The 144179-nt window shown below is 43.9% G+C and overlaps 3 protein-coding genes across 6 annotated transcripts in view; all 3 read right to left on the bottom strand.

The window, feature by feature from the left end:
- HAUS7 (HAUS augmin like complex subunit 7) overlaps positions 1-6734 on the bottom strand; it is a 68314-nt gene extending 61580 nt beyond the window's left edge. Inside the window, exon 1 of one of the 2 annotated variants that reach the window (XR_013621030.1) lies at positions 6394-6734. Coding sequence is in view for 1 of the 2 variants with exons in the window: in XM_078766404.1 (XP_078622530.1) it covers positions 6394-6450 (57 nt within the window). In the remaining variant the exon portion in view is untranslated. The remainder of the gene's footprint in view (positions 1-6393) is intronic. The other variant, XM_078766404.1, reaches the window with a different exon arrangement.
- Positions 6735-25539: 18805 nt separating this feature from the next.
- Positions 25540-107125, bottom strand: PORCN (porcupine O-acyltransferase). 3 transcript variants are annotated; one of them, XR_013621029.1, is made up of 16 exons: positions 106954-107107; positions 101339-101489; positions 101052-101244; positions 93419-93462; positions 81787-81968; positions 79921-80051; positions 77971-77997; positions 77148-77162; positions 75957-76082; positions 73008-73108; positions 59344-59420; positions 49207-49270; positions 44175-44257; positions 29643-29744; positions 26060-26289; positions 25540-25812 (listed from the first exon to the last, which is right to left on the bottom strand). XR_013621029.1 is itself a non-coding variant. In XM_068133398.2 (15 exons), exons 2-15 carry the CDS (start codon positions 101469-101471, stop codon positions 26191-26193), a joined length of 1377 nt encoding a protein of 458 aa, XP_067989499.2. In that variant the 5' UTR covers positions 101472-101489; positions 106954-107125; the 3' UTR covers positions 25546-26190. The 3 variants fall into 3 exon arrangements, 2 of the variants coding, with proteins under 2 accessions (XP_067989499.2, XP_067989500.2); XM_068133398.2 differs by having other exon boundaries at positions 25546-26289; positions 106954-107125; XM_068133399.2 differs by lacking the exon at positions 25540-25812 and having other exon boundaries at positions 26048-26289; positions 107066-107081.
- LOC144888471 (general transcription factor II-I repeat domain-containing protein 2A-like) lies at positions 102500-104719 on the bottom strand. The gene is made up of 2 exons (XM_078766388.1): positions 103157-104719; positions 102500-102697 (listed from the first exon to the last, which is right to left on the bottom strand). Exons 1-2 carry the CDS (start codon positions 104717-104719, stop codon positions 102500-102502), a joined length of 1761 nt encoding a protein of 586 aa, XP_078622514.1.
- Positions 107126-144179: the final 37054 nt, after the last annotated feature.

The following is a 144179-nucleotide window of genomic DNA, read 5'->3' as shown; positions in this document are numbered from 1 at the left end:
TTTATTGTGAGGCAGTTGCAGGAGAAGTACATGGAGAAGAGGAAGAGGTTGTTTCTTGGGTTTGTTGATCTGGAGAAAGCATTCGATAGGGTTCCTCGTGAAGTAGTGACATGGGCATTGAGGAAGTTAGGAGTGGAGGAATGGTTGATCAGAGTAGTGATGGCAATGTACAAAAGAGCGCGCACAGCTGTAAGGACGAAGGACGGGAACAGTGGTGAGTTTGAGGTGAAGGTGGGAGTGCATCAGGGGTCAGTACTAAGTCCACTACTATTTGTAGCTGTGATGGAGGTGCTGGCTCGGAACGTAAAGGAGGGTTTACCGTGGGAGTTGTTGTATGCAGATGATCTGGTGTTGATTGCAGAAAGTATGGATTGACTGAAGGAGAAGATGAACAAGTGGAAGGAATGTATGGAGACGAAAGGTCTGAAGGTGAATATCGGAAAAACAAAGGTGATGGAAAGTGGTAAAGCATGTGGTGAGGTGGAAAGAACTGGGAAGTGGCCATGTGCTGTGTGCAGGAAGGGTGTCGGAGTGAACTCAATTCAATGTACAATGTGCGCTGAGTGGGTTCATCAAAAATGTAGTGGTTTGAGAGGGTCATTAACCAGTGTGGCAGCTACATTCAAATGCAAGGTGTGCACAGAGGGAGCTGCAGATGGAGGAAATGTTGAGTTGGATCTTGGAGACAGCGTGAAGCTGGAAGGTGTGAAAACATTTTGTTACCTCAGAGACATGCTGAATGGAGAAGGTGGATCAGACTCGGAAACGGTTGCTAGAGTGAGATGTGCATGGAAGAAGTTTCGGGAACTGAGTGGCGTGCTGATGAGGAGGCGAGTGTCGTTGAAGCTGAAGGGAAAGGTGTATGCTGCATGTGTGAGAAGTGTTGTGATTTATGGGAGCGAGACATGGGTAATGAACGTAGAGCAGCAACGAAGGCTGGAAAGGGTGGAAATGCGAATGGTTCGGTGGATGTGTGGATTATCGTTGAGAGAGAGGAAGACAAATGATGAATTGTGAAAGATGATGGGAATAGAGCCTGTGATGGATGCTGTGAAGAGGAACAGGTTGAGATGGTTTGGTCATGTGTTGAGGAAGGATGAAAGTGACTGGTTGAGAAGAGTGATGGAAATGAATGTAGAAGGAAGTAGAGGACGGGGAAGACCGAGAAAGACTTGGCTGAAGATGGTGGAAGAAGAAATGCGGGCAAGGGGGTTAACAAGGGGAGATGCAGAAAATAGGGCAAAATGGAGAAGATTGTCATGGGGACCGCAGGGCTAACCCCCGCTCTAGCAGGGAAAATGGCCTTTAAAATGCCTGTTGTTGTTGTTGTCTTCTATTAAAATAACTTCCTTATCGACCATCCTCCCCCCGTCGAGGCCTTTACACAATTTCATGGGTGAGAACCTCGTGAGTGGTCTGAGAAGGGAATGAAGAGAGGAAGAGAAAGCGGCGGCCGGAAAAGAGGCTCAAGAGAGAGAGAGAGAGAGAGAGAGAAAGGCGGGAACAAAGGCAAGATGCACGCCCAGTTTTTGTGATGAGTAACTTGGCCTGTGAGAGTTCGTAGAGGAGTTCAGCGATCCCCCCCCCCCCCCGCCCCCATGCACGCCACATGCACATATTGGTGCATGGTGCATGTGGCGTCGTGTAGCAAAGAGGGAGGGGGAGGGGGCAGGAGCGTATGCTGCTCGTTGAGTATCCTCTTGGCCTACGTGAGGTAACGTGTTGTTTCCTGGTGTTGAAAGAATTGCTCTGATCCATTGGTTCTGTTATTTTGCTCTCACCTCCCCCACCCCCTCCCTCCCTCATCCTCCTTGGGATTATATAGGTATATCTGGTGGAGTGTTTTTGTCTTGTGTTTTTGTCTTATCCTCATTGTCTTGGCGCTTGTCTGTCTTTATTTAATTACTTGTTATTTACCCCCACATGTCCATAGGATTTTCCTATGGTTTTTGTATTGCTTGGTTGTATATCCTAAGTTTTGGTTTATCCTGTGTTACGGATTTGCATTCGTTCCACCGTTTTGAATTTCCATGACAATTCCTGGATTGGCATACATGTGCACACTGTGTATCGGTGAGTGGGGATGTGAAGTTATGTCAGCATTCGGATGATAACTCTGCTCGGTCACATCTGACTGCTTAAGCGGCGCGACCAGCACACGGGGGACGTATTGGCCTCCCGAGTACGTTGATTAGGACCTCAGGAGCAATAGGCCGTACCCCGAGCCCTCTACCCATGAGCCAGGTGATAACAGAGTGCATTTGGTTATTTGTAGAAGAAAGGAGATCATTGATAAAAAGAAGGAAGAGTGTTGGAGACAGAACAGAACCCCGAGGAACACTGCTGTTGATAGGGACGGAGGAAGATGTTGAACTGTCAACAACGAGAACGGCACTCAGTAGAGAGCATACCTCCGCCAGGTGAATAGTTTACGTTTTGTATCCCAGAGTAGACTGGAAAATCACAAAACAGATTCACATTTAATCAAAATCATCCGTTCATAACTTTTTGAGATATCCTGCTTTGTATCGATTTGGGGCCGATCGCCCAATGGTGAAGAATCACTTTTTAAAATTCTAGTAGCCGGATCCCAATCCGGATCTTCACCAAATCGAATCATTTCGTCCGTGTCACATACGCTACATCTCTGCCAAATTTCGTCCGAATCCGTCCACAACTTTTTGAGATGTTTTGTTCACAAACGGACAAACAGACAGACAGGGGTGAAAACATAACCTCCATATCCACCTTTGGTGACGAAGGTGATAACAGAGATAAAGCGTTCGGAGGGAAAGGCCGATATGAGGGAGCAGAGTGAAGCAGGTGAGAAAGGTCGATATGAGGGAGCAGAGTGAAGCAGGAGAGAAAGGTCGATATGAGGGAGCAGAGTGAAGCAGGTGAGAAAGGTCGATATGAGGGAGCAGAGTGAAGCAGGAGGGAAAGGCCGATATGAGGGAGCAGAGTGAAGCAGGAGGGAAAGGCCGATATGAGGGAGCAGAGTGAAGCAGGTGAGAAAGGTCGATATGAGGGAGCAGAGTGAAGCAGGAGGGAAAGGCCGATATGAGGGAGCAGAGTGAAGCAGGAGGGAAAGGCTGATATGAGGGAGCAGAGTGAAGCAGGAGAGAAAGGTCGATATGAGGGAGCAGAGTGAAGCAGGAGGGAAAGGCCGATATGAGGGAGCAGAGTGAAGCAGGAGGGAAAGGCCGATATGAGGGAGCAGAGTGAAGCAGGTGAGAAAGGTCGATATGAGGGAGCAGAGTGAAGCAGGTGAGAAAGGTCAATATGAGGGAGCAGAGTGAAGCAGGAGGGAAAGGCCGATATGAGGGAGCAGAGCGAAGCAGGAGGGAAAGGTCGATATGAGGGAGCAGAGTGAAGCAGGAGGGAAAGGCCGATATGAGGGAGCAGAGTGAAGCAGGAGGGAAAGGTCGATATGAGGGAGCAGAGTGAAGCAGGAGGGAAAGGTCGATATGAGGGAGCAGAGTGAAGCAGGAGGGAAAGGTCGATATGAGGGAGCAGAGTAAAGCAGGAGGAAAAGGTCGATATGAGGGAGCAGAGTGAAGCAGGAGAGAAAGGTCGATATGAGAGGACAGAGTGAAGCAGGTGAGAAAGGTCGATATGAGGGAGCAGAGTGAAGCAGGAGAGAAAGGTCGATATGAGGGAGCAGAGTGAAGCAGGAGGGAAAGGCCGATATGAGGGAGCAGAGTGAAGCAGGTGAGAAAGGTCGATATGAGGGAGCAGAGTGAAGCAGGAGGGAAAGGCCGATATGAGGGAGCAGAGTGAAGCAGGAGGGAAAGGCTGATATGAGGGAGCATGGAGTGAAGCAGGAGAGAAAGGTCGATATGAGAGAGCAGAGTGAAGCAGGTGAGAAAGGTCAATATGAGGGGGAGCAGAGTGAAGCAGGAGGGAAAGGCCGATATGAGGGGGAGCAGAGTGAAGCAGGAGGGAAAGGCCGATATGAGGGAGCAGAGTGAAGCAGGAGGGAAAGGCCAATATGAGGGAGCAGAGTGAAGCAGGAGGGAAAGGCCGATATGAGGGAGCAGAGTGAAGCAGGAGGGAAAGGTCGATATGAGGGAGCAGAGTGAAGCAGGAGGAAAAGGCCGATATGAGGGAGCAGAGTGAAGCAGGAGGGAAAGGCCTATATGAGGGAAAGGTCGATATGAGGGAGCAGTGTGAAGCAGGAGGGAAAGGCCTATATGAGGGAGCAGAGTGAAGCAGGAGGGAAAGGTCGATATGAGGGAGCAGAGTGAAGCAGGAGGGAAAGGTCGATATGAGGGAGCAGAGTGAAGCAGGAGGGAAAGGCCGATATGAGGGAGCAGAGTGAAGCAGGAGGGAAAGGCCGATATGAGGGAGCAGAGTGAAGCAGGAGGGAAAGGCCGATATGAGGGAGCAGAGTGAAGCAGGAGGGAAAGGCCGATATGAGGGAGCAGAGTGAAGCAGGAGGGAAAGGCCGATATGAGGGAGCAGAGTGAAGCAGGAGGGAAAGGCCTATATGAGGGAGCAGAGTGAAGCAGGTGAGAAAGGCCGATATGAGGGAGCAGAGTGAAGCAGGAGGGAAAGGCCTATATGAGGGAGCAGAGTGAAGCAGGTGAGAAAGGCCGATATGAGGGAGCAGAGTGAAGCAGGAGGGAAAGGTCGATATGAGGGAGCAGAGTGAAGCAGGAGAGAAAGGCCGATATGAGGGAGCAGAGTGAAGCAGGAGGGAAAGGCCGATATGAGGGAGCAGAGTGAAGCAGGAGGGAAAGGCCGATATGAGGGAGCAGAGTGAAGCAGGAGGGAAAGGCCGATATGAGGGAGCAGAGTGAAGCAGGAGGGAAAGGCCGATATGAGGGAGCAGAGTGAAGCAGGAGGGAAAGGCCGATATGAGGGAGCAGAGTGAAGCAGGAGGGAAAGGCCGATATGAGGGAGCAGAGTGAAGCAGGAGGGAAAGGCCGATATGAAGGAGCAGAGTGAAGCAGGAGGGAAAGGTCGATATGAGGGAGCAGAGTGAAGCAGGAGGGAAAGGCCGATATGAGGGAGCAGAGTGAAGCAGGAGGGAAAGGCCGATATGAGGAAGCAGAGTGAAGCAGGAGGGAAAGGTCGATATGAGGGAGCAGAGTGAAGCAGGAGGGAAAGGCCGATATGAGGAAGCAGAGTGAAGCAGGAGGGAAAGGTCGATATGAGGGAGCAGAGTGAAGCAGGAGGGAAAGGCCGATATGAGGAAGCAGAGTGAAGCAGGAGGGAAAGGCCGATATGAGGTAGCAGAGTGAAGCAGGAGGGAAAGGCCGATATGAGGGAGCAGAGTGAAGCAGGAGGGAAAGGCCGATATGAGGGAGCAGAGTGAAGCAGGAGGGAAAGGCCGATATGAGGGAGCAGAGTGAAGCAGGAGGGAAAGGCCGATATGAGGAAGCAGAGTGAAGCAGGAGGGAAAGGTCGATATGAGGGAGCAGAGTGAAGCAGGAGGGAAAGGCCGATATGAGGAAGCAGAGTGAAGCAGGAGGAAAAGGTCGATATGAGGGAGCAGAGTGAAGCAGGAGGGAAAGGCCGATATGAGGAAGCAGAGTGAAGCAGGAGGGAAAGGCCGATATGAGGTAGCAGAGTGAAGCAGGAGGGAAAGGCCGATATGAGGGAGCAGAGTGAAGCAGGAGGGAAAGGCCGATATGAGGGAGCAGAGTGAAGCAGGAGGGAAAGGCCGATATGAGGGAGCAGAGTGAAGCAGGAGGGAAAGGCCGATATGAGGAAGCAGAGTGAAGCAGGAGGGAAAGGCCGATATGAGGTAGCAGAGTGAAGCAGGAGGGAAAGGCCGATATGAGGGAGCAGAGTGAAGCAGGAGGGAAAGGCCGATATGAGGGAGCAGAGTGAAGCAGGAGGGAAAGGCCGATATGAGGGAGCAGAGTGAAGCAGGAGGGAAAGGCCGATATGAGGAAGCAGAGTGAAGCAGGAGGGAAAGGCCGATATGAGGTAGCAGAGTGAAGCAGGAGGGAAAGGCCGATATGAGGGAGCAGAGTGAAGCAGGAGGGAAAGGCCGATATGAGGGAGCAGAATGAAGCAGGAGGGAAAGGCCGATATGAGGGAGCAGAGTGAAGCAGGAGAAGCCGAAAGAGGGAAACTTGGAAATCAGATCCTGATGCCAAACTCGGTCAAAGGTTTTTGTGATATCAAGACAACATTGAGATTGCTCGGCTTTGTTTACTCGAAATAAATACTTTACCAGAAGACAAGTTCAGTGTATACTGTCGACACTATATACACTGCACACTATACAGTATACACTATATGCTATACACGACATACTAGTACTATATACTGCATGGGTTTGTAAACAGTGACTTTTCCGATGAATCGCTTGTAATTGGATTGAATGCCACCACGAAGTGAATGTGTTACCTTGGCGAACCGACCTGTGTGGAATCTCACCTGCATTCTGAGGTGAAGCTTCTCTGCACGAATGGAAATCTCGTCAAGATTCGCCATGGAATGCAAAATTCCCGCGCCGATCCGATTTCCGAAATACCACGAGTGGGGGACGGGGCCGGGGGTAACACCTCTACGGTTGTTGTTGTGTTTAAGTCCAACACTTACAGAGAGTAGGTGGCTGGGTGATTCTCATTGTTGTTGTTGTTTTACGTCCTACACTTACAGAGAAAGGAGGTGGCTGGGTGATTCTCATTGTTGTTGTTTTACGTCCTACACTCAGAGAAACGAGGTGGCTGGGTGATTCTCATTGACATTGTTGTTGTTGTTGTTTTACGTCCTACATTTACAGAGAAAGGAGGTGGCTGGGTGATTCTCATTGTTGTTTTACGTCCGACACTTAGAGAAAGGAGGTGGCTGGGTGATTTTCAATCTCATTGTTGTTGTTGTTGTTGTTGTTGTTGTTGTTGTTGTTGTATTACGTCCTACACTTGCAGAGAAAGGAGGTGGCTGAGAGATTCTCATTGTTGTTGTTTTACGTCCGACACTTACAGAGAAAGGAGGTGGCTGGGTGATTCTCATTGTTGTTGTTGTTTTACGTCCTACACTTACAGAGAAAGGAGGTGGCTGGATGATTCTCATTGTTGTTGTTGTTTTACGTCCTGCACTTAGAGAGGAGGTGGCTAGGTGATTCTCATTGTTGTTGTTGTTGTTGTATTACGTCCTACATTTACAGAGAAAGGAGGTGGCTGGGTGATTCTCATTGTTGTTTTACGTCCGACACTTAGAGAAAGGAGGTGGCTGGGTGATTTTCAATCTCATTGTTGTTGTTGTTGTTGTTGTTGTTGTTGTTGTTGTTGTATTACGTCCTACACTTGCAGAGAAAGGAGGTGGCTGAGAGATTCTCATTGTTGTTGTTTTACGTCCGACACTTACAGAGAAAGGAGGTGGCTGGGTGATTCTCATTGTTGTTGTTGTTTTACGTCCTACACTTACAGAGAAAGGAGGTGGCTGGATGATTCTCATTGTTGTTGTTGTTTTACGTCCTGCACTTAGAGAGGAGGTGGCTAGGTGATTCTCATTGTTGTTGTTTTACGTCCTACACTTACAGAGAAAGGAGGTGGCTGGGTGATTCTCATTGTTGTTGTTTTACGTCCTACACTCAGAGAAACGAGGTGGCTGGGTGATTCTCATTGACATTGTTGTTGTTGTTGTATTACGTCCTACACTTACAGAGAAAGGAGGTGGCTGGGTGATTCTCATTGTTGTTGTTGTTGTTGTTGTATTACGTCCTACATTTACAGAGAAAGGAGGTGGCTGGGTGATTCTCATTGTTGTTTTACGTCCGACACTTAGAGAAAGGAGGTGGCTGGGTGATTTTCATTGTTGTTTTACGTCCGACACTTAGAGAAAGGAGGTGGCTGGGTGATTTTCAATCTCATTGTTGTTGTTGTTGTTGTTGTTGTTGTTGTTGTTGTTGTATTACGTCCTACACTTGCAGAGAAAGGAGGTGGCTGAGAGATTCTCATTGTTGTTGTTTTACGTCCGACACTTACAGAGAAAGGAGGTGGCTGGGTGATTCTCATTGTTGTTGTTGTTTTACGTCCTACACTTACAGAGAAAGGAGGTGGCTGGATGATTCTCATTGTTGTTGTTGTTTTACGTCCTGCACTTAGAGAGGAGGTGGCTAGGTGATTCTCATTGTTGTTGTTGTTGTTGTATTACGTCCTACATTTACAGAGAAAGGAGGTGGCTGGGTGATTCTCATTGTTGTTTTACGTCCGACACTTAGAGAAAGGAGGTGGCTGGGTGATTTTCAATCTCATTGTTGTTGTTGTTGTTGTTGTTGTTGTTGTTGTTGTTGTATTACGTCCTACACTTGCAGAGAAAGGAGGTGGCTGAGAGATTCTCATTGTTGTTGTTTTACGTCCGACACTTACAGAGAAAGGAGGTGGCTGGGTGATTCTCATTGTTGTTGTTGTTTTACGTCCTACACTTACAGAGAAAGGAGGTGGCTGGATGATTCTCATTGTTGTTGTTGTTTTACGTCCTGCACTTAGAGAGGAGGTGGCTAGGTGATTCTCATTGTTGTTGTTTTACGTCCTACACTTACAGAGAAAGGAGGTGGCTGGGTGATTCTCATTGTTGTTGTTTTACGTCCTACACTCAGAGAAACGAGGTGGCTGGGTGATTCTCATTGACATTGTTGTTGTTGTTGTATTACGTCCTACACTTACAGAGAAAGGAGGTGGCTGGGTGATTCTCATTGTTGTTGTTGTTGTTGTTGTTGTTGTTGTTGTATTACGTCCTACATTTACAGAGAAAGGAGGTGGCTGGGTGATTCTCATTGTTGTTTTACGTCCGACACTTAGAGAAAGGAGGTGGCTGGGTGATTTTCATTGTTGTTTTACGTCCGACACTTAGAGAAAGGAGGTGGCTGGGTGATTCTCATTGTTGTTGTTGTTGTTGTTGTTGTTGATGTTGTTGATGTTGTTGATGTTGTTGTATTACGTCCTACACTTGCAGAGAAAGGAGGTGGCTGAGAGATTCTCATTGTTGTTGTTTTACGTCCGACACTTACAGAGAAAGGAGGTGGCTGGGTGATTCTCATTGTTGTTGTTGTTTTACGTCCTACACTTACAGAGAAAGGAGGTGGCTGGGTGATTCTCATTGTTGTTTTACGTCCTACACTTGTAGAGAAAGGAGGTGGCTGAGTGATTCTCATTGTTGTTGTTTTACGTCCAGCACTTAGAGAGGAGGTGGCTGGGTGATTCTCATTGTTGTTGTTTTACGTCCTACACTTGCAGAGAAAGGAGGTGGCTGGATGATTCTCATTGTTGTTGTTTTACGTCCTGCACTTAGAGAGGAGGTGGCTGGGTGATTCTCATTGTTGTTGTTTTACGTCCTACACTCAGAGAAACGAGGTGGCTGGGTGATTCTCATTGACATTGTTGTTGTTGTATTACGTCCTACATTTACAGAGAAAGGAGGTGGCTGGGTGATTCTCATTGTTGTTTTACGTCCGACACTTAGACAAAGGAGGTGGCTGGGTGATTCTCATTGTTGTTGTTGTTGTATTACGTCCTACACTTGCAGAGAAAGGAGGTGGCTGAGATTCTCATTGTTGTTGTTTTACGTCCGACACTTACAGAGAAAGGAGGTGGCTGGGTGATTCTCATTGTTGTTGTTGTTTTACGTCCTACACTGACAGAGAAAGGAGGTGGCTGGATGATTCTCATTGTTGTTGTTGTTTTACGTCCTACACTTACAGAGAAAGGAGGTGGCTGGGTGATTCTCATTGTTGTTGTTTTACATCCTACACTCAGAGAAACGAGGTGGCTGGGTGATTCTCATTGACATTGTTGGTGTTGTTGTATTACGGCCTACACTTACAGAGAAAGGAGGTGGCTGGGTGATTCTCATTGTTGTTGTTGTTGTTGTATTACGTCCTACATTTACAGAGAAAGGAGGTGGCTGGGTGATTCTCATTGTTGTTTTACGTCCGACACTTAGAGAAAGGAGGTGGCTGGGTGATTCTCATTGTTGTTGTTGTTGTTGTTGTTGTTGTATTACGTCCTACACTTGCAGAGAAAGGAGGTGGCTGAGAGATTCTCATTGTTGTTGTTTTACGTCCGACACTTACAGAGAAAGGAGGTGGCTGGGTGATTCTCATTGTTGTTTTACGTCCTACACTTGCAGAGAAAGGAGGTGGCTGGGTGATTCTCATTGTTGTTGTTGTTTTACGTCCTACACTTACAGAGAAAGGAGGTGGCTGGGTGATTCTCATTGTTGTTGTTGTTTTACGTCCTACACTTACAGAGCAAGGAGGTGGCTGGGTGATTCGCATTGTTGTTGTTGTTTTACGTCCTACACTTACAGAGAAAGGAGGTGGCTGGGTGATTCTCATTGTTGTTTTACGTCCTACACTTGCAGAGAAAGGAGGTGGCTGGGTGATTCTCATTGTTGTTGTTTTACGTCCTGCACTTAGAGAGGAGGTGGCTGGGTGATTCTCATTGTTGTTGTTTTATGTCCTACACTTAGAGAAAGGAGGTGGCTGGGCGATTGTCATTGTTGTTGTTTTACATCCTGCACTTAGAGAAAGGAGGTGGCTGAGAGATTCTCATTGTTGTTGTTTTACGTCCTACACTTACAGAGAAAGGAGGTGGCTGAGAGATTCTTATTGTTGTTGTTGTTGTATTACGTCCTACACTTGCAGAGAAAGGAGGTGGCTGGGTGATTCTCATTGTTGTTGTTTTACGTCCTACACTTGCAGAGAAAGGAGGTGGCTGAGAGATTCTCATTGTTGTTGTTTTACGTCCTACACTTACAGAGAAAGGAGGTGGCTGGGTGATTCTCGTTGTTGTTGTTGTTGTTGTATTACGTCCGACACTTACAGAGAAAGGAGGTGGCTAGGTGATTCTCATTGTTGTTTTACGTCCGACACTTACAGAGAAAGGAGGTGGCTGGGTGATTCTCATTGTTGTTGTTTTACGTCCTACACTTGCAGAGAAAGGAGGTGGCTGGGTGATTCTCATTGTTGTTGTTTTACGTCCTACACTTACAGAGAAAGGAGGTGGCTGGGTGATTCTCATTGTTGTTGTTTTACGTCCTACACTTACAGAGAAAGGAGGTGGCTGAGAGATTCTCATTGTTGTTGTTTTACGTCCTACACTCAAAGAAACGAGGTGGCTGGGTGATTCTCATTGACATTGTTGTTGTTGTTGTATTACGTCCGACACTTACAGAGAAAGGAGGTGGCTGGGTGATTCTCATTGTTGTTGTTGTATTACGTCCTGCATTTACAGAGAAAGGAGGTGGCTGGGTGATTTTCATTGTTGTTTTACGTCCGACACTTAGAGAAAGGAGGTGGCTGGGTGATTTTCAATCTCATTGTTGTTGTTGTTGTTGTTGTTGTTGTTGTTGTTGTTGTATTACGTCCTACACTTGCAGAGAAAGGAGGTGGCTGAGAGATTCTCATTGTTGTTGTTTTACGTCCGACACTTACAGAGAAAGGAGGTGGCTGGGTGATTCTCATTGTTGTTGTTGTTTTACGTCCTACACTTACAGAGAAAGGAGGTGGCTGGATGATTCTCATTGTTGTTGTTGTTTTACGTCCTGCACTTAGAGAGGAGGTGGCTAGGTGATTCTCATTGTTGTTGTTTTACGTCCTACACTTACAGAGAAAGGAGGTGGCTGGGTGATTCTCATTGTTGTTGTTTTACGTCCTACACTCAGAGAAACGAGGTGGCTGGGTGATTCTCATTGACATTGTTGTTGTTGTTGTATTACGTCCTACACTTACAGAGAAAGGAGGTGGCTGGGTGATTCTCATTGTTGTTGTTTTACGTCCTACACTCAGAGAAACGAGGTGGCTGGGTGATTCTCATTGACATTGTTGTTGTTGTTGTATTACGTCCTACACTTGCAGAGAAAGGAGGTGGCTGGGTGATTCGCATTGTTGTTGTTGTTTTACGTCCTACACTTACAGAGAAAGGAGGTGGCTGGGTGATTCTCATTGTTGTTTTACGTCCTACACTTGCAGAGAAAGGAGGTGGCTGGGTGATTCTCATTGTTGTTGTTTTACGTCCTGCACTTAGAGAGGAGGTGGCTGGGTGATTCTCATTGTTGTTGTTTTACGTCCTACACTTGCAGAGAAAGGAGGTGGCTGGGTGATTCTCATTGTTGTTGTTTTACGTCCTGCACTTAGAGAGGAGGTGGCTGGGTGATTCTCATTGTTGTTGTTTTACGTCCTGTACTTAGAGAGGAGGTGGCTGGGTGATTCTCATTGTTGTTGTTTTACGTCCTGCACTTACAGAGAGTAGGTGGCTGGGTGATTCTCATTGTTGTTGTTTTACGTCCTACACTTGCAGAGAAAGGAGGTGGCTGGGTGATTCTCATTGTTGTTGTTTTACGTCCTGCACTTACAGAGAAAGGAGGTGGCTGAGTTATTCTCATTGTCATTGTTGTTGTTGTTTTACGTCCTACACTTGCAGAGAAAGGAGGTGGCTGGGTGATTCTCATTTTTGTTTTTTGTTTTACGTCCTACACTTACAGAGAAAGGAGGTGGCTGAGTTATTCTCATTGTCATTGTTGTTGTTGTTTTACGTCCTACACTTGCAGAGAAAGGAGGTGGCTGGGTGATTCTCATTGTTGTTGTTTTATGTCCTACACTTAGAGAAAGGAGGTGGCTGGGCGATTGTCATTGTTGTTGTTTTACATCCTGCACTTAGAGAAAGGAGGTGGCTGAGAGATTCTCATTGTTGTTGTTTTACGTCCTACACTTACAGAGAAAGGAGGTGGCTGAGAGATTCTCATTGTTGTTGTTGTTGTATTACGTCCTACACTTGCAGAGAAAGGAGGTGGCTGGGTGATTCTCATTGTTGTTGTTTTACGTCCTACACTTGCAGAGAAAGGAGGTGGCTGAGAGATTCTCATTGTTGTTGTTTTACGTCCTACACTTACAGAGAAAGGAGGTGGCTGGGTGATTCTCGTTGTTGTTGTTGTTGTTGTATTACGTCCGACACTTACAGAGAAAGGAGGTGGCTGAGAGATTCTCATTGTTGTTGTTTTACATCCTACACTTACAGAGAAAGGAGGTGGCTGGGTGATTCTCGTTGTTGTTGTTGTTGTTGTATTACGTCCGACACTTACAGAGAAAGGAGGTGGCTAGGTGATTCTCATTGTTGTTTTACGTCCGACACTTACAGAGAAAGGAGGTGGCTGGGTGATTCTCATTGTTGTTGTATTACGTCCGACACTTGGAGAAAGGAGGTGGCTGAGTGATTCTCATTGTTGTTGTTGTTGTTGTATTACGTCCTACACTTGCAGAGAAAGGAGGTGGCTGAGTGATTCTCATTGTCATTGTTGTTGTTGTTGTTGTTGTTGTTTTACGTCCTACACTTACAGAGAAAGGAGGTGGCTGGGTGATTCTCATTGTTGTTGTTGTTGTTGTTGTTTTACGTCCTACACTTACAGAGAGTAGGTGGCTGGGTGATTCTCATTGTTGTTGTTGTTGTTGTTGTTTTACATCCTGCACTTACAGAGAGTAGGTGGCTGGGTGATTCTCATTGTTGTTGTTTTACGTCCTACACTTGCAGAGAAAGGAGGTGGCTGGGTGATTCTCATTGTTGTTGTTTTACGTCCTACACTTGCAGAGAAAGGAGGTGGCTGGGTGATTCTCATTGTTGTTGTTTTACGTCCTGCACTTGCAGAGAGTAGGTGGCTGGGTGATTCTCATTGTTGTTGTTTTACGTCCTACACTTGCAGAGAAAGGAGGTGGCTGGGTGATTCTCATTGTTGTTGTTTTACGTCCTGCACTTACAGAGAGTAGGTGGCTGGGTGATTCTCATTGTTGTTGTTTTACGTCCTACACTTGCAGAGAAAGGAGGTGGCTGGGTGATTCTCATTGTTGTTGTTTTACGTCCTGCACTTACAGAGAGTAGGTGGCTGGGTGATTCTCATTGTTGTTGTTTTTTACGTCCTACACTTGCAGAGAAAGGAGGTGGCTGGGTGATTCTCATTGTTGTTGTTTTACGTCCTACACTTGCAGAGAAAGGAGGTGGCTGGGTGATTCTCATTGTTGTTGTTTTACGTCCTACACTTGCAGAGAAAGGAGGTGGCTGGGTGATTCTCATTGTTGTTGTTTTACGTCCTGCACTTAGAGAAAGGAGGTGGCTGAGAGATTCTCATTGTTGTTGTTTTCCATCCTGCACTTAGAGAAAGGAGGTGTTTGGGCAATTCTCATTGTTGTTGTTGTTGTTTTACGTCCTACACTTATTGTGTACTTACTTTTTCCAAATGCGAAATTTATGTGTATGTTTATTTAAATTATACAATGGACTACAAAATGTAAATGTTTCATATTTGTTATATTATTTCACCTTTATCTATCAATATTGTTGAAATGAAGATCAAATAGCTGTATGTTGAAATATGTTCAAAAGGTCAAAACGTTACATGGGGTGTGCTTACTTTTTCACGTGACTGTATTTAAAAATACACCATATAGAGCTTTCATTTGCAATCAACTACCTTCCATTTATTTGCCACACAATATGTGATTGGTCTTGACATTACCTGGTTCGGGGGATCCTCAAGCTTCGAATCCAGATTTCCTACTACTGATGCTTTCAGCTCACAACAACCTGAACCCACAACCTGAACCCACAACCTCTACGATCCAGGTATGGTGTCGTGTCTTCCTCACCTATTCACAATACAAATTAATTTTGCTGCAAGTTACGTTTTCATTTTGATCAGCTTCTTAACAATTTACCTCCTGTGATTTTACTGAACCCGAGCATGGGATAAAGAAATGAATGCATCTACGACTGGGCAATTGAGGAGGGTCTGAATCAAGAAAAGGAAGAGTGACGACTACTGTAAACGTGGACATTTTCAGGTGGTTACATTTCCGTGCCCAGCGACATGAAAACGTGTTGTTGCATTTAAAGTTGACGTGTGGAAGACGCAAGACGATCTGAATGATGTTAATCATGTGAAACCCCAGCTAAGCTTTACATAGGGAGAGCGTGACTCGGTGTAGCCAAAACAGAAGAGCAACAGCAATCAAAACGTACTTTACTATAAACTAAGGCTTACAAATCCCAGGTACAAGCGGTGCATGGATACAAGTACCAAGGTTAACAGCATCAACTGATGAAGACTTTTGCAATTTTGCATTCACGACGCACTTGCTTCTGGGGCACTGAGGCTGCGCATGCTTCGGCATGCATGGACCACGCATGAAAACGAGGTAAGACAACACGCAGGAGCGCATCATGGACGGCATCCAGAAACACACGCGCACAGGTGTGTGCCCCGTCAGCAACAACACTCTACAGCACCGATGAAAAACTGATTGCAAAATATGATGGGAAAGTAGTGTGGAGCACATCAAATGAATAGTTAATTGAATACATAAGGATTTGTAAATCGATGGTTTGCTGGAGCATTGGATGTTTTGATTCATTCCAATCTGCGGCCTCGGCATCACCGTCTCCACAAGGTTGTACAGGACGCTCACCTGTACCAGCACGGAACGATGGCGCATCAGGCCCTGCTTTAGCCAAGCTCACAGATTTCGGAAAACATGCAACTTCGTCCCCTTTTGAAATGGGCTTCAAATAACGAAGTACAGGTTGTTGAATTGTGGACGCTGAAGTACAGTAGTGTAGTGGACCACGTAGAGCTACACTACTCGTACTCCTTACTATGGCGCAACTGGCAAGTGTATGCCTACAATAGCGCACGCACATTCCTTACAAGATTTGTATGGGTACAATAGGGCACGCACATTCCTTACAAGATATGTATGCGTACAATAGAGCACGCACATTCCTTACAAGATATGTATGCGTACAATAGGGCACGCACATTCCTTACAAGATATGTATGCGTACAATAGGGCACGCACATTCCTTACAAGATTTGTATGCGTACAATAGGGCACGCACATTCCTTACAAGATTTGTATGCGTACAATAGGGCACGCACATTCCTTACAAGATTTGTATGCGTACAATAGGGCACGCACATTCCTTACAAGATTTGTATGCCGACAATAGGGCACGCACATTCCTTACAAGATATGTATGCCTACAATAGAGCACGCACATTCCTTACAAGATATGTATGCGTACAATAGAGCACGCACATTCCTTACAAGATTTGTATGCGTACAATAGGGCACGCACATTCCTTACAAGATATGTATGCGTACAATAGAGCACGCACATTCCTTACAAGATATGTATGCGTACAATAGAGCACGCACATTCCTTACAAGATTTGTATGCGTACAATAGAGCACGCACATTCCTTACAAGATTTGTATGCGTACAATAGGCACGCACATTCCTTACAAGATATGTATGCGTACAATAGAGCACGCACATTCCTTACAAGATTTGTATGCGTACAATAGGGCACGCACATTCCTTACAAGATTTGTATGCGTACAATAGGGCACGCACATTCCTTACAAGATTTGTATGCGTACAATAGGGCACGCACATTCCTTACAAGATTTGTATGCCTACAATAGGGCACGCACATTCCTTACAAGATATGTATGCCTACAATAGAGCACGCACATTCCTTACAAGATATGTATGCGTACAATAGAGCACACACATTCCTTACAAGATTTGTATGCGTACAATAGGGCACGCACATTCCTTACAAGATATGTATGTGTACAATAGAGCATGCACATTCCTTACAAGATATGTATGCGTACAATAGAGCACGCACATTCCTTACAAGATTTGTATGCGTACAATAGAGCACGCACATTCCTTACAAGATTTGTATGCGTACAATAGGCACGCACATTCCTTACAAGATATGTATGCGTACAATAGAGCACGCACATTCCTTACAAGATTTGTATGCGTACAATAGGGCACGCACATTCCTTACAAGATTTGTATGCCTACAATAGGGCACGCACATTCCTTACAAGATATGTATGCCTACAATAGAGCACGCACATTCCTTACAAGATATGTATGCGTACAATAGAGCACGCACATTCCTTACAAGATTTGTATGCGTACAATAGGGCACGCACATTCCTTACAAGATATGTATGCGTACAATAGAGCACGCACATTCCTTACAAGATATGTATGCATACAATAGAGCACGCACATTCCTTACAAGATTTGTATGCGTACAATAGAGCACGCACATTCCTTACAAGATTTGTATGCGTACAATAGGCACGCACATTCCTTACAAGATATGTATGCGTACAATAGAGCACGCACATTCCTTACAAGATTTGTATGCGTACAATAGGGCACGCACATTCCTTACAAGATTTGTATGCGTACAATAGGGCACGCACATTCCTTACAAGATTTGTATGCGTACAATAGGGCACGCACATTCCTTACAAGATTTGTATGCCTACAATAGGACACGCACATTCCTTACAAGATATGTATGCCTACAATAGAGCACGCACATTCCTTACAAGATATGTATGCGTACAATAGAGCACACACATTCCTTACAAGATTTGTATGCGTACAATAGGGCACGCACATTCCTTACAAGATATGTATGTGTACAATAGAGCACGCACATTCCTTACAAGATATGTATGCGTACAATAGAGCACGCACATTCCTTACAAGATTTGTATGCGTACAATAGAGCACGCACATTCCTTACAAGATATGTATGCGTACAATAGAGCACGCACATTCCTTACAAGATTTGTATGCGTACAATAGGGCACGCACATTCCTTACAAGATTTGTATGCCTACAATAGGGCACGCACATTCCTTACAAGATTTGTATGCGTACAATAGGGCACGCACATTCCTTACAAGATTTGTATGCCTACAATAGGGCACGCACATTCCTTACAAGATTTGTATGCCTACAATAGGGCACGCACATTCCTTACAAGATTTGTATGCGTACAATAGGGCACGCACATTCCTTACAAGATTTGTATGCGTACAATAGGGCACGCACATTCCTTACAAGATTTGTATGCGTACAATAGGGCACGCACATTCCTTACAAGATTTGTATGCCTACAATAGGGCACGCACATTCCTTACAAGATTTGAAGTGTAATTTCTCTAAAAAAAGACAAATATATTTGCGAGTTGTTAAATTCACGATTCTCCATTGTAATGCGGAATGCGTGAAAATTGATATAGCGAGAAAATTCCTACTTTATAGTACGCATATGAGTTTACACGGGAGTTGAAATTGAAAACGTTAACATCTTCGATTAACCCTTTACCTTCCGGTGCCCCACATATAACACACCTAAAGAAAATGCCCTCTTGGTACAGAAAAAGGATGCGAATGTGTCTCATCAGAGGCAACACGTCCAAGTTTTAATTTTCCAAGAAGACATGTTTGCTACACAATGTGTATATATATATTGGAAGATGATGCAATACTACAATAATACGACTGGGCACGAAAGGGGCAGAACATACAGTAAGTAGCATGGGGTATAATCATGGGGCAGTCATAATTGTACCATTTTTACATGTCATCATAAAAAGTTGGCCCCAAAGTGGTTATCATTTTTTTATGCAATATCTAAGGCTCATGGAAGAAGGTATGCACTTCCTGTGTACGTGGTGTAATAATTATTAAAGGCATCAGTGGGATTTTACATTTTAACAAGGACAGTAGATGTGAAAAGAAACAAAGTAAAGTTGGTTTTTAATAAACTCAAGGCTTTAACTTCATGATCCATCATAGAAATGTCTGCCAAGATATGAATGGCAAACAGGTAAACACAAAAGGTAATGTGTGTTACCAATTTAACATCTCGTTTTCGACTTAAATAAACATTCCTCATATTAAGAGGGGACTATTTGGGGAAAGCATGCCGACCCGATACTCACAGGACTGACGAATTTGGATATCTATCTATAATTCCACTAATCTCTGTCTGTGTGTGTGTGTGTATGCGACCGCTGTTTCTCGACAACTACCGGTCCGATATACTTGAAACTTGCCAGGTATATTGCTGGGGACCCGAGGATGTGCCTTTTCAAGGTTTCATATTAATCGGACAAGTAGTTACCGAGCTATGTCCAAAAAACGATTCAACCAATCAGAGAGCAGCGAGCTATCACGTGTGCCGAACGTGCCGAACAGACTCTGCCTCGGACGGCACATTTGAGAGCGTATTCATTTATTTCACGTTGGCAAACTATGTTGGCGTTAAACTATGTTTTAAAACTAATTAAAACTACTTTGCGATTCATCGTAACTGCGATTCGTAACTGCCGTTCGCTTTGGCTTTGCGAATGGACCAAACCATTTCATGTAAATAGAGGGGGGGGATTGTCACCGTACTCGCAAGCCGTTCGCTTTGGACCAAACCATTTCATGTAAATAGAGGGGGGGGATATAATTTTAGATATAGATATAGTACGGGCATGCCCAAGTACTATTAAAAAGGCCAACAAGAAAGGGCTTTTGTTGATGCACCTTACCCTGAGGAATAGAAAAAGATAACACACCACAAACCTTTTCCCACTCCTAACGTCTCACTTTTCTTCTTTCGTAATCTACGTGACGTCATACGTTCCGAATTCTCATCAACAAGGATGAAATTCGAATGATATCTGGACAACTTCGAAAACGCATCGTTTATTGGATCTAAAAATTGAGGTAATGATGGAAAACAGGAAACAAGTTATCCTGTCACGATGTAGTTTGCACATTTGGAATACAAAGTTCTGGTAACATGTTCACCTGGTAATCAAATGAGTTTGTGAATAAGCCAACAGGTGAGCATGAGCCAATAACATGTTCACCTGGCAATGAAACGAGTTTGTGAATAAGCCAACAGGTGAGCGTGAGCCAATAACATGTTCACCTGGCAATGAAACGAGTTTGTCAATAAGCCAACAGCTGAAGGTGAGCCAACAACATGTTCACCTGGTAATCAGACGAGTTTGTCAATAAGCCAACAGGTTGAAAGACTATTTGGGGATAGCGTGAACTATCGTGAACAGCGTGAACCAATAACATGTTCACCTGGCAATGAAACGAGTTTGTCAATAAGCCAACAGCTGAAGGTGAGCCAATAACATGTTCACCTGGTAATCAGACGAGTTTGTCAATAAGCCAACAGGTTGAAAGACTATTTGGGGATAGCGTGAACTATCGTGAACAGCGTGAACCAATAACATGTTCACCTGGCAATGAAACGAGTTTGTCAATAAGCCAACAGCTGAAGGTGAGCCAATAACATGTTGACCTGGCAATGAAACGAATTTGTGAATAAGCCAACAGGTGAGCGTGAGCCAATAACATGTTCACCTGGCAATGAAACGAGTTTGTGAATAAGCCAACAGCTGAAGGTGAGCCAATAACATGTTCACCTGGCAATGAAACGAGTTTGTGAATAAGCCAACAGGTGAGCGTGAGCCAATAACATGTTCACCTGGCAATGAAACGAGTTTGTGAATAAGCCAACAGCTGAAGGTGAGCCAATAACATGTTCACCTGGCAATGAAACGAGTTTGTGAATAAGCCAACAGGTGAGCGTGAGCCAATAACATGTTCACCTGGCAATGAAACGAGTTTGTGAATAAGCCAACAGCTGAAGGTGAGCCAATAACATGTTCATCCGGTAATCAGAGGAGATTGTGAACAAGCCAACAGCTGAAGGTGAGCCAATAACATGTTCACCTGGCAATGAAACAAGTTTGTGAATAAGCCAACAGGTGAGCGTGAGCCAATAACATGTTCACCTGGCAATGAAACGAGTTTGTGAACAAGCCAACAGCTGAAGGTGAGCCAATAACATGTTCACCTGGCAATCAGACGAGTTTGTGAATAAGCCAACAGGTGAGCGTGAGCCAATAACATGTTCACCTGGCAATGGAACGAGTTTGTGAATAAGCCAACAGCTGAAGGTGAGCCAATAAAATGTTCACCTGGCAATGAAACGAGTTTGTGAATAAGCCAACAGGTGAGAAAAAACAAACAACAACATGCATTTTAAAGCCATTTTCCCTGCAAGAGCGGGGGTTAGCCTTGCGGTCCCCATGACAATCTTCTCCATATTGCCCTATTTTCTGCATCTCTCCTTGTTAACCCCCTTGCCCGCATTTCTTCTTCCACCATCTTCAGCCAAGTCTTTCTCGGTCTTCCCCATCCTCTACTTCCTTCTACATTCATTTCCATCATTCTTCTCAACCAGTCACTTTCATCCTTCCTCAACCCATGATCAAACCATCTCAACCTGTTCCTCTTCACAGCATCAATCACAGGCTCTATTCCCATCATTTTTCACAATTCATCATTTGTCTTCCTCTCTCTCAACGACACTCCGCACATCCACCGAACTATTCGCATTTCCACCCTTTCCAGCCTTTGTTGCTGCTCTACGCTCATTACCCATGTCTCGCTCCCATAAATCATAACACTTCTCATACATGCAGCATACACCTTTCCCTTCAGCTTCAACGACACTCCCCTCCTCATCAGCACGCCACTCAGTTCCCGAAACTTCTTCCATGCACATCTCACTCTAGCAACCGTTGCCGAGTCTGATCCACCTTCTCCATTCAGCATGTCTCCGAGGTAGCAAAATGTTTTCACACCTTCCAGCTTCACGCCGTCTCCAAGATCCAACTCAACATTTCCTCCATCTGCAGCTCCCTCTGTGCACACCTTACATTTGAATGAAGCTGCCACACTGGTTAATGACCCTCTCAGACCACTACATTTTTGATGAACCCACTCAGCGCACATTGTACATTCAATGGAGTTCACTCCGACACCCTTCCTGCACACAGCACAGGGCCACTTCCCAGTTCTTTCCACCTCAGCACATGCTTTACCACTTGCCATCACCTTCGTCTTTCCGATATTCACCTTCAGACCTTTTGTCTCCATACATTCCTTCCAGTTGTTCATCTTTTCCTTCAGTCCATCCATACTTTCCGCAATCAACACCAGATCATCTGCATACAACAACTCCCACGGTAAACCCTCCTTTACGTTCTGAGCCAGCACCTCCATCACAGCTACAAATAGTAGTGGGCTTAGTACCGACCCCTGATGCACTCCCACCTTCACCTCAAACTCACCACTGTTCCCGTCCTTCGTCCTTACAGCTGTGCGCGCTCTTTTGTACATTGCCATCACTACTCCGATCAACCATTCCTCCACTCCTAACTTCCTCATTGCCCATGTCACTACTTTGCGTGGAACCCTATCGAATGCTTTCTCCAGATCAACAAACCCAAGAAACAACTTCTTCCTCTTCTCCATGTACTTCTCCTGCAACTGCCTCACAATAAAAAGCACGTCTGTCGTTCCTCTTCCTGGCATAAATCCAAACTGCATTTCGTCGATCTTCACCTTCTTCCTTATCCTCCTCTCCAACACCCTTTCCAATACCTTCATTCCATGCTCCAATAACTTTATCGCTCGGTACAAGCCACACTCTAGAGGGTCACCTTTCCCCTTGTATAGAGGGAGGAGGGTACTCAGTTCCCAATCCACTGGAATGCGGCCTTCTTTCACCACCAGATTACAGATCTCTGTCATTCTCTTCACACCCCAACTTCCTGCTGCCTTCAACATATCTCCCCCAACTCCCGTTGGCCCTCCCGCTTTTCTACTCTTCATTGCTTTTATCGCTTCCTCAACTTCCTTCTCAGTTATCTTCTCTGCCGGTCCTAAAACTGGGTTACTCTCTTTGTTGCCATCCCATTCATTCTCTGTATTCAACAGCATTTCCATATATCTTTTCCATCTTCCTTTAATTCCATCTGGGTCCACAACGATTTGTCCCACTTCATCCTTCAAGCAACTCACCCCCATCACATCACACCTCTCTTTCGCTATCTGCTTTGCAATCCTGAATACTGCTCTCTGACCCTCTTCCGAATCCAAGCGTTCTCCGAACATTTTCCTTCCTGCCTCCTGCGCCTTTGCTACCTCTTTCTTTGCAGCCTTCTTGGCTGCCTTATAACTTTCATGCTCTGCTGTTTCTGCTCCCGTACCCTTCGCCTTCTGCCACTCCTTGAACTTCTTCCTCTTCTCGTCAATCCTCTTTCCAACTTCATCATCCCACCACCATGTTTCCGAGTGCCTCGGTGGTCCTTTTGTCCATCCACATACCTCACCAACGGCTCCCAACAGACTAGCTTTCATTGACATCCAACCACTTTCAAGCTCAACCACATCATCCTCTACCCTACTCAGCCTCTCTTTTAATGCCTCCCTTACTGTCACCTCTTTCAACCTCCACACCTTCATTCTCGGTTGGTACTTCACCCACCGAGCTCTCCTCGCACCTTTCACCCTTATGTCGCAGACAACCAAGTGGTGCTGTGAAACAGCCTCCTCCCCCGGATCACCTTTGTGTCCCGGAGGTGCCCCCTATCTCGCCTACGCACCATCAGGTAGTCAACGGTTGTCGTCGACCCACCTGACGTGTATGTAACAAGCTTATGATCCTCTTTCTGGAACTGAGTATTACAAATCAACAAATCAGCTCCATCAGCAAACTCCAAAATCCTTTGACCTTCTCCATTTCTCACACCATATCCGTAAAGCACGTCTGCAACTACAGACCAATCAGCCTGCTCCCAATTATCAGCAAAGTCATGGAATCCATCATTGCTTCGGATATGAAATCTTTCCTCTTCTCCAATGGCTTGATCTCTGATCATCAATTTGGTTTCAGACCAGGTCACTCTACTCTGGACATGCTGCTTCTGCTGTCTCAACAATGGATGGAGGTCCTCAATGCCAAACAGGAAATCAGAGCTGTCTCCCTTGACATATCAAGGGCCTTTGATACGGTCTGGCACCCAGCTCTGCTCACCAAACTCTCCTCCTATGGTATCCATGGAAATCTCCATGCATGGCTTGCGGACTTCCTCTCTGGTCGTAGTCAACGTGTGGCCCTGAATGGATTTCTCTCATCTCCCCTTCCTGTTCAGGCTGGAGTTCCCCAAGGAAGTGTGCTGGGCCCTGTGCTTTTTCTGGTCTTTATCAATGATCTCTCTGACTCTCTGGAAAATCCTCTCTATCTCTTTGCTGATGACTCCACTCTCTGCCGCTCCATTCCTCTTCCCTCAGATCGGCAGTCTGCAGCCTCCTCACTCTCTGAAGACCTGGACAAAATCACAGACTGGTCAAACAAGTGGAACATGTCTTTCAATCCTGCCAAATCTCACTCTCTTACTATGTCTCTCCGAAAAGATCGACTGGACAACCCTCCCATCTACTTTCTCAACAATCCTCTCCAAGAAGTTCTGTCACTCAAGCTTTTTGGTCTCACTATCTGCCATGATCTTTCTTGGGAAAACCACATTTCCAAGCTGGCCTCCAAAGCCAGTCGCCGACTGGGCATCCTCCGTCGTGCGAAGTCCTTCCTCGGCACACCTGAGCTCCTCACCACTTACAAGGCTTTCATCCGCAGCTCAATGGAATACTGTTCTCCCCTATGGGCTGGTGCTCCTGCCTCACACCTGGCTCGGCTTCACGCTGTTGAATCCAAAGCTTTCAAAATCATTGGAATCTCCCGCGATGAAGCTATCTCTGAGGGCCTTTCACTCACTCACCGCAGGCAGGTAGGTGGTCTTTCTGTCTTCTACCGACTCCTCTCCGGCCTTGCTCCCCCAGCTCTCTCTGTGCTCTGTCCCCCAAATATTCCTACAGGCCGCACAAGATCTGCCAGCAACCCTCTGATGGTTAAACTGCCGAAATCTCGGCTCTCTGCTCACCTTCACTCTTTCATTCCTCTTTTCTCCCGCCTGTGGAACAAACTCCCACACTCCCTTCAATCCCTCTCCTCCCTCCAGGTCTTTAAAACAGCTGTTCACCACCATCTCTTATCTTCCCCCATCCATAACCTTGATCTTTTCTACCCCCACTAATTCACCCCAGATCCACCTTGTTTGAAATTCCAACTTATTTCCTGGAAATCCTGGCAGTGTCCATATGTTTATACCTCTCCCACCCCCCCCCCCTTCACATGCCTCCCCCCCTTCACATGCCTCCCCCCCTTCACATGCCTCCCCCCCAAAGCCCTCTCCCTCCCACAGATCTCTCGATGTCTCCATGTCTCTCGGTCCCTGCTCTCAAATGTTGTGTTTGTGTCCTTCCCCCTCTCTCCCCATCTTGTCTACCGCTCCCGATGTTATTTGTTTTATGTGTCTGTTTGTCTTTCTGTGTGATTAATGTTCGCTCTTTCACGAGCCTCGATCTTGTATACAAAAAAAAAAAAAAAAAAAAAAAAAAAACCCCCCATGAACTCCCTCAAAACCATCCATACTCCTTCCCACATGTCCATTTCGGTCTCCTCCTTCCACAACAACTTCCTCATCTTTCACGTTTTCCATCAGCTTTCCATTGCACACCAGAACTTGTCTTTCTCTTCATCGCTCCGACCAACCTGCGGAGCATATCCTGAGATGACGTTCACCAAGAGCTTTCCAATCATCATTTTCACCATCATCAACCTATCACTCACTCTAGTCACACTCACCACACTGTCTACAAACTCCTCAGAAAACAGGACACCAACACCATTCAGGTGAGTGTGAGCTACTAAACCAACAGGTGAGCATGATCCAATAACATGTTCACCTGGTAATCAGAGGAGTTTGTGAAAAAGCCAACAGCTGAAGGTGAGCCAATAACATGTTTACCTGGCAATGAAACGAGTTTGTGAATAAAGCAACAGGTGAGCGTGAGCCAATAACATGTTCACCTGGTAATCAGACGAGTTTTTGAATTAGCCAACAGGTGAGCGTGAGCCAATAACATGTTCACCTGGCAATGAAACGAGTTTGTGAAAAAGCCAACAGCTGAAGGTGAGCCAATAACATGTTCAACTGGCAATGAAACGAGTTTGTGAATAAGCCAACAGCTGAAGGTGAGCCAATAACATGTTCACCTGGCAATGAAACGAGTTTGTGAAAAAGCCAACAGCTGAAGGTGAGCCAATAACATGTTCAACTGGCAATGAAACGAGTTTGTGAAAAAGCCAACAGCTGAAGGTGAGCCAATAACATGTTCACCCAGTAATCAGAGGAGTTTGTGAATAAGCCAACAGGTGAGCGTGAGCCAATAACATGTTCACCTGGCAATGGAACGAGTTTGTGAATAAGCCAACAGCTGAAGGTGAGCCAATAAATGTTCACCCGGTAATCAGAGGAGTTTGTGAATAAGCCAACAGCTGAAGGTGAGCCAATAACATGTTCACCCGGTAATCAGAGGAGTTTGTGAATAAGCCAACAGCTGAAGGTGAGCCAATAACATGTTCACCCGGTAATCAGAGGAGTTTGTGAATAAGCCAACAGGTGAGCGTGAGCCAATGTCCAGCCCAGCCAAGCTCGGTCCACTTGTCTATAGTATGCCGCATGCCGTAACCCTGCCATGATAAGGAGGAAGTACACGGAAATAAAGTACAAATCAATTGCATGAACACATTTCAACAGAATACTTCACTGTGGGTGAAACAACATGGTATACATGCATAAACAATGACCACGTTATATCATATTATCACACAACACGGGAGGGAAGGGAAGTGACCCTAATAGATTGTGTCACGTTTGAATAAAGCAAGGGCAAAGAGGTCAATGTGTATAAATGTGCTGCATCGTGAGTATATAAAATTGTCCAGGATCCCACAAACGACTTCCATGCAGATGCCCTTTGGGCCCACATTTTTTTTCTGCACAAGATCAAGGCTCATGGACCCATAAGCTAGCAGAGCCGAGACCCAACCCATCCGCTCTGTCCACATATTACCCCCGACATACTGACTAACTACTGGACTCGTCTTCACGAAGGGAAGCCCAAAACATTTTAGAAGCGAGTGATCTCTGGGTCGCTCCCAGGAGATCGATTGGCCACTTCCGTGCCACCGGCATCTCCGAGAAAATCAACAACTTTCAAATTCCAGGTTGACTGGACACATCAACTCTTACACTCCTCACTTCTGTCTATATAACAAACTTCAACCTCCCAGAAGCTATTACGTCTCACTCTTCCCTCCAGGGCTCCAATCAAACAGTGCACCACCATCTCTTGCCATCCGCAATTCTGACCCATCATTTTTATATCTGACCCATCTTTTATCGGACCCATCATTTTTTATGTATGACCCATCATTTTTATATCCGACCCATCATTTTTATATCCGACCCATCATTTTTATATCCGACCCATCATTTTATGTCTGACCCATCATTTTTATATCTGCCCCATCAATTTTATATCTGACCCATCCATTTTATAGCTGACCCATTTCTATACCTAACCCATCATTTTTATATCTGATCTTTTTTTTAAATGTCTGACCCATCAGTTTTATATCTGACCCATCCTTTTTATATCTGACCCATCATTTTTATATCTGACCCATCGTTTTTATATCTGACCCGTTTTATATCTGACCCATTTTTATATCTGCCCCATCATTTTTATACCTGACCCATCATTTTTAGATCTGGCCCATCATTTTTAGATCTGACCCATCATTTTGATATCTGACCCATCATTTTTTTATCTGCCCCATTTTTTTATCTGCCCCATCTTTTTATATCTGGCCCATCATTTTAATACCTGACCCATCCTTTTTATATCTGCCCATTAATTTTTATATCTGACCCATCATTTTTATATTTGACCCATCATTTTTATATCTTCCCCATCGTTTTTATACCTGGCCCATCCTTTTTATATCTGCCCATTCATTTTTATATCTGACCCATCATTTTTATATCTGACCCATCGTTTTTATATCTTCCCCATCGTTTTTTTTATCTGACCCATTTTTATATCTAACCCATCATTTTTATATCTGTCCCATCATTTTTATATCTGATCCTTTTTTTAAATGTCTGACCCATCAGTTTTATATCTGACCCATCATTTTTATATCTGACCCATCCTTTTTATATCTGCCCCATCATTTTTATATCTGATCCTTTTTTTAAATGTCTGCCCCATCAGTTTTATATCGAACCCATTGTTTTTATATCGGACCCATCATTTTTATATCGGACCCATTTTTATATCTGACCCATCATTTTTATATCTGACCCATCATTTTTATATCTGACCCATCCGTTTTATATCTGACCCATCCATTTTATATCTGACCCATTTGTATACCTAACCCATCATTTTTATATCTGGCCCATCATTTTTATATCTGATCCTTTTTTTAAATGTCTGCCCCATCAGTTTTATATCGAACCCATTGTTTTTATATCGGACCCATCATTTTTATATCGGACCCATCATTTATATATCTGACCCATCATTTATATATCTGACCCATCATTTTTAGATCTGACCCATCATTTTTAGATCTGACCCATCATTTTTAGATCTGACCCATCATTTTTAGATCTGACCCATCATTTTTAGATCCGACCCATCATTTGTAGATCTGACCCATCATTTTTTATATCTGACCCATCATTTTTATATCTGCCCATCATTTTTATATCTGACCCATCATATTTTTTTTTATCTGACCCATCATTTTAATACCTGACCCATCCTTTTTATATCTGCCCATTCATTTTTATATCTGACCCATCATTTTTATATCTGACCCGTCATTTTTATTTCTTCCCCATCGTTTTTATATCTGACCCATTTTTATATCTAACCCATCATTTTTATATCTGACCCATTTTTATATCTGACCCATCGTTTTTAAATCTGACCCATTTTTATATCGGATCCATCCTTTTTATATCTGACCCATCATTTTTATATCTGGCCCATTTTTATACATGACCCATCATTTCTATATCTGACCCATTTTTATACATGACCCATCATTTTTATATCTGGCCCATTTTTATACATGACCCATCATTTTTATATCTGATCCATCCTTTTTATATCTGACCCATTATTTTTTATATCTGACCCATCATTTTTATATCTGACCCATCATTTCTATATCTGACCCATTTTTATATCTGACCCATGATCAATATCCTTTCCCAACATAACCATTCCTAGTTTCAGTGTTTCCTCCCCTCCATCCTCTCCTGTTTTACTCTTCATTTCCTTAATGCTTGTTCACTCTCAATCACACCTTGCCCTTCCATGACCCTGCCAAAAATTTCCAACCAAATTTTCCAGTATGTAACATATCAACTATGTTATTTGAGCGAAGTTTGGTCACAATCCCATCAGCAGTTTTGGAGAAGTTGCAAGTGATTATGGATGGATGACCGACGACGCACCATCCCATAAGCTCAATGGAACTACTTTCCACGTGAGCTAAAAAGAACATTTGGTGATCCATGTTTTAGAATTTGTACTCGGTGTCCCATGTACGCAACAATACTGATAACGATTTGCAAAATGTTTGTGGTATATATAGATTTATGCTTGCACAACCATGTGTACTGCGATAGTGCAGTGGTGTTACATTTAGACACCTCCACGTTTTGCACATGCTATATATCATAGTGAAGCAACAAGGTGGCATGCCAATGTGGCAAGATTGCAGATAATAGGTATTCTTAGAATGAAACGCAAATCAAACATCACGTTACTTCCTCAGCAAAAAAAAAAATCTTACAGTAAATTCCATATCCGAAGAGTGATGAAGAGCAAGAATCCAGAGATTCATCAGGACTGCATGAGCAAGCCAACATGAGCATTTTATCAACATGAAATGTCACATTTTCCAACCAAAGAGTACAAGTAATTGCACATTTTGTGAAATAAAACTATGATAAAATTTACCTCCTCCTCATCTCCATCTCCATCGAAGAGTGCACCCAGGTAAGCAAGATGGAAAATGGCCAGGAATGTGAAGGAAAAATTGATCAGCATAACCCAAACTTCCTGTTTGAAAGAGTATGAAAAGGTATAAAAACTCAAACAAGTCGAGCAACATCCAAAGTATACCACCCCCATGCCAAATAAATAAATAACACATCCTCTGGCGATGCCACCACCGTGCAGCACAGACACGGTATTGGGAGGGAGCAACGGTATTGGGTGTACTACAACTGATTGACTAATTGCGAAACGAAAATTAACAAATAGTAATCGTAAAATAATAAATTTCTTCATCAATTGGCTGATAGCATACCAAAACCACCAGTGTTTCATCTGAATCTGTAACTTTTTGAAAATCAAGTAATTAATCGAAAAATTAAATGATTGATTAATCAATAAATAAATAATTGCCTTTACAGCAAAATCACTTGGTCATCGTCATGTCCAAATATCAGCTTCCTAGCTCAAAAGGTGCTTGACATATTGTCCAGAAGAGAAAGAAAATAAACAAGTACTAAAAAAAATCATTGATAAATAAATAATTAATCAATTTATCAAAAAGTAAAAGAAAAAAAAAACGGTACCGTTTTTGCCAAATCACGTGCTCACTATTATGCCAAAATTTCAGCTTGCTAGCTGCGAAGGGTGGCTGAGAAAACCAACAAGAAAGAACTACAACGGCACTCGGTAGAGCGCATACCTCCGCCAGGCTGAACAGTTTATGTGTTGTACCCCACAGATAGGCCGGATCTGGATTCGGACCTGAACCAAAATCGAATCGGCTTGTTCTCGTCACCGAACCAACTCGTCCACCAAGCTTAGTCATAACTCGTCCTTATCTTTTTTTAATATCATGTCATATATGGCTTTTTGCCCGAACTCTCAATGGTAAAGAAAGAAGAAATGCGGGCAAGGGGGTTAACAAGGAGAGATGCAGAAAATAGGGCAAAATGGAGAAGATTGTCATGGGGACCGCAAGGCTAACCCCCGCTCTAGCAGGGAAAATGGCCTTAAAATGCATGTTGTTGTTGTTGTTGTTGTTGTTGTTGTTGTTGTTGTTGTTGTATATCGCTTTTTGCCCGATCTCTCAATGGTAAAGAATCACTAAAAAATTACATAATTCTCGTATCCGATTCCATATTCAAATTTTCACCAAAATCTAATCGATCAGTCCTTGTGACATGCACTACCTCTCTGCCAAATTTCGTCCGAATCCGTCCACAATTTTTTGAGATATCTTGTTCACAAACAGACAAACAAACATGAAAAATCACTCAGAGAGCGACACTTGACAAAAGAGAACAAAGTAGAATGGCCTCAGTAGAGTTGACCTTTTTTGTTGACCTTTTTCCCTCACAAATACTTGGTGGTTCAATTCAGTGACCTGCTATGCAAATCGTCTGCAAATTTTAAGTTAATTGGATGAAAATTGACAATTTTAGAAATTTGGCCGATGTTGACCTTTTGGCCGATGTTGATCTCAAATATAATTGATGATTGAATTCAGTTCGCTGATATGTAAATCCTATTCAAATATAAAGTCAATTGGATGAAAATTGAGGATTTTAGAAATCGGAAGAAAAGTGGTTGACGTTAGGCCTATGTTGACCTTTTGACCTAAAAAAATTAATAGAATTATGTTGCACCATGAACGAACTCTACCATTTGGTGAAGTTTCGTGAAGATCGGTTTAAAATGGTGACCTGTAGGCAAGTATAAGTGAGCGGACAGACAAACAAATGAAAAATCATTCATAGAGCGACACTTGGAAAAACAGAACAAAGTAGATTGCACTCAGTAGATCATCCTTTTGACCTTAAAAATAATTAGTGGTTGAATTCAGTGACCTGATATGCAAATCGTCTTCAAAGTTCAAAGATCGTCGTCGTCAAAGATCTCCTTCAAAGGAGATCTCGTGAGATCTTGTGGGGTAAGTCACGGTTTTTCGAAGCTGTCCCGACCTTCACGCACGCTTGAAGTTAAGTAATTGTTCACAATTGTATTTTCGTGATAACTGTATTTATTTTATGGTGTGTGTACGTATATTGTGTCCCGAGGAAGATTTTCGGTGCAAATCTTTCATACCTGTATAGAACATCGTGTTAATTCGTGTCGTGTCTTGAGGCCTTGTACAGTGTCCAACCTTGAGGCTTTGTTTTTCTCTCGGCGGTCCGTCGTTTGTGCTCCAATAACTTTCGTTCTCTGCTTTTCCCAGTCTTTTCACCCCATAGCCTACTTCCTTGTGTAAATCTCAACTCAAAAAAAACAAAAAAAAAAACATTTCCTTCTCTGTTCTTCTTCTTTGTTCTCATTCATTTATTCGTTCTTATTCATTCGTTCGTTCTTCGACCACGTGTTTCTCCCCCATTTCCCCAGATAGTTTTCACTGTTATTAACCTTACAATGTTTACACTTTCCCCTCAAGTTCTGTATTCCGTCGTATATTATAACACCTTTTTCTTCTTCTTCTTTAAAAGGCTGCTTTCGACTTGCTCACCAAATCTATTCATCCCCAAAAAAAATTCCATCTCTTTCAGTGCCTTTTTTCTACATTCCCTAAACTCCCATGCACTCCATCCTCCATCCAGCGTCCTTAAACGTATTTTTGACTCGAAGGTCACAAGAAACTCATTTTGCAATAAATGTTCGTTTCCCATTAATCGTACACTTTCTAAAATCCAATCTCACCCCTCCCCTCCGAATCTTCCCCATAACCCCTCCCCTCCAAATCTTCCCCATCACCCCTCCCCTCCAAATCTTCCCCATCACCCATCCCTTTCAAATCTTCCCCCTTTCCCCTCCCCTCCTAATCCTCCCCATTACCCATCCCTTTCAAATCTCCCCCCTTTCCCCCTCCCTCCTAAACTACCCCCTCACCCCTCCCCTCCAAGACTCCTCCCTCACCCCTCCCCTCCAAATCTCCCCCATATCCCATCCCTTTCAAATCCCTCCCCTTGTCCCTTCCCTTCTAAACTCCCCCCTTGCCCCTCCCCTTCAAATCACCCCACCCTCATTTCTTCTCAATTTCCCCCCTCTCACTCCCCCTCCTCAAAGCGTCCTCCCCACTTCTTCCCCCTTCCAACTCTCACCTCCATCTCCCCCAACCTTCTGCCTCGCTCTTCCTCCTCCTCAAATAACACCTCATTGTGCCTCACCCAATCACCATCAAACCTTTTGTCCGCCCCATCCTTCCCTTTCTCCGAGCTATTCTGAAATCTGACACACCTTCAACAGCTCTCCCTACCTCTTCCACCTCTTACCCTACCCCTCCTCCCCCCTGTTCTGTATCCGATGCTCCCGCTTCCTCTTCATTAACGGTATGGACCTCAAACATCGGGGGCCTTTGTTCAAACTTAACTGATCTCTCCATACAGGTTGCTTCTGACAAACCTGACGTGATCTGCTTAACAGAAACTTTCCTCCTTCATGATGTCTCTGATTCCTTAGTATCTCTCCCGGGTTACTCCCTCCTCCGGTATGATAGACCTGAGCCTCGTCCTGGAGGTGGGGTTGCTATCTTTATCAAAAACTCTCTTCCTCACTCGCCCTGCACTGTACTCTCTCCACCTCACCGCCAGGAATACCTCTGGCTACGGCTTCCCCTTCGCTCCCACCTCTTGTTCATATGTGTGTTGTACCGTCCACCAAACAGTGATGACTCCATCGACATCTCGCTGTCTAATAATATGGACCAACTTCTATCTACTCATCCCAACTCTCTCTTCCTCATATGTGGTGATTTCAATTGTCACCATGCCAGTTGGCTGGGTGTGGGTACCTCTCTCACCAGCCATGGCTCCTCAGCAAAGGACTTCTGCGACTCACTGGGACTGACACAATCTGTCAATTTCCCGACCCGGATCTCAGTCAACGGAACATCTTCTCTTCTGGACTTGGTTATGACTAACTTCCTTGAAAATGTCTGCTGCTCTTCTTCTGCTCCAATCGGATCATCTGATCATGTGCTTGTTAAAGTGGACATCTCTCTGACCATTCTCAGGGAGCCTGCTCAGCATCGACGAGTCTGGCATTTCACTCAGGCCAACTGGCACGGTCTTCAAGCAGCTATCAATCATCTGGACTGGTCTCCCATCTCTACCACCTCTGACATCAACTCATCCTGGGAATTCTTCCAAAGTAAATTGCTCTCTCTCATGCACAGATTTATCCCATCTCGTCTTCAGTTGTCATACCCTTCCTCCCGTCCATGGTACACGGAATCTTGTGGTGAGGCTGTTGCCCAGAAACAACTTGCCTTCGTCTCCTGGAAAGCAAATCCAACGGAAGGAAATCTCATTTCCTTTCACAAAGCCCGAAACAAGTGTGTGTCCACCCTCAGGAGAGCCAGAAAACAATATCTCTCCGTTCTCAAGACCGAACTCTCTTATCTGTCTCCCTCTTCCAAATCCTGGTGGCGTCTGGTCAAATCTATTTCTGGTGTTTGTTCCCCCTCCATCCCCTCCCTTACCTCAAACGGCTACACAGCTGACTCCGCACGTGAAAAAGCTGAATGCCTCAACTCTGTGTTTGCCTCTAAATCTTGTGTCCCAAACCCATCCCTCTCTGTACCCACCATACCCAGTCGTACCCAGCTGCTCCTGGACTCCGTGTCCTTTCCTCCTGACAAGGTGGAAACGTTTCTGTCAACCCTCGACTCTGATTCTGCAACTGGACCTGACGGCATCAGCCCACGGGTCCTAAAATCCTGTTCTTCCGCTCTTTCACTCCCTCTCTCTGTTCTCTTCACCCTCTCTTTTGCTCAAGGTCAACTGCCATCTGCTTGGAAATCTGCCAATATCACTGCTTTGCACAAAAAAGGTGCAAAAACAGATCCTAGCAACTACAGACCAATCAGCCTTCTCCCAATTATCAGCAAAGTCATGGAATCCATCATTGCTTCGGATATGAAATCTTTCCTCTTCTCCAATGGCTTGATCTCTGATCATCAATTTCGTTTCAGACAAGGTCACTGTACTCTGGACATGCTGCTTCTGCTGTCTCAACAATGGATGGAGGTCCTCAATGCCAAACAGGAAATTAGAGCTGTCTCCCTCGACATATCGCATGCCTTCAATACGGTCTGGCACCCCGCTCTGCTCACCAAACTCTCCTCCTTTGGTATCCATGGAAATCTCCACGCATGGCTGGCGGACGTCCTCTCTAGTAGTAGTCAACGTGTGGCCCTGAATGGGTTTCTCTCATCTCCTCTTCCTGTTCAGGCTGGAGTTCCCCAAGGCAGTGTTCTGGGCCCTGTGCTTTTTCTGGTCTTCATCAATGATCTCTCTGACTCTCTTGAAAATCCTTTCCATCTCTTTGCTGATGACTCCACTCTCTGCCGCTCCATTCCTCATCCTTCAGATCGGCAGTCTGCAGCCTCCTCACTCTCTGCAGACCTGGACAAAATCACAGACTGGGCAAACAAGTGGAACATGTCTTTCAATCCTGACAAATCTCACACTCTTACGATGTCTCTCTGAAAAGACCGACTGGACAACCCTCCCATCTACTTTCTGAATAATCCTCTCCAAGAAGTTCTGTCACTCAAGCTTTTGGGTCTCACTATCTGCCATGATCTTTCCTGGGAAAACCACATTTCCAAGCTGGCCTCCAAAGCCAGTCGCCGACTGGGCATCCTCCGTCGTGCGAAGTCCTTCCTTGGCACACCTGAGCTCCTCACCACATACAAGGCTTTCATCCGCAGCTCAATGGAGTACTGCTCTCCCCTCTGGGCCGGTGCTCCTGCCTCACACCTAGCTCGTCTTCACGCTGTTGAAACCAAAGCGTTCAGAATCATTGGAATCTCCCGCGATGACGCTATCTCCGAGGGCCTTTCACTTAATCACCGCAGGCAGGTTGGTGGTCTTTCCGTCTTCTACCGACTCCTCTCCGGCCTTGCTCCCCCAGCTCTCTCTGAGCTCTGTCCCACAAATATTCCTGCAGGTCGCACAAGATCTGCCTGCAACCCTGTTATGGTTAAACTGCCAAAATCAAGACTCTCTGCTCACCTTCACTCCTTCATTCCTCTTTTCTCCCGCCTCTGGAACAAACTCCCTCACTCTCTTCAATCCCACTCCTCCCTCCAGGTCTTTAAAACGGCTGTTCACCACCATCTCTTATCTTCCCCAATCCAAAACCTTGATCTTTTCTACCCCCGCTAATTTCACCCCAAATCCACTTTTTTGAGGTGACTTTTGACTTCTTTCCTGGAAGTCCTTGGTGTCCTTGCGTTTTATACTTATCCTACCTCCCCCCAGGCCCTCTCCCTCCAAAAACATCTCCCGATGTCCCTGCTCTCAAATGTTGTGTTTGTGTGCTTCCTCCCCTTCTCTCCCCATCTTGTCGACCGCTCCCCTTTTTATATACTTTGTTTGCTTGTTTGTTTGATTTGTTTGTTTGATAAATGTTAGCTCTTTCACGAGCCTCGACTCGGTATACAAAAAAAAAGAAGAAGAAAAAAAAAGTTTAAGTTCATCTGATGAAAATTGACAATTTTAGAAATTTGGCCTATGTTGACCTTTTGGCCTGTGTTGACCTCAAAAATTGTTGGTGGTTGGTTTCACTAAGCTGATACGAAAGTCCTTTTCAAATTTCAGGTCAATCGGATGAAAATTGAGGATTTTAGAAATTCGAAAAAAGTAGTTGACCTTTGGCATATGTTGACCTTTTGACCTATGTTGATCTCAAAAATAGTTGGTGCTTGAATTCAGTTAACTGATATGAAAATCCTATTCAAATTTCTCTTCATGTTTGTGTCAATTATCCGTGTGTGTTCAGGGTCGATACTCATGTGCTATGTCGACGAGTTCATTAAATCGCTCGACGTGGGGTACGTTCACAATATAGTCAGGTTCACTATGTTTTTTCGTTCAAAATCATGGTAGATTAGCAAACCCATACATTTTTGGAAACGTTATGACATGGAAAATCTGAAAATCAATGTTTACATTTGCCAATTCCGACCAATTCGATTCGACCAATTCGACCATTCGACCAATCGCTTCGATCGACCATTCGACCATTCGACCAATTCGATCGATTCGATCCGATTCATCGGATTCGAGTGGCAGAAGGAGTGGCAGAAGGCGAAGGGTACGGGAGCAGAAACAGCAGAGCATGAAAGTTATAAGGCAGCCAGGAAGGCTGCAAAGAAAGAGGTAGCAAAGGCGCAGGAGGCATGTAGGAAAATGTTCGGAGAACGCTTGGATTCGGAAGAGGGTCAGAGAGCGGTATTCAGGATTGCAAAGCAGATAGCGAAAGAGAGGTGTGATGTGATGGGGGTGAGCTGCTTGAAGGATGAAGTGGGACAAATCGTTGTCGACCCAGATGGAATTAAAGGAAGATGGAAAAGATATATGGAAATGCTGTTGAATACAGAGAATGAATGGGATGGCAACATAGAGAGTAACCCAGTTTTAGGACCGGCAGAGAAGATAACTGAGAAGGAAGTTGAGGAAGCGATAAAAGCAATGAAGGGTAGAAAAGCGGGAGGGCCGACGGGAGTTGTGGGAGATATGTTGAAGGCAGCAGGAAGTTGGGGTGTGAAGAGAATGACAGAGATCTGTAATCTGGTGGTGAAAGAAGGCCGCATTCCAGTGGATTGGGAACTGAGTACCCTCGTCCCTCTATACAAGGGGAAAGGTGACCCTCTGGAGTGTGGCTCGTACCGAGCGATAAAGTTATTGGAGCATGGAATGAAGGTATTGGAAAGGGTGTTGGAGAGGAGGATAAGGAAGAAAGTGAAGATCGACGAAATGCAGTTTGGATTTATGCCAGGAAGAGGAACGACAGACGCGCTTTTCATTGTGAGGCAGTTGCAGGAGAAGTACATGGAGAAGAGGAAGAAGTTGTTTCTTGGGTTTGTTGATCTGGAGAAAGCATTCGATCGGGTTCCACGCAAAGTATTGACATGGGCATTGAGGAAGTTAGGAGTGGAGGAATGGTTGATCAGAGTAGTGATGGCAATGTACAAAAGAGCGCGCACAGCTGTAAGGACGAAGGACGGGAACAGTGGTGAGTTTGAGGTGAAGGTGGGAGTGCATCAGGGGTCGGTACTAAGTCCACTACTATTTGTAGCTGTGATGGAGGTGCTGGCTCAGAACGTAAAGGAGGGTTTACCGTGGGAGTTGTTGTATGCAGATGATCTGGTGTTGATTGCGGAAAGTATGGATGGACTGAAGGAAAAGATGAACACGTGGAAGGAATGTATGGAGACAAAAGGTCTGAAGGTGAATATCGGAAAGACGAAGGTGATGGCAAGTGGTAAAGCATGTGGTGAGGTGGAAAGAACTGGGAGGTGGCCCTGTGCTGTGTGTAGGAAGGGTGTCGGAGTGAACTCCATTCAGTGTACAATGTGCGCTGAGTGGGTTCATCAAAAATGTAGTGGTCTGAGAGGGTCATTAACCAGTGTGGCAGCTACATTCAAATGTAAGGTGTGCACAGAGGGAGCTGCAGATGGAGGAAATGTTGAGTTGGATCTTGGAGACGGTGTGAAGCTGGAAGGTGTGAAAACATTTTGCTACCTCGGAGACATGCTGAATGGAGAAGGTGGATCAGACTCGGCAACGGTTGCTCGAGTGAGATGTGCATGGAAGAGGTTTCGGGAATTGAGTGGCGTGCTGATGATGAGGGGAGTGTCGTTGAAGCTGAAGGGAAAGGTGTATGCTGCATGTGTGAGAAGTGTTATGATTTATTGGAGCGAGACATGGGTAATGAACGTAGAGCAGCAACGAAGGTTGGAAAGGGTGGAAATGCGAATGGTTAGACGGATGTGCGGAGTATCGTTGAGAGAGAGGAAGACAAATGATGAATTGCGAAAGATGATGGGAATAGAGCCTGTGATTGACGCTGTGAAGAGGAACAGGTTGAGATGGTTTGGTCATGTGTTGAGGAAGGATGAAAGTGACTGGTTGAGAAGAGTGATGGAAATGAATGTAGAAGGAAGTAGAAGACGGGGAAGACCGAGAAAGACTTGGCTAAAGATGGTGGAAGAAGAAATGCGGGCAAGGGGGTTAACAAGGAGAGATGCAGAAAATAGGGCAAAATGGAGAAGATTGTCATGGGGCCCGCAAGGCTAACCCCCGCTCTAGCAGGGAAAATGGCCTTTTAAAATGCATGTTGTTGATCGACCATTCGTCCAATTCGATTTGCCAATCAATTTGACCGACCTTTGCTTGTGTGGAACGGACTGTGAAAACGATGCGGACTATATTGTCGGATACGACACACAGGACGGTGATGACGAACTCTAAATGGCATATTCTGTAATCGTGTATGTTTGATGCCATTGACTGCCTGTGTATATTTTGTCATTGACTGCCTGTGTAGATGTGAAGTTATACTGACTGCATGTGTATATATGATTTTGCTGACTGCCTGTGTATGTTTGGTGATATGAATTATTGTGACACATTTTGATGTTATTAACTGCCTGTACAAAATGATAACATGTATTTGATTATGCAACTTATCGCGAATATAAAGAAAGTATTTTGCAATTCAAAACCTTTGATTCGTGTCTTACCATTCCCCATAGCACTAATTTGATACTTTCATTGGATTTCTTGTCCCTGAAAATATAGGTTTAGTATATTTTTAAAAGTTTTTAGGGTAATTAGAGGCAGAAATAGAACAAAATATGTATTTTACAGTGGCCATTTTGAAAGTCCAAAATGGCCGCCATACAGGTATCTCTCCAAATGTAAACATTGAGTTTTAGTTTCATTATGCTATAACCTTTCCAAAAATGTATAGGTTTGCTAATCTACCATGATTTTGAACGAAATATAATTTATTGACATAGTGAACCTGACTAATAGTACAATCCTATTGTCAACACCCCTCGTCGAGCACGTTAGTGGACTCGTCCATCCAATAATGCATTGCTGAGCGCCGAGGAAACTGGTCATTGCGGTCTACAGAGGTATCATATCGACAAACATCGGATCACTTACTTTGTCTTAAGACAAAAGTCAAAACGAGTGAGCGTCATGGAAGATCCAAAAAAGAGGCAGATTACGGACTTCTTTTCGTCCATCACTGCGACAGACAATACTATAACAGATGAGGCACAACACCCACCGGGTAGGCCTACCGCAGCACCAGCACCTGAGGCCCAACCAGAGGTACGAGTACGCCGTAATGAAGCAGCCACGTCTTCCGATCCCCTTGGCAATACAAACACTCTTAAAGTGAGTGATGCAACAAACGACAAATCAGTGCCTGTGTTGGAAGGCGTACAGGCCGCGCCAGCTTATGATGTCGGTGATATTGTGGCCGATAATGTTCGTATCGAGTCGCTTCCAGGTGACGAGAAAATCAAGTACTTAAACGAGCATCACTGCCCACAACATTTTGATTCCCTGTGTGTTCAACGGATCAACCATGAGGGACAAAATGGTTCATACGTGCTGAATTTTCGCAGAGAGTGGCTCGATCGTTACAAATGGTTGGCTTACAGTTCTGTACTTGGAGGTGGGATGTGTAAGTTCTGTGTCATGTTCCCTCCAAAAAATGATCAAATGAAGTCAGGGGTGCTAGTCCGATCACCCGTAACCAACCTACGGAAAGCAACTGGTACAGACGGTGCACTGGCGAAACACGATTCACTTAACTACCATAAACAAGCTATGCTTGCTGCTAATGATTTGATGGAAAGTGTCCGAAATCCGACCCACAGAATATCATATTTGATTTCAAATTGAACTATGAAATTGAACAAATTGAACTATGAAAAAAAATCTACACATCCTCGGACAAATTGTCGGTGTGGTGCTGCTCTGCGGTCGGCAGGACATAGCACTCAGAATCGAGACAATTCGCTGAAATGTGACAACATCTCAAACAAAGGAAATTTCCTCGCCATTTTGAGTCACATTGCTGAAAACGATGAGATCTTACGGGAGCATCTGCTGAGTGGCAACAAGAATGCTCGCTGTACCTCTAAGACCTTCCAGAACGAAGTGAAAGAGATCATTGGTGGCCAGATTAGAGACGGACTGACCAAGTGTTTGAAGGAGGGAGGATTTTTCACCATCATAGGCGATGAGGTAACGGAGCTTCATTCCACCATGAAAGTCTCAGTATTTCACTCCGGTTCCTCGACACCCTGGCCTCACAACCTTCAGTTAAAGAAGTATTCTTTGATTTCGTAGAGCCAGAGAGGCCTACTGGGGAAGCTATAGGAAAGGCCATCATAAATTGTTTATTCAGAAGAGGTGTGGACATCAGTCAGGCAAGAGGGGAAAGCTATGACGGTGCATCATCAATGGCGTCATCCAGAATCGGAACTCAAGCGCAGATTAAAGCTGTCCGGCCTTTGGCGCTCTACACTCACTGCAACAGTCATGTGCTACATTTGTCTATCGCAGCAGCATGTAGACTACCCATGGTTCGCAATATGATTGATACCATCAATGAGCTTTATAGATTTTTCAAGAACTCACCCAAGACACAACGGTACCTTGAAAAGACCTTATCTGAGCAAGAAGAGGAAACCTCAGCAAAAAAACTACAAGGTCTGTGCAAGACAAGGTGGGTGGAGACACATACTTGTTACGAGACAGTCGAAGAGTTATATCCATTTGTCTGCATTTGTTTGGACAGGATTGTAAATCCCGACGGTGATGAGAATTCCTGGGGGTGGGACCGTCATAACCGCATGTTTTGCACAGGGAATTCTGAGTTCACCGACGTCTTTTCAGTTTGTTGTCAAGTATTAATTACAGTGAAGAACAGCCGACATACTTTAAAGGGCCTTGCTCACAAGCTGCAACACAACGGCATGGATGTGCTGGAGGCATACTCTATGATTGACGACAAGAAGGACGCGCTCACTCAACTCCGGTCAAATGCTGAAACTGAATTCTCTCTGTGGTTCAATCACGCTGAGGCCATGATATAATCTGTAGGAGGTTTTGTTGTTGTAGTCTGTGTTCTCACTGGCTGGGGGTGGGGGTATGTACTGCTGCATGTGGAGGCGTATGTGCCCCTGCTGGCCCACCTTAGCTGACCATATCGAGGTTGAAGGGCTGAAACGGGATGATGCCGAGGACCTCGACTGAGGACCCGGTCAGTGGGGCACACTTGTGACCAGGTGTGTTTTGAAATTATGTTTGTGCTGGTGCTACCAGTGACTCCCAGGAAAGACTGGGTGGCGACCAGGAATAGGCTGGTGATGCTGGAGAGACAGCGTCGGGGGCAGGTGGCCTTGTAAGCCATTTTGCCAAGCTGCATGGTTTGTATTGTGTGGCACCCATAATTTACAGTGTTGGTGAAAAATAGAGAACACCCCAAGGGCTCTCCGAGAGGTGGGGCGGAAGATGGGCCCAAATGGACAGATAAAACGTATAAAGACCCCTATACTGATGTTGACAAACGAGAAAGGATTGTGGATGCAAGTCTGGTAAGGTGGCAGTGTGGACGTGAGTTCGGATCCATCAGAGGGTTGAGGATCCATCAGGCTTGGAAGGTGTGTGGGAGTGATCGTGTGGGAGATGTTGGTCTATGGTGTGATGGTGTGCGTGTGGAGGCATGGCAGGTTCGAGAGAAGTGTAAAGAATGCTCTCCCCGAGAAGAAGGGAAGTCGGAAGTGGATTGCAAGAGCAGAGGTGGACGAGATGGAGGAGCGGTTGCAACAGGAGGAGGTCATGGGGATGGTACAGCACGGGAAGCATGGCTTGGGGTAGATGAAGCATGAGCGATGGGGAAACGTGTGAAAGAGAGGAGGAAGATGGTTGAGAGGGAGGTGAGAAGAAAGGAAGAGGAGGGGAGATATGTGAAAGCAGTCGGTCAGGCACAGCAAGGTGTTTGGACTAGGTGGGAAGGTGTGCGGGTGAGGATGTTGAAGTGGCAAGAGATTTGGAGGATGGAGCCAATATTGTTGAGTTTCCTGTTGCGGGCACCCTATGATGTGCTTCCGTCACCAGTAAACTTGAGATTGTAGAGGTTGTTGCAGGAGGAGAGATGTTATTTGTGTTGAGGTGTGGGAACGGTGCAGCATGCACTGAGTGCATGCTCACTGCTCAGTAGCATTGGCAGCAGGAAGATACAGGTGGCGACATGATCAGGTGCTGGCGGTGGTGGTGCAGATGGTGCAACAAGAGGTGCTGAGGTCGAGAGAGAGAAGAGTGGAGAAGGAGACTGATGGGGGAGAGGAGTGGTTTGTCAAAGAGGGCCAAGTGGAAAGAGGTGGAAAGAGGAGGAGGTGGAAAGCAAGAGGGCTGTCAGATGCTTGTGATTGGCAGGTGGTGGCAGACCTAAAGCCACAATCGGTATTCCCAGAGGAGATATGTGTGACAAGGTTGCGACCTGACATTGTCATTTGGTCAGGTGCAACAAGACAGGTCATATTAGGGGAATTGTCTGTACCTTGGGAAGAGAAAAAGTACAGTGAGCTGGAGGCAGAGTGATGGGAGAAGGGTTGGCAAGTTTCATGTCAGCCATTTGAGGTGGGGTGTGGATGGTATATTGGCAATGTATTGTGATTTTCTGGTCTACTCTGGGATACAAAACATAAATGGTTCACCTGGTGGAGGTATGCTCTCTACTGAGTGCCATTATAGTTCATCATTTATTTATTTTCTTTCTCATTTAGCCAATATCTCAGGCACCTTTTGAGCGAGGAAGCTGATATTTGGACATGACAGTGACCAAGTGATGTGGCTATCAAGGATATTTTCGATTTATTGATTAATCAGTTAATCGATTCATTATTTATTGATTATTCAAGGAATTTTTTTTTCTGATTAATAAGTTATTTAATTAATTTTCAAAAAGTTACAGCTTCGGATGAAGCACTAGTGGTTTAGGTATGCTATGAGCCAATTGATTAAGAAAATATTTTATGATCATTATTTATTTATTTTAATTATGCAATTAATAAATCAATTATTGTACACCTCTCCCTCCATATACAGTCTCTATGAGCTGCAAATCGGTATTTCCGGGCGCCAAAGGTGTCCGGCAATTCCGCGCTAGAGGATATTTATTTATTTGGCACGGGGGCGGTTAACTTGGAATATATCTGTACTTGTTAATATTATTATTACGACGAGCATATAATTCTTCCTTATGGAGGGGTTAATTCCTCCACTTCAGTGACGTTGATGGTGGTTTTTATTACGACGTGTAATGTCGGCACCCAAAAGGTGGCACTATCTGTCAACACTTGCAGAAAGACTTGGGATCCTCCCCCATCCAGAATTCCTGGAGGCGAGGTTTTTTAAAAACGTCTAGAACCCACACCCCGAGTACAAGAACTAGTTTTGAACTCGTTCTGTCCGGCGGTTGAGGAGACAGAGTCCCACCTAGAGTGGCACCATACTTGTTAATGGTATCGTTTGTTTGTTGTGCATTTTGTTGGTTGTCTCCTTGAGTGGTGGGTTGTTGTACACATTCACAGCAGGTGGAGTACGCTACATGGGTGGAAATGTCTTTCCTGCATATAATATTTATTTGTTTGTTCAAGTGTCTTTCATAAGAAATCATTGCACTTACCGACTTGTGCTGGTGCTCGCACTGTGTACATTTCCTGGACAGGACGCAAGCATTTAACACTGTGGCAATTTTCCTCCTCAGCACTGTCAAGACAACACAACGACCAAAGCTTTGGAAATAAAATAATAAAAACACTGGTGCAAATGTTAATTCAAAAGAAAAATAAACATAGGGGCAATAACCCTGGCACTCACCTGGTCGAATAAACAGTATACTGCACGGACTAAAGGTATTTTAAACCAATTTCAATGCTTGCTAGAAGACAGGACAGCATGTAGAATCATACAAACATAATCATAAGACTTTAAACAAACAAAGAAAAAAAAATACCTATTTTGGGGGGCAACCCCCCACCCCCTCCCACCCCATGTACCTCCTCAGACCCCAATTTTTCCAATCAATTGAACAAACATTGGTACATCACTGATGAAGAAGGTTGTGGTGACGTTTCATCAAAAGTGTGTGTGTGTAGGTTCTGAGAAAAAAGCAAATACCTATTGTTACGTTTGTGGGGGTTGGGGATACCTTAGTCCAGGTAGATTGCATCGATTAGAGTGCTCCGACTGTCATGAAGAAGAAGAAACCTCGATGTATCATAAGTAGGGAATTTGTGTAGATCGGATGTCGGGTAAGCTTGTATCTTTGTCCCCATCAGGGCGGTTGGGCTTGTTAATTAGCGAGGGATTATGGGTAATTAATTCCCTGTTTGTAATTGCCTCTGTAATATTTTCCTATGTTCCTTATGACACCGCACTACAGACTATTCCGGGCAACGGAATACATTCCGGCTTCCTACCTTATGACACCGCACTACAGTAAGAAATCGCCCCTGAAACGCACTAATTAAAAACCAACTGGAAACCAGGCATGAAGCATTACCGTGGATAACACTGACTTGGTGAGCGCAGAGGCACAAAAGCTCTGTGGAGACACGCCCAAAGAGCAGTGATTGGACAGGGATTTGATTAGCACAGAGGACTGGTAAGAAGGGACTATGGGATTGGTGAAGCAGGCACGGATGACGTCAGAGCCGCGTGTACAAAATAGTTGAAGCGGCGGAAATTTCCCCTTCTCGCTTCTTCTGATTCTGGATCTCATTGCGAACGGTCGCATTTTGGCTCTCTCGGCATTGACGTCCTCTCGCCCTTCTCGTTTTGGGTCCGGTGGTGAACGGTCGTGTGCTGACATTTTTCTCTTATCGTTTGGGACCGGGCTTTGTTGGTGAACGGTCGCTATTGCTCTTGCGCAAGGAAGCATCATCGCTAGCGGTCATGTTCCAAGATCTTGCTAGTGGTTGTGAGGAGGGGAACTGCGGACGGAGAGCTGCGGTTTCCGTGCAGAGATCGTGAGGACGGGCACGGCTGGAAGAGCGAGCTGCACGCCAAGCTCGTTCGCTTCGTGTGGGAGGCCTACTCTGGTTAATAAAGCCGGCATTTTCATGTACATTTTAAGCCTGTGTTGTGTGAGTTGATTATTGCAGGTTTGAGGACTGCTGGTGTGATCCGTGAAGGTAAGCGCTCTTCGGTCTCCCCCCCCACCCCCCCACCCCCCACGCGTATTCTCCACTATATTTTGATTAAACACCTTGGAGTGTTAAGCTCGTTTGGTCATGCGTGGCACCCTGCGGTGTTCACTACAGGGTAGTCACACAACACTATTTTGGGGGGCAAGCCCCCCCCCCCCCCCCCACAGACCACCTTAGACCCCAATTTTTTTAATGCCAGGAACAAACTTTGGTACAACACAGGTGATTAAGGTTGTGGTCAAGTTTCATCAGAATTGCATATGTAGTTTCTGAGAAGAAAGCAAATACCGATTTTGCCCGGAGACCTCCACAGGGGCAGATTTTTTTTTTTCATGCCGTGAACAACCTTTTGTCACAACACAACTGTGATAAAAAGGAAGAAGAAGAGGATGCTCGGAGGCGTGATACGTCTCGCCTGCCTATTTATATGCGAACGCTTTGTGTGTGCGATAGGCGGTTTCTACAATCTGAATGAGTTATACAGAGATGAGTGCTGGTTTATCATGGTAAGAAGAGACTGTGATTGATGGCTTATGCGTTAGAAAGCTTTACTCTTTTATATATGCTTTTATATGGCTAACCCCCGCTCCAGCAGAGAAAATGGCCTTAAAATGCATGTTGTTGTATATGCTTTTATATGCTTTGTAGGACTTATGAGATTATTTGTCTATCTGTGTAGGATGTGAAGATCGATTTCAATAAAGCCTCTTATCTTGGAGCGAGGTCGTGGATCATTTTCACGACAACAACAAATACCATTTCTGCCAAATTTGGTCGCAATTCCATCAGCGGTTTCGGAGAAGTTTCAAGTGTTTATGGACTGAAGGAGTGACGGACGGACGGACTGACTGACTGACTGACGACGCACCATCACATCAGCTCTCCTGAACTTTGTTCCAGGTGAGCTAAAAATCACTGTGTTTCAGCCATGGCAATTATTTTTATAAAGCAAGGATAACTTTTTATTCGCATTTAGAATTTTTATGCCTCCGCCTTCGAAGTCGCCGGAGGCATTAAGATTTCTGGTTGTCCGTCCGTCCGTTGTCCGCTAAACCTCGTTTTTCTCAGCAACCATATGTCTAATTGAGACGAAACTTTCAGGGTTGGATTGCACCCATGCAGAATGTTTATATGATAATTGTGAAGTCACAGGTCACGTGGTATGGCAGCCATCTTGGATTAAAAGCAAATAATGAAAAAACTTATTTCTCGGAAACCGCTCAATGGAATTTTTTTTTTTTTACTTGGCACATTGTCAATATCCCAATGGGGAACAAAAGCCTGATAATGATGACATCATAAGTGAAGTGGTATACCAGCCAAAAATGTTTTAATCGAATTCCTTATCCTACAAATCTGAAATTGAATGCACATGATCTGTGACCCATTTGTATTGAAATATTAAATTTATAACATCATAGGTCACGTGGTTTGGCAGCCATATTGGATTTAACCTAAAACCTTTAAAAAACATCTTCTCCCAAACCACCAAATCGATCGACTTGAAACTTTACGTGTGTCTTTGACTAGGCATGGCGATTAAAAAATGATCACGAAAACATCATTAATCACATGGTGTGGCAGCCATATTGGATTGAAATAAAATATTAAATAATTATATCTCTGAAACCACTCACCCTATCGTTGCGAAATTTTACAAATATCATCTAACACTATTGTTGCATATAGTTTGAAAATTATGATGTAGGTCACGTGGTTTGGCAGCCATCTTGGATAGAAAAACAAACCTTATTCGATCAACACCAAACTTCACAAACGTAATCCCCTACCCATACATATGCACATTTTAAAGGTCATACGTCACATGGTGTGGCAGCCATATTAGCTTGAAAGCCGATACTTTAAAAAATCCCTTCTCTGAAACTGCTTCACTGATCAATGTGAAACCTGTCATGGCTGGTAAAAATGTGATACTTGAAAACAGCGAAAGGGATTAAAATCAAACCTTTTTATTTTTAGGACAGTGAACGATGGCATATATACCCGTTGTGGGACTATGCGGAGGCATATTGGTGACACTTTTGCATTGTTCTAGATAAAGTATGTTATCCAGTCTTCAAGTTCACAAAGTACAATAAAACCATGTATTTGTGGTGTTGGAGATACGAGACCTTGAAAATGGCTGAATTGTCAAAATTGGGCTTTTTGGACCCCGGTATCAAACTTCAACACCGCACAGCGCCGTGTTGTACAGATATGTTATGGAGAACTTTTTACCCAGAGTCCACCATATAGTTGTCCATACATGTGCAAAATTTAAATTTGCACCTCAGACATGGAACGAAAACCGATTTCTAGCTGCTTTGTCCACCTGCTGCACACAGCCTAATGGGGAGTACTTGACAATGAGGCTCGATTTTTATTTTGGGTGGTTTCGGATATATAGCGGTGCAACGTTTTTCCAAGATGGCGTATGTAACATGTGACCGAGGACGTCATAATTATGAATCAAAAAATTCTGCAGGTGGAGGTGCTCCTATGGTGAAAATTACGTGTCCAACCAACCGTTGCCAAGAAAAGGAATTTTTTTAATGCAGACATGCACGCACCGCACGCCACACGTACACACACACCGATCGCTTAACTCCATTTTTTCCTTCACGAGCGCAGGGTTATTACTTATTCTGCCGCAAAGGAAATGTGGCACAGGAACTGTAATTTTTCAACTTTATATTTTCAACGAAAAGGAAAAGTTCCCATGCCTTTGGCTTTGGAATGAATAATATTGAACTGATTTTGTGCAAAGTCACTTTGTATACATTGATCATCGACGCACTTTAATATTATAGAAAGCATTGTGGAGCAGAAAGCTGTCATTGGAAATACTAGGGCATGCCCGTACTATATCTATATCTAAAATTATATCCCCCCCCTCTATTTACATGAAATGGTTTGGTCCAAAGCGAACGGCTTGCGAGTACGGTGACAATCCCCCCCCTCTATTTACATGAAATGGTTTGGTCCAAAGCGAACGGCTTGCGAGTACGGTGACAATCCCCCCCCTCTATTTACATGAAATGGTTTGGTCCAAAGCGAACGGCTTGCGGAGTTTGGTAAAGAAATCGCCATAGCGTGCACAAACGCGCAGGAAAGCGAAAGAATCGCAAATTAGTTTTTATTAGTTTTAAAACATAGTTTAACGCCAACATAGCGCCAACATAGTTGTGAAATAAATGAATACGCTCTCAAATGTGCCGTCCGAGGCAGAGTCTGTTCGCCACGTTCCGCACACGTGATAGCTCGCTGCTCTCTGATTGGTTGAATCGTTTTTTGGACATAGCTCGGTAACTACTTGTCCGATTAATTTCAAACCTTGAAAAGGCACATCCTCGGGTCCCCAGCAATATACCTGGCAAGTTGCAAGTATATCGGACCCGTGGTTGTCGAGAAACAGCGGTCACAGACAAACAAACACACACACAGACACACACACACACACACACACACACACACAGAGATTACTGGAATTATAGATAGATACCTTACCGTGCTCCGTGTACGTCACAAGTCCGAGGGAAAGCAGCACTGCGCCCAGGTGGAAGCTCAAACCCTACCAAGAAGGGGCAGCACAAATGTTCTCTTTAATATATTGGAAAGTACAAACTCATCTGTTGATATTTCGGGTGAAAGTACGGGAGCCAAGGCAGGAAATTTGGGTTTACCCTCCAGGTCGGCCTCCCCTTAGCTTCCCAGGTTTATTTGCAGGATATGTGCTTCCTGCACTTGGATTATGTGTAGAGAATTTCGATCCTGCAAGCACGTCTAATTTGACCAAAACGTGAGCTTCGTCTAAGCGGCCATTTTTGTGGTCACTCTCGAGCACAACATTAGGGTCGTTGTTAAATGTTCCTTAATCGATACCATAATTATTCCATACGTGTTCTGGTAATTTTTCCTTGTTGGGAAGCAAAATACAATTGGCAATTTGATCATTGTGCATGTAAAATGTCATGTCTTGGACATATAAAATAGTCATGGAAGCTAATAGGTACCATCCCAAAATCGGACCCATTTGGAAACCAAACATCAAGGCTGCTTTTTCTACCTGTATGATACTTTTCTTGGAATGTTCCACATATTGTACTTGGGTGACCGACATACTCTTTGCTGAATAAATACTTTTTAAACAAACAATTTTATTTTTATTATTTATCAAATGGTGTCTAATTATATAATGTGCCTGTCCGAGTGTCCGTCCTACAATTTTAAATTGACCACAGTGTAATTTACATGATTCACATACCCGTGTGTAGTGAAATTTTATCTCATACAACCCGTTCACCTGGGATCTCTTCCAAATGCATAGCAGGGTGCGCAGACGAAGAAGAAGAATATGACACATATAAAAGTATTATGATTAGCATCTGAAATTACAGTTCAAGTTCAGTTTCCTGAATTACGAGAGCAGAATGTGAACAAGTTTCAGCCTGTCCTTTGCATAAGCACATTGAGTCACATGGATTTTGTTTCTTCTTGCAAGAGCAGGTCCTTCAGCATCTCTGCTTCCAGATTTTGAGGGCACGCAGCACGAAGCATCAGCAGGGACTTTACACCATTACTCGAGGAGGTCTATCCAAATTTGAATGGGTCAGCAATCACCACCATTGGTGATCAGCCTTCACCCAGATGTCTACCTGAAGTGAGAGGTCTATCCAAACTTGAATGGGTCAGCAATAACCACCATCGGTGATCAGCCTTCACCCAGATGTCTACCTGAAGTGAGAGGTCTATCCAAACTTGAATGGGTCAGCAATAACCACCATCGGTGATCAGCCTTCAACAATATGTATACCTGAAGTGAGAGGTCTATCCAAACTTAAATGGGTCAGCAATAACCACCATTGGTGATCAGCCTTCACCCCGATGTCTACCTGAAGTGAGAGGTCTATCCAAATTTGAATGGGTCAGCAATAACCACCATTGGTGATCAGCCTTCACCCAGATGTCTACCTGAAGTGAGAGGTCTATCCAAACTTAAATGGGTCAGCAATAACCACCATTGGTGATCAGCCTTCACCCAGATGTCTACCTGAAGTGAGAGGTCTATCCAAACTTAAATGGGTCAGCAATAACCACCATTGGTGATCAGCCTTCACCCCGATGTCTACTTGAAGTGAGAGGTCTAACCAAACTTGAATGGGTCAGCAATAACCACCATTGGTGATCAGCCTTCACCCAGATGTCTACCTGAAGTGAGAGGTCTATCCAAACTTGAATGGGTCAGCAATAACCACCATTGGTGATCAGCCTTCACCCAGATGTCTACTTGAAGTGAGAGGTCTAACCAAACTTGAATGGGTCAGCAATAACCACCATTGGTGATCAGCCTTCACCCAGATGTCTACCTGAAGTGAGAGGTCTATCCAAACTTGAATGGGTCAGCAATAACCACCATTGGTGATCAGCCTTCACCCAGATGTCTACCTGAAGTGAGAGGTCTATCCAAACTTGAATGGGTCAGCAATAACCACCATTGGTGATCAGCCTTCACCCAGATGTCTACCTGAAGTGAGAGGTCTAACCAAACTTGAATGGGTCAGCAATAACCACCATTGGTGATCAGCCTTCACCCCGATGTCTACCTGAAGTGAGAGGTCTATCCAAACTTGAATGGGTCAGCAATAACCACCATTGGTGATCAGCCTTCACCCAGATGTCTACCTGAAGTGAGAGGTCTATCCAAACTTGAATGGGTCAGCAATAACCACCATTGGTGATCAGCCTTCACCCCGATGTCTACCTGAAGTGAGAGGTCTATCCAAACTTGAATGGGTCAGCAATAACCACCATTGGTGATCAGCCTTCACCCCGATGTCTACCTGAAGTGAGAGGTCTATCCAAACTTGAATGGGTCAGCAAAAACCACCATTGGTGATCAGCCTTCACCCAGATGTCTACCTGAAGTGAGAGGTCTATCCAAACTTGAATGGGTCAGCAATAACCACCATTGGTGATCAGCCTTCACCCAGATGTCTACCTGAAGTGAGAGGTCTATCCAAACTTGAATGGGTCAGCAATAACCACCATTGGTGATCAGCCTTCACCCCGATGTCTACCTGAAGTGAGAGGTCTATCCAAACTTGAATGGGTCAGCAATAACCACCATTGGTGATCAGCCTTCACCCCGATGTCTACCTGAAGTGAGAGGTCTATCCAAACTTGAATGGGTCAGCAATAACCACCATCGGTGATCAGCCTTCAACAATATGTATACCTGAAGTGAGAGGTCTATCCAAACTTGAATGGGTCAGCAATAACCACCATTGGTGATCAGCCTTCACCCCGATGTCTACCTGAAGTGAGAGGTCTATCCAAACTTGAATGGGTCAGCAATAACCACCATCGGTGATCAGCCTTCAACAATATGTATACCTGAAGTGAGAGGTCTATCCAAACTTGAATGGGTCAGCAATAACCACCATTGGTGATCAGCCTTCAACAATATGTATACCTGAAGTAAGGAACGCAGAACATGCAATCAGAATTCGTCATCGGTAGGTGGTAATGATTTCAGATCGGCCTTTGGAGCGTAAAGGTGTACTCGCAAGCTGTCAAGATCAGGAAAGTCACCCACAGGTTGATGTAGTCGATTGACCAACTCTGTTCCAATCTTCACCACACCATTGACGATCTCATCTGGAATTGTATTTTGTCCTTCGAAATCAGGACATATTCCAGCAATCACAGACTCGATATTGTGCATGGCGAGAGCATTCCCGAATCGTTTCTTCCCCCTTGCCCAAAGAGAAGCTACTGGTGTCACAACCGCCAAGAGCATGAATAAGGGGACGTGACCTTGTTATATTCTCCGAGATGGCTCGTGATCCTGTATGGATTGGGATGAAGTAGCCTTGTGCTTCCAGATACAACTCCTCCTGTCCCATCTTGGCCAGTTTTGGATATTGATGGAGCGCAATAACGACAATATCTGTGCCTGATCCTCTAATTAGGGTTATCTTCATCCCGTTTGTGACACTTTATAAATGTGTACGAACAATCTCGTGTCTGACTGTTCGTGGTTACTCGACAGACGTTCAATATTACCATGCTCGAGTGTATTATCCAGGAGAGAAGGAAGTAAGACTACTCTTTCTCTTCCTCCATATCCACCAGATAGGACAAGTGTTAGGCCCATGGGAGGCTCTGGTAGGTCCTCAGACCATCTGCCAAACAGGAACCGGAGAAGTTTCATTTTGTTTCGAGCGTTTGCCAATACGTCTTCCCTCATTTGATGTTCTTTCTTAGCATCCTTCCGTCGGTTGTGGCATCCACTAGGCAAACTTCTCCCATTCTTATCTCGAATTCCACTCAAGCCATCGTATCTGTCATCTACCAGGTGTACAGTAACTCGACACAGGATGTTTTTCATTCCCAGTAGTCGATCAGCATACTTTCAAATGATTTAATCTTCAAATGGCTTATGGGTTCTGATGAATCCCAGGACATCAACAATAACTGCAGTTACACGGTTAGTGGATGTTATTTCCACTGGCAATTCCTGGAGCTGTAACTTCTTCTTGAAAATATTCAGCAGTGCACTCTTATTACCTGTACGCAGGTTGATGTCTTCATTGTCTCCATTCCTTTCTGCCATTGCTGCTGGATACTGACTCATCTCTGCTGTCGCATTCATCTCTACCATCTGTATTTGTGTATTTCTACGCTCGTTTTCAAGTAGCGCTCTTTTGAGGATCAGAATTACTGCAGCACGTTCTGCATTCGCTTGTTTGGGAATAATTTGTTTGTCTTTACCTGACTTGCCTCATGCATGGTGCGTACATTTACCTTGGGCAGGTTTCCCGTTTTAATATATGCAACAAGTGCCTTTTGGGCTTCCGATCGAGGATGAATAAGGTCGTGTGCTACTCCTGCAGGTGATACTAGACCATCTGCTACATTCATCAAGTCGTAGGTCATGTGCTACTCCTGCAGGTGATACTAGACCATCTGCTACATTCATCGAGTTGTAGGTCGTGTGCTACTCCTGCAGGTGCTACTAGACCATCTGCTACATTCATCAAGTCGTAGGTCATGTGCTACTCCTGCAGGTGATACTAGACCATCTGCTACATTCATCAAGTCGTAGGTCATGTGCTACTCCTGCAGGTGCTACGAGACCATCTGCTACATTCATCAAGTCGTAGGTCGTGTGCTACTCCTGCAGGTGATACTAGACCATCTGCTACATTCATCAAGTCGTAGGTCGTGTGCTACTCCTGCAGGTGCTACGAGACCATCTGCTACATCCATCAAGTTGTAGGTCGTGTGCTACTCCTGCAGGTGCTACGAGACCATCTGCTACATTCATCAAGTCGTAGGTCGTGTGCTACTCCTGCAGGTGCTATGAGACCATCTGCTACATGCATCAAGTCATAGGTCGTGTGCTACTCCTGCAGGTGATACTAGACCATCTGCTACATTCATCAAGTCGTAGGTCGTGTGCTACTCCTGCAGCTGATACTAGACCATCTGCTACATTCATCAAGTCGTAGGTCGTGTGCTACTCCTGCAGGTGCTACGAGACCATCTGCTACATTCATCAAGTCGTAGGTCATGTGCTACTCCTGCAGGTGATACTAGACCATCTGCTACATTCATCAAGTCGTAGGTCGTGTGCTACTCCTGCAGCTGATACTAGACCATCTGCTACATTCATCAAGTCGTAGGTCATGTGCTACTCCTGCAGGTGATACTAGACCATCTGCTACATTCATCAAGTCGTAGGTCATGTGCTACTCCTGCAGGTGATACTAGACCATCTGCTACATTCATCGAGTTGTAGGTCGTGTGCTACTCCTGCAGGTGCTACTAGACCATCTGCTACATTCATCAAGTCGTAGGTCATGTGCTACTCCTGCAGGTGATACTAGACCATCTGCTACATTCATCAAGTCGTAGGTCATGTGCTACTCCTGCAGGTGCTACGAGACCATCTGCTACATTCATCAAGTCGTAGGTCGTGTGCTACTCCTGCAGGTGATACTAGACCATCTGCTACATTCATCAAGTCGTAGGTCGTGTGCTACTCCTGCAGGTGCTACGAGACCATCTGCTACATCCATCAAGTTGTAGGTCGTGTGCTACTCCTGCAGGTGCTACGAGACCATCTGCTACATTCATCAAGTCGTAGGTCGTGTGCTACTCCTGCAGGTGCTACGAGACCATCTGCTACATGCATCAAGTCATAGGTCGTGTGCTACTCCTGCAGGTGATACGAGACCATCTACTACATGCATCAAGTCATAGGTTGTGTGCTACTCCTGCAGGTGCTACTAGACCATCCGCTACATTCATCAAGTCGTAGGTCGTGTGCTACTCCTGCAGGTGCTACGAGACCATCCGCTACATTCATCAAGTCGTAGGTCGTGTGCTACTCCTGCAGGTGCTACGAGACCATCTGCTACATGCATCAAGTCATAGGTCGTGTGCTACTCCTGCAGGTGCTACTAGACCATCTGCTACATTCATCAAGTCGTAGGTCGTGTGCTACTCCTGCAGGTGCTACTAGACCATCTGCTACATTCATCAAGTCGTAGGTCGTGTGCTACTAGACCATCTGCTACATTTATCAAGTCGTAGGTCGTGTGCTACTCCTGCAGGTGATACTAGACCATCTGCTACATTCATCAAGTCGTAGGTCGCGTGCTACTCCTGCAGGTGCTACTAGACCATCTGCTACATTCATCAAGTCGTAGGTCGTGTGCTACTCCTGCAGGTGCTACTAGACCATCTGCTACATTCATCAAGTCGTAGGTCGTGTGCTACTAGACCATCTGCTACATTTATCAAGTCGTAGGTCGTGTGCTACTCCTGCAGGTGATACTAGACCATCTGCTACATTCATCAAGTCGTAGGTCGTGTGCTACTCCTGCAGGTGCTACTAGACCATCTGCTACATTGATCAAGTCATAGGTCGTGTGCTACTCCTGCAGGTGATACCAGACCATCTGCTACATTCATCAAGTCATAGGTCGTGTGCTACTCCTGCAGGTGCTACTAGACCATCTGCTACATTCATCAAGTCGTAGGTCGTGTGCTACTCCTGCAGGTGCTACGAGACCATCCGCTACATTCATCAAGTCGTAGGTCGTGTGCTACTCCTGCAGGTGCTACGAGACCATCTGCTACATGCATCAAGTCATAGGTCGTGTGCTACTCCTGCAGGTGCTACTAGACCATCTGCTACATTCATCAAGTCGTAGGTCGTGTGCTACTCCTGCAGGTGCTACTAGACCATCTGCTACATTCATCAAGTCGTAGGTCGTGTGCTACTAGACCATCTGCTACATTTATCAAGTCGTAGGTCGTGTGCTACTCCTGCAGGTGATACTAGACCATCTGCTACATTCATCAAGTCGTAGGTCGCGTGCTACTCCTGCAGGTGCTACTAGACCATCTGCTACATTCATCAAGTCGTAGGTCGTGTGCTACTCCTGCAGGTGCTACTAGACCATCTGCTACATTCATCAAGTCGTAGGTCGTGTGCTACTAGACCATCTGCTACATTTATCAAGTCGTAGGTCGTGTGCTACTCCTGCAGGTGATACTAGACCATCTGCTACATTCATCAAGTCGTAGGTCGTGTGCTACTCCTGCAGGTGCTACTAGACCATCTGCTACATTGATCAAGTCATAGGTCGTGTGCTACTCCTGCAGGTGATACCAGACCATCTGCTACATTCATCAAGTCATAGGTCGTGTGCTACTCCTGCAGGTGCTACTAGACCATCTGCTACATTCATCAAGTCGTAGGTCGTGTGCTACTCCTGCAGGTGATACCAGACCATCTGCTACATTCATCAAGTCATAGGTCGTGTGCTACTCCTGCAGGTGCTACGAGACCATCTGCTACATTCATCAAGTCGTAGGTCGTGTGCTACTCCTGCAGGTGATACTCGACCATCTGCTACATTCATCAAGTCGTAGGTCGTGTGCTACTCCTGCAGGTGCGACTAGACCATCTGCTACATTCATCAAATCGTAGGTCGTGTGCTACTCCTGCAGGTGCTACTCGACCATCTGCTACATTCATCAAGTCGTAGGTCGTGTGCTACTAGACCATCTGCTACATTTATCAAGTCGTAGGTCGTGTGCTACTCCTGCAGGTGATACTAGACCATCTGCTACATTCATCAAGTCGTAGGTCGTGTGCTACTCCTGCAGGTGCTACTCGACCATCTGCTACATTCATCAAGTCGTAGGTCGTGTGCTACTCCTGCAGGTGATACTCGACCATCTGCTACATTCATCAAGTCGTAGGTCGTGTGCTACTAGACCATCTGCTACATTCATCAAGTCGTAAGTCGTGTGCTACTCCTGCAGGTGATACTAAACCATCTGCTACATTCATCAAGTCGTAGGTCGTGTGCTACTCCTGCAGGTGATACTCGACCATCTGCTACATTCATCAAGTCGTAGGTCGTGTGCTACTAGACCATCTGCTACATTCATCAAGTCGTAGGTCGTGTGCTACTCCTGCAGGTGATACGACACCATCTGCTACATTCATCAAGTCATTTTGTGTGGCATTGGTGAAAGGTTTGATAATCTGAATCTGTGAAAATAAATGATGGACTCCGCCACGTGACTCGTTTCCTCTTTTTTGCGTTGCTTTGTTTTGTTCATGAGGAGACGCCTCCAAATCTCGCCCCTTGCCCCTCCCCTCCTAAACTCCCCCCTTGCCCCTCCCCTCCTAAACTCCCCCCTCGCCCCTCCCCTTCAAAACTCGCCCCCAGCCCCTTCCCTTCAAATCTCACCCCCTACCATCCCTCTCCAATTCTCCCCCCTCCACCCTCCTCCTCAAAGCTGCTAGCTAGTCGGCTGGAGTCAAATGAGTCGGAGAATTCACCTCTTCCATTCTACTGCTCAGTTTGACAAGAATGTTGTGCTTGTCTATGGTGGTGTCGTTTAGTGTATTACCAAGGGCAGCAATGAGCTCACCAATCCGTCATAAATGTCACATCAACATGTCCGGTTGAGCACCAATCCTCAAGAGCACTCCAGCGTTGGGCCTTCAGGCCTTTGTATACACGCATATGGGCATTCGTTGCCTCGTAATATCCTCTACCATCCATAATTTTGTTTGCTCTTCCTTCAAGAAGCAGCTCGCTGTCCACAAACAGCTCTTTCAACGCACATCCTGCCATTGGCTTGTCCACCGATCCCAAGGAATTAATCATGAGGTGGAATCCCCCAAGGTGAAGAATTAGGTTCAGGAAGTCACTTGGATTTTGCTGGCGTCATGTGTAACTCATTTCGTATGCAGCCCCATCCTGAGTCACCACCTAGTCCTAGTTTCATGCAGGTACTGTACGCAGAGCAGATCTTGTACACAGAGCAGGTACTGTATGCAGAGGAAATACTGTATGCAGAGCAGGTACTGTATGCAGAGCAGGTACTGTACACAGAGAAGGTACTGTACGCAGAGGAAATACTGTATGCAGAGCAGGTACTGTATGCAGAGCAGGCACTGTGCGCAGAGCAGGTACTGTACGCAGAGGAAATACTGTATGCAGAGCAGGTACTGTATGCAGAGCAGGTACTGTGCGCAGATCAGGCACTGTGCGCAGAGCAGGCACTGTACGCAGAGCAGGTACTGTATGCAGAGCAGGTACTGTATGCAGAGCAGGTACTGTATGCAGAGCAAGTACTGTACGTAGAGCAGGTACTGTACGCAGAGCAGGTACTGTATGCAGAGCAGGTACTGTACGCAGAGCAGGTACTGTACGCAGAGCAGGTACTGTACGCAGAGCAGGTACTGTACGCAGACCTTCACTCACCACACAAGGATTTGGAGGAGACTGCCACAAAAATGGACAGTGTCCAATAGAAGTAACTGAACTGTTGTTCATTGAGATATTTGCATGGAACACTTTGCATTCTGGACATTTTTTTTGGGATACAGAATCGAGGCTCGTGTAAGAACTAACACATTGAACAACATGAAAACATGCATGGACACATAAAACATACAATGAAGGGAGCGAGAGACAAGAGGGGCAGAGAGAGGGAAGCACACAAGCACAGCAACAGTAGAGAACAGGGAACATCGGGAGATCTGTGGAAGGGGGAGGCTCGGTCTCCCAGCCAGGTAAAATAGCCACAACATTCAGAGAAAAGTAACATTCAGGAAGAAAAACATGGCCTTCATTTTGATCATCTTTGACCATCATCATTTGACCAATTTTGGTTTCCAAATCGGTCCGATTTTGGGATTGTACCTATTAGCTTCCATAACTATTTTATATGTCCAAGACATGACATTTTACATGCACAATGATAAAATTGCCAATTGTATTTTGCTTCCCAACAAGGAAAAATTACCAGAACACGTATGAAATGATTATGTTATCAATTAAGCAACACACCGTCCTAATCCATGTGCAGGAAGGACATGTCATGCAAATAAAACCAGGAAACCATATGCACACCTTGAAACAGGAAGTGATTCGGCCAAAGAAAAAAAAAAATCACAAACCAATACAATGTGCTCAAAGTTAGAGCCAATGGCAGCTGCTGATACAACATGTGGGGTAATGTACCAGTAATGTGCCACGTACCACCATTGAGGGGTAATAACATGGAGCTTTGATTTTAGAATGGTACGTCATACATGAAACTCACATGAAGCAATGCACTGGCACCATACGTCAGAAGGATTGCTGGAAGTTTTCCCAACTGCAAAGAATTCTTGAAAACATCTGCAAAACAAAAGAGCAAAACATCAATGTTAAGATGTTATTGAAAAACCTGATTCGTTTGAGTTCTCAGTGTTGGTTAACGAGCAGCCCAATCACATCCAGGCGAACAAGGTAAAAGGCCAATCACATCCAGGCGATCACAGCAAAAGGCCAATCATGTACAAGCGATCACAGTAAAAAGGCCAATCATGTACAAGCGATCACAGTAAAAAGGCACTCACATCCAGGCGATTACAGCAAAAGGCCAATCATGTACAAGCGATCACAGTAAAAAGGCCAATCATGTACAAGCGATCACAGTAAAAAGCCAATCATGCACAAGCGATCACAGCAAAACGCCAATCATGTACAAGCGATCACAGTAAAAAGGCACTCACATCCAGGCGATCACAGCAAAAGGCCAATCATGTACAAGCGATCACAGTAAAAAGGCCAATCATGTACAAGCGACCACAGTAAAAAGCCAATCATTTACAAGCGATCACAGCAAAAGGCCAATCATGTACAAGCGATCACAGTAAAAAGCCACTCACATCCAGGCGATCATAGTAAAAAGCCACTCACATCCAGGCGATCACAGTAAAAAGCCAATCATGTACAAGCGATCACAGTAAAAAGCCACTCACATCCAGGCGATCACAGTAAAAAGGCCAATCATGTACAAGCGATCACAGTAAAAAGCCACTCACATCCAGGCGATCACAGTAAAAGGCCAATCACGTACAAGCGATCACAGTAAAAAGGCCAATCATGTACAAGCGATCACAGTAAAAAGCCACTCACATCCAGGCGATCACAGTAAAAAGGCCAATCATGTACAAGCGATCACAGTAAAAGGCCAATCACGTACAAGCGATCACAGTAAAAAGGCCAATCATGTACAAGCGATCACAGTAAAAAGCCACTCACATCCAGGCGATCACAGTAAAAAGGCCAATCATGTACAAGCGATCACAGTAAAAAGCCACACATCCAGGCGATCACAGCAAAAAGGCCAATCATGTACAAGCGATCACAGTAAAAAGCCACTCACATCCAGGCGATCACAGTAAAAAGCCAATCATGTACAAGCGATCACAGCAAAAGGCCAATCATGCACAAGCGATCACAGCAAAAGGCCAATCATGTACAAGCGATCACAGTAAAAAGCCACTCACATCCAGGCGATCACAGTAAAAAGCCAATCATGTACAAGCGACCACAGTAAAAAGCCAATCATGTACAAGCGACCACAGTAAAAAGCCAATCATGTACAAGCGATCACAGTAAAAAGCCACTCACATCCAGGCGATCATAGTAAAAAGCCACTCACATCCAGGCGATCACAGTAAAAAGCCAATCATGTACAAGCGATCACAGCAAAAGGCCACTCACATCCAGGCCATCACAGTAAAAAGCCAATCATGTACAAGCGATCACAGTAAAAAGCCACTCACATCCAGGCGATCACAGCAAAAGGCCAATCATGTACAAGCGATCACAGTAAAAAGCCACTCACATCCAGGCGATCACAGTAAAAAGCCAATCATGTACAAGCGATCACAGTAAAAAGCCACTCACATCCAGGCAATCACAGTAAAAAGCCACTCACATCCAGGCGATCATAGTAAAAAGCCACTCACATCCAGGCGATCACAGTAAAAAGCCACTCACATCCAGGCGATCACAGTAAAAAGCCACTCACATCCAGGCGATCACAGTAAAAAGCCACTCACATCCAGGCGATCATAGTAAAAAGCCACTCACATCCAGGCGATCACAGTAAAAAGCCACTCACATCCAGGCGATCACAGTAAAAAGCCACTCACATCCAGGCCATCACAGTAAAAAGCCAATCATGTACAAGCGATCACAGTAAAAAGCCACTCACATCCAGGCGATCACAGTAAAAAGCCACCCACATCCAGGCGATCATAATAAAAAGCCACTCACATCCAGGCGATCACAGTAAAAAGCCAATCATGTACAAGCGATCATAGTAAAAAGCCACTCACATCCAGGCGATCACAGTAAAAAGCCACCCACATCCAGGCGATCATAGTAAAAAGCCACTCACATCCAGGCGATCACAGTAAAAAGCCAATCATGTACAAGCGATCACAGCAAAAGGCCACTCACATCCAGGCCATCACAGTAAAAAGCCAATCATGTACAAGCGATCACAGTAAAAAGCCACTCACATCCAGGCGATCACAGCAAAAGGCCAATCATGTACAAGCGATCACAGTAAAAAGCCACTCACATCCAGGCGATCACAGTAAAAAGCCAATCATGTACAAGCGATCACAGTAAAAAGCCACTCATGTACAAGCGATCACAGTAAAAAGCCACTCACATCCAGGCGATCACAGTAAAAAGCCAATCATGTACAAGCGATCACAGCAAAAGGCCAATCATGTACAAGCGATCACAGTAAAAAGCCACTCACATCCAGGCGATCACAGTAAAAAGCCACTCACATCCAGGCGATCACAGTAAAAAGCCACTCACATCCAGGCGATCACAGTAAAAGGCCAATCATGTACAAGCGATCACAGTAAAAAGCCACTCACATCCAGGCGATCACAGTAAAAGGCCAATCATGTACAAGCGATCACATTAAAAAGCCACTCACATCCAGGCGATCACAGTAAAAAGCCAATCATGTACAAGCGATCACAGTAAAAAGCCACTCACATCCAGGCGATCACAGTAAAAAGCCACTCACATCCAGGCGATCACAGTAAAAAGCCACTCACATCCAGGCAATCACAGTAAAAAGCCAATCATGTACAAGCGATCACAGCAAAAGGCCACTCACATCCAGGCGATCACAGTAAATAGCCAATCATGTACAAGCGATCACAGCAAAAGGCCACTCACATCCAGGCCATCACAGTAAAAAGCCACTCACATCCAGGCGATCACAGTAAAAAGCCACTCACATCCAGGCGATCACAGCAAAAGGCCAATCATGTACAAGCGATCACAGTACAAAGCCACTCACATCCAGGCGATCACAGTAAAAAGCCAATCATGTACAAGCGATCACAGTAAAAAGCCACACATCCAGGCGATCACAGTAAAAAGCCACTCACATCCAGGCGATCACAGTAAAAAGCCACTCACATCCAGGCAATCACAGTAAAAAGCCAATCATGTACAAGCGATCACAGCAAAAGGCCAATCATGTACAAGCAATCACAGTAAAAAGCCACACATCCAGGCGATCACAGCAAAAGGCCAATCATGTACAAGCGATCACAGTAAAAAGCCAATCATGTACAAGCGATCACAGTAAAAAGCCAATCATGTACAAGCGATCACAGTAAAAAGCCACTCACATCCAGGCGATCACAGTAAAAAGCCACTCACATCCAGGCGATCACAGTAAAAAGCCACTCACATCCAGGCGATCACAGTAAAAGGCCAATCATGTACAAGCGATCACAGTAAAAAGCCACTCACATACAGGCGATCACAGTAAAAAGCCAATCATGTACAAGCGATCACAGTAAAAAGCCACTCACATCCAGGCGATCACAGTAAAAAGCCACTCACATCCAGGCAATCACAGTAAAAAGCCAATCATGTACAAGCGATCACAGCAAAAGGCCAATCATGTACAAGCGATCACAGTAAAAAGCCACACATCCAGGCGATCACAGCAAAAGGCCAATCATGTACAAGCGATCACAGTAAAAAGCCAATCATGTACAAGCAATCACAGTAAAAAGCCAATCATGTACAAGCGATCACAGCAAAAGGCCACTCACATCCAGGCGATCACAGCAAAAGGCTAATCATGTACAAGCAATCACAGTAAAAAGCCACTCACATCCAGGCGATCACAGTAAAAGGCCAATCATGTACAAGCGATCACAGTAAAAAGCCACTCACATCCAGGCGATCACAGTAAAAGGCTAATCATGTACAAGCAATCACAGTAAAAAGCCACACATCCAGGCGATCACAGTAAAAGGCCAATCATGTACAAGCGATCACAGCAAAAGGCCACTCACATCCAGGCGATCACAGTAAAAAGCCAATCATGTACAAGCGATCACAGTAAAAAGCCACTCACATCCAGGCGATCACAGCAAAAGGCCAATCATGTACAAGCGATCACAGTAAAAAGCCACTCACATCCAGGCGATCACAGTAAAAAGCCAATCATGTACAAGCGATCACAGTAAAAAGCCACACATCCAGGCGATCACAGTAAAAAGCCACTCACATCCAGGCGATCACAGCAAAAGGCCAATCATGTACAAGCGATCACAGTAAAAAGCCACTCACATCCAGGCGATCACAGTAAAAAGCAACTCACATCCAGGCGATCACAGTAAAAGGCCAATCATGTACAAGCGATCACAGTAAAAAGCCACTCACATCCAGGCGATCACAGTAAAAAGCCAATCATGTACAAGCGATCACAGTAAAAAGCCACTCACATCCAGGCGATCACAGTAAAAAGCCACTCACATCCAGGCAATCACAGTAAAAAGCCAATCATGTACAAGCGATCACAGCAAAAGGCCAATCATGTACAAGCGATCACAGTAAAAAGCCACACATCCAGGCGATCACAGCAAAAGGCCAATCATGTACAAGCGATCACAGTAAAAAGCCAATCATGTACAAGCGATCACAGTAAAAAGCCACTCACATCCAGGTGATCACAGTAAAAAGCCAATCATGTACAAGCGATCACAGCAAAAGGCCACTCACATCCAGGCGATCACAGCAAAAGGCTAATCATGTACAAGCAATCACAGTAAAAAGCCACACATCCAGGCGATCACAGTAAAAGGCCAATCATGTACAAGCGATCACAGCAAAAGGCCAATCACATCCAGGCGATCACAGTAAAAAGCCACTCACATCCAGGCGATCACAGCAAAAGGCCAATCATGTACAAGCGATCACAGTAAAAAGCCACTCACATCCAGGCGATCACAGTAAAAGGCCAATCACGTACAGGCGATCACAGCAAAAGGCCACTCACATCCAGGCAATCACAGTAAAAAGCCACTCACATCCAGGCGATCACAGCAAAAGGCCAATCATGTACAAGCGATCACAGTAAAAAGCCACTCACATCCAGGCGATCACAGTAAAAGGCCAATCACGTACAGGCGATCATAGTAAAAAGCCACTCACATCCAGGCGATCACAGTAAAAAGCCACTCACATCCAGGCCATCACAGTAAAAAGCCAATCATGTACAAGCGATCACAGTAAAAAGCCACTCACATCCAGGCGATCACAGTAAAAAGCCACCCACATCCAGGCGATCATAATAAAAAGCCACTCACATCCAGGCGATCACAGTAAAAAGCCAATCATGTACAAGCGATCATAGTAAAAAGCCACTCACATCCAGGCGATCACAGTAAAAAGCCACCCACATCCAGGCGATCATAGTAAAAAGCCACTCACATCCAGGCGATCACAGTAAAAAGCCAATCATGTACAAGCGATCACAGCAAAAGGCCACTCACATCCAGGCCATCACAGTAAAAAGCCAATCATGTACAAGCGATCACAGTAAAAAGCCACTCACATCCAGGCGATCACAGCAAAAGGCCAATCATGTACAAGCGATCACAGTAAAAAGCCACTCACATCCAGGCGATCACAGTAAAAAGCCAATCATGTACAAGCGATCACAGTAAAAAGCCACTCATGTACAAGCGATCACAGTAAAAAGCCAATCATGTACAAGCGATCACAGTAAAAAGCCACTCACATCCAGGCGATCACAGTAAAAAGCCAATCATGTACAAGCGATCACAGCAAAAGGCCAATCATGTACAAGCGATCACAGTAAAAAGCCACTCACATCCAGGCGATCACAGTAAAAAGCCACTCACATCCAGGCGATCACAGTAAAAAGCCACTCACATCCAGGCGATCACAGTAAAAAGCCACTCACATCCAGGCGATCACAGTAAAAGGCCAATCATGTACAAGCGATCACAGTAAAAAGCCACTCACATCCAGGCGATCACAGTAAAAGGCCAATCATGTACAAGCGATCACATTAAAAAGCCACTCACATCCAGGCGATCACAGTAAAAAGCCACTCACATCCAGGCGATCACAGTAAAAGGCCAATCATGTACAAGCGATCACAGTAAAAAGCCACTCACATCCAGGCGATCACAGTAAAAGGCCAATCATGTACAAGCGATCACAGTAAAAAGCCACTCACATCCAGGCGATCACAGTAAAAAGCCACTCACATCCAGGCGATCACAGTAAAAAGCCACTCATGTACAAGCGATCACAGCAAAAGGCCACTCACATCCAGGCGATCACAGTAAATAGCCAATCATGTACAAGCGATCACAGCAAAAGGCCACTCACATCCAGGCCATCACAGTAAAAAGCCACTCACATCCAGGCGATCACAGTAAAAAGCCACTCACATCCAGGCGATCACAGCAAAAGGCCAATCATGTACAAGCGATCACAGTAAAAAGCCACTCACATCCAGGCGATCACAGTAAAAAGCCAATCATGTACAAGCGATCACAGTAAAAAGCCACACATCCAGGCGATCACAGTAAAAAGCCACTCACATCCAGGCGATCACAGCAAAAGGCCAATCATGTACAAGCGATCACAGTAAAAAGCCACTCACATCCAGGCGATCACAGTAAAAAGCCACTCACATCCAGGCGATCACAGTAAAAAGCCACTCACATCCAGGCGATCACAGTAAAAGGCCAATCATGTACAAGCGATCACAGTAAAAAGCCACTCACATCCAGGCGATCACAGTAAAAAGCCAATCATGTACAAGCGATCACAGTAAAAAGCCACTCACATCCAGGCGATCACAGTAAAAAGCCACTCACATCCAGGCAATCACAGTAAAAAGCCAATCATGTACAAGCGATCACAGCAAAAGGCCAATCATGTACAAGCAATCACAGTAAAAAGCCACACATCCAGGCGATCACAGCAAAAGGCCAATCATGTACAAGCGATCACAGTAAAAAGCCAATCATGTACAAGCGATCACAGTAAAAAGCCAATCATGTACAAGCGATCACAGTAAAAAGCCACTCACATCCAGGCGATCACAGTAAAAAGCCACTCACATCCAGGCGATCACAGTAAAAAGCCACTCACATCCAGGCGATCACAGTAAAAGGCCAATCATGTACAAGCGATCACAGTAAAAAGCCACTCACATACAGGCGATCACAGTAAAAAGCCAATCATGTACAAGCGATCACAGTAAAAAGCCACTCACATCCAGGCGATCACAGTAAAAAGCCACTCACATCCAGGCAATCACAGTAAAAAGCCAATCATGTACAAGCGATCACAGCAAAAGGCCAATCATGTACAAGCGATCACAGTAAAAAGCCACACATCCAGGCGATCACAGCAAAAGGCCAATCATGTACAAGCGATCACAGTAAAAAGCCAATCATGTACAAGCGATCACAGTAAAAAGCCAATCATGTACAAGCGATCACAGCAAAAGGCCACTCACATCCAGGCGATCACAGCAAAAGGCTAATCATGTACAAGCAATCACAGTAAAAAGCCACTCACATCCAGGCGATCACAGTAAAAGGCCAATCATGTACAAGCGATCACAGTAAAAAGCCACTCACATCCAGGCGATCACAGTAAAAGGCTAATCATGTACAAGCAATCACAGTAAAAAGCCACACATCCAGGCGATCACAGTAAAAGGCCAATCATGTACAAGCGATCACAGCAAAAGGCCACTCACATCCAGGCGATCACAGTAAAAAGCCAATCATGTACAAGCGATCACAGTAAAAAGCCACTCACATCCAGGCGATCACAGCAAAAGGCCAATCATGTACAAGCGATCACAGTAAAAAGCCACTCACATCCAGGCGATCACAGTAAAAAGCCAATCATGTACAAGCGATCACAGTAAAAAGCCACACATCCAGGCGATCACAGTAAAAAGCCACTCACATCCAGGCGATCACAGCAAAAGGCCAATCATGTACAAGCGATCACAGTAAAAAGCCACTCACATCCAGGCGATCACAGTAAAAAGCAACTCACATCCAGGCGATCACAGTAAAAGGCCAATCATGTACAAGCGATCACAGTAAAAAGCCACTCACATCCAGGCGATCACAGTAAAAAGCCAATCATGTACAAGCGATCACAGTAAAAAGCCACTCACATCCAGGCGATCACAGTAAAAAGCCACTCACATCCAGGCAATCACAGTAAAAAGCCAATCATGTACAAGCGATCACAGCAAAAGGCCAATCATGTACAAGCGATCACAGTAAAAAGCCACACATCCAGGCGATCACAGCAAAAGGCCAATCATGTACAAGCGATCACAGTAAAAAGCCAATCATGTACAAGCGATCACAGTAAAAAGCCACTCACATCCAGGTGATCACAGTAAAAAGCCAATCATGTACAAGCGATCACAGCAAAAGGCCACTCACATCCAGGCGATCACAGCAAAAGGCTAATCATGTACAAGCAATCACAGTAAAAAGCCACACATCCAGGCGATCACAGTAAAAGGCCAATCATGTACAAGCGATCACAGCAAAAGGCCAATCACATCCAGGCGATCACAGTAAAAAGCCACTCACATCCAGGCGATCACAGCAAAAGGCCAATCATGTACAAGCGATCACAGTAAAAAGCCACTCACATCCAGGCGATCACAGTAAAAGGCCAATCACGTACAGGCGATCACAGCAAAAGGCCACTCACATCCAGGCAATCACAGTAAAAAGCCACTCACATCCAGGCGATCACAGCAAAAGGCCAATCATGTACAAGCGATCACAGTAAAAAGCCACTCACATCCAGGCGATCACAGTAAAAGGCCAATCACGTACAGGCGATCACAGTAAAAGGCCACTCACATCCAGGCGATCACAGTAAAAAGCCAATCATGTACAAGCGATCACAGTAAAAAGCCACTCACATCCAGGCGATCACAGCAAAAGGCCAATCATGTACAAGCGATCACAGTAAAAAGCCAATCACATCCAGGCGATCACAGTAAAAAGCCAATCATGTACAAGCGATCACAGTAAAAAGCCACTCACATCCAGGCGATCACAGTAAAAAGCCAATCATGTACAAGCGATCACAGTAAAAAGCCACTCACATCCAGGCGATCACAGTAAAAAGCCAATCATGTACAAGCGATCACAGTAAAAAGCCACTCACATCCAGGCGATCACAGTAAAAAGCCAATCATGTACAAGCGATCACAGTAAAAAGCCACTCACATCCAGGCGATCACAGTAAAAAGCCAATCATGTACAAGCGATCACAGTAAAAAGCCAATCACATCCAGGCGATCACAGTAAAAAGCCAATCATGTACAAGCGATCACAGTAAAAAGCCACTCACATCCAGGCGATCACAGTAAAAAGCCAATCATGTACAAGCGATCACAGTAAAAAGCCAATCACATCCAGGCGATCACAGTAAAAAGCCAATCATGTACAAGCGATCACAGTAAAAAGCCACTCACATCCAGGCGATCACAGTAAAAAGCCAATCATGTACAAGCGATCACAGTAAAAAGCCACTCACATCCAGGCGATCACAGCAAAAGGCCAATCATGTACAAGCGATCACAGTAAAAAGCCACTCACATCCAGGCGATCACAGTAAAAAGCCACTCACATCCAGGCGATCACAGCAAAAGGCCAATCATGTACAAGCGATCACAGTAAAAAGCCACTCACATCCAGGCGATCACAGTAAAAAGCCAATCATGTACAAGCGATCACAGTAAAAAGCCACTCACATCCAGGCGATCACAGTAAAAGGCCAATCACGTACAGGCGATCACAGTAAAAGGCCACTCACATCCAGGCGATCACAGTAAAAAGCCAATCATGTACAAGCGATCACAGTAAAAAGCCACTCACATCCAGGCGATCACAGTAAAAAGCCAATCATGTACAAGCGATCACAGTAAAAAGCCACTCACATCCAGGCGATCACAGTAAAAAGCCAATCATGTACAAGCGATCACAGTAAAAAGCCACTCACATCCAGGCGATCACAGTAAAAAGCCAATCATGTACAAGCGATCACAGTAAAAAGCCACTCACATCCAGGCGATCACAGTAAAAAGCCAATCATGTACAAGCGATCACAGTAAAAAGCCAATCACATCCAGGCGATCACAGTAAAAAGCCAATCATGTACAAGCGATCACAGTAAAAAGCCACTCACATCCAGGCGATCACAGTAAAAGGCCAATCACGTACAGGCGATCACAGTAAAAGGCCACTCACATCCAGGCGATCACAGTAAAAAGCCAATCATGTACAAGCGATCACAGTAAAAAGCCACTCACATCCAGGCGATCACAGTAAAAAGCCAATCATGTACAAGCGATCACAGTAAAAAGCCACTCACATCCAGGCGATCACAGTAAAAAGCCAATCATGTACAAGCGATCACAGTAAAAAGCCACTCACATCCAGGCGATCACAGTAAAAAGCCAATCATGTACAAGCGATCACAGTAAAAAGCCAATCACATCCAGGCGATCACAGTAAAAAGCCAATCATGTACAAGCGATCACAGTAAAAAGCCACTCACATCCAGGCGATCACAGTAAAAAGCCAATCATGTACAAGCGATCACAGTAAAAAGCCACTCACATCCAGGCGATCACAGTAAAAGGCCAATCACGTACAGGCGATCACAACAAAGGCCACTCAAATCCAGGCGATCACAGTAAAAGGCCAATCACAGTAAAAGGCCAATCACATCCAGGCGATCACAGTAAAAGGCCAATCACAGTAAAAGGCCAATCACATCCAGGCGATCACGGTAAAAGGCCAATCACATCAGGTGATCACAGTAAAAGGCCAATCACATCCAGGCGATCACAGTAAAAGGCCAATCACATCCAGGCGATCACAGTAAAAGGCCAATCACAATAAGCTTATGTTCTTAAAATAAATATATAAATTCAACCTGCCATGTCACGTCCATTTCTTTTTCTCCATGACCTTAAAAAATACTTCCAAATCCAAATGATGGCCTCTCCCTCTCTTGGGTGTAATAACATGAGCATTGAGCATCGTCACGCTCTCTTGTCATACTGCAAAGTAAACCAAACTTGCTGGAGGGGAAGCAAGCGAGCAAACAGGTGCACAGAAAGAAATGAAGTTTCGAACAACGATGAGAACGACAAAACTTGTGGTCAAACCAGACTCGGTGGTGCAATGGCTAAAGCGTCCGCTTCGAATCTGGGAGGTCGGCGGTTCAAGCGTCGGACGAGTCATTCCAAAGACTTTAAAAATGGCACGTGCAGCTTCCTTCCTTGTGTGTATAAAAATGGCACGTGCTGCTTCCTTGAACCAAACTTGCTGGAGGGGAAGCAAGCGAGCAAACACGTGCACAGAAGCAGCACATGTTCAACACAAAAGGATAGAACACATACAATCCCCATAGGGAGGAGGAAATGCCTGGCTGAGTGTGGTGAGAAATGCGGCACCATTGTTGTGATGTCATTGGTGCTCCTGGAAGTGACGACATTTGCCCCAACCTCAGTGGCTATGTTGTCCTGTCGAACAGTCCTGTGTTATCACATACACTACATGACCAAAAGTATGCGGACACCCCTTCTAATTAGTGGATTAGGCTGTTTGAGCCACACCCATTGCTGACAGGTATATATAATCAAGCACACAGCTACGCAATCTCCATAGACAAACATTGGCAGCAGAATGGGCCATACTGAAGAGCTCAGTGTCTTTCAACATGGCACCATCATAGGATTCCATCTTTCCAACAAGTCAGTTCATCAAATTTCTGCCCTGCTAGAGCTGCCCCGGTCAACTGCAAGTGCTGTTATTGTGAAGTGGAAACGTCTAGGAGCAACAACAGCTCAGTCGCGAAGTGGTAGGCCACACAAGCTCACAGAACGGGACCGCCGAGTGCTGAAGCACGTAGTGCGTAAAAATCGTCTGTCCTCAGTTGCAACAATCACTACCGATTTCCAAACTGCTACGGGAAGCAACGTCAGCACAACAACTGTTCGTCGGGAGCTTCATGAAATGGGTTTCCATGGCTGAGCAGCCGCACACAAGCCTAAGATCACCATGCGCAATGCCAAGCGTCGGCTGGAGTGGTGTAAAGCTCGCCACCATTGCACTCTGGAGCAGCGGAAATGCGTTTTTCATGGTTCGGACTAGGCCCCTTAGTTCCAGTGAAGGGAAACCATAACACTACAGCATACAATGACATTATAGACGATTGTGTGCTTCCAACTTTGTGGCAACAGTTTGGGGAAGGCCCTTTCCTGTTTCAGCATGACATGTCATGGTTGTTTTGTAATAATGTACAATATATCGTGGTTGTTGTTTTGTAATAATATGTTGTTAAACCAATTGCACTGTTCCACGTGCACAGGAGAAAATTGTATGTAAAGTCGTCATGGGTGTTGGGGATTATCTTATCCATGAGCTGACCTGGGGTGACCCCAGCATGCATACAAAATTTACACACAGACGCCATACTTCATACAGTCAGATTAATGCTCGATTTTATTGGACCCCCATTGGACTTAGTCCTAAATGGGGGCTTTTGGATTGGGTCTTGTCCATCTGTCCATCCGTCCGCCCTTGCTACCGCAACCATATCTCGGAGATGTATGGACCGATTTTGTTCATACTTCTCACAAGGACAACACATGATTACTCGTAGTATACATAGGCACATCATTGTGTTTTGTGATGCAATCAAAAATGGCCGACTGGTGGCCATTTTAGTTGTTAAAAAAACCCGATGTTGAAAATGTCCCCAACCATTTCTCAGACAGCATTTACCGATGTTTGTCAAATGTGGCACACAGATAGCGAATGATGGTTTCCATATGCGTCATTTTCTTTCGACATCAGATCCAATATGGCTGACTGGTGGCCATTTTGTTACTTAAACATGTCCCCAATTATTTCTCGACATGATAGACCGATTTTCTTCAAACTTGGCACAAAGACAATACATGAGAGTATACATATGCTGAAGATTTTGTTTTGTAACCCAACCAAAGATGTCCGACTGACGGCCTTTGACTCCGTAGAGCAAAATTACTAAAACCACGGGTGCTATGACATTTTAAGACTTATTTTTTGAATGGTCTCGGACTTAAAAATCAAAAACTGCTTCATCAATTTCTTTCTAATTTTACATTTGTACTCGGAGCCCTTTTACGTTTGTTTGTACCTTTAAAAATAACTCACTTATTGCTTCAAAATCATCTCATTTCCTCTGGATTCTGACTTTCACTCTCTATCCCTAGTTAGTTTTACACGTTTCTGCTCCTTGGATGCGGCTGGTGTTGATCTCAAAAAATAAATCACAACCGTTGTTATCCCAAAAAAAATTTGAGTCTCTTTAAAACGAGAAGCCATTTTGTTTCCCTTTGCTTTCTGTGATCAGCACTGTTCATCCTTATGGTTAAATAAAACTAACTTTAAAACCCTTTAATATTTAAAGTTTGGTTTCAACTTGTATCGCAAGTGATGCAATCATACTCCTGCACACACGACTTTGTAATTTGTATACAAGAGGAGTAAAGGGTAAAAAACGTACATCGGTTTAGCCAGGATGACATGGGGATGTTCCAGCTGGAAACAACATCAACCATAGAACGTGGCAGTTCAATATTCATGGGCTTTGATACTGCAAGGTCCCTGCAAACAAAGAAAGAAAATTTTCATCCTGATCAGCAGCTATGACCGCAGATAAATAAACAAGAAGACGTCATGCAGAGCACGATACTTGCAAAATCCATCCTCTCCCCACCAAAGAGGTTGCCATTGATCCATCAAATTGTCCATTTCATCAAGATTAAAATTGATCTTGATCAAAGCTCGGGTTAATAGAAAAATTGCTGATTTTGGAAGTTTGACCTTGAGTTGACCTGTGACCTTTTGACCTAAAGCATATTTGGCTTCCCAATTTAGTGACTTGATCTACAAATGCTTTTCATTTTTCAAGTCAATCAGATGAAAATGGCGATTTTAGAATGTTGACCCACAGATGACCTTCGACCTTTAACCTCAAAATAAACAGGCTTCTCAATTTTGACGACGTCTACAACTTGATGAAGTTTCATGATGATCGGTTTAGAATTGTGACCTGTAGGCGAGTGACAAACAGACAAATGAAAAATCACTCAAAAAGTGACACTTGGAAAAAGAGAACAAAGTAGAATGGCACTCAGTAGACCATCCTTTTGACCTCAAAAATAATTGGTGGTTGAATTCAGTGACCTGATATGCAAATCATCTTCAAAGTTGAAGTTCATCTGATGAAAATTGACAATTTTAGAAATTTGGCCGATGTTGACCTTTTGGCCAAAGTTGACCTCAAACATAGTTGGCGGTTGGTTTCAGTAGGCTGATGTGCAAATCCTATTCAGATTTCAAAGTCAATCGGTTGAAAATTTAGGATTTTAGAAATTTGAAATGGTTGTTAACCTTTGGCCTATGTTTGCCTTTTGGCCTATGCTGATCTCAAAATAGTTGGTGGTTGAATTCAGTTGGCTGATATGTAAATCCTATTCAAATGTCAAGTCAATCAGATGAAAATTGAGGATTTTAGAAATTTGAAAAAACAAATGGTTGACCTTTGGCCTATGTTGACCTTGTGACCTATTTTGACCTCAAAAACAGTTGTTGGTTAAACTCAGTTCGCTATGAAAATCTTCTTCAAATTCCAAGTCAATCGGATAAAAATTGAGGATCTTCTTACTATAATTCACCAAATGTCCGTCCGTCCGTCTGTCTGTCTGTCTGTCTGTTCAAAGGTATCGTAAAAACTGCTGAACCGATCGCAACTATATTTTGGGTGGGTAATCCTGGGATCTCCAGGAGTATAATAGGCTATTTAGTTTTCCCAATTTCAGCTTTGGTCTCCAGCATTAACAGGTTTGGACTCCCGCATAACATTCACGTTCGCATAACGTTCATTGTGACGATGTTGCTTTCCCGGGTGCCGCACAAACGGCTGCATCGATCGCTGCACAGCTGCACCGATCGAACTAGGTGACCTCGGACAAAAACCTTTTATAAGGACACGGGTTGTTAGAGGACACGGGAGTACATACAACATCGGGAGTACTAACTGCACGCGTCTTCAGTATATATATAAATAATAACCACCTTTAGAGGCCATTTTTCCCCGCAAAGCGGGGGTTGGCCTTTTTCGGGAACCGTGGTTGTTGTTGTTTTTTGGTCCCCTTTTTGAAGCAATGTTTTACGGCCGGATGCCCTTCCTGACGCCAACCCTTTTTGCCGCCTTTAACGACAAACAGGGAATCAGTATCAGTCTTCAGTATCAAGCTTAATTCTGTCATGGCGGATCTGAAGAGCGGATGCTTGGAGAAGTGGTGGGCTACTTCGGCATGAAGGAGGATCAGAAACGTGGACTCCCACACTGCCACATCCTGCTGATACTTGCTCCCGCATGACGTTATTTTCCCGGGTGCCGCACAAACGGCTCCACCGATCGAGATTTAACGGATGTTTATATGAATCGTTTAAAATAAAAAAGCCTTCAATTTCTGATATTTTGCCATCGCCATATGCAGATTCGCCACGGACCAACGATCGATGTTTCTATGCGTGAACGTACCCGTTTGTTTGCGAACGGGTGTGTTTTTCATGGAAGTCCATCACGAACTTGCTGTCCATGTCTGACGTGCGACTGAGGGTGCTACAGGAATGTGGAATTTATTGGTTTCATGCTTTAGCATTCACCATATCTGCATTGCCTGTTTGCTTCTGGCCTCCCACCCATGCGCAGCACGGGTATCTCCCTAGTTTTAGAAATTTGTAAAGGTTGTTCACCTTTTGGCCTACGCTGATCTCAAAAATAGTTGGTGGTTGAATTCAGTTAACCGATTTGTAAATCCTATTCAAATTCAAATCAATTGGATAAAAATTGAGGATTTTAGAAATTTGAAATGGTTGTTGACCTTTTGGCCTACGCTGATCTCAAAAATAGTTGGTGGTTGAATTCAGTTAGCCGATATGTAAATCCTATTCAAACTCCAGGTCAATTGGATGAAAATTGAGGATTTTAGAAATTTGAAAAAAGGTGGTTGACCTTTGGCCTATGTTGACCTTTGGAGCTAAAAAAAAAAAAATAGGATTTTGTCGGACCATGAACTCCACCATTTGGTGATCGGTTTAAAATTGTGACCTGAAGGCAAGTATAAGTGTGCGGACAGACAAACACACAAACAGGAGTGATCAACATACTTGTCAAAAAATAAATAAATAATTTGCCAAGTAATAACAAACGCAACCGAGCAATATACTTTGATTCTGGAAGTTATAAATAAAGCATAGCATCCTTAATCCCAAACGTCACAGCTCGCAAAGTACACATTACAAACCCCGTTATATAATAACAGATGGGAGAGTTTAATCACACAAATGACTCTTACTGAGGTTCTACACCACCCAGCAGTGTTACGTTACAGTGAAAAGGGTGACAAGTACGACGTTGTAGGGGAATACTTTACAGGCATACCACTGCACATGATCTTTGTAGTCAGAATAACCTCCACCAGCAAGTGTGCAGCTGCACTCCGCCAGAAAACCTACAAAGTAGTTGCTGAAGTGAAAAGAGAGTGCGGTCTGGTACGCATTGAGCCACCTGGGATACACATAAAAAGAATAATCAGTTGGTAGGCAACTTTCCGCCTTTTCTACACCGAGCAAACATTTTTCAACATGAAGCTTCTACCAATCTACCATGCTAAGAACATTTCATCAATTTAAATAAATCGGGCACCTTACCTTAACCATAGGTATGCGTGGACATTGTCGAGCGGTAAGAGAATACTGTACTTGCAATTCCAAAGGCCTACATTAAACTCTACCCAAAGTCAACGTGCTTCCTGGCTGCATATTCTTTTTTCTCGGGAATATTCTACAGCCAATCACTATTCAAGTAACGGCCTGGTTTGAATAAACAAACACTAAGTAGAGAGCATATCTCCACCTGGTTGCCATATCACTCAATGGTGAAGAATCACTTAAAAAATTAAATAATTATTATATCCAAATCCATATTCAGATCTTCACCAAAATCGAATCGATTCTTCCTTGTCAGACACCCAACCCGACCAACAAGTTTCGTCCAAATCCATTCATAACTTTTTGAGATATCCCACAAAGTATCGTTTTTGGCCCCATCTCCCAATGGTGAAGAATCACTTAAAAAATTAATTCTCATATCTGAATCCATAATGAGATCTTCACCAAAATCGAATCTCTTTGTCCTTGTCAGACATCCAAACCGGTCCACAAAATTTCATCGAAACCCATAAACAACTTTTTGAGATACCCTGCTATGTATCGTTTGTCGCCCGATCTCCCAATGGTGAAGAATCGCTGAAAACATTCTGGTAGCCGGATCCGAATCCGGATCTTCACCAAAATCGAATCATTTCGTCATTGTGACATACGCTACATCTCTGCCAAATTTCGTCCGAATCCGTCTACAACGTTTTGAGATATTTTGTTCACAAACAAACGAACAAATGAACAGACAAACATGGGTGAAAACATAACTTCCATCCACCTTTGGTGGCGGAGGTATAAATGGCCTGGTCTAAAATGTATGTGTTAGGCACGGACTTGGCCCTCTGATGCGAGCATCATTTGTGGTCGTTGACTCGCCTATTTGCTGCTGGTGACACTATATTTGGAAGCTAACCTTGGAAGAAGCGACCTGTAAAAAAAGAAGGGGGAAGAAGATTACAAAAAAGTAAGTATTACCATCATAAGATATCCAGCCAATTATATTATAGTGAATAAACTATACAGTTGACATCTTTTCAATTCCAGTATGTGCACAGCAACATTCCACAAAAAACTGATATATTTGTTGGAAAAGTGCCAAAGGATTAAGAACAGAGCGAAAAAAAAGTAAAAGCAACACGTGATTCAACACGTTTCAAAGTGACAGCAGATACTCACAACTATTACTTCTTCTTCTTAAAAAAAGTGTTCCCACTTTCTTTCCCACTTTTTTTTCTTCTTGTTTTTCTTTTTTTGTTCCCACTTTCAACCAAGTATTTCCAATTTATGGTCTTGATGACCAGGGATCATTTTCGGCCAAAATCATGAACCGGCTAGCCAGGCCTGACATTGGACTGAAGGCGACAGGAATTTGGAATTTGGCCAGGGTGCCGGTGATAACTCACCTATTCTTCACGAAAAATATCACGGGACGCTTAACATCTAGCAAAATGTCCTAGTTAGTACATGTGTCACCTGGCCTATCATCCAAGCGAGGGATGGCGCACATTTGCGAAAGAACATCCTGCCTGCAAAGTACCACTCAGAGCATTTTATAGTCAGGTCGGGAATCAAACCTAGGTTAGATGGCTCAAAGGTAAATGCGCTCTCTACCTCTGCACCATCTTGTCAGACTACAGACATCAAATGCACATCGATCATTTTATGAAGATATGAGTGTGACACAAAATGACAAAACAATGGTGTTGTTTGTACACATGGAATACATTTTTAAATACCTTATCCTCTTCCTTTTTTCTCCTTTCCTGAAAAAAAATGAAAAACAAGAAAAAAAATCTTAAAACGACCTCTTCAAACATCAGCTTAGCACAAACTCAGCAAAAACAAGCATTCTGAGTATTGCGCTGCAACACATGTCCCCTACCAAAGTTCAAAGTGCCATAACTTTGTCAAAAATTATCGAATATGCAAATTTATGCACGGTTGATGCTGGTTTTCAAACTTGATCTGAGGTATGCTGAGACACGTGTGTCACGCCACGCCTCGTTGATAAGCCCGCAAGGTCGCTCCGTGGAGCGGCCTGCACGTATTGCACTGTGTGAATTATATAATTACCAACTCACGGTTTGAGGTACTAGCGATTCAAGAGATATGAATGAATTCACATATCCATTTTTTAAAAATATTTTCGTTTAATTAACGATATCTGCCAAACCACGTGCCCTATCGCAAATTCCAAAAGGATATTTTAGTAGACTGACATGCTGAACAGATGTGTGAAGTTTCCCCTCGATTGGATCAAAAATGAGGGAGGAGCTCGGTTTTAAAGGTTCATGCTTAAAACGTCATAACTCTGAAACCATGTGACGCATGCCGTCATGCTCGCTGACGTTTTTGTTCGTCACGGGTATGCGATTCTGCCTGCAAAGTTTGGCCTCGATCTGTTCAGCCGTTGCAGAGAAAAAGGGGTTTTCGTGTTTTCACGAAAAAGAATATGGCGGTGTGACCGGTGACGTCATAATTACCATTAAAATATTCTACAGACCGAGTCCCCCCTAAGGTGAAAATTTGATCTCAATCGGTCCTATTATTGCAGAGAAAATCTTTTTTAAAGGAAATTAAAACTTAAAATAGCACTGAGTTAAAGATCATCAGAATTATCAGAATTCCCAAAGTTCAAAGTGCCATAACTTTGTCAAAAATGATCGAAACGTCATGAAGTTCGAACTTGATCTGTAACTTATCATGAGGAAACCATGTGCCAAGTTTGAAATCATTAGCATCAAGCGTTTAGAAAAAAAGTCCGGAAAACTGTTCTTTGCGTGACGGACTGACAGACTGACAGACTGACGGACTGACAGACGGAGGGATGGCGTGCAAACCTATAGTCCCCTCCGGTGTACACCGGTAGGGGATTAATAAAGTACAACTCAAACCAGATGGACTAATAACTATTAAATAACGATTGGATGACGTGTAATGACAATTGTGCCACCATGTTTGGCAGGCCGTAACCCATCAAAATGAAGTGACGTAGTTCGGATGATAGCAAGTTACAAGGGTTGGGGATGATAGCTGGCATTGCTTGAACAAGCAAGAAAGAGCAATCAGAGATTGCAAACCCTCGACAGGATGTGTTTCAGAGGTTTTAAGGCTTTTGTGTTAAAATAAATATGGCGGCTGAACCACGTGACCGATGTCGTCATCATTTATTTTTTTTCTCCACCAATTTATTCCTAGATTATGCTCAAGAAATTTGATCTTGATCAGATGAAGTTTTGTACTTGTCAAATTATGACGTCATAATGGAGGTACTATGTGTGGGCTATGACATCATCATTAACAGATGTTATTCCACATGGAGAGTTCTTTACAATGAGCCATGTCTTGATTTTTTCTATGCAGCGCTTTCGGAGACATCGAGGTGCAAAGTGTTTCGGTTTTTCCAAGATGGCGGCCGAACCCCTTGACCTATGACGTCATAATTATCATTCAAAAATTCTCCAGGTGGAGTTGCACCTCTGGTGAAAATTTCCTGTCAATCGGACCAACGGTTGCAGAGAAAATCATATTGATTTTGTGCGGACAAACAAACAGACAAACAGACAAACGGACTCAAATGCAATACCCTCTCCTCAGGCGAGGGTAATAACTAATGCATTAAATTTGTATTCATCCAATTTTGTAAGGTGCAGGAACACTAATTCACAGGATGAAATTGTACTTACCTGTTCAGGAGTCGCTTGGTATATACCGGAATTACGAATGGGAAAATATAAGGAGCAACGCAAGTGGACACCACGAGGCAGCCCATAGAGTTCAGCAAGCTGAGCACGACCTTCTTTATCCATCGTAGTTCCTTCATAGATACAAAATAAGAAAACAACAAATACAGATACATTCAAAGTACACCACCCCCATGCCAAATAAATAAACAACATCCTCCAGCACGCGGCATTCCCAGGGTGCCTTCGCCCAGCGATACCGCCGTGCAGCACATAGACTATATTGGGAGGGAGAGGTGTACAGTCATTGATTAATTGCAAAACTAAAATAAATAAATAATAATCGTAAAATAATTAATTCAATTGACTTTTTAATCAATTGACTGATAGCATAACCAAACCACCAGTGTTTCATCCAAAGCTGCAACTTTTTGAAAAATAATTACATTAATAAATATAAATAAATAAACAAATAAATAAGAAGCCATAATGCAGAGCACGATACTTGCAAAACCCACCCCCCGCCCCCCAAGAAAAGGTTGCCATTGATCCATCAAATTTTGCATTTGATCGAGATTAAAATTGACGATCTTGATCAAAGCTCGGGTCAACAGGATGAAAATTGATGGTTTTTCAGATGAAAATTGATGATTTTAGTAGTTTGACCTAGAGTTGACCTTTGACCTCAATAATAGCTGGTTTCCCAATTCAGTGAGGCAATATGCAAATGCTGTTCTATTTTCAAGTCAATCGGATGAAAATTGAGGATTTCGGTAGTTTGACCTATAGTTGACCTTTGACCTTTTGACCTCAATAATAGCTGGTTTCCCAATTTAGTGACTCGATGTGCAAATGCTGTTCTATTCTCAAGTCAATCTGATGAAAAATGGCGATTTTAGAAATTCGACCTTCAGATGACCTTTGACCTCAAAATCAATAGGCTTCTCAATTGTGATGACCGCTACGACTTGGTGAAGGTTCATGACGATCGGTTTAGATTTGTGACCTGCAGGCGAGTGCCAAACAGACAAACATCACGTTTGTCTGACAGACAGAATAACAAACATAACCGACGAATATACTTGAAAAATCTTCGATTTTGCAAGTAAAGATCCTCCCACCTTTACCCCTCCTTTTCGCGTGACCGCACTGTGGTCACAATCTGCGACAAAATCCAATAACGGGCATATTAGGAAACACATTTCATGCATTATTAAAAGATTAACTCGACACCTCCAATCCACGACAGCTTCCATCACGGTGATATCAAAATCAGCGGATTTGTCCCACAGTCAGATTGTTTAACCCCAATATGGGGCCATTCAATAATTACATAACGCCAATTGCTTCGTGAGGCGCATAGTGTGTGTGCTGCCAGGCTTGATGAAACCGTAACAATGATTTTCGTTCGATTTCTCTGGGTCCTTCGTCGTGAATAACACTCGACCCAAACAAAGCCAATGGAAATCTGGCGCAACAAACCTGGGCAGTGTATCATCAGCAGAGGCCCACAGACCTGATGTCGTAGACCCACCGGAAAATCAAGTTGACGGCCATATTATTTCGTCTGGCTGCCATGAGGGGTGGAATCAAACAACAAATGTGGGTGGGGTCTGGCAGCTGTCTGACCAGTGGCTGCACATTTCAAAAATCAACCCCCAATAATAATAACCACAACATCAACAACAACAACGTGGAGCTCTTGTACACTTGTGACGAAAACCATGGACAAGAAGCAAAAAAGCTAAATAAAAACTCAAATCTCGAAGAAAATTGGTCAAAGCCAAATGATGGCACGAACAGAACTCCATGTTAATTTTCATAAATCACAAAGCAATACAAAGCGGTATGAACAAAAAAAAATCTTACCATCTTTTTGCCATTCAGGGTCTGAAGGTACTGTTCAAAACTTATCCAAGGCCCAAAAACCACGGTCCCAATGAAGTAGATGTACCCCATGAACTGCACAGGAGAGGGAAGCCTTTCAAGTCGGCCACTGTCGATGTCGAATGCCAAGGAAACCGCTTTCATAACCACAAGCATCTGTGCCCCTACAGCAGTGCATGATAAATACAAGGAACCCAAGTCAAGAGCAATGACAGGAACGATTTTTAAGCAGTGAAGCCACTTCAATATTTGGCGAGGTTCTTCCTTATATCCTTCAAAAATGAAGAACCAACTTTCTCATCAATCGTGTTTCACTTTAAAGGGTTCTAAATAAAGGTAATTTGAAAGGTTAATTCCAAAGGTTAATTCCAAAGGGCAATTCCAAAGGGCAATTCCAAAGGGCAATTCCAAAGGGCAATTCCAAAGGGCAATTCCAAAGGGCAATTCCAAAGGGCAATTCCAAAGGGCAATTCCAAAGGGTAATTCCAAAGGGTAATTCCAAAGGGCAATTCCAAAGGGCAATTCCAAAGGGCAATTCCAAAGGGCAATTCCAAAGGGCAATTCCAAAGGGCAATTCCAAAGGGCAATTCCAAAGGGTAATTCCAAAGGGTAATTCTAAAGGGTAATTCTAAAGGGTAATTCCAAAGGGTAATTCCAACGGGTAATTCCAAAGGGCAATTCCAAAGGGCAATTCCAAAGGGCAATTCCAAAGGGTAATTCCAAAGGGTAATTCCAAAGGGCAATTCCAAAGGGCAATTCCAAAGGGCAATTCCAAAGGGTAATTCCAAAGGGTAATTCTAAAGGTTAATTCCAAAGGGTAATTCCAAAGGGTAATTCTAAAGGGTAATTCTAAAGGGTAATTCCAAAGGGTAATTCCAACGGGTAATCCCAAAGGGTAATTCTAAAGGGTAATTCCAAAGGGTAATTCCAAAAGTTAATTTCAATGGGTAATTCCAATGGGTAATTCCAAAGGGCAATTGCAAAGGGCAATTCCAAAGGGCAATTCCAAAGGGCAATTCCAAAGGGTAATTCTAAAGGGTAATTCCAAAGGGCAATTCCAAAGGGCAATTCCAAAGGGTAATTCTAAAGGGTAATTCCAAAGGGCAATTCCAAAGGGTAATTCCAAAGGGCAATTCTAAAGGGTAATTCCAAAGGGTAATTCTAAAGGTTAATTCCAAAGGGCAATTCCAAGGGGCAATTCCAAAGGGCAATTCCAAAGAGTAATTCCAAAGGGCAATTCCAAAGGGTAATTCCAAAGGGCAATTCCAAGGGGCAATTCCAAAGGGCAATTCCAAAGAGTAATTCCAAAGGGCAATTCCAAAGGGTAATTCCAAAGGTTAATTCTAAAAGGTAATTCCAAAGGGCAATTCCAAAGGGTAATTCCAAAGGACAATTCCAAAGGGTAATTCTAAAGGGTAATTTGAAAGGTTAATTCCAAAGGGCAATTCCAAAGGGTAATTCTAAAGGGTAATTTGAAAGGTTAATTCCAAAGGGCAATTCCAAGGGGCAATTCCAAAGGGCAATTCCAAAGGGCAATTCCAAAGAGTAATTCCAAAGGGCAATTCCAAAGGTTAATTCCAAAGGTTAATTCCATCTATCTATAATTCCAGTAATCTCTGTTTGTACGTTTGTACGTTTGTACGTTTGTTTGTCTGTGACCGCTGTTTCTCGACAACCACGGGTCCGATATACTTTTAACTTGCCAGGTATATTGCTGGGGACCCGAGGATGTGCCTTTTCAAGGTTTCATATTAATCGGACAAGTACTTACCGAGCGAGCTATGTCCAAAAAACGATTCAACCAATCAGCGAGCAGCGAGTTATCGCGTGTGCCGAACGTGCCGAACACACGCTGCCTCGGACGGCACATTTGAGAGCGTATTCATTTATTTCACGTTTGCAAACTATGTTGGCGCTATGTTGGCGTTAAACTATGTTTTAAAACTAATAAAAACGAATTTGCGATTCATTCGCTTTCCTGCGCGTTTGTGCACGCGATGGCGATTTCTTTACCAAACTCCGGAAGCCGTTCGCTTTGGACCAAACCATTTCATGTAAATAGAGGGGGGGGATATAATTTTAGATATAGATATAGTACGGGCAATGCCCTAGTAAGGGTAATTCCAAAGGGCAATTCCAAAGGACAATTCCAAAGGGTAATTCTAAAGGGTAATTTGAAAGGTTAATTCCAAAGGGCAATTCCAAGGGGCAATTCCAAGGGGCAATTCCAAGGGGCAATTCCAAAGGGCAATTCCAAAGAGTAATTCCAAAGGGCAATTCCAAAGGGCAATTCCAAAGGTTAATTCCAAAGGGCAATTCCAAAGGGCAATTCCAAAGGTTAATTCCAAAGGATAATTCCAAAGGGTAATTCCAAAGCGCAATTCCAAAGGGTAATTCCAAAGGACAATTCCAAAGGGTAATTCTAAAGGTCAATTCCAAGGGGCAATTCCAAAGGGCAATTCCAAAGAGTAATTCCAAAGGTTAATTCCAAAGGGCAATTCCAAAGGGTAATTCGAAAGGACAATTCCAAAGGGTAATTCTAAAGGGTAATTTGAAAGGTTAATTCCAAAGGGCAATTCCAAAGGGCAATTCCAAAGAGTAATTCCAAAGGGTAATTCCAAAGGGCAATTCCAAAGGGCAATTCCAAAGAGCAATTCCAAAGAGTAATTCCAAAGGGTAATTCCAAAGGGTAATTCCAAAGGGCAATTCCAAAGGGCAATTCCAAAGAGTAATTCCAAAGGGCAATTCCAAAGGGCAATTCTAAAGGGTAATTCCAAAGGGTAATTCCAAAGGGTAATTCCAAAGGGTAATTCCAAAGAGTAATTCCAAAGAGTAATTCCAAAGAGTAATTCCAAAGGGCAATTCCAAAGGGCAATTCCAAAGGGCAATTCTAAAGGGTAATTCCAAAGAGTAATTCCAAAGAGTAATTCCAAAGAGTAATTCCAAAGAGTAATTCCAAAGAGTAATTCCAAAGGGCAATTCCAAAGGGTAATTCCAAAGGGCAATTCCAAAGGGTAATACCAAAGGGTAATTCCAAAGAGTAATTCCAAAGAGTAATTCCAAAGGGCAATTCCAAAGGGCAATTCTAAAGGGTAATTCCAAAGGGTAATTCCAAAGAGTAATTCCAAAGGGCAATTCTAAAGGGTAATTCCAAAGGGTAATTCCAAAGGTTATTTCCAAAGGGCAATTCCAAGGGGCAATTCCAAAGGGCAATTCCAAAGAGTAATTCCAAAGGTTAATTCCAAAGGTTAATTCCAAAGGTTAATTCTAAAAGGTAATTCCAAAGGGCAATTCCAAAGGGTAATTCCAAAGGACAATTCCAAAGGGTAATTCTAAAGGGTAATTTGAAAGGTTAATTCCAAAGGGCAATTCCAAAGGGTAATTCTAAAGGGAAATTTGAAAGGTTAATTCCAAAGGGCAATTCCAAGGGGCAATTCCAAAGGGCAATTCCAAAGGGCAATTCCAAAGAGTAATTCCAAAGGGCAATTCCAAAGGGCAATTCCAAAGGTTAATTCCAAAGGTTAATTCCAAAGGTTAATTCCAAAGGGCAATTCCAAAGGGTAATTCTAAAGGGTAATTTGAAAGGTTAATTCCAAAGGGCAATTCCAAGGGGCAATTCCAAAGGGCAATTCCAAAGGGCAATTCCAAAGAGTAATTCCAAAGGGCAATTCCAAAGGTTAATTCCAAAGGTTAATTCCATAAGGGTAATTCCAAAGGGCAATTCCAAAGGACAATTCCAAAGGGCAATTCTAAAGGGTAATTTGAAAGGTTAATTCCAAAGGGCAATTCCAAGGGGCAATTCCAAGGGGCAATTCCAAGGGGCAATTCCAAGGGGCAATTCCAAAGGGCAATTCCAAAGAGTAATTCCAAAGGGCAATTCCAAAGGGCAATTCCAAAGGTTAATTCCAAAGGGCAATTCCAAAGGGCAATTCCAAAGGTTAATTCCAAAGGATAATTCCAAAGGGTAATTCCAAAGCGCAATTCCAAAGGGTAATTCCAAAGGACAATTCCAAAGGGTAATTCTAAAGGTCAATTCCAAGGGGCAATTCCAAAGGGCAATTCCAAAGAGTAATTCCAAAGGTTAATTCCAAAGGGCAATTCCAAAGGGTAATTCGAAAGGACAATTCCAAAGGGTAATTCTAAAGGGTAATTTGAAAGGTTAATTCCAAAGGGCAATTCCAAAGGGCAATTCCAAAGAGTAATTCCAAAGGGTAATTCCAAAGGGCAATTCCAAAGGGTAATTCCAAAGAGTAATTCCAAAGAGTAATTCCAAAGGGTAATTCCAAAGGGTAATTCCAAAGGGCAATTCCAAAGGGCAATTCCAAAGAGTAATTCCAAAGGGCAATTCCAAAGGGCAATTCTAAAGGGTAATTCCAAAGGGTAATTCCAAAGGGTAATTCCAAAGAGTAATTCCAAAGAGTAATTCCAAAGAGTAATTCCAAAGGGCAATTCCAAAGGGCAATTCCAAAGGGCAATTCTAAAGGGTAATTCCAAAGAGTAATTCCAAAGAGTAATTCCAAAGAGTAATTCCAAAGAGTAATTCCAAAGGGCAATTCCAAAGGGTAATTCCAAAGGGCAATTCCAAAGGGTAATACCAAAGGGTAATTCCAAAGAGTAATTCCAAAGAGTAATTCCAAAGGGCAATTCCAAAGGGCAATTCTAAAGGGTAATTCCAAAGGGTAATTCCAAAGAGTAATTCCAAAGGGCAATTCTAAAGGGTAATTCCAAAGGGTAATTCCAAAGGTTATTTCCAAAGGGCAATTCCAAGGGGCAATTCCAAAGGGCAATTCCAAAGAGTAATTCCAAAGGTTAATTCCAAAGGTTAATTCCAAAGGTTAATTCTAAAGGTTAATTCTAAAGGTTAATTCTAAAAGGTAATTCCAAAGGGCAATTCCAAAGGGTAATTCCAAAGGACAATTCCAAAGGGTAATTCTAAAGGGTAATTTGAAAGGTTAATTCCAAAGGGCAATTCCAAAGGGTAATTCTAAAGGGTAATTTGAAAGGTTAATTCCAAAGGGCAATTCCAAGGGGCAATTCCAAAGGGCAATTCCAAAGGGCAATTCCAAAGAGTAATTCCAAAGGGCAATTCCAAAGGGCAATTCCAAAGGTTAATTCCAAAGGTTAATTCCAAAGGTTAATTCCATAAGGGTAATTCCAAAGGGCAATTCCAAAGGACAATTCCAAAGGGCAATTCCAAAGGGTAATTCTAAAGGGTAATTTGAAAGGTTAATTCCAAAGGGCAATTCCAAGGGGCAATTCCAAGGGGCAATTCCAAGGGGCAATTCCAAAGGGCAATTCCAAAGAGTAATTCCAAAGAGTAATTCCAAAGGGCAATTCCAAAGGGCAATTCCAAAGGGCAATTCCAAAGGGCAATTCCAAAGGGCAATTCCAAAGGGCAATTCCAAAGGTTAATTCCAAAGGTTAATTCCAAAGGGTAATTCCAAAGGGCAATTCCAAGGGGCAATTCCAAAGGGCAATTCCAAAGAGTAATTCCAAAGGTTAATTCCAAAGGGCAATTCCAAAGGGTAATTCCAAAGGGCAATTCCAAAGGGCAATTCCAAAGGGTAATTCCAAAGGGTAATTCTAAAGGGTAATTTGAAAGGTTAATTCCAAAGGGCAATTCCAAAGAGTAATTCCAAAGGGTAATTCCAAAGGGCAATTCCAAAGGGCAATTCCAAAGGTTAATTCCAAAGGGTAATTCCAAAGGGTAATTCCAAAGGGCAATTCCAAAGGGTAATTCCAAAGGGTAATTCTAAAGGGTAACTTGAAAGGTTAATTCCAAAGGGCAATTCCAAAGAGTAATTCCAAAGGGTAATTCCAAAGGGTAATTCTAAAGGGCAATTCCAAAGGGTAATTCTAAAGGGTAATTTGAAAGGTTAATTCCAAAGGGCAATTCCAAAGAGTAATTCCAAAGGTTAATTCCAAAGGGCAATTCCAAAGGGCAATTCCAAAGGGTAATTCCAAAGGGTAATTCCAAAGGGTAATTCCAAAGGGCAATTCCAAAGGGTAATTCCAAAGGGCAATTCCAAAGGGTAATTCCAAAGGGTATTTCCAAAGGGCAATTCCAAAGGGTAATTCCAAAGGGTAATTCCAAAGGGTAATTCCAAAGGGCAATTCCAAAGGGCAATTCCAAAGGGTGATTCTAAAGGGTAATTCCAAAGGGTAATTCCAAAGGGTAATTCCAAAGGGCAATTCTAAAGGGTGATTCTAAAGGGCGATTCTAAAGGGTAATTCCAAAGGGCGATTCCAAAGGGCGATTCCAAAGGGCGATTCCAAAGGGCAATTCCAAAGGGTGATTCTAAAGGGCGATTCTAAAGGGTAATTCCAAAGGGCGATTCCAAAGGGCGATTCCAAAGGGCGATTCCAAAGGGCAATTCCAAAGGGTAATTCCAAAGGGTGATTCCAAAGGGCGATTTTAAAGGGCGATTTTAAAGGGTATTTCTAAAGGAGATTTATAAATGGTTCTATAGGGTATTTCTAATAGGTTTCGTTCGTTTCTACAGTTCAACAGTTCACAATTCAACAACAAGAAAGAGCAATCAGAGATTGCAGACCCTTGCCAGGATGTTTGTGAGGTGTATTTTATGGGGTGTTTTTGTACATTCTTTCATTATTTTATACAACCCCACTTTCATCAGACACGAGTAACACATCACGACCCCATATACAACTTAATTCAGTATTAACACATCACGACCCCATATACAACTTAATTCAGTATTAACACATCACGACCCCATATACAACTTAATTCAGTATTAACACATCACGACCCCATATACAACTTAATTCAGTATTAACACATCACGACCCCATATACAACTTAATTCAGTATTGTATTTTTAATATTCAGTATATATATTTTTAACGAGGCTGTCCTCAGGGTCTTTTGTCATTTTCATTTTTCATTTTTTGTCATTTTTCAGGTTACATCTCTGAGAGAAGAAAAAAAAACATGACACCTTTGCTTTGCTACCTGTGTAAGGTGCGTGGAGGGTGAAGTACCAACCGAGAATGAAGGTGTGGAGGTTGAAAGAGGTGACAGTAAGGGAGGCATTAAAAGAGAGGCTGAGTAGGGTAGAGGATGATGTGGTTGAGCTTGAAAGTGTTTGGATGTCAATGAAAGATAGTCTGTTGGGCGCCGTTGGTGAGGTATGTGGATGGACAAAAGGACCACCGAGGCACTCGGAAACATGGTGGTGGGATGATGAAGTTGGAAAGAGGATTGACGAGAAGAGGAAGAAGTTCAAGGAGTGGCAGAAGGCGAAGGGTACGGGAGCAGAAACAGCAGAGCATGAAAGTTATAAGGCAGCCAGGAAGGCTGCAAAGAAAGAGGTAGCAAAGGTGCAGGAGGTATGTAGGAGAATGTTTGGAGAACGCTTGGATTCGGAAGAGGGTCAAAGAGTGGTATTCAGGATCGCAAAGCAGATAGCGAAAGAGAGGTGTGATGTGATGGGGGTGAGTTGCTTGAAGGATGAAGTGGGACAAATCGTTGTGGACCCAGATGGATTTTTTTTTTTTTTTGTATACAAGATCGAGGCTCGTGAAAGAGCGAACATTAATCACACAAAAGTCAAACCGATACATAAAACACAAAATAAAGGGAGCAGTAGACAAGATGGGGGGAGAGGGGGAAGGACACAAACACAACATTTGAGAGCAGGGACATCGAGAGAACTGTGGGAGGGAGAGGGCTTGGGGGGAGGTGGGAGAGGTATAAAACATATGAACACTGCAAGGACTTCCAGGAAAGAAGTTGGAATTTCAAAAAAGTGTATATGGGGTGAATTAGCGGGGGTAGAAAAGATCAAGGTTTTGGATGGGGGAAGATAAGAGATGGTGGTGAACAGATGTTTTTAATACCTGGAGGGAGGAGTGGGATTGAAGGGAGTGAGGGAGTTTGCTCCAGAGGTAGGAGAAAAGAGGAATGAAAGAGTGAAGGTGAGCAGAGTCTTGATTTTGGCAGTTTAACCATAACAGGGTTGCTGGCAGATCTTGTGCGACCTGTAGGAATATTTGTGGGACAGAGCCCAGAGAGAGCTGGGGGGGCAAGGCTGGAGAGGAGTCGGTGGAAGATGGAAAGACCACCAACCTGCCTGCGGTGATTAAGTGAAAGGCCCTCGGAGATAGCTTCATCACGGGAGATTCCAATGATTCTGAACGCTTTGGTTTCGACAGTGTGAAGCCGAGCTAGGTGTGAGGCAGGAGCACCGGCCCATAGGGGAGAACAGTATTCCATTGAGCTGCGGATGAAAGCCTTGTATGTGGTGAGGAGCTCAGGTGTGCCAAGGAAGGACTTCGCACGACGGAGGATGCCCAGTCGGCGACTGGCTTTGGAGGCCAGCTTGGAAATGTGGTTTTCCCAAGAAAGATCATGGGAGATAGTGAGACCCAAAAGGTTGAGCGACAGAACTTCTTGGAGAGGATTGTTGAGAAAGTAGATGGGAGGGTTGTCCAGTCGGTATTTTCGGAGAGACATCGTAAGAGTGTGAGATTTGTCAGGATTGAAAGACATGTTCCACTTGTTAATTAAAGGAATATGGAAGAGATATATGGAAATGCTGTTGAATGCAAAGAATGAATGGGATGGCAACATCGAGAGTAACCCAGTTTTAGGACCGGCAGAGAAGATAACTGAGAAGGAAGTTGAGGAAGCGATAAAAGCAATGAAGAGTAGAAAAGCGGGAGGGCCAACGGGAGTTGTGGGAGATACAGTGCATTCAGAAAGTATTCAGACCCCTTCACTTTTTTCACATTTTGTTATGTTGCAGCCTTATGCTGAAATCGTTTAAATTCATTTTTTCCCTCATCAATCTACACTCAATACCCCATAATGACAAAGAGAAAACAGGATTTTAGAAAGTTTTGCAAATTTATTAAAAAGAAAAAACTGAAATATCACATTTACATAAGTATTCAGACCCTTTGCTGTGACACTTGAAATTTAGCTCAGGTGCCTCCCATTTCTCTTGATCATCTTTGAGATGTTTCTACACCTTGGTTGGAGTCCACCTGTGGTAAATTCAATTGATTGGACATGATTTGGAAAGGCACACACCTGTCTATACAAGGTCTCACAGCTGACGATGCATATCAGAGCAAAAACCAAGCCATGATGTCGAAGGAACTGCCTGCAGAGCTCAGAGACAGGATTGTGTCGAGGCACAGATCTGGGGAAGCCCACAAAAAATCTCTGCTGCATTGAAGGATCCCAAGAGCACAGTGGCCTCCATAATTCCTAAATGGAAGAAGTTTGGAACAATTAGGACTCTTCCTAGAGCTGGGGCCGCCCGGCCAAACTGAGCAATCGGGGGAGAAGGGCCTTGGTAAGAGAGGTGACCAAGAACCCGATGGTCACTCTGGCTGAGCTCCAGAGATCCTGTGTGGAGATTGGAGAAACTTCCAGAAGGACAACCATCACTGCAACACTCCACCGATCTGGGCTTTATGGCAGAGTGGCCAGACGGAAGCCTCTCCTCAGTGAAAGACACATGAAAGCCGCTTGGAGTTTGCAAAAAGCACCTAAAGGACTCTCAGACTGTGAGAAACAAGATTCTGTGGGATTAGAGAGGGACTCATGAGATTAGAGAGGGACTCATGAGATTAGAGAGGGACTCATGAGATTAGAGAGGGACTCATGAGATTAGAGAGGGACTCATGAGATTAGAGAGGGACTCATGAGATTAGAGAGGGACTCATGAGATTAGAGAGGGACTCATGAGATTAGAGAGGGACTCATGAGATTAGAGAGGGACTGATGAGGTTAGAGAGGGACTTATGATGTTAGAGAGGGACTGATGATGTTAGAGAGACTCTGATGATGTTAGAGAGGGACTGATGATGTTAGAGAGGGACTGATGATGTTAGAGAGGGACTGATGATGTTAGAGAGGGACTGATGATGTTAGAGAGGGACTGATGATGTTAGAGAGGGACTGATGATGTTAGAGAGGGACTGATGATGTTAGAGAGGGACTGATGATGTTAGAGAGGGACTGATGATGTTAGAGAGGGACTGATGAAATTATAGAGGGACTGATTAGATTACAGAGGGACTGATTAGATTACAGAGGGACTGATTAGATTACAGAGGGACTGATTAGATTACAGAGGGACTGATTAGATTGCAGAGGGACTGATGAGATTGGAGAGGTGCTGATGAAATTAGAGAGGGACTAATGAGATTAGAGTAGGCCTGATGAAATTAGAGAGGGACTGATGAGATTAGAGAGGGACTGATGAGATTAGAGAGGGACTGATGAGATTAGAGTAGGCCTGATGAAATTAGGGAGGGACTGATGAGATTAGAGAGGGACTGATGAGATTAGAGAGGAACTGATGAAATTGAGTTATTAGAATTACTAGCGCGACTCGGCGTGCTCCGCGCGCCTCACCACACGTCATTTCAGAGGGATAGGCATCTTCAACCATTTAGGTGTCTTTTGGGTATTTTGTGTCTTCATGGTGTTTTGGGTCTTCAGGGTCTTTTGGATCCTCTGGGCCTTTATGGGTATTTTGGGTCTTTGGGGTGTTTTGGGTCTTCAAGGTCTTTTGGGTCTTCATGGTCTTTTGTTTCCTCTGGGTCTTTAAGAGTCTTTGGGGCATTTTGGTTCTTTGGGGGGTATTTAAGGGTATCTGGGTCTGAAGGGTATTTAAGGGTCTTTGGTGGTTTCAGGGTATCTGGGTCTAAAGGGTATTTAAGGGTCTTTGGTGGTTTCAGGGTGTTTTGGGTCTTCGAGGTCTTTGGGTCGACCGGGTCTTTTGGGTCTATTGGGTCTTTTGGGTCTTTTGGGTATTCGGGGTGTTTTGGGTCTTCGGGGTGTTTTGGGTCTTCAGGGTCTTTTTGGGTCTTCAAGGTGTGTTGGGTCTTTGGGGTGTGTTGGTTCTTTGGGGTATTTTGGGTCATTGTGTCTTTTGGGTCTTCGGTGTCTTTTGGGTCTTCAGGGCCTTTGGGGTCTTTGGGGTCTTCAGGGAATTTTGGGTCTTAAGGGTCTTTTGATTCCTCTGGGTATTTAGGGGTCTTTGGATCTTTTTGGGTCTTCAATGCCATTTGGGTCTTCAGGGTATTTTGGATCCTCTGGGCCTTTAAGGGTATTTTGGGTCTTTAGGGTGTTTTGGGTCTTTAGGGTGTTTTGGGTCTTCAAACTCTTTGGGTCTTCAGGGTGTTTTGGGTCTTCAGGGTGTTTTGGGTCTTCAGGGTGTTTTGGGTCTTCAGGGTCTTTGGGGTCTTCAGGGTATTTTGGGTCTTCAGGGTATTTTGGGTATTCAGGGGTCTTGGTGGTCTTAAGGGTCTTGGGGGAATTAAAGGGTCATCAAAGGTCTGAGGGGTCTCAGCAGTCTAAACATAATTAAGAGGGTTAATTAAAAGGGTGTTCATTTTATTTGAAGAAGAAGAAGACGTTTTAGTCGCATATAAACATAACGACATAACCATATACGTTTGCTCTATTTTAATAAGAATTAGAAGCAGTATCAGAACAAATGACAAATATGTCAAACACTAAAAATCACTCAAAACAAAACAGAAATTTAACGTTTACGCCTGTAGAAAGTTTTTTTTAAATGTAAAAAGGACGGTTATCACAAGGCAAACAAAATAAGATGTCACAGCTCACCTCGCATCCTGTGCCAATTCAGAGCATCTACCATGTGCATCTCCCTGGAAAGGAATGAGAACAGATGCATGGATGAGGCTGTGCAAATAACTAGTGAAAAAGACACACGTGCATGCATGTACGCACACATGATGCATGGATGAGGCCGTGCAACTAACAAGGGAAAAAGACACACGTGCATGCATGTATGCACACATGATGCATGAATGAGGCCGTGCAAATAACTAGTGAAAAAGACACACGTCCATGCATGTATGCACACATGATGCATGGATGAGGCCGTGCAACTAACAAGGGGAAAAGACACACGTGCATGCATGTATGCACACATGATGCATGGATGAGGACGTGCAACTAACAAGGGAAAAAGACACAGGTGCATGCATGTATGCACACATGATGCATGAATGAGGCCATGCAAATAACAAAGTGAAAAAGACACAAGTGCATACATGTACGCACACATTATGCATGGATGAGGCCGTGCAACTAACAAAGGAAAAAGACACAAGTGCATGCATGTCTGCACACATGATGCATGGATGAGGCCATGCAAATAACTAGGGAAAAAGACACACGTGCATCCATGTACGCACACATTATGCATGGATGAGGCCGTGCAACTAACAAAGGAAAAAGACACAAGTGCATGCATGTCTGCACACATGATGCATGAATGAGGCCATGCAAATAACTAGTGGAAAAGACAAGTGCATGCATGTATGCACACATGATGCATGAATGAGGCCGTGCAAATAACTAGTGAAAAAGACACACGTCCATGCATGTATGCACACATGATGCATGGATGAGGCCGTGCAAATAACTAGTGAAAAAGACACACGTGCATGCATGTATGCACACATGATGCATGGATGAGGACGTGCAAATAACTAGTGTAAAAGACACACGTGCATGTATGTACGCACACATGATGCATGGATGAGGCAGTGCAAATAACTGGTTCCTTGAGATCGGTTGGCTGTTTTTGGACTCTGTCGAATTCCTCAAAGATAATTACTCCCGGTAGTTTTGTCAACTTCTTGCTGTTTATTTTGCTGTCTGTGTTTACTGTATGCTTCGGTTTTTAGCTCACCTGGAACGAAGTTCTGGGGAGCTTATGTGATGGTGTGTCGTCTGTCCGTCAGTACGTACATCCGCAAACACTTGCAACTTCTTCTCCGAAACCGCTGATGGGATTGTGACCAATCTTGGCACAAATGATATTTGTTACAGTCATGGCCAAAAATATTGGCACCTTTGCACTTTTTTCAAATAACTCACAATTTTCTCTAAAAAGAAGTTGAAATTGACAAAAGTATTTTGTCTCCACAATTCTTTATTTCACCGTTAATATTACAGAACCTTTGTTTTTTAATCAGAACTTAATATATCATTTTAAATTAGGAAATAAAAAGAAATGGCATTGACAAAATTATTGACACCCTAGAATTAACATTTGGTAGTACAGACTTTGGACAAAATAACTGCAGTCAAGCGCTTCCTATAGCCATGAATGAGCTTCCTCCACCTCTCTACTGGCAGTTTGACCCACTCTACTTGTGCAAACTGCTCCAGTTCTCCCAGATTTGAAGGGTGCCTTCTCCCAACTGGTGTTTTCAGATCTCCCCACAGGTTTTCAATGGGATTTACATCTGGACTCATTCCTGGCCACTTCAGAACAGTCCAGCGTTTTGTCTTGAACCATTTCTGGGTGCTTTTTGAAGTGTGTTGGGGGTCATTGTCCTGCTGCAAGACCCGTGACCTTCGAAGGAGACCCAGCTTTCTGACACTGGGTTGAACATTGTGTTCCAAAATGCCTTGGTAATCTCCTGATTTCATGATGCCATACACACATTCAAGGTACCCAGTGCCAGAGGCAGCACAGCAACCCCAAAACATCACTGAACCTCCTCCATGTTTGACTGTAGCGAAGGTGTTCTTTTCTTTGAAGGCTTCATTTTGTTTTCTGGAAACATAGAGATGATGTGCTTTACCAAAAAGCTCTAATTTGGTCTCATCTGTCCACAGGACATTCTCCCAGAAGGATTTTGGCTTGTTCAGGTGTGTTTTGGCAAACTCCATTCGGGCTTTCTCAGCAGTGGGGTCCTCCTGAGTCTCCTACCAAATAACCCCCTTTCATCGAGTTGGGGACGGATGGTGAGAGTTGAAACTGTCGTACCTTGTGTCTGAAGATCAGCTTGAATCTGTTTGGCAGTTGATCGAGGTGCTTTCTCCACCATTCGAACAATCCTTCGCTGCAATCTTTGATCAAGTTTTCTCTTGCAACCACGTCCATGGAGGTTGGCCACAGTGCCATGGGCCTTAAACTTCTTGATAACATTGCATACAGTGGACACAGGAACATCAAGATCTCTGGAGATGGACCTGTAGCCTTCAGATTGTCCATGCTTGGCTACAATCTTGTGTCTAACCTCCTCAGACAATTCTCTGGTTTTCTTTCTTTTCTCTATGCTCATTGTGATACACCCGGTGACACAAAACAGCAGAATGAATCCTTTTCTCCATTTAAACTGGTTGAATGAGTGATTTTAATATTGCAGGCACCTGCAACTCACTACAGTTGAGTTCAATTCCAAAGTAAAGGATAATCTCCTGCTTGAAATCTAATTATTTCTAACAACTTCTAAAAGGTGCCAATAATATAGTCCGGGCCATTTTAGGATTCTGTGTGAAATAATCTGAGATTTAGTCATTTTTACAGCTTTTTTGTTTTGTTCCACTGCAAACCAAAGAAATACAAATGTGGATACGAAGAGATTTTTTTAATTTCAACAATTTTCTGCAAGAAATAGTGCATCATTTGTAAAGAAAAAAAAAGTGCAAGGGTGCCAATATTTTTGGCCACGACTGTATGTCCTGACTAAAGTTTGTTCACAGCATTCAAAAATTAGAACAATGCGACTGCGTCGCCAATATGCCTCCGCATAGTCCCACAACAGGTAGATGCCACTCTGCATATGTATGGGTAGGGGATCATGTTTGTGAAGTTTTGTGTTGATCGAATAAGCTTCGTTTTTCTATCCAAGATGGCTGCCAAACCACGTGACCTATGACACCATCATTTTCAAACTATATGCAACAGTGCTGTGAGATGATATTTGTAAAATTTCGCATCAATAGGGTGAGCGGTTTCAGAGATATAATTATGTAATATTTTCCTTCAATCCAATATGGCTGCCAAACCATGTGACCTATGATGTCATAAATTTAATATTTCAGTACAAATGGGTCATAGATCATGTGCATGCAATTTCAGATTTTTAGAAGAAGGAATTCGATTTAAAACATTTTTGGCTGGTATACCACTTCACCTATGATGTCATCATCATCATGCTTTTGTTCCCCATTGGGAGTACGTGACAATGTGCTACGTTTCAAATTTTTCCATTCAGTGGTTTCCGAGAAATATATTTTTAATAATTGCTTTTAATCCAAGATGGCAAGCATACCACATGACCTATGACGTCACAATTATCATAAAAACATTATGCGTGGGTGTGACTCCTACCCTGAAAGTTTAGTCTCAATCGGACATGTGGCTGCTGAGAAAAACGAGCTTTAGCCCGTAAGGACGGACAGACGGACAGACGAACGGACAACCCGAAAACATAATGCCTCCAGCGACTTTGTCGGCGTAGGCATAAAAATCGGGGTCAAAGGGGGTTTACCCGAGGTCAAAGTACATCCAGGTTTGACCCCTCAAAATAGGAATTTGCTTTTTCCTCTGAAACTACACACAATTGCAATGAAACTTCACCACAACCTTCACCAACCATGATGTACCAAAGTTTGTTCACAGCATTAAAAAATAAATAAATAAATAAATAATCGGGGTCTCATGTAGTCTGGGGGAGAGGGGGCAGTTTGCCCCCCAAAATAGGTATTTTTTGTTTGTTTGTTTAAAGTCTTATGATTATGTTCGTTTGATTGTACATGCTGTCCTGTCTTCTAGCAACCATTGAAATTGGTTTAAAATACCGTGATACTGTTTAAAATACCTTCAGTCAGTGTGGTATACCGCTTTATTCTACCAGGTGAGCGCCCAGTGTATTGCCCCCATGTTTCTTTTAAAACTTGTGTAAATTTGCAAGTATTCGTCAGACTTTGTGCCGGGTTTTTGAGGCCTACATTTTCCTAGTTTAAGTCCACAATTGTTTTTTATTCTCTTTTCTCCCTACTACCTTCAGCCTTTTTGTTTTCTCCCCAATTGTGACCGTATTTCTACCTCAAATCCTCCCAAATATAACTTCTGCTTCGTGTCTAAAATATATATATTTCCTTTTCACCTTGCCCGACCCTTATCTTCCCCCATCCAAAACATTGATCTTTTCGACCCCGTTAAAACCGTCACAAATCCAACTTTTCAAATTCCATTTCCTAGCAAGTCCTTATAGTGTCCATCCTGTTTACCCCATGCGTCTCTGTATGTATGTATCTCTCTCTCTAAGTCCCGGGTCTCCAATGTTGTTGTGCTTCCCACTCTCGACCCCTCCTGTCTCCCGCTCCCTCTATTATATGTTTCATGTGTGTTTCTGTTCATGTTTTATGTCTTAGCTCCTACATGAGCCTCGACTTCGTGTACAAACATAAAATAAAAAATATTTAAAAACGGATGGAGCGGTTCAAGAGAAATCATTCTTTAACATTTTCATTCAATCTAATACGGCTAGCAGATCACGTGACCTGTGATTAATTCATGAACGCCTTGGTATTCCCAAGGCTTGGGGAGCGTGTGTGAACTTTCCCGTCCTTCTCCTGAAAATCTGGACAGATGATGGTTTTAAAAGTTTTTAGATGAAAAAAAAATATGGCTGCCAAACCATGTGGCCTATGAGGTTCAAAATGACACTTTATAATTTCCAAATCCGGTAGATCATGTACATGAAGTTTCGCATCGATCTGGTCAGGCATTCTGGAGAGGATTTTTAAAAAAAAATTTATGTTCAATCATCAATTTCAATGTCATCAATTTAATTTTGTCATTAAGTTTCTTCGTAGACGACCCTCAAAAAATTTCATACTGATCGGATAAAGTGTTTGACGCATTCAATTATGACGTCATAATGAAGGCACTGATGAAGTCATCGTTAATGAATGTTGTTCCCATAGCGTGTTCCTGACGTGTGCCAAGTTTCAAATTTTTTTTCGTGGACTGGTTCCAGAGAAGATATCCAAAGTTTTTCGGTTTTCCAAAATGGCATTTACCATGTGAAATATGACATCATTATCATTAAAACATTATACATGATTAGATGAATAGTTTGATGATTTTTTTTGATCAATTGGACCAAAGGTTGCTGAGAAAATGAATTTAAAAGTCAATAAACGTGTAAAAGTGCAGCGGAATTACAAGTATAAACATAAGGGCAATAACCCTGGCGCTCACCTGGTGGAATAAACAGTATACTGCACCGACTAAAGGTATTTTAAACGAATTTCAATGGTTGCTAGAAGACGGGGCAGCATGTAGAATCATACTAACATAATCATAACACTTTAAACAAACAAAAAATACTTATTTTGGGGGCAAACCCTCCCCCCTCCCCCCAACCCCATATATCTCCTAAGACCCCCATTTTTCTCATGCCTTGAACAAACTTTGGTACATCACGGGTGATGAAGGTTGTGGTGAAGTTTCATCGACATAGTGTGTGTAGTTTCAGAGAAGAAAGCAAATACCTATTTTGGGAGGTCAAACCTGGATCCACTTTGACCCCGGTAAACCCCCTTAGACCCCGATTTTTTAAAATGCCATGAACAAACTTTAGGCGCAACACAACAAATATCATTTGTGCCAAATTTGGTTACAATCCCATTAGCGTTTTCGGAGAAGAAGTTGCAAGTGTTTACGGACGGACTGACAGATGGACTGCCGGACGGACAGAAGGACGGACGGACGGACAGACGGACGGACGGACGGACGGACAGACGGACGACACGCCATCCATCGACGCACCATCGCACGATGAATTTCGTTCCAGGTGAGCTTACAACAAACAGAAGAAAAACCATAGGTATCTCATCCTGGAAGGATTGGATCCCTAGTAAAGCTGTAAAGATGCACCAAAATCTTATGGAATAACAATAATAAATAATCTGAACAAAAACAATAGGTATCCATCCTGGAAGGATTGGATCCCTAATAAAGCTGTAAAGATGCACCAAAATCTTATGGAGTAACAATAATAAATAGTCTGAACAAAAACAATAGGTATCCCATCCTGGAAGGATTGGATCCCCAATAAAGCTGTAAAGATGCACCAAAATCTTATGGAGGAACAATAATAAATAGTCTGAACAAAAACAATAGGTATCCATCCTGGAAGGATTGGATCCCCAATAAAGCTGTAAAGATGCACCAAAATCTTATGGAATAACAATAATAAATAGTCTGAACAAAAACAATAGGTATCCATCCTGGAAGGATTGGATCCCCAATAAAGCCGTAAAGATGCACCAAAATCTTATGGAATAACAATAATAAATAATCTGAACAAAAACAATAGGTATCCCATCCTGGAAGGATTGGATCCCGAATAAACCTGTAAAGATCCACCAAAATCTTATGGAGTAACAATAATAAATAATCTGAACAAAAACAATAGGTATCCCATCCTGGAAGGATTGGATCCCTAATAAAGCTGTAAAGATCCACCAAAATCTTATGGAATAACAATAATAAATAATCTGAACAAAAACAATAGGTATCCCATCCTGGAAGGATTGGATCCCTAATAAACCTGTAAAGATCCACCAAAATCTTATGGAATAACAATAATAAATAATCAGAACAAAAAGAATAGGTATCCCATCCTGGAAGGATTGCATCCCTAATAAACCTGTAAAGATCCACCAAAATCTTATGGAGGAACAATAATAAATAATCTGAACAAAAACAATAGGTATCCCATCCTGGAAGGATTGGATCCCTAATAAACCTGTAAAGATCCACCAAAATCTTATGGAATAACAATAATAAATAATCAGAACAAAAAGAATAGGTATCCCATCCTGGAAGGATTGGATCCCTAATAAACCTGTAAAGATGCACCAAAATCTTATGGAATAACAATAATAAATAATCTGAACAAAAACAATAGGTATACATCCTGGAAGGATTGGATCCCCAATAAAGCCGTAAAGATGCACCAAAATCTTATGGAATAACAATAATAAATAATCTGAACAAAAACAATAGGTATCCATCCTGGAAGGATTGGATCCCCAATAAAGCCGTAAAGATGCACCAAAATCTTATGGAGTAACAATAATAAATAATCTGAACAAAAACAACAGGTATCCATCCTGGAAGGATTGGATCCCCAATAAAGCCGTAAAGATCCACCAAAATCTTATGGAATAACAATAATAAATAATCTGAACAAAAACAACAGGTATACATCCTGGAAGGATTGGATCCCCAATAAAGCCGTAAAGATGCACCAAAATCTTATGGAGTAACAATAATAAATAATCTGAACAAAAACAACAGGTATCCATCCTGGAAGGATTAGATCCCTAATAAAAAGCTGCATGTATTCTCGTATGGAACAACCAAGTTTATAGGTATCCCTTATCATAAACAAAAGATGGTTGCCCAGTTGCCTACCCAATGAGCAGGTAAATGAGAGTAGTGATGGACAAAAAAATGCCTCGATGTCGTTGGTGGCGGCAAAGGAACAGCACAACGTAACACTTGAGGCTCAGCAGCACAACCCAGATAATGTTTAACGCGAAAAAGTGATACAGGATGTAGAAGCCAGCTACAAGACTACACGTGTGCTTGCTCCACTCCGGAACACCTGCACACGCTCACAAAGAAAGGATGATCAAATGATCGTTTCACTTCAAACACGTCTCAAATGAAGGGAAGACAACCCGGCGACGGACACTCACGAAACAGGCAGACGAGTCGTACAAGCAGGCAGAGCAGGAGCAGGCACCAGGTAGCCTGCACACCTTGCACGACGCTGGGCACCAGGCAAGCCCCCGCCATCTCACGAAAGAACCACCAACCTTGAGCCACCATTCTGCCCTTGTTGTCGTCCTGGAATAAACATCGGGTTCTGTGTTTAGCAAACAGCCATTTATCTGAGGTCATTACAGCAATGCCAGTGATTGTTACAAATGGTCATCTTTCATTTATCAGAATGTGGGGCGAATGCCAATTACCGTTCCAAGTGGCCTGATGGCAACAGGTGTTCACCACAAAGCGTGGCCTGGCAGGGGCGGTGGAAAACTCTTTCCCCGATCAATTGGTGAACAACGCAATTTGTGAGATTGTAGTCAGGTTCACTATGTTCTTTCGTTCAAATTTTTTGGAGATTAGCAAAACTATACATTTTTGGAATATTCAGAGCATGAGGAATCCAAAAATTAATGTTTGCATTTGCGTAGACACCTTTGCGAAAATGACACTCAGGACAGTGATGAAGATCTGTAAAAGCATATTCCTGAACGGTGTAGACCTCGTAGATCCTGTGTATAGGACTTATAGTTCAATCTGATACTAACAAGGCTGCTTTCTTGCTTTATAAACCCATACCTATAACTTCAAAGGACTTGCAATATCATGTATTATGTAATACAGTTATATCACAAATATAAAGACAATGGTTTTCAATTACCTTTGTTTGTTGCTTTCCTATAATCCTGAGCACTATTTTGAGGCCTTTATTGGATTCCTTGACCCAGAAAACATAGGATTAGCATATTTAATTAAGTCTCTAGGTTGACCAGAAGCCGAGATCGCGCAAAATATGTATTTTATGGCGGCCATTTTCAAAATCCAAAATGGCGGCCATGCAGGTGTCTATGCAAATGCCAACATTGATTTTCGGATTATCCATGCTCTGAAGATTCCAAAAATGTACAGGTTTGCTAATCCCAAAATTTTGAAAGAAATTATATTTGTTAACATAGTGAACCTGACTATTAGTTCTGTATCTAGAATGGAAAGCTGGGTATAGATTGGGTATCAAAGAAACAAAGATACGAACATGCATCTTTATTCTACCAAGGTACATCGTTATTTATCCACACCTTCACCGCTGCGGTTCACACACATTTGTGCCAACGTTCAACCAGTTCCATGATGCCGTCACAATAGAACTGTGAACCCTCCTGACTGCATCCACGCTTTACAGTGGCCTTGACATCATCCTTGAAAGAAAAATGTCCTCCATGAAGGTATTCCTCAAGTTTAGGGAAGAGATGAAAATCTGACGGAGACGAGTCGGGGTTGTGTGGCGGATGCTGTAATGTGGTGAAAAACCAAGGCGACCGACACAACTTTCATTTGCCGATGGATGTCGATAGGAGACGCGTTCTCTGTGTTAGAAACTCAACAAGCACACACTACTTTAACCACGTCGATCTAGTGCAGGGGTGGTGAACCTTTTTCCTGTCAAGGGCCATTTCGATTTTTAGAACATCCTTCGAGGGCCATGCTAAATTATTGAATACATATATCGGACTCACCTAATGCGATGGCTGGAACTGTTTCTCTTTGGCGAGGCGTTTGGTGTCAGGTGGTGGTGATGATGATGCTACTCACAGCTGGTTTTGCAGGTTTGGGTCAGTCAGTCTTGAGCGGAACCGAGTCTTTGCAAGAGTCAGTTTTGAAAAGAACTGCTCACAGCTGTAGGTCGTCCCAAACAGTGATGCAAACTTCAGTGCATGTCTCCTCAGAATGGGAAAATCCTCAGCACGTACATACAGTTTGTAGAACTCAAGCAAAGGGAGGTTGTTGTACCTAGCTTTGAGCTCGTCATTGCTTTGCAGCTCAATGATTTCGTGTTGTAGGTTGTCAGGCACATCAGCTGGTTCCACATTAAACGGCGTGGCAAATATGTTCAGTTCCCTTTGTTTACTTTTCATGTCCTGGAACCTCTCTCCAAATGCCTGGAGGAGTTTTGCACACTCAGCAGCATATTCAGATGTCACAGCAGGCTTTTGTTCTTGCAGAGTGGGAAAGTGGATAGTGTTTCCCCTTTCCAGTTGCACTTGCCACAGCTTTAGTTTAGCTTCAAATGATTTCACATGTGATTGCAGAGAGCTGAGAAGCTGGTTGGGACCTTGGAGCTTGACGTTCAGCTCTGACAGGTACTTGGTAATGTCCACCATGAAGCCCAAATCACACAGCCACTTGCTATCACTGAGTTCCATGACAGGTTTCCCCTTCATCTCCATGAACTGTTTCACTTCTTCTCTCAGTGAGTAAAACCGTGTGAGCATATTTCCACGACTCAGCCACCGCACCTCACAGTGGTAAACCAGATCTCCGTACTCTGACTCTAGTTCACTCAGTAGCTCCTTGAACTGGCGGCTGTTCAGCCCTCTGCTTTTGATGACGTTTATGGTGGAAACGATAGTTGTCATCACATTGTTGAGCTTCAGGGACTGCGCACACAGATTCTCTTGGTGTATGATACAGTGGCATACAACTAACTCACTTGGATCGAGACTGAGATGACTCATTTCTTTTTTGAACAATGCAGTAAATCCCTTTTGCGCGCCAACCACGGCTGGGGCTCCATCCGTGGCCAGGCCACTTAACTTGTCAAACTGCAGTTCGAATTTGTTCATAGCCAAAACAACTTGCTCAAACAAATCCTCACCTTTGGTGATGCCATGCATGGCTTGCAAAGACAACAACTCCTCCCTCGTATCAAACTCAGCTGTAATCCCCCGCACAAAAATGGCTAGTTGGGCGGTGTTTGTTATGTCCGTTGTCTCATCGCAGGCCAGAGAGAAAAACTGGAAATCTCTTGCTGTGTCCTTCAGTGTTTTCTCAATATATTGTGCCATGTCAGTAATCCGATCTGAGACAGTTCTTCGAGACAAACTGACACTTTGGAACAATTTTACTTTGTCCGGTGCGGGCAGCTCCGCAGCAGCAACAAGGCACTCCTTCACAAATTCTCCTTCTGAATGTGGCATCAGCTTCTTAGCGATTAGCTCACTCACCACAAAACTAGCATGCGTAGTATTATCTCGGTCAGATTGTGGTCTTATGAAGACTGCTTGTTGAGCACCAAAACTCCGCCGAAGAACGTTAACTTTATCCAAGCGCATTTGTCCTTTCAACTCGTCCAGTTTAGCATGTTTCGAGCTGTAATGACGCTCGAGGTTGGCCTTTTTCATCACCGAGAGGGCTTCCCGACAAACTAGGCATACTGGCTTGCCTTTTACTTCCACAAAGAAATAATCGTTTGCCCATTTCTCTTGGAAAGCGCGACATTCCGCATCTACCTTTCTTTTCTTGTTAGTCGCCATGTTTGCATATACTGAATGAAATGATGACATGAGATCACGCGATCACTTGACTGTCCGGAAGGTCACATATCGCAGTTACGACTGTCCGGAACTCACTTGACTGTCCGGAAGGTCGCATATCGCAGTTACGATTAATCGCAAATTAGTTTTAATTTGATGGAAATTATTCTGTTTGCGCCAACATATTTTGCCAACGTCAAATAAATGAATAAGTTCTCAAATGTGCCGTCCGAGGCAGCGTCTGCTCGCCACGTTCGGCATTCGTTGACTGTTTCAACACGTGAAAGCTCGCTCCTCTCTGATTGGTTGAATCGTTTTTGGCCATAACTTGGTTACCCTTTGTCCAATTAATTTAAAACCTTGAAAAGGAGAGATTACTGGAATTATAGATAGATGAATTGCCTCGCGGGCCGGATCAAATGGTCTCGCGGGCCGTATACGGCCCGGAGGCCGGAGGTTCCCCACCCCAGATCTAGTGCTACCCTCTGCCATCCTGACCAATTTAGCACTGAGATGTCTAATTGATGTCGTGTGTCAGAATCACGAAACTTTTTTTTTTGTATACAAGTTCGAGGCTCGTGGAAGAGCTAACATTAATCACATACAAACAAACCGACACATAAAACATATGATAAAAAGAGCGGGAGACAAGATGGAAAGAGAGAGGGAAGCACACAAACACAACATTTGAGAACAGGGACATCAGGAGATCTGTGGGAGGGAGTGGGCTTGGGGGGAGGTGGGAGAGGTATAAGACATATGGACACTGCAAGGACTTCCAGGAAAGAAGTTGGAATTTCACAAAAGTGGATCTGGGGTGAATTAACGGGGTAGAAAAGATCAAGGTTTTGGATGGGGGAAGATAAGAGATGGTGGTGAAAAGCTGTTTTAAAGACCTGGAGGGAGGAGTGGGATTGAAGGGAGTGGGGGAGTTTGTTCCAGAGGCGGGAGAAAAGAGGAATGAAGGAGTGAAGGTGAGCAGAGAGTCTTGATTTTGGCAGTTTAACCATAAGAGGGTTGCAGGCAGATCTTGTGCGACCTGCAGGAATATTTGGGGGACAGAGCACAGAGAGAGCTGGGGGTGCAAGGCTGGAGAGGAGTCGGTAGAAGACAGAAAGACCACCAACCTGCCTGCGGTGAATGAGTGAAAGGCCTTCGGAGTTGGCTTCATCGCGGGAGATTCCAACGATTCTGAAAGCTTTGGTTTCGACAGCGTGAAGCCAAGCTAGGTGTGAGGCAGGAGCACCGGCCTATAGGGGAGAACAGTATTCCATTGAGCTGCCGATGAAAGCCTTGTATGTGGTGAGGAGCTCAGGTATGCCCAGGAAGGACTTCGCACGACGGAGGATGCCCAGTCGGTGACTGGCTTTGGAGGCCAGCTTGGAAACTCATTTGGAGGCCAGTCAATCACAAGTGGACAGTCAGTCAATCGCAAGTGGACAGTCAGTCAATCACAACTGGACAGCCAGTCAATCGCAAGTGGACAGTCAGTCAATCGCAAGTGGACAGTCAATCAATCGCAAGTGGACAGTCAGTCAATCACAATTGGACAGTCAGTCAATCGCAAGTCGCCAACCAGTCAATCGCAAGTCGACAGTCAGTCAATCGCAAGTCGACAGTCAATCGCAAGTTAACAGTCAGTCAATCGCAAGTCGACAGTCAGTCAATCGCAAGTCGACAGTCAGTCAATCGCAAGTCGACAGTCAGTCAATCGCAAGTCGACAGTCAGTCAATCGCAAGTCACCAACCAGTCAATCGCAAGTCAACAGTGAGCTAATCGCAAGTGGTCCATCAGTCAATTGCATGTGGACAGTCAGTCAATCGCAAGTGGACAGTCAGTCAATCACAAATCACCAACCAGTCAATTGCAAGTGGACAGTCAGTCAATTGCAAGTGGACAGTCAGTCAATCGCAAGTGGAGTCAGTCAATCGCAAGTGGCCAACCAGTCAATCGCAAGTGGACAGTCGGTCAATCGCAAGTCGCCAACCAGTCAATCGCAAGTGGACAGTCAGTCAATCGCAAGTCACCAACCAGTCAATCGCAAGTGGACAGTCAGTCGCAAGTCGCCAACCAGTCAATCGCAAGTGGACAGTCAGTCAATCTCCCGTTGTTCAAATCGCAAGTGGACCCTCAGTCGCAAATCGACCATTGTTCAAATCGCATCATATATTATAAAATAAACAGAACTGACGATACAATCGCATGCAATAGCCAATATACAAGTCTTCCTTACCTGAATTCCTCAAGCATTCCTCGGGCAGGAAAGCCCGAATTGTGGGGAAGCTAAATTCCTGACACCGGTGCGTGCACAATACCTGTGCAGGTAAGACACAAGATCGTCGCACCTGAACACTTGGTGATTCAGCGAATGGCGTATCGGCGCATGCGCAATTCCACGCGCATGCGCAGTCGCATAGACTGCGCACGTGTGTAAAGATCATAAGTATATTATCAAGTTTAAATATGTTGGTTGAACCGTTTATTTCCGCTAGTTTTAGAGATTGTGCAAACTTCGTCATAATTTACACGTTTATGAATGTAACAGGTGTATAATGCTAAAATGTAAATGCAGAAGACTTGAACCCAAGCCGAACACTTATTCAATCGACCATTCGTCCATTATCCATTAAACAAGAACACATAACTTCCGGTACTCGGTTATCGGTTTTGTCAAAGTGCCTGTTTGGGATCAACACACCTGTAAATGCATCTCCGGATCAAATCCATACATATGATATATCACCTGTAAATGCATCTCCGGATCAAATCCATACATATGATATATCACCTGTAAATGCATCTCCGGATCGAATCCATACATATGATATATCACCTGTAAATGCATCTCCGGATCGAATCCATACATATGATATATCACCTGTAAATGCATCTCTGGATCGAATCCATACATATGATATATCACCTGTAAATGCATCTCTGGATCAAATCCATACATATGATATATCACCTGTAAATGCATCTCTGGATGGAATCCATACATATGATATATCACCTGTAAATGCATCTCCGAATCGAATCCATACATATGATATATCACCTGTAAATGCATCTCTGGATCGAATCCATACATGTGATATATCACCTGTAAATGCATCTCTGGATCAAATCCATACATATGATATATCACCTGTAAATGCATCCCCGGATCGAATCCATACATATGATATATCACCTGTAAATGCATCTCCGGATTGAATCCATACATATGATATATCACCTGTAAATGCATCTCTGGATAGAATCCTCGGCACACCTGAGCTCCTCACCACATACAAGGCTTTCATCCGCAGCTCAATGGAATACTGTTCTCCCCTATGGGCCGGTGCTCCTGCCTCACACCTAGCTCGGCTTCACGCTGTTGAAACAAAAGCTTTCAGAATTATTGGAATCTCCCGTGATGAAGCTATCTCTGAGGGCCTTTCACTCACTCACCGCAGGCAGGCAGGTGGTCTTTCTGTCTTCTACCGACTCCTCTCCGGCCTTGCACCCCCAGCTCTCTCTGTGCTCTGTCCCCCAAATATTCCTACAGGTCGCACAAGATCTGCCAGCAACCCTCTGATGGTTAAACTGCCGAAATCTCGGCTCTCTGCTCACCTTCACTCTTTCATTCCTCTTTTCTCCCGCCTCTGGAACAAACTCCCTCACTCCCTTCAATCCCACTCCTCCCTCCAGGTCTTTAAAACAGCTGTTCACCACCATCTCTTATCTTCCCCCATCCAAAACCTTGATCTTTTCTACCCCCGCTAATTCACCCCAGATCCACCTTGTTTGAAATTCCAACTTCTTTCCTGGAAGTCCTGGCAGTGTCCATATGTTTTATACCTCTCCCACCGCCCCCTTCCCACGCCCCCCCCCCCCCCCCAAGCCCTCGCCCTCTCTCAGATCTCTCGATGTCTCCATGTCTCTCGGTCCCTGCTCTCAAATGTTGTGTTTGTGTCCTTCCCCCTCTCTCCCCATCTTGTCTACCGCTCCCTATGTTATATGTTTTATGTGTCGGTTTGTCTTTCTGTGTGATTAATGTTCGTTCTTTCACGAGCCTCGACCTTGTATACAAAACAAAAAAAAAAAATAAAAAAAAAAAATCCATACGTATGATATATCACCTGTAAATGCATCTCCGGATCGAATCCATACATATGATATATCACCTGTAAATGCATCTCCGGATTGAATCCATACATATGATATATCACCTGTAAATGCATCTCTGGATCAAATCCATACATATGATATATCACCTGTAAATGCATCTCCGGATCGAATCCATACATATGATATATCACCTGTAAATGCATCTCCGGATCGAATCCATACATAGGATATATCACCTGTAAATGCATCTCCGGATCGAATCCATACATATGATATATCACCTGTAAATGCATCACAGGATCGAATCCATACATATGATATATCACCTGTAAATGCATCTCTGGATCGAATCCATACATATGATATATCACCTGTAAATGCATCCCCGGATCAAATCCATACATATGATATATCACCTGTAAATGCATCTCTGGATCGAATCCATGCATATGATATATCACCTGTAAATGCATCCCCGGATCAAATCCATACATATGATATATCACCTGTAAATGCATCTCCGGATCGAATCCATACATATGATATATCACCTGTAAATGCATCTCTGGATCAAATCCATACATATGATATATCACCTGTAAATGCATCTCCGGATCGAATCCATACATATGATATATCACCTGTAAATGCATCTCTGGATCGAATCCATACATATGATATATCACCTGTAAATGCATCTCTGGATCGAATCCATGCATATGATATATCACCTGTAAATGCATCCCCGGATCAAATCCATACATATGATATATCACCTGTAAATGCATCTCCGGATCGAATCCATACATATGATATATCACCTGTAAATGCATCTCTGGATCAAATCCATACATATGATATATCACCTGTAAATGCATCTCCGGATCGAATCCATACATATGATATATCACCTGTAAATGCATCTCTGGATCGAATCCATACATATGATATATCACCTGTAAATGCATCTTTGGATCAAATCCATACATATGATATATCACCTGTAAATGCATCCCCGGATCGAATCCATACATATGATATATCACCTGTAAATGCATCTCCGGATCGAATCCATACATATGATATATCACCTGTAAATGCATCTCTGGATCAAATCCATACATATGATATATCACCTGTAAATGCATCTCCGGATCGAATCCATACATATGATATATCACCTGTAAATGCATCTCCGGATCGAATCCATACATTATGATATATCACCTGTAAATGCATCCCTGGATCAAATCCGATACTGTGATAATGTGATATATCACCTGTAAATGCATCTCTGGATCGAATCCATACATATGATATATCACCTGTAAATGAATCTCTGAATCGAATCCATACATATGATATATCACCTGTAAATGCATCTCCGGATCGAATCCATACATATGATATTGTTACGGATCTCGGGGGTCGGCGCTCTCCTTATCAAGGGGGGATTAATCCCCTTGTCCTTTAAGCTGGCCGTCCCGAGTCCTGGAGCTATGACGTCACTTCCGGTCAGCGCTGAATAGGGGTGCTAGGCGGAATTGTTCCTATTACCTTAGTACCAGCGCCTTCCGGGAAGCGAGGAAATGAGCCCCGCCCGAGCCGCGGCATTAGTGGACAAGCCGAGCGAAGCGAGCCGCGACTCAGGCCGTTAACAATGACTAACCCGATTCTAGCGGTTCCGAATCGTGCCACAGGTACTCAATTGAGAAAAAGGACGGAGTTGATCGGATTGGGGAAAACCAAGAAAGAACAGGGTAATTCATTTACAAACCAAAAAGAAGGGGAAAGGGAAGAATGTACAGGAAGAAGAAGAAGGAGCAGGACACAGGGCAGTCTTAACTACACAGTCTTAACTTACGACCCCAGACAAACATACACACTCACACGGGGATTGTAGCTGGTAGGGTGGAAGGTCCAGGCTCCAGTCGACTCCGGTCCAACGGGCGAAACCCGGCAGGCAGCTCCGCACGTAGTTGGAACGCGGCTGGACCTTACACATGGCGGGGGGGGGGGAGGGGAGGCTGGCATCGTTCAGCGCACGTAATAATTGTATGGCTGTGCCAAACGCACCCTCTCCAAGGTTCTCTTACAGCGTCAGCGAGTGAGTCCTTTCGCAATGTGCGCTCCTGGATCCATCCCGTTACAGGGGGTTCTTCTGCGCAGTACCATAGAAAGCAGTCCTTCAATAAAGCGCCTTTCCCAATAGTCCCTTTTAATTTGCGACGCTGAACGAGTCCTTTACGATCAGACATCTCTGCGCAGTCCTCCAAAAGAAGTCCGTAAAAGGGCTTTGCGCTCGCGCTCTTATAACACGCGCCAGGATTACTCCGTGCTCCACAAAGGCCAGGCCCGTCGGTGATCTTACATCAGCCCTGGTTGGCTGGTGGGTGCTTACCGGCCACGCCTTTGACGGCTAGTTGACGTGGCCACACCTTGTTCTTGGTGTCCTGCCCCCTTCTTCCTCGAGTCGACCGCATGGTCAATGGCGGCGCCTGAGCGAACGCTAACAAAGGTGCATAACAGAATTGGGAGAGAGAGGTTGGCAAAATGGACGAAAGGGCCTACTCCTTATTTGATTGATGCAACGCAGATTCAACTATTGGAAACACGGCCTTAACTAAAACACATAATAATGAAATAACTGGAATTTCTATGGTGACCTACGTGTTGCTGTGGCCTAACTAAGGGTGCTACCTTTAACCTTTAATGTCATGGGATATTTACAAGTAATTATTTATTTACAAGTGTGGGGTCTAAAACCACAACAATATATCACCTGTAAATGCATCTCGGGATCAAATCTGTTCATCTGATGTATCACCTGTAAAAGCATCTCAGGATCGAATTGGCAACTTTGATATATCAGCTGTTGGGTTTGGGTCTTCAGTTCAGGGTCTCTCAGGGTCTTCAGGGTTTTTTGGGTCTTCAGGGTGTTTAGGTTGATTTGGATCTTTTGGGACTTCAGGGTATTTTGGGTCCTCTGGGCCTTTTGAGTCTTCAGGGTATTTAAGGGTTCTAAATGGTATTAACGGTGTTTGGATTCTTAAGGGTCTTAAAGGGTATTAAAGGGTATTAGAGTTTGATGGGGTCTTAGGGGTCAGAAATGGTCATCCCGTTCTAAAGGGTCTAAAGAGTTGTCGGAGGTGTATCGATTTGAATGTCCACACACCAAGAGCAATTTGAATATTTTAATTCTCCAGAGAAGATTCACTCGAATACACACAAGGATTACAACAAAGTTTAACAATACTATGCTGGCATGGACGGCCACAGAGCATCACAAACATTTCCCAGAAAATCTTCTAGCCAGTAGTTGAATGCAGTTCCTTTTTATAATAGTAAGTTTTGGAACAAAGGAAATCTCCAGCTGTCTCAGGAATCAGACTAAAAATGGAGAGGTCAGGGGGTTTTGCATACAGTCTGGTGCAGAAGGACTCAATGAGGCATTTAGTTATCATTACATCTCCAACCATTGAGGATAAGTATCTTAACCCTTTGAGTATAGGATTTTTTTTGATAAAAATATCCCCGGTACGGGATTAATTTGGCATTATGGGAATGCAACCACCTACTGATGATCTATTTATAGGTATAGTCGATGACGTGTAGTAACATCATCAATATACAAAACTTTTTCGCAGGGTGCGGCACTGGACGTCATCCGTACTCAAAGGGTTAAGATGATGAAGTGCAGATTTGTTGTTTTCCCAGCATCGCGCCTCCTGGACGATTTATCTGTTCTCATCTGTAAACAGCTCCATTCGCCTTCTGTACATTTCAATACTCTTTCAAACATTGTATCTCTTTCCTTGCAAAGATGATCATTGCTAGCCTTATTTCCAAGTACAGTAATACCCTGGCCTACGTCATTAATTGGTTCAATAAGCCATGACGTAACTCGGTTTTTGACGTAATCCGGGCGTAATGTCTTAAAAATGCCTTATAATGAAGACAAACACCGTAATTCGTAAAACTAGAATAAATAACTGGAGGAGGCTGTGGCTTCGCCCTGAATCTTTGCCGCTCCCCGTCGGGAGTCCCTTCGTTGTTTTCTATCGGTCGGGTCTTCTCCTCAAACGGGGTGACCGGCATGGACGTTTCGACCGTGAGCTGGCTTGTGTGCCGAGTGGCTCCGCGGCCTGCTTCACCACGGCGTGCTTTACCCAACGTGTCCGAGCAGTTTCACCGGTGGTCGTGTCGTGTCGTCTGTGACGAACGAATGAGCTCAGGGTTCCGTGAACCCGGCCGCCCCGGGGATCGACGCTCACCTCCGAGTCGTAGGCGTGCCCCGTCTTTCCTTGAGCGGCCGAAGTTGCTTGCTTCTTTATTTTTGGATGATGCGATATACGCAGAAACGACGACGTACAGGCAGGCATTTGCAAATCCATGCACATGTGCACATGCACACGTCGATCGGTTCTTTACAAGGATATGCATCAACAACAACTTGCTACTCCCTGCACCACAGATGTCCATTTCCAAACAATTTACCTACTCCCTCTACCTAACTTTAAACTACCCTTTCCGGGTATTCGTGAAGGGGTCCATCCTCCCCCATCCACTCCTTCGCACCATGCACTCCACACCACTCAATCCACACTACTCACCCCACACACCATTTATTCCCACACACCAAGTATTCTCTCCATTTATCCACTTGCACCCCATGCAAGACAATCACCCAACACCATTACACATATCCTCAATACACCACTCATACACTTTCTCCGGTCATCCCAGACCATTGCCTCATTTCACCAAGTTCATTCCAGAGATCCTCATTCAATTCCTCATTTGCGCCTAAAGCTCATGCTCATACTCACACACATGATACACCAAGATACACCAAGAGCGGCTTCAGCTTGAAGTCGCCGGTGCAATTACCCCCAAGCATTAGCGTTATCCGCTCCTTTGCGACTTTGTAGCCTGGCATGGTCTTCTCCTCCTTCGAGATAAAGGAGATGATGATGTAGGAGTGACGTAAAGTCGCACATAATGACGTTCGCTGAACTGAAATTTACTCCAGAAGAGTGGCGTAAAGTCGGATTTGACGTAGGTCGAAATGGCGTAAACCGGGGTATTACTGTACTTCAAACTACAGCAACACACATTCTTACTATAATTCACCAAATGTCCGTCCGTCTGTCTGTCCGTTCGAAGGTACCGCAAAAACGGCTGAACCCATCGCAACGATATTTTGGGTGGGTAATCCTAGGACCCCCTGGAGTAAAATAGGCTACATTGTTTTTCCAATTTTTTCAAGTTTTCCAATTTTCCAGTTTTTCCAAACATGATGGAATAATATTTACCGATATGAACAGTGATGTGGCTTTTGTTGAAATTCTACGTACCAGGAGAGAGTAGATCGACTCCTGATGAACTCTTCCTATATAAACGTGTGGCTCCGAAGTAACACAGCAGCGTGTGCAAAGCGACTGAGAAACAGGTGTAGCGGCCGCAACCGTGTTACAGATTCGGCGCACACTCTTCACACATAAACGTGCGACTGAGAAAGACGTATAGCGGCCGCTTCCGTTTTGCAGAATTCAATATTTTTTCTAAATGGGCACCATGTACTGTTTAGATTTTGATGATTTGCGTGTGATATGATTCAACGGATGTCTATATGAATCCTTTAAAATAAAATAAAAAGCCTTCAATTTCTGATATTTTGCCTTTTCATTTGGGCTTCCCGATTGAAGCCGCGCCCGTAGGGCGGGTACCGTTGCTAGTATCTAGAATTCATAATGCAGATTACTCAAATATTTATCACTAATTATACTCTTGACCTTTATTGGAAATATACATTTTGAAGATTATAATGATTGGTGTGTTATGAGATGTGTCGATTTAAAATAACTAATGGAAGATACCATCATTAAAAATTTGCCATTGTCTTTAAACAGCAACGACAAATAACATTTATTAATCCTGAGAATTAAAACGTATGATAAAACAAAATTGAAACTAGAACGGGCACTCGGTAGAGCGCATACCTTCGCCGCAGCTACTGTTCTGTACTTGGCATGGGAGTGTAGGGAACAGAACAACAAAAATACGATTTTGACCTTTTCGTGACCTTGACCTTGACCTTTGACCCGATTGCTCCCAAAATCTAATCAAATGTGTCCCGTATAATAACCAATCATCCCACCAAATTTCATGCAATTCGGTTGAATACTTTTTGAGTTATGCGAATAACATACACACACACACAGACATACAAATAAATACACAGCGATCAAAACATAACCTTCCGCTTTTGCGAAGGTAACAAGATGTCGGTGATAACTCACCTTCTCTTAACAAGAGAAACATTCCACTACAGGTGGGAGTCGAATCGGACTCCCAGAGAGTCTTCAGGATCTCAAAGTGCCTTAGGATTCTAAAGGCTCTAAAATGCTTTTGGTATCTTATGGGGTCTTATGGGTCCTTTAGGTGCTTTGGGTCCTCAAGGACTTCGGTCTTTTGGGTCCTCTGGTTCTTTTGGGGGCACTGGGCCCTCTGGGTCTTTTGGGTATTCGTGGTTTTTAATGGTCTTTGGCATATTTTGGGTCATCTGGGTCTTTGGGTCTTTTGTGTCTTCATGGTTTTTTGTGTCATCAGGGTCTTTAAGGGCCTTTTGGGTCATCGAAGACTTTTGGGTATTTGTAGTCATTAAGGGGCTTTGGGGTATTTTGGGTCCTTCCAGTCTTTTGCATATTTAAGAGTTGTTGGGGGTAATTCCAGTCTTTAAAGGTCTTTTGGGTCCTTTAGGTCCTTAGGGTATGGTGTCTTTTGGGTCCTTGGGGTCTTTTGGGGCTTTTGTCCTCTGTGTATTTTGGATCTGTGGGCAGGGTCTTTAAGGGGCTTTGGGGTCTTTTGTGTCTTCGTCATCTTTTCGGTTTTCATGGTCTTTGGAGTCTTCAGGGTCTTTGGTGTGTTTAGGGGTCTTTGGGGTATTTTGGAATCTCTGGATCTTTTGATTATTTGGGGTCTTTTGGGTCTGCAAGGCCTTTGGGGGTATTTAGGGGTCTTTTGGGTTCTCTGGGTCTTTTGGATCTTTAAGGGTCTTCAAGGTCTTTTGGGTTTTTGGGTTTTTTAAGGTCTCTATGGTCTTTTGGGATTTGGTAACTTTTGGTTATTTTGGGTCTTTGGGATCTTTTGGGACTTCAGGGTCTTTTGTGTCTTTGAGGTGTTTGGGATATTTAGGGTTTTTTGGGTCCTCTGGGTCTTTTGAGTTTTAGGGGTCATTTTGGTATTTTGGTACTTTCGGGGTATTTTGGGTCCTCTGGGTCTTTTGGGTCTTTAAAGGTCTTGAGAGTCTTTGGGGTCTCTTGGATTTTTGGGATATTTTAGTTATTTTGGGTCTTTGGGGTATTTTAGGACTTCAGGGTCTTTTGAGTCTTCAAGGCATTTGGGATATTTTAGGTTCTCTGGGTATTTTAGGTCTTGGGGGTCTTTTCAGTATTTTGGGTTCTTGGAGTCTTTTGGTTAATTTGGGTCTCCGGGGTGTTTTGGGTATTTAAGGATATTTTAGATCGTCTGGGTATTTTGGATCTTCGGGGCCTTTGGTGTCTTTGGGGTCTTTTGGGTCCTCTGGGCCCTAAAGTCTTTTAGGTGTCTTAAAGTGTCCGAGCGATCCTAAGAGTTGTTAGGGTCTTTGTGGGTATTCATGGACCTTCAGGTCTTCAAGGGTCTCAGGGTTGGAAAGGTTTGAAAGGGCCTAGGGGATCGTTAAAGGTCTTAGGGTTCCAAAGGGTCTAATGTAAGTAATACACATATTCACGTTTTATGCAACAAACAAACAAACAGGAAATATGTCGTGCATAGCACGATACTTGCGAAATCTCTAAAATAAGTTGTTGGCCTATGATGACCTCAAAAATAATTGCTCGTTGAATTGATCGTAATTGCTCGAACAACTCAGTGACCTGGTATGCAAATCCTCTAAAAATTTCAAGTTAATTGGATGAAAATTGAGGATTTTTGAAATTTGGCCTATGTTGACCTTTTGGCCTATGCTGACCTGAAAAATAGTTTGTGGTTGAATTCAGTGACCTGAAATGCAAACAGTCTTCAAAGTTTAAGTTAATCGGATGAAAATTGACAATTTTAGAAATTTGGCCTATGTTGACCATTTGGCCTATGCTGACCTCAATAAAAGTTGGTGGTTGGTTTGAGTAAGCTGATATGCAAATTCTATTCAGATTTCAAATCAATCTGATGAAAATTGAGAATTTTATAAATTTGAAAAAAGTGGTTGACCTTAGGCCTATGTTGACCTTTTGGCATATGTTAATCTCAAAAATAGTTGGTGGTTGAATTCAGTTAGCTGATATGAAAATCTCATTCAAATAGACAAACAGACAGACAGACAAACAGACAGAATAACGCACAAGACCAACCAATATAATTGAAAAATCTTTGATTTTCGCAAGTAACAAGACAAATGTGGTGCATAGCACGATACTTACGAAATCCAGAGAATACGTTGTTGACCTTTGGCCAATGTTGATCTCAAAACAAATTGGGGCTGGAATTCAATGATCAAGTATGCAAATCCTGTTCAAATTTCTAGTCAATTAGATGAGAATTGACAATTTTAGAATTTAGCCTATGTTGACCTTTTCACCTTTAGACCTCAAGAATATTTGGTGGTTGAATCAAATGACCGGATATGCAAATCCCCTTAAAACTTCAAGTCATTCAGATGAAAATTGAGAATTTTAGAAACTTGAACTTAGTTGTTGACCTTTTGCCTATGTTGACCTTCTGGTGTAATTGTGAATTTTCTTTTTTAGAAAGTGGAATTTTTGGAAAAATACATCAAAGAGGTATTCTATTTTGAATTTTTTTTTACAAAATAATTAAAAATCAAAAGCTGAAATGTTTTGAGTCAGTAAGTATTCAACCCCTTTGCTATGACACTCCAAATTGAGCTCAGGTACATCCATTTCTCTTTGATCTTCCTTGGGATGTCTCGAAAACTACATTGGAGTCCACCCGTGGCCAATTAGATTGATTGGACATGATTTAGAAAGAAACAGACCTTTCTATATAAGGTCCCACAGTTGACAGTTCATGTCAGAGCAGAAACTCAACAATGAAGTCCAAGGAACTGTCTGTAGAACTCCGAGATAGAATTGTGAAGAGGCCTCGATCTGGGGAAAGGTATAAAACAATTTCTAGAGCGTTGAAAGTTCCCAAGTGCACAGTGAGCTCCATCATTAGGAAAGGGAAAAAGGATTGTTATGTTTGTGGGGGTAGAGGATGAATTACCATAGTACAGGTAGGATTGTATAGTGTAGCATGGACCGTGGACGAGTAGGAGACATCTCGATGTATTTAAGAAGGGAAACTGGAGCTTTAGGTTGTTTATGTGTCACTACACGGCGGCGGGGGGGGGGGGGGGTGGTGTTTTGTTAACGAGGTAGGGTCTAAGGCTAGTTTCTCCCAGTATGTGATTGCCCCCTGTGACCATTTACTACATTTTTACAAATTGCAACAAGGCCATCCAATAAAACTCACATGTTACAACAACAACAATAACAACAACCTGCCATTAAACAACAATAACTGACACCTTGCTGACAGAAGCCGAACGTTCTCGATCGACAATTAACCCTGCCCACCAACCGAGTAAGGAAAAAGGTCACACCCCAAATTTCGTTATTGTTTGAGCCCGACCATGCAGCGATTCAGTGGAGCTCGGCGATTGGTCGGGGTGACGTCACAGGGAAGGTTTGAGCCAGGAAGAAGAATCACTCCCAGCCAGGCTCTCTCATGCTGTATTTCGTCTTGAGCTGTCACTGTTGTCTCGGGTGCACTCGTAAGAGAACTTTTCGGAGCTCTGTGAACTTTTGCAACGTTGGAGGAAGAGGTGTTGGTGGCGGTTTGTGGGGCTCTTGGCACTTCGGATGGAATGGTGACTGGAGGAGGACTGGCTGCACAAATTACCTCACATACGTGGTGCTGTGGAGAATGACTCGGCACCATTGTTGGACGTTTCCCACGCCAGCGGATCAGACCACTTTGTATTGTCTACTTCATTCAACGATCTCATTGAGCAAGCCGAGTGCCGGCCGGCTTAAAACCATTTATTTTCTTCTATCATTCCCCTGTTGTGTATTTGTGTCTGATGGAGGCGTCTCAAATTAGACATTAGTTTTAGCTCACCTTTCATTTTTATCGCTTTACATTTACTTTCATTAAATCATTATTGTGTCATTTTTTTATTCATTGTGTCATGTTTCTCTGTTTGTGGGTTTCGGGAATCAACCTGTGTCCTTCGTCCAGGTGAGCACCTCATTCTCTCACCTGCGCACGATAGACCAACTGCCAGTTTCGGCTATGCACTTGGGAATTAAGGAACGACCGGCTATCCGTCCAAGGCTGGTGTTCATCGGCTATGGACCTGACAATATATAACTACCCAGACTCCTCCTAGAGCTGGCCGTCGACCAAACTGACAACCGGCAAGAATGATCTTGTTCGGAGAGGTGACCCAAGAACCCAATGACCACGCTGACTGAACTACAGAGTTCCTTGGCTGAGATGGGAGAATCTGCCGAAGGACAGCAGTCTCTGCAGCACTTCACAAATCTAGGCTTTATGGGAGAGTGGCCAGATGGAGTCCACTCCTAAGAAAGAGACACATGACAGCACACCTGGAGTTTGCAAAAAGGTACCTGAAAGAATTGACCTCTTTGCCCTGATTGCAAAGTGCTCCGTCTGGCGGAAACTGAACACAGTTCATCACCCATCTAACATCATTTCTACCAGAAGACATGGTGGTGGCAGCATCATGCTATGGGGATACTTTTCAGCGGCAGGGACTGGGAGACGTGTAAGGACAGAGGGAACAATGAATGGAGCCAAATACAGGCAAATCCTTTAAGAGAACCAGCTTCAGAGGGCAAAAGACCTGAGTATGTGGCGAAGATTTACCTTCCAACAGGACATTGACCCCAATCAAAGAACCAAAACAACTTGTAACCTTAATTGTTTTCTTTCTTTCAAAGTAGAGTTTCCTTTATCCCAGCCAGCATGTACACACAAGTTACATCATGATGTATGACCCATGATGTATAGTGAGGACAGGTGTGTGAGGGGAAAAAAAGCGAAGAAGGCGCTGGCACCCGAGGTGTCTGAACAGAAAGGTAAATGTGGTGAGAGGCCTCCAAGTTTGTTGGGCTGGCAGGATGGCCTCAAAGTATGCACCGCACACTCGCCTCTAAGCTGTCTAGCCTGGGTTCGAATCCCGACCGAGCTGCATCCAAACTATCATCCCATTGTTTCACAGTCGGGGTGATTCATCAATGTGTGTCGTCACTCGGAGGGGCATTAACCTGGGCTTCCCATTTGCCGCATTATTTGGCGGACGTTTGAGATCCCACAGTGTTCTTCGGAAAGAGTAGGAGAGATTAGCTCTGCTGCTGAGTCCATGCGGGAAACTTAAGTTCTTCTATATTCACCTTCTCCCCCACCCATCCTCCCCAACCCCCATAGAAATTCCTGACCATGCCAGTGAATGTGGAGCGCTAGTATTGACTTTTGGCACCGGGTGCCACAAACACAATCTATGCCACTGCCTCCAACACATTTTTAGCTCACCTGGAACGAAGTTCAGGGGAGCTTATGTGATGGCGCATCGTCCGTCCGTCCGTCAGTCAGTCAGTCAGTTAGTCAGTCCATCAGTCTGTAAACACTTGAAACTTCTTTTCCGAAACCGCTGATGGGATTGCAACAAAATTTGGCACAAATGATATTTGTTGTGTTGTGACTAAAGTTTGTTCATGGCATAAAAAACAAAATTGGGGTCTAAGAGGGTCTACCGGGGGTCAAAGTGGATCCAGGTTTGACCCCCCAAAATAGGAATTTGCTTTTCCTCTGAAACTACACACAATATTTCGATGAAACTTTACCACAACCTTCATCACCCGTGATGTACCAAAGTTTGTTCACGGCATTAAAAAAAATCTGCTTCTTTGGGGGTTTACGGGGGGGTCAAAGTGGGTCAAAGTTTGACACCCCCGCTCCCCCCCCCCCCCCCCCAAAATAGATATTTGCTTTTTTCTCTGAAACTACACACACAATTTCGATGAAACGTCACCACAACCTTCACCTCCCGTGATGTACCAAAGTTTGTTATGGGGGGCGGGAGGGGGTGGGGGGTGGGGAGGGGTGTTTGAGGAATTTTAGTTTACTGTGCATTTATTTGTTTACCTGGCCTTTATTTTAATAAACCTTTTTATTGTTGCAATTTAATTCCGTGTCGGGTCGAGTTGATTAACAGGGTCAAAGACGTCCAGTGGGATCCGTAGAGGTTAGGGCTTCGCTACCCTTCGCTGCCCTCATCTCCCGTGCGTATTAACTCCGCAATAGTTGGATTGAACGCCTCGGAGTGTAAAGCTCGATCGGCTACCCGTTACCTTGGAGGATCTTAATCCCCAGGAACGTGACAATATTAAATAACTTATCGTATGATAACTAAAATGTAAAATTCCGTGTTAAGGTGTATAAATATTGAATAACTTCTCTTATAATAACTTAAATGGAAAACAACATGTTAAAATGTATAAATATTAAATAGCTCATCTTATAATAACTTAAATGTAAAACTTCGTATTAAGGTATATAAATAAACATTAAATAACTTATGTTTTGATAACTTCAATGTAAAACTCTGTGTTAAGGCATATAAATATTAAATAACTTATCTTATAATAACTTAAATGTAAAACTCCGTGTTAAGGTGTATAAAAAAAAAAAAAAAGTATCTCATACTAACTTAAATGTAAAACTCCGTGTTAAAGTGTATAAATATTAAATAACTTATTTTATAATAACTTAAATGTAAAATTCCGTGTTAAAGTATATAAATAAACATTAAATAACTTATGTTATGATAACTTCAATGTAAAATTCCATGTTAAGGCGCGTAAATATTAAATAACTTATCTTATGATAACTTAAATGAAAAACTCCATAATAAAGGAATATAAATATTAAATAACTTATCTTATAATATCCTAATCCTAAAATACGCCATTTGGTGTCTGTCTGTCTGTCTGATGAATTTTTGACCCCAATACATTCCGTCGTTACTTAGCCAATCTCAACCAAACTTGATAGGATGACTAAGGGTTACACAATGAAGGTTGAAGCACATTCATTTCCCCCCCCCCCCCTCCCCAAGGGGGGTTTTCTCCCCCGAGCGGGTTTTCCCCGCCATTGCCATCAATGGGGTTGCATGTTGAGGTACATATCGATGTTAATTTAGCTTTATTGTGGCGTTTTTCCAAGGCCGCTTCGAATAACAAAATTAACGATAATAGCATAATATTGTTGCGGTTTTGAGAACCCACACAGGTAACATCATTAAAGGTTAAAGGTTGCACCCCATAGTTAGGCCACAAGCAACACGTAGGTCACCTTAGGACGTGAGTTATTTCATAGTATGTGTTTAGGATAAGGCCATTCCCAATAGTTGCATCTGCGTTGTGGAGAACAAATAAGAGTAGGCCCCGTTCGTCCATTTTGCAGCTTCCCTCCAAATCGACCTCGTTGGGCGAACTCGCTGGGCTTCCGCTCAAACCGAACTCGCTGGGCTTCCGCTCAAACCAGCCCAAAAGCCACGAGGTAAGACCCAAAAAGGGGGCGGAGCGCAAGGGGGGAGGTGTGGCCACGTCAAGCAGCCATCAAGGCGGAGCCGGTAAGCCCTCACCAGCCAATCAGGGCTGAGGTGACATTGCCTGACAGGGTGTATCTGGACATTCCAGAGGGTTCGCTGGGCGTGGCAATATAACCCCTTGCGGGAGGCCCCCACCTCAGTTCTGAGGAGAGAGAGGGCTTGATCAGAGTTGCGAGGAGGACCTGCGCTGAGAGAGATCCCGAAGTATTGAGTCGAGAGTTGAGTTATGGGAGAGACGCTTGAGTAGTTATGAGAGAGAGAGATGCACGGTGACAAGCCTTACAAAGGGCTGGCGCGCGGCTGGCATTGCAGAGGACTGCAGCGTGAGAAGGACGTTGGTGAAAGGCGCTTGGATCGATCATAACAATACCGGGAGCGCATATAAAGGCGCTGGTACAAGTATTACGTATGATATATAATCACCACATACCGATCCCCCGATATATAACTGTCCGCGTCGCGCCTACGCCACAGGGAGAGCTGCCTGCCGTCTTCCACCATCTGCACCGTACGAGTCCGGGACTGGACGAGCTGTGGACGCCATCGTTGGACCCTCAACCCGACCATCTTCAAACCCCGTGTGAGTGACCCTGAGAGTGAGTCTGAGAGTGAACGGGCCTGTGTCCAGGGATTAAGTATAAGGCTGCATAAGGCTGCCGTGTGTATCTGCTTCTTCCTCTTCCCTGTACATTCTTTCTTTTCCTTCCTCTTTGATTTGTACAAAGTGTAATAAATTCCTTGTTCTTCCTGGTTTCCTCTCAATTCGACCGCACCAGTCTTTTCCTCAATTCGGTAAGCATGGCACGATTATAACCACTCCAATCGGGTTAGTCCCTGGTAACGGCCCGAATTGCGGATCGCTTCGCCCGGCGTGTCCACTAACGTCGTGGTTCAGGTGGGAGTTATTTCCTCGTTTCCGGTCAGCGTTAGTATTTAGGTAATAGGACTAATTCGACCAACAACCCTATTTAACGCTGCCCAGGAAGGACGTTATAGCCCCCGGGATCGCGTCGGCCAGTAAAAGGACAAGGGGATTAATCCCCCCTTGATAAGGGGAAGGCCGACGTTAGAGATCCGCAACATTTGGTGTCAGGAGTGGGATTTGGACCCGAAGTGTGCCTAACGCACTCCAAATTATGAGCGGCTGAAATTTTATTAACATCCAAATTAAATCGTGCCATGGATAGCCAAGGCGGTCGGATGCCGGCGGGGGTAGATGAGGAGGAATTAGAATCAACCCAGGACCCCAGGGAAGAATTGGAGCAATTGGCATTGGAGGAGGATGCAGTTAATGAGGGTGCAGCTGTAGCGGTTGCAGGCGAACAAAATGGCGGCGGCTCGCACATGGCGACGAGGGCCGCGCCCGCTGCGCAAATGGGGGGGGGGGGGGGTTTGGATGTGCAGGCCCTCATGGCACAGATACAGGCAGCCACACAAATGGAGATGGAAAAGAACAGTGAGCGATTGGAAAACAGAATGGGAGAGCAATTGGGAAACCAAATTGGGGGATTGAGTAAGGAGATGGGAGAAATGAGGGCCGATAGTAAGCAATTGGGAAATCAAATTGGGGGATTGAAAGATGGGTTAAGTAATTTGGAAAACAGAATGGGGGAGCAATTGGAAAGCAAATTGTGGGGATTAGAAAGCAAATTGGGGGGATTAGAAAGCAAATTGGGGGGCCAATAGGAGGACGTGGGTGGCCACATGGGAGAAATGAATGAGGGGTTAACGGGGTTGGAAAACAGGATGGCCACCCAAGAAAATCAAATGAAAGGAATGAAGGACGGGTTAACGGGGTTTGAAAACAGAATGGGTGGCCACATAAAAAAATTTGGGGAGAACATAGACCGCAGGTGGAGCAGGAAAGGCACACGGGTATGCGACGGGGGTAGCGCGACCTGAGAAGCGCAGGGAAAGCGAGTTAGAGCCAAGCACAGCCGGGTGGACTGGGGTAGAAATCGCAACACGGGGAATAGAGAAGCCGACGGCCGCTGAATTGGAAAATCTTATTTTATGTGCACCAGCGGTCGTCGAGCTTAATAAAGAAGAAGAATTTATAATTGAAATTTGGGGTTGAAGAGACGGCGGACTTAGAAAAGCAATCGCGGGAGGAAAAGATGGAAATTGTGCAAAGTCCGTGTTCGCATCATGATGCCGTACTTGATAACCCCAATGGAAGTTTGCGGTTGGTGCAGGAGAGAAGAATCCCAAAGGTGAGTCGGGCTGTATATGGCACGAAAAGGTTTGGCGCAAAAGTGTTTGGCGCGAAAGGAATTTTTGCGCGCTTGGGATCCCGACGTCACCCGGGCGCTTGTGGGAGGTCCGTGGGGCGCTGTGTGAGAGCGAATGGTGCGCGTGTAAGAAAAAAGAGTGCGCCGAAGCACGAATGTGATACAGAGTGTGGAAGTGAGAGTGAGTGCGACACAGAGTGTGAGTTGGTTGTGGAGAGTGTGCGAGGATGCACAACAGAGATGGATAGAGAGAGTGTGCGAGAATGCACACCAGAGTTGGTTGTGGAGAGTGTGCGAGGATGCACACCAGAGATGGATGGAGAGAGTGTGCGGGGATGCACACCGGAGCGGGTGATTGCGTATGTGCAAAAGTGCACACCCATGGTGGTTACGGAGTACGTAACGGGGGAGAGTGCACGAGAAGAGTGCGGGGAAGAAAGGTGTGTTATGGAGTGTGTAACAGAGTGGTGTGCACCTGAGTGTGTGAGAGAAGAGAGTGCATGGAGAGAGAGTGTGGTAATAGAGTGCAGGGAGTGTATGGGATGTACGAGTGAGAAACGGGTCGCGTGTGGATGTGAGAATGTGATCCAAGCATCGACGCAGACCGGGGCAGCGTTAAGGCCAACGGATAGCCGACGCGAGTCCTCGGTGCGCGGGGTGCTTTGTGTGCTGCGGGAGCCGGCGGGGATCGTTGCCGCGGCACTCTTGCAAGGAGCGCCGTGCACGATTCGTGCCGGGCCCCGCTCTGTATGGTCGGTGCCGCGCTTTCGCAGGCAAGGCGATCGGCACGGTTTGAGGGAAGGTTGGCGAGGTCGGACCTTCGTCCCCTGGCGGGCGCGGTGCTCCGGCCGGGGTAGGTTGGGTCATTGGGCTGGAGACCAGATTCCCCAGAGGATCAGGGAGATCTCGCGAGATCTTGGAGACGGTGGCAGGGGTTTTCGACGGTCCACACGGTCTCCACGTTTTTCAAAGTTAAGTCTGTTCACAATTGTATTTTGTCGAAACTGTATTTATCGTTCGGTGTGTGAACTTATAGTGTCCCCCTTGGAAGTTTCTCGGTGTTTATCTATCATAAATTAATCGCTTGTTTGCCGCGTCGCGAGCAAGGCCTTGCAGCCTCAGGCTTCCCCCGTCGAAGGTTGTTCCTTCCTTCGCTGTTTTGCTAGCTTTTTTTATTTCCCCTTCTCCACCAAGCTTCACCAAACATCTACTATTTGTCTAACGTTGTAACCCCCACACCCCCCCCCCCAAAAAAAACAAAAAAACAAACAAAAAAATTTTTTTTATTTCCCTTTCTCCTCGTGTGCTTTTGCCTCTGCCCACGTGCGCTGTCTCGCCCCGCCCCCATTTTCCCCTTGCCTTCCACCTTTTGCCCTGTTCAAGTGTCTCGTGGTCGTCGCTCTAGGCTTCCTCTCCCCATTGGTATTTTTGTGAATATAAGATTGTTCTTCACAGTTCTGTTTAAATATGTTTCAACTATCCCCTTCAGTGTTTTATTCAGTGGTTTATTACAACACGCTGTTTTTCTTCTTATTTAAAAGGCTCCTTTCAATTTCCTCTTCAACTCATTCCATTTCAAAAAAATATTCAATCTCTTATGATTCCAAATCACTCCATGCTCTAAATTGTCATTCATTCCATCCCTCCTCCATCGTTCTTAAACGAATCGCTAACTTGAAAATCACAACAAACCCAATTTGTTATATATGTTCATCTTTCATTAATCATCCACTTTCTAAACTCCCCCCTTGCCCCTCCCCTTCAAATCTCCCCCCCAACCATCCCTCCCAAATTCTCCCTCCTCCCACCTCCTTCTCAAAGCTGCCTCCTCCCCACTTCCTCTCCCTCCTATGTCATACCTCCACCTCCCCCAACCTTCTACTTTCCTCTGCCCCACCTCAAACAAACTCTCACTGTGCCTCATTCCATCACCATCAAACCTTTCGTCCTCCTCATCCTTCCCTTTCTTGTAACTCTTCTGTAATCTCTGACACACTATCAACTGCTCTTCCTACATCCCCCTCTCACCCTTCATCTGACCCTACCCCTCCCCTCCCCTGTCCTGCACCCGATGCTCCCCCTCTCTCCTCACTAACGGTATGGACCTCAAACATCCGGGGCCTTTGCTCAAACCTGATTGATCTCTCCATTCAGGTTGCTTCTGAAAATCCAGACATGATCTGCTTAACAGAAACTTTCCTCCTTCAAGATGTCTCTGATTCCTTAATATCTCTTCCTGGTTACTCCCTCCTCCGGTACGATAGACCTGATCCTCGTCCTGGTGGTGGGGTGGCTATCTTTATCAAAAACTCTCTTCCTCACTCTCCCTGCACTGCCCTCTCTCCACCCCACCCACAGGAGTACCTCTGCCTACGGCTTCCTCTCTGCTCCCACCTTTTGTTCATATGTGTTCTGTACCGTCCTCCAAACAGTGATGACTCCATTTACATTTCTCTGTCGGACAACATGGACCAACTTCTATCAACTCATCCAAACTCTCTCTTCCTCATCTGTGGCGACTTCAACTGTCATCATGCCAGCTGGCTGGGTGTGGGTTCATCTCTCACCAGCCATGGCACCTCAGCAAAGGACTTCTGCGACTCATTGGGACTCCCGACCCGGATCTCAGTCAATGGAGTATCTTCTCTTCTGGACTTGGTTATGACTAACTTCCCTGCAAATGTCTGCTGCTCTTCTTCTGCTCCAATCGGTTCTTCTGATCATGTGCTTGTTAAAGTGGACATCTCACTGGCCATTCTCAGAGAGCCTCCTCAGCGCCGACGAGTCTGGCATTTCACTCAGGCCGACTGGCATGGTCTGCAAGCAGCCATCAATCAACTGGACTGGTCTCCCATCTCTAATGCCTCTGACATCAATTCTTCCTGGGAATTCTTCCAAAGCAAACTGCTCTCTCTCATGCACAGATTTATCCCATCTCGTCTTCAGATGTCTTACCCTTCCTCCCGTCCATGGTACACTGAATCTTGTGGTGAGGCAATTGCCCTGAAACAACTTGCCTTTGCGTCTTGGAAGGCAAATCCAACTGAAGGCAATCTCAGTTCCTTCCACCAAGCTCGAAACAAGTGTGTTTCTACCCTCAGGAGCGCCAGGAAGCACGATCTCTCCACACTCAAGATTGAACTCTCAAACCTGTCTCCTTCCTCCAAATTCTGGTGGCGTCTGGTCAAATCCGTTTCTGGTGTTTGTTCCCCCTCCATCCCCTCCCTTACCTCAAATGGGTACACAGTTGACACCGCACGTGACAAAGCCGAATGCCTCAACTCTGTGTTTGCCTCAAAATCTTGTGTCCCAAACACATCTCTCTCTGTTCCCACCTTTCCCAGTCGAACCCAACTGCTCCTGGACTCTGTGTCCTTCTCTCCTGACAAGGTGGAGAAGTTTTTATCAAACCTCGACTCTGATTCTGCAACTGGACCAGACGGCATCAGCCCTCGGGTCCTAAAATCCTGCTCTGCCGCTCTGTCTCACCCTCTCTCTGTTCTTTTCACCCTCTCTTTTGCTCAAGGTCATCTGCCAGCATCTTGGAAATCAGCAAACATTACCGCCTTACACAAAAAAGGTGCAAAAACAGATCCTTGCAACTACAGACCAATCAGCCTGCTCCCAATTATCAGCAAAGTCATGGAATCCATCATTGCTTCAGATATCAAATCCTTCCTCTTCTCCAATGGCTTGATCTCTGATCATCAATTTGGATTCAGACCAGGTCATTCTACTCTGGACATGTTGCTTCTGCTGTCTCAACAATGAATGGAGGTCCTCAATGCCAAACAGGAAATCAGAGCTGTCTCACTTGACATATCACGTGCCTTCGATGCGGCTGGCACCCCGCTCTGCTCACGAAACTCACCTCCTATGGCATTCAGGGTAATCTCCACTCATGGCTTGCGGATTTCCTCTCTGGTCGTAGGCAACGTGTGGCCCTGAATGGATTTCTCTCATCTTCCCTGCCTGTTCTGGCTGGAGTTCCCCAAGGTAGTGTTCTGGGCCCTGTGCTATTTCTGGTCTTCATCAATGACCTCTCCGACTCTCTGGAAAATCCTCTCTATCTCTTTGCTGATGACTCCACTATCTGCCGCTCCATTCCTCATCCCTCAGATCGGCAGTCTGCACCCTCCTCACTCTCTGCAGACCTGGACAAAATCACAGACTGGTCAAACAAGTGGAACATGTCTTTCAATCCTGACAAATCTCACACTCTTACAGTGTCTCTCCGAAAGGACCGACTGGACAACCCTCCCATCTACTTTCTCAACAATCCTCTCCAAGAAGTTCTGTCGCTCAAGCTTTTGGGTCTCACTATCTGCCATGATCTTTCTTGGGAAAACCACATTTCCAAGCTGGCCTCCAAAGCCAGTCGCCGACTGGGCATCCTCCGTCATGCGAAGTCCTTCCTTGGCACACCTGAGCTCTTCAACACATAGAAGGCTTTCATCCGCAGCTCAATGGAATACTGTTCCCCCCTCTGGACTGGTGCTCCTGCTCGGCTTCACCTTGCTCGGCTTCACGCTGTTGAGGCCAAAGCTTTCAGAATCATTGGAATCTCCTGCGATGTAGTCAACTCCGAGGGCCTTTCACTCACTCACCGCAGGCAGGTTGGTGGTCTTTCTGTCTTCTACCGACTCCTCTCCGGCCTTGCTCTCCCAGCTCTCTCTGTGCTCTGTCCCCCCAATATTCCTTCAGGTCGCACAAGATCTGCCTGCAACCCTCTTATGTTTAAACTGCCAAAGTCTAGGCTCTCTGCTCACCTTCACTCTTTAATTCCCCTTTTCTCCCGCCTCTGGAACAAACTCCCCCACTCCCTTCAATCCCACTCCTCCCTCCAGGTCTTTAAAACAGCTGTTCACCACCATCTCTTATCTTCCCCCATCGAAAACCTTGATCTTTTCTACCCCCGGTAATTCACCCCAGAGTCCTTGCAGTGTTCATATGTTTTATTCCTCTCCCACCTCCCCCCAAGTCCTCCCGATGTCCCTGCTCTCAAATGTTGTGTTTGTGTCCTTCCCCCTCTCTCCCCATCTTGTCTGCCGCTCCCCTTGTTTTTTGTGTTTTGTGTGTCGGTTTGTCTTTTTGTGTGATTAATGTTAGCTCTTTCACGAGCCTCGATCTTGTATACAAAAAACTAGAACGGGCACTCGGTAGAGCGCATACCTTCGCCGCAGCTACTTTTGTTGCCAAAATAAAAGACTACAAGATCTGTGTAGCAAGATTCGAGGGAATGACACTCGATGACTACAAGATCTCGGCGCTGATTCGTTGTCACTGTGCCATAGTCCCGTTGATTTGCACGGAAAGAACCATGTTTACGGCTGCTAATCCAAGTTTATTACATGCATCCTTACAACTGTAAAATATGCATATATATATATATGTTCTGTTTTTCATCTCTTCAAATTGCACCAACAGTCGAAAACATCATGACACATAAGAATGACACATCTACTTTCATCCAATTTGGATCCGAATTGACCGCGTTATGATTTTTAAAAAACCGCACATTTTGCAAGGGCGTGACCCCCCTGACCTTTGGCCCCCAACCGCTAGCAAGGGTTATGACGTCAGAGTGTCATGTCGCATATCACAAGATTGGGCATTGAATTCTGAACATTTTGGCATTAGTTTCATACAAATTGGACACAAATTGACCGCGCTATGGTAAAAAGACGATTTTGACCTTTTCATGACCTTGACCTTGACCTTTGACCCGATCGATTCCAAAATCCAATCAAATGGTTCCCGGATAATAACCTATCATCCCACCAAATTTCATGCGAATCGGTTGAATACTTTTTGAGTTATGCGAATAACATACACACACACACACACACAGACATACAAATAAATACACAGCGATCAAAACATAACCTTCCGCTTTTGCGAAGGTAAAAAAGACCAAAGGGCTCCACACAGTGATGGTGCCTGGAACCTCGGTCCGAGTATGCCTCCTCCCCAGAATCGAAAATGCTGGATGGACCCAACCAACAGGAGACTGACCATCCACATGAATTGCTCAGCTTTTCGAAGCCGAGCTGTGACGAAAATGTATTACGGCGCACCGAGAGGCTCATAGTTAGTGGACATTTTGTAGTTGTATCATTCACTCATTTGGGGCAGAGGAGCAGTAGTTTATGGGGTTTGGCAGTATGAACTAGCCAGGGTGGGCAAGGATAATTGATAGGGATCTAGAGAAATGACAATAGGAGACTGAGAGTTAAGTAGTGACATTTGGACAGGTAGTGGGGACGTAGAGAGATTAGGTGGATGATAATGATGAGGGATGTGCTTCGTGTAAAGGGAAGACAGGGAAAGCACGAGTATTAGAGGGAAATAGTTAGTTAAATGATGCTGTGTGTGAGTATGAGGATGCGCTTTAGGCGCAAATGAGGAATTGTGAATGAGATTCTTGGTGGTGAGCGTGAGGAAATGAGGCAATGGTCGTGAATGATGTGTGTGTGTGTGAAAGTGTATGAGTAGAGTATTGTGGACAAGTGTAAGTGTATTGAGTGATTGGCTTGCATGGGGTGCAAGTGAGAATATTGGGTGGTGTGGAATAAATGGTGTGGAGCAAATGGTGTGTGGAATGAGTGGTGTGGAGTGCATGGTGCGAAGGAGTGGATGGGGGAAGATGGACCCCTTCACGAGTACCCGGGGAGGGTAGTTTAAAGTTAGGTAGAGGGAGTAGGTAAATTGTTTGGATATTGACATCTGTGGTGCGCGTATTAGCAAAGTATTGCTTGGAGGGGTGCATAAGTACGTGGATTGGCTAGGCGTGTGAGCCTGTTGGTAAGTATGGTTATTGGGGCACTCCGCCACTGGTAGTCAGTCGGCCAGGTGAGGCCGCAGGTAGGCTCTGGGAGCCAGGTAGATTTCAGAAGTAGAGTTCAGCGGGGCCTGAGGATCCGAGGAGAAGGACCCGGGTAGCCCAATGCCAGGGAGGGCATTAGTGGGGTGAGAGAGCCAGGAGGGCCTTCCCCAGGTTAGGGTAGTGAAGGAGCTAGGCAAGCTCGGGTGGCGACTTCAGTGGTGGAGGTGCGCAGGTAGGTAGCCCTGCTGGTAGAGCCACACGACCCAGCCCCGAAATTGTGCGAGGGCACAGTGTGACAAAATGGGGGAGTGAGACCCCAAATTGGTAAGGCACCACAGGATGGTCAATGGGAATTGGTTTTTAGAACCGCATAGTTTAAAGATGCCAAGTGTCAGGGCAAGACCCTGGGTAGTTTAAAGAGTTAATGTCAATTAGAAGGATAGTTTGGAGAAAATCTCTTCGCACCATACACATCCACTCACCGAGGTGACAGGACTCCACACCCGGTTTTTGCAAATGTTTGGATGGAAACACGCATCAGGACGTGAGTGAGACATTATGTAATATTCCATCCCTTCCTTCTTGGGAGGGATTGGAAACGAATTTGGTACAGAGGGGGGATAGAAAAGACAGGACGGTAGCGACGAAATTGTAAATTGTGTAAATACGGGGAAGGGCAAGGGTAGAGTCGGTGACATGGGGGGTGACGTACGAGTAGGGACGAGCTTTCTCAGCTCGCTCTCCCGCACCCCTCATATTGCATTGCCTTGTGATTACGTGTACCCTTGCGCCCTTGCCCCTGCTAACCTCTGCTTTGTCTTCCTCCCCACTCATGGACCCATGGTCTTTTGGTTGAGGGGAGTGTGCGGGTGCCCTGAGCTGTGCGGCTGCACTCTTGTGATGCACCCTGCTGCCAGCTGCCTGCACTGATACACCATATGGACCACACGTTCTGTGGCCTGGCACCTTTGCTGGAGCAGACCATTGCTGCCAGCAGGATCTTGCTTGCGGACCCCACTGTTCTTAAGTGGCGCATATGCCATGCAGTCGGACCACCTCAGCTGGCCCTGCTGGCCCAAAATAAAAAGCGGACACGGTTTGTGCACTTTTTATTTAATTAATCTTTGGTGTGCCCGGACAAGACGACATCAAGTTTTACGATGGCACACCGAAGAACAGCAAGAAGATACATCGGCCCAGTAGCCAAGCACAAGGCATCATTTATTATTTTTGAAATGTTTTGTGCATTTTTCGTGAAGGTGCTTTTTGTGCATTTTTTTTATTTTGGTGCATATGGGTGTATGGTGTGTTGGTGCAGTGCAGTGCAAATGGTGTTTCCTCTTCTCAAACATCCTTCTTTCTCCCACAAAAGACAGGTCCTGGGTTGTAGTTGTAAATAATTAGTTAGTGTCTTGTAAATAACATGCTCCCCACCAGCTTTATGTGTAGTTTGAGAATAATTCCGTAATTCGGTTAATTGTGGGCGTGAGTCAGATAGATAATACACAACGCAGCAGGTGGGACATATCTAGTGTTTAAAACTGTCGCACTCAGGGTAGCAGGTTAAAAGTAGAGGGAAACTACACCTAAGTGTCACACTAATTGTTAAAGAGTAGTCCTGACCCAGGTATCGAAGCCGGCCGTCCTCACTGGTATGTGGTTCGGCTCGGGACGAGCCTGGCGAAAGAAGGGGTGCAGTGTTGCAGTTTTGAGAACCCACACAGGTAACATCATTAAAGGTTAAAGGTTGCACCCCAAAGTTAGGCCACAAGCAACACGTAGGTCACCTTAGGACGTTAGTTATTTCATCGTATGTGTTTAGGATAAGGCCATTCCCAATAGTTGCATCTGCGTTGTGTAGAACAAATAAGAGTAGGCCCTGTTCGTCCATTTTGCAGCTTCCCTCCAAATCGACCTCGTTGGGCGAACTCACTGGGCTTCTGCTCAAACCGAACTCGCTGGGCTTCCGCTCAAACCAGCCCAAAAGCCACGAGGTAAGGCCCAAAAAGGGGGCGGAGTGCAAGGGGGGAGGTGTGGCCACGTCAAGCAGCCATCAAGGCGGAGCCGGTAAGCCCTCACCAGCCAATCAGGGCTGAGGTGACATTGCCTGACAGGGTGTATCTGGACATTCCAGAGGGTTCGCTGGGCGTGGCAATATAACCCCTTGCGCGAGGCCCCCACCTCAGTTCTGAGGAGAGAGAGGGCTTGATCAGAGTTACGAGGAGGACGTGCGCTGAGAGAGATCCCAAAGTATTGAGTCGAGAGTTGAGTTACGGGAGAGATGCTTGAGTAGTTATGAGAGAGAGAGACGCGCGGTGACAAGCCTTACAAAGCCCTGGCGCGCGGCTGGCATTGCAGAGGACTCCAGCGTGAGAAGGACGTTGGTGACAGGCGCTTGGATCGATCATAACAATACCGGGAGCATGTATAAAGGCGCCGGTACAAGTATTACGTACGATATATAATCGCCACGTACCGATCCCCTGATATATAATTGTCCGCGTCGTGCCTACGCCATGGGGAGAGCTGCCTGCCGTCTTCCACCATCTGCACGGTAAAAGTCAGGGACCGGACAAGCTGTGGACGCCATCGTTGGACCCGCAACCCGACCATCTTCAAACTCCGTGTGAGTGACCCTGAGAGTGAGTCTGAGAGTGAACGGGCCCATGTCCAGGGAATAAGTATAAGACTGCATAAGGCTGCCGTGTGTATCTGCTTCGTCCTCTTCCCTGTACATTCTTTCTTTTCCTTCCTGTTCTTATTTGTGCAAAGTGTAATAAATTCCTTGTTCTTCCTCGTTTCCTCTCAATTCGACCGCATCAGTCTTTTCCTCAATTGGGTAAGCATGGCACGATTATAACCGCTCCAATCGGGTTAGCGTTAGTCCCTGGTAACGGCCCGAATCGCAGCTCGCTTCGCTTGGCGTGTCCACTAACGCCGTGGTTCGGGCGGGAGTTATTTCATCGTTTCCGGTCAGCATTAGTACTTAGGTAATAGGACTAATTCGACCAACAACCCTATTTAACGCTGCCCGGGAAGGACGTTATAGCCCCCGGGATCGTGTCGGCCAGTAAAAGGACAAGGGGATTAATCCCCCCTTGATAAGGGGAAGGCCGACGTTAGAGATCCGCAACAATATTAATGTTATTACAGAACAATAATAACAATAATATCCCACCTCCCAAAGGGGTTTTTTTCTCCTTGAACAAATGTCGAGTCAACGTTTATAAATAGCTTATCATGGCGTTTTCGTGGGAGCAACGGCCTCCACGAAGTAAAAATATTATAAACCACAAACACATATGATTTGCTTTTTAAACAGTCGCTAATGCTGTTTATAACACTAAACAAAGAAATTTGGAGGAATTTGAAGTAAGGTTTACTTACAGAACTGAGCGAAGATCTACTGTGCTCTATATACCCCAAAAGAGTTGGGTAATAAGATGACTCTTCCTGGCGCTAACATGGCATTTTTCGTGGCGGCCTTTTGAAACTCGTTCCTGCTGTTTAACACGAAACTGAAAGGAAGAAGCTCGGGTTGTGCTCCTTTACCAAGCAGCTAGCTAGCGCTTGCCAAGCCAGCCGTTCCTTAACGGTTTTGAATGGAGTGCTTGCTCGAATGCTTATAACCACTTGGCGATCTCTCCACAAGAAACTTGGTAAATGAACACACACCCAATGTTCTTGAGACCCGACCATAGATCGACTGTAATCTATATACTCAAAAGAGTAATGACCCTTCTTGCCACTCCCGTAGTGCGCAGGTGTACTAGTAACTTAAATGTAAAATTCCGTGTAAAGGTGTATAAATATTAAATAACTTATCTTATAATAACTTAGATGTAAAACTCTGTGTTAAGGTGTATAAATAACTTATCATGACGGTTTTAAAAGGCTGCTCACCCATCCCTAAGGGTTTTTTTCCCTCATTGGACAAATACGATATTAAGGCTTTTCATTGCGTTTTCCCCAGGCCATTTTTAACAACAAAAGTAATACCAACAATTAGGATAATAGTATAATATTAATGTTAATACAAAACAATATTGCCCCCACCCCAAGGGGGTTTTTGTGATGTGCGATATTGCACCTGTTACCCTTATGGAAGTACATTTTATTATAGGGAATTGAACGATATATTATAAACCACAAACACATATGATTACCTTTTGAACCAGTCGCTACTGTTCAGATCAGGTCAGGTACGGGAGCATGTGCCGGAACAGCGTGTCACCGCATCCACTTTCCGAAGTACTCCATGGGCCTCCGTCTGTCCATCCCCCAGGTTAATGCCTGGCCCATCCCTATCTCCTTGAGATGCCGATCAACCTGCTGCAACGACGAGGCACGTGGTCGGCCCGATGGCCTCCTCCACTCATGAGGCTCCCTTGCTGAGAGTATCTGGTGAGCTGGATCAGCATCCGAAGACGAGCCACATGTCCATACAGCCGCAGCTGACACTCACGGGCCATACAGGAAACAAATCTCATCTGAGTCTCTCTCAGCAACCACTCGTTGGACACAAAGTCCGACCAGTGATAGCAAAGGATTCTCAGAAGAGACTTGGTTCCAAAGGAGTTGTCTCCTTGTCTGGCCCTTGGTAAGGGTCCAAGTCTCGCATCTGTAGAGGAAGACTGGAAGCACCAAGGACTTAAAGACTCTGACTTTCGGCCTCCTGCATAGATACCGACAGCGCCACACCCTATGATCCAGTGAATCCATGACTCCACAGGCCCGACCCAGACGTCTATCAACCTCTGGCTCACAACATGTGGAGACATGAATAACACTGCCAAGGTAAGTGAATCTCTTCGTGACCTCAACATCTTCGCCACAAACAGGCACAGACAAGACAGCAGCATCCAATATGTCATTGAAAGCGACTGTTGTTCAACACTAAGCTGATAGAAATTCGTAGAGGTATCCCATGGAGGAATCCCGACATCCTCGAGTCATTCTATGCTTATCGCATCCACGACAGACCAACGGACCTGAGCCTAGATGTACTGTAATCTATATACTCCAGAGAGGATAATAACAGGACCCTTCCTGCCACTTCCATGGGGAGTTGGTGTACTAGTTGTTAAAAAGTCCAAAATCATTCAATTCATGGTCTTTTATTCTGCAAACCAGCAACCCTTCGTCACCAAGCTGCCTTTCATCATGAGAAGGAAAGTTTGTTTTTATTTAACCATCGGCACCATCATTGGCCAATGCCGCTAACCTCAAAATGCCAGATATTGGCGGGCTGATATAGCAGTCTACCACTACTTTAGATTAATGGAAACTCCATAATCGTGACACTAGAAAGGAAACCTACTCACAAGACGCTATAATGAGATTATGACTACTTTTTGTCGCTCATTGTAATGAATCATTGGAAATTTTGTCGTTTTGTCGAATAGTTTTGTCGACAATCATTTTTGTCGTGAATCATTGGAATCTCCCGGGATGAAGCTAACTCTGAGGGCTTTTCACTTACTCGCCGCAGGCAGGTTGGTGGTCTTTCCGTCTTCTACCGACTCCTCTCCGGCCTTGCTCCCCCAGCCCTCTCTGTGCTCTGTCCCCCAAATATTCCTACAGGTTGCACAAGATCTGCCACCAACCCTCTTATGGTTAAACTGCCAAAATCAAGACTCTCTGCTCACCTTCACTCCTCTTTTCTCCCGCCTCTGGAACAAACTCCCTCACTCTCTTCAATCCCACTCCTCCCTCCAGGTCTTTAAAACAGCTGTTCACCACCATCTCTTATCTTCCCCCATCCAAAACATTGATCTTTTCTACCCCCGTTAATTCACCCCAGATCCACTTTTTTGAAATACCGACTTCTTTCCTGGAAGTCCGAGCAGTGTCCATGTGTTTTTTCTTTAGCTCTCCCCCCCCCCCTCCTTTCCCATGCCTTCCCTCCCCAAGCCCTCCCTCCCACAGATCTCCCGATGTCCCTGCTCTCCACCTTGTTCTCCTGTTCCCTTTATCATGTTTTATGTGTCAGTTTGTCTTTTCGTGATCAATGTTAGCTCTTACACGAGCCTCGATCTTGAATCCCAAAAAAAAAAAATTATTGAAAAGGAGTTTAATGAGTGAGTGGAGCAAGAGATTGTGTAATGATGACACAGGGGGAATGTGGATTTATTTTGTTGGCCAAAGCAGACAAATTCCCTGTGAAGGTAATTGCAGTAAGCAAAATTTATTAGAATTTGCATTTTCAACAACTCATCATTTATTCAATATCAAGATTTCTGAAGGAAGTGAACTATAAGGTTAACTGCTTAGACTTGAGACATCAACGATTCAAGCCATGCAAAGACATTTTAATGTGTTTCACTGTGCGTTACAACTGAAAATGACAATGTACCTCATCCAAATGAATTCATGTACAAGAGTAAAGTTTATGCTCATGGCACAGGACAAGATGCAGTTTGGGTTTCTGTAAAATCCATGACATTTGTGCTTTACCACAGATTATAATACACCACGTATATGAAACCAGCCTATGACAAGATCTTTAATCCACAACCGATCCGTCAGGTATTTTGAAGGTTAACAGTCTGATGAAATTAAAGAGGTAAACATACGACACTTTGAATCAGGAACCATTACCAATACTATGAATTGAAACATTCGGCATTTTCATTCTCAAATCATTATTATTGAAACAAGTACATTGTTGGTTAGAACATCATTCGAAAAGAAAGCACACAATGTAGATCAAACTCTACGTACGTATCATACAGACCAGGTAAAAGGGAAGCAGCGAACCATTTTTAAGGTCAAAAAAGAAAGAACATGATAGAATCTTTTCTCTTTCATTCTAAAATCGAACACCAGCCCTTTTTTTTGGCTGTACGTGTTGTGAAGACAAAGATAAAAAAGAAAAGAAAATGACTGTGTAATCAATACAACCTTGTAAAAGAAAAAGAATGTCCAAGCAAGGCCATAATCCTGCTTTTCTTTCGTTATTTTTCCTTATCAATGGAATAACTTTGTTTGGAATGTAGGATTGTTATACTTTTAACCATACCAAATGAAGCACTTTCGCTTCCACATATGTCACTGTTACAGATCTGGTGTAATTATACAGGTTATATTTAGTGCATACCTTCAAGGGGTCAAACATAGTTATAAATACAGATGTACTTTAAAAAACATATATCATACAAATCACCAAAAGTCACCTGATCGCAATGCAAACCGCCAGGCCAGGCAGACTAGATGTTGCTTCTTGGTGGAAGAATCACGTGTTATCATTTCATTAGAAGGAATTGTAAAAATTTATGTATTTTACTATATTATTTTCATCAATAAAGTGTTTATATTTACTTCTGTAACCAAGTTAAATAGTGAATGGCATTTTGCTTGTGAATGGATTCTTTGTGCAATTTGCAATATCTTTTTCTATTTAAATGCTCCCACTGAATGTGACCACTGGCAAGAATAAACCTTTACTATTTACCTTTATACATGTGAGTTTCTTCAATGATATGCTTTGCCTCAACATGGGACAACCTTCCATGGAACATACATACCAACTGTAACTTTTCTATCAATGGTATTAGATAAAAAAGGTTACATTCATTATGTGCAAAATCTCTTCTCTTCAATCATAAATCCTCGTCTTTTCTTACGGTTAAAGTATCAATGATATTGTGCACACCGAGCTGTCTATTATCATGCAATGCAGGTGTTACTTTGCGCATAACATAAGCACACAGTACCACTCAGCCGGACAATTTACACTAACTGACATGACAGACAGTTCTTTCCCTGGATAAAATAGACATGCATTGCTTTCATACGTACATTCAGTAATATCCTACTGCATATATTTCAGCAAAGGTGTGCGTCCATCAACATCGATATGGCCCGCCATGGTTTGACGGACTTTGCCCGAGCTTGCGAGGCTAAAATCCTGACATATTAAGTGCCAACCTGACCGCTGATGACCACCTTTCTGCTACTGAAGAACTATACACCGACAAGCTGCACATTCTGGTTATCTCTAACCAATGTTATAGTTCTCAGGATTTCAAGCATGTGCTTATACATTCACATTTAAGATCTGAAACCATTATCTACATTCTGACATTAATATGTGCTTATATAGTGGTAGAACAATCTTCAGCAATTGAAGAAATGCGGTTATAACCACTTGAACATGTGCCTAAAATATGTCGTGTTATTTTTCATTACCGATCGAGTCACTAAATAATACATAACACGTGTATCCTTATCATGGGGTCACAAGGGATTCGCATGTCTATACAAATGGGCCTTGGAAAGGCCAGGAATGAGAGCAGAAAATTCCAGTGTGAATAATGCACCCACACTGATGTGATTGTCCGTTTTTCCTTTTATACTCGAGTGTTAAAATCCAAAGCCGAAAGTTAAAGTATTATTTACGTTTTAAAAAGAAAATCCAGTAACTTCTTCCATTACAGTGGAGCCGTTAAATGTAGCCTAAAAATGTGCTCAGTAACACCTACACGAAATACAAATCAAATGGTTGAGGTATCACAACATAAAATAATCCCATGTGGCGGATATACAATTTTGTGTACACCATCAAATAACTTCTGGAATGTTTACGGAGTTTTTGTCCAAAGATTCCTAACAGTTTCATCACAAGAGCAGCACTATTTAATACATTTACTTTACTTTCCAAAGCTCTCACTAAACGATGCAAAGCAATACGAATCAAACATCTGTATGAATTAATTGATAAAAAACAAAAACAACAACAAAAGGTTCTAAATTCAAGTGAAAATTGCACTGAAAGGTTTTATCATACTTACAATAAATAAGTCATGGGTTGTTATATGCATTTTTGGAAGACGGCGAATTATTGAACTAAATTATTGAAGGATTTCTCAACTAAACGTGTAATCTTCAGTGAGTACATAAATACCTGCCATGCCAGTGATGTGTAAAAATGTCTCCATGGGGAGTTTCATTGCCTTAAAGTGCCATTTATTTGGGTGGTTTTTGGTCATATTTTGTTTATTCAGCACCCTAGGATGCCAGGATAGTCTCCGAGTTGTCTGTCTATCCTGGATTCAAATCTTGACCCGGAAAGGGTCATCCCGGTGTTTCGCAGGGCAACACATCAAGGTGTGCGCCGTCCCCTGGATGGATGTTAAGCAGGGTGTCTAATCCGTTAGCATTAGTTGGTGTACCTACCTTATAGATACAACAGTATATACACAAAGAATTAAGTTAAGCACCCCCCCGTTTTTTTACAACCTCGCACATTACAAGTTTGTTGTCGTCAAAACAGTGTAATATACCCATGATATTGCTATATTTTCTGGAGAAGTGATATTATGGTCACATAAAAACATAACAATCATGCCGTTTTCAATATTTTATTCTGAATAATTTAAGGTGAAATTTTTTGGGAATTTTAGGCATATTTTCACCTCAATTTAAGTATGGAGCTATAGGTCCATCACGGACAGTGTGGATGACGTTTATGTTTTCTAACGTACAGTCATTGTTCTGAGAAGACCTCTAGCGATCTTTGCGTCAATAACGTGTGTAGGACCCACGTGATCGGATGGAGCAAGGTGCTGTGACAACCATCCCCTGGCCTGCGTACAGTCCTGACCTGAACCCCCTCGAGCACGTTTGGGACATGTTGGGACGACAAATTGCGAAGATGGTCCCTCCAATAGCCAATCTGGATGAATTGGAACGTGCATTACATCGGGAATGGAACAACCTGCCACAGCAACGCATACGACGGCTTACAGGGTCTATGAGACGTAGGGTTGAGTCAGTGATCCGATCACGTGGGTCCTACACACGTTATTGACGCAAAGATCGCTAGAGGTCTTCTCAGAACAATGACTGTACGTTAGAAAACATAAACGTCATCCACACTGTCCGTGATGGACCTATAGCTCCATACTTAAATTGAGGTGAAAATATGCCTAAAATTCCCAAAAAATTTCACCTTAAATTATTCAGAATAAAATATTGAAAACGGCATGATTGTTATGTTTTTATGTGACCATAATATCACTTCTCCAGAAAATATAGCAATACCATGGGTATATTACACTGTTTTGACGACAACAAACTTGTAATGTGCGAGGTTGTAAAAAAACGGGGGGGTGCTTAACTTAATTCTTTGTGTATATTTCATGGAGAGGAGGCGATTTAACGCCGACACCCTGAACAAATTCGTTTCCTACCCCTATGCACAGGGGTACATTCTCAACACAACGGATGATGAAACTATCCAGTTTAATTCATAATTGAATCCCAGTTCGATAAGCATTCACCAAAAATGACTCGATATTCCTTAAAACAAATGTTCTTTGTCGGGAATCTCCAGGTGGTAATTCCTCACCTACAATTTAGCAGGGATGACAAAATATAAGACCCCAAAAAAATGCTTAATTGAAATTGTTTGTTTTTATCAGAAGGGCCATTCCACAATCAAACAAAATATTAATGTTAAGCATTCCAAGGGGAATGGAGTACGTGTATAAAATTGTTGAAAGTTCGATGCTTGAATTGAAACATTACAAATTTTGAATTGTAACAATACAAAGTTTGAATTGTAACAATACGAAATTTGAATTGTAACAATACAAAGTTTGAATTGTAACAATACGAAATTTGAATTGTAACAATACAAAGTTTGAATTGTAACAATACGAAATTTGAATTGTAACAATATAAAGTTTGAATTGTAACATTATGAAGTTTGAATTGTAACAATATAAAGTTTGAATTGTAACATTATGAAGTTTGAATTGTAACATTATGAAGTTTGAATTGTAACAATATGAAATTTGAATTGAAACAATACGAAGTTTGAACTGAAACAACACAAAGTTTGAATTGAAACAACACGAAGTTTGAATTGTAAGAATAGGTTTGAATTGAAACAATGCGAAGTTTGAATTGTAACAATACGAAGTTTGAATTGAAACAATATGAAGCTGAATTGTAACAATACGAAGTTTGAATTGTAACAATGCGAAGTTGGAATTGTAACAATGTGAAGTTTGAATTGACCCAATACGAAGTTTGAATTGTAACAATACAAAATTTGAATTGAAACAATACAAAATTTGAATTGTAACAATATGAAGTTTGAATTGAAACAATACGAAATTTGAATTGAAACAATACGAAGTTTGAATTGTAACAATACGAAGCTTGAATTGTAACAACGCGAAGATTGAATTGAAACAACACAAAGCTTGAATTGTAACAATGCGAAGATTGAATTGAAACAATACAAAGTTTGAATTGAAACAATACGAGATTGAATTGAAACAATACGAAGTTTGAATTGAAACAACATGAAGATTGAATTGAAACAATACGAAGTTTGAATTGTAACAATACGAAGTTTGAATTGTAACAATACGAAGTTTGAATTGAAACAAAATGAAGCTGAATTGCAACAATGCGAAATTGGAATTGAAACAATACGAAGATTGAATTGTAACAATGCGAAGCTTGAATTGTAACAATACGAAGTTTGAATTGTAACAAAATAAAATATTGAATTGAAACAATATGAAGATTGAATTGTAACAACACGAAGTTTGAATTTTAACAATATGAAGATTGAAATGTAACAATACGAAGATTGAAATGTAACAATACGAAGATTGAATTGAAACAATACGAAGATTGAATTGTAACAATACGAAGTTTGAATTGTAACAATACGAAGATTGAACTGAAACAACACGAAGTTTGAATTGTAACAATACGAAGTTTGAATTGTAACAATACGAACTTTGAATTGAAACAATACGAAGGTTGAATTGTAAGAATAGGTTTGAATTGAAAAAATACAAAGATTGAATTGTAAGAATAGGTTTGAATTGGAACAATACGAAGGATGAATTGTAACAATGCGAAGTTTGAATTGAAACAATACGAAGTTGGAATTGAAACAATACGAAGACTGAATTGTAACAATACGAAGATTGAATTGTAACAATGTGAAGATTGAATTGAAACAATACGAAGTTTGAATCGAAACAATACGAAGATTGAATTGAAACAATACGAAGATTGAATTGAAACAATATGAAGTTTGAATTGTAACAACACGAAGTTTGAATTTTAACAATACGAAGATTGAATTGAAACAATACGAAGATTGAATTGTAACAATGCGAAGTTTGAATTGTAACAATACGAAGATTCAATTGTAACAATACGAAAATTGAATTGAAACAATACGAAGATTGAATTGTAACAATGCAAAGATTGAATTGTAACAATACGAAGATTGAATTGTAACAATATGAAAATTGAATTGAAACAATACGAAGTTTGAATTGTAACAATATGAAGCTTGAATTGTAACATTGGGAAGATTGAATAAACTTTCTCTGCTCAATCTTAAAACAGTTAAAATGCAAACCCTTTCAGACAACAATAATGTATATTTGCTTAATTCAAAGTGTACATTGCAAAATGAATTTTCTACTTTCTTAATATTTAGGAAGTGATCTCCAGCTCACAGTAATCTTGAATAATAATAACTATAACATTTGAAAATATATTTTAACAAACGGTTTCCTGAATTCCGATTAAATGAAGGATACTCAAACGCACTTAACGCAACAAACAAA

The sequence above is a fragment of the Myxine glutinosa genome, chromosome 12 (assembly GCF_964187855.1).
Source record: "Myxine glutinosa chromosome 12, kmMyxGlut1.1, whole genome shotgun sequence".
Taxonomy (NCBI): domain Eukaryota; kingdom Metazoa; phylum Chordata; class Myxini; order Myxiniformes; family Myxinidae; genus Myxine; species Myxine glutinosa.
Note: the sequence above shows the minus strand (reverse complement) of the source record. Positions and strands in the feature narration are given on the sequence as shown.

Excerpts from the sequence above, each read along its gene's own strand:
- PORCN (XM_068133398.2), bottom strand. The coding sequence starts at position 101,471 with ATGGTGGCTCAAGGTTGGTGGTTCTTTCGTGAGATGGCGGGGGCTTGC. Across the intron at positions 81,969-93,418 it reads GAATTGGCACAGGATGCGAG|GGGCACAGATGCTTGTGGTT; the intron begins GTGAGCTGTGAC and ends GCACTGCTGTAG. Across the intron at positions 77,998-79,920 it reads ACCAAGCGACTCCTGAACAG|GAAAGGAGAAAAAAGGAAGA; the intron begins GTAAGTACAATT and ends ATTTTTTTTCAG.
- LOC144888471 (XM_078766388.1), bottom strand. The coding sequence starts at position 104,719 with ATGGCGACTAACAAGAAAAGAAAGGTAGATGCGGAATGTCGCGCTTTC. Across the intron at positions 102,698-103,156 it reads TTGAGTTCTACAAACTGTAT|CATCCGCCACACAACCCCGA; the intron begins GTACGTGCTGAG and ends ACCACATTACAG.